General features: G+C 49.4%; 3 protein-coding genes and 1 long non-coding RNA gene across 17 annotated transcripts in view; 3 read left to right on the top strand and 1 right to left on the bottom strand.

Moving 5' to 3' along the window:
* The window catches only part of LOC103009505 (uncharacterized), a 12251-nt gene extending 7142 nt beyond the window's left edge, over positions 1–5109 (top strand). For 5 of the 6 annotated variants that reach the window (XR_009005984.1, XR_452408.2, XR_452407.2 and 2 more), the window contains one exon: positions 1–1973. This exon is cut by the window's left edge. This is a non-coding gene — a long non-coding RNA (uncharacterized LOC103009505). Of the gene's footprint in view, positions 1974–3334; positions 3413–5027 lie in introns of those variants that run through there. The other variant, XR_009005983.1, reaches the window with a different exon arrangement.
* A 17050-nt stretch (positions 5110–22159) lies between these two features.
* On the top strand, positions 22160–43257 carry NAXD (NAD(P)HX dehydratase). Of its 3 annotated transcripts, none has more exons than XM_057533113.1 (10): positions 22160–22242; positions 25612–25762; positions 27673–27718; positions 28350–28438; positions 31519–31627; positions 38796–38846; positions 38925–39029; positions 39857–39977; positions 40999–41119; positions 41810–43257. In XM_057533113.1, exons 1-10 carry the CDS (start codon positions 22197–22199, stop codon positions 42006–42008), a joined length of 1038 nt encoding a protein of 345 aa, XP_057389096.1. In that variant the 5' UTR covers positions 22160–22196; the 3' UTR covers positions 42009–43257. The 3 variants fall into 3 exon arrangements, with proteins under 3 accessions (XP_057389096.1, XP_057389095.1, XP_028018293.2); XM_057533112.1 differs by having other exon boundaries at positions 22206–22369; XM_028162492.2 differs by lacking the exon at positions 40999–41119 and having other exon boundaries at positions 22206–22369.
* Positions 43258–44654: 1397 nt separating this feature from the next.
* Positions 44655–84026, bottom strand: CARS2 (cysteinyl-tRNA synthetase 2, mitochondrial). Of its 5 annotated transcripts, none has more exons than XM_057533110.1 (15): positions 83615–84026; positions 79927–79977; positions 76160–76277; positions 67541–67612; positions 67326–67431; positions 63455–63538; positions 61212–61341; positions 57648–57781; positions 55244–55311; positions 50403–50469; positions 49483–49621; positions 47903–48026; positions 47318–47442; positions 44980–45183; positions 44655–44872 (listed from the first exon to the last, which is right to left on the bottom strand). In XM_057533110.1, exons 3-15 carry the CDS (start codon positions 76211–76213, stop codon positions 44686–44688), a joined length of 1494 nt encoding a protein of 497 aa, XP_057389093.1. In that variant the 5' UTR covers positions 76214–76277; positions 79927–79977; positions 83615–84026; the 3' UTR covers positions 44655–44685. The 5 variants fall into 5 exon arrangements, with proteins under 5 accessions (XP_057389093.1, XP_057389090.1, XP_057389091.1 ...); XM_057533107.1 differs by lacking the exon at positions 83615–84026 and adding an exon at positions 80316–80569; XM_057533108.1 differs by lacking the exon at positions 83615–84026 and adding an exon at positions 80316–80569 and having other exon boundaries at positions 50408–50469.
* A 1118-nt stretch (positions 84027–85144) lies between these two features.
* On the top strand, positions 85145–91816 carry ING1 (inhibitor of growth family member 1). 3 transcript variants are annotated; one of them, XM_057533114.1, is made up of 2 exons: positions 85145–85610; positions 89904–91816. In XM_057533114.1, exons 1-2 carry the CDS (start codon positions 85475–85477, stop codon positions 90602–90604), a joined length of 837 nt encoding a protein of 278 aa, XP_057389097.1. In that variant the 5' UTR covers positions 85145–85474; the 3' UTR covers positions 90605–91816. The 3 variants fall into 3 exon arrangements, with proteins under 3 accessions (XP_057389097.1, XP_057389098.1, XP_007196825.1); XM_057533115.1 differs by lacking the exon at positions 85145–85610 and adding an exon at positions 86696–86786; XM_007196763.3 differs by lacking the exon at positions 85145–85610 and adding an exon at positions 87716–88296.
* The last annotated feature ends 49355 nt before the right edge of the window (positions 91817–141171 follow it).

Below are 141171 nucleotides of genomic sequence, written 5' to 3'. Positions count from 1 at the left end.
CTCTGGTTTCCACCACACCTCCATCTCTGCTCACAGGTGGAGAAGCCCCTTTTCTCTCCGAATGGATGGTTTCACCTGGGCGCTCCTGGACATAGGATGCCTCCTCTGCTTTCCTGTAAGCCTAGGGTCCTTAGTGTCTGGCTGTTCCCTGTGGTCCTAGTCGGGTCTTAGAACCTGGTTACAGGGAGGGTATCCCTTGGTCCAGGCCTCAGCTCTCAAAGCACCAGGCATCTAGACACAGGAACTCTCTCTGACCCCACCGCACACCCACTGACTCAGAAACTCTGGGTGGGCCCAGGTCTGGGGTTTTCTCAAGCCCCCCAGCTGAGTCTGAGCAGCTCAAGCCTGACACCCCTGCTAACACCTGGGCTGATCTCACCAGCGGCCCCGGCCTCGGGGCAGCAGACGGGCCACTCCTCCTCTGTTCACAGGCAGGGCAGCAGTTTGCTCAGCAGGTCAACATCCCCTCTGACATTGCCCCAGGCCTGGCGATCATCTACTTCAGACATTCCTTCAGTCCTTCCCTGTAATCTAATATTTGGGTTTAGCAGCTCAACTTCCTCTTGCGAAACAATGTGAACTTCCCCAACCAGACAGAACAGGAACTGAAATTAGTTGCTTTGGATTCTTCAGTAACTGATCAGCCTTTTGAACTTTTTTAAACTTTGTACGTGAAAGTCTTCCAAATTGTGCTCCTCCGTCCATTGTCACCTCTTCAAGCTCACCGTTTGTCGGCATCTCGGAGGAGAGGCGCAGAGAGGGTTTTTCATCCTCTGGGAAAGCATCGCTTTTCCTGGTCTCGTGTGGATACGCCCACTTAGGTATATTTCACTTCCCACCGTGGACGTGACTCATTTTCTCATCCCGGCTGGACGCTCAGCTCCATCTTCGGGGATGCCGTGCAGGCCGCTTCCCTCCCACTCCGTCCTCTCCACGGTCACAGAGCTCCCTAGCGCTGAGTCGTGCTGCCTCCTTCAAGGAGCCTGCTGCCCCGTGCTCCTCCTCACCAGTGACCCATCTAACCGCCACTCAGTCTTCCAACGCATCGTTGGCCTTTGACCCTGTTTCCCGCTTCCTTCTTTGTGAAAATCCGTCCTGTGGCCTTCCCACCTTCCTGCCTATACGGCCTCCCCAGGACCTACCCTTGATCATGGGGGTTTGCTTTTTTTTAAAATTTTGATTGGAGTATAGTTGCTTTACAATGTTGTGTTAGTTTCTGCCGTACAACAAAGTGAGTCAGTTATACAGGTACATATATCCACTCTTTTTTAGGTTTCCTTCCCATTTAGGTCACCACAGAGCACTGAGTAGAGTTCCCTGTGCTGTACATTCGGTTCTCATTAGTTATATTTTATACATAGTGTCAATAGTGTATATACGTCACTCCCAATCTCGCAATCATCCCACATCCCCCTTTACCCACTTGGTGTCCATAAGTGTGTTCTTTACATCTGTGTCTCTATTTCTGCTTTGCAAATAAGTTCATCTGTACCATTTTTCTAGATTCCACATATAAGTGATATTATACGATATTTGTTTTTCTCTATCTGACTTACTTCACTCTGTATGACAGTCTAGGTCTATCTACATCTCTGCAAATGGCACTATTTCGTTCCTTTTTATGGCTGAGTAATATTCCATTGTACGGGGGTTTGTTTTTTAAATAAATTGGCCATACGTTTAAGTATCCTATAAGTCTTCATGCCCTGAAACTTCTGTTGCATATAAAGTTACCTAGCTTTCCTTGGAATAGAACTTGGGCCGCACTGGAATCAAACCTAAATCCTGCCAAGAGTAGGCATGTAAGAACAGACCTTCTTAAAGACTCTAGAATTTCTGATGGTCTGAAAAATAAAGAAGAAACAATGACTGTATTGGGGCTACAAGAAGATGGCAACGCCCATCTCAGGAATTTAAACCCCTGCTGTAGCTGGAACCCTTAAGCAACCATTCAGTCTAATCTCAAGATTTCATAGTTCCTGTAAATCTCTTAGATTGCATCACCATGAGATTTGGAGGCCTTAGAGGGAAGAGACAATCAGACGGTCCCACACGTGGGCAGAGATGGGGCAGCACACATGCGTCTTCAGGGTCCAACGTGGGGCATGTTGCCAACCCCAGGACACCCCCTTGAAATCTGGACCACTGAGTCAGTGGTGGGGGCCTGAAAAGTTAACGAGAGGCAGATTAACAGGAGGAAAGAAAGCAAGTTTTTTTTTTTTTTTGGACAACACATATTTTATTCAGGTGCCATCTGAAAGTTTTAAAAATTTGTTGACATAATATCACTGAACTGTCCACTTTAAAATGGTTGAAATGATAAATTTTCTGTTTTGTGTACTTTACCACAATTTAGAAAGCAAGTTTTATTCACACGCATGTGAGTGTGTTCAGATGAAGGGGCCCCCTGAACAGCTGGCTATAGGGGTTTATATACCAACTTAATAAGGGAAAGGGAGGGGCAGAAAGGGCTGCTATGGGGAGACAAATGAGCTTTTAGGGGGACACCTGGGAGGTGTGGCAGCTGTGATAATGTTTCTTTGTGCAATTTCTCAGCCCTGTGTGAGGGGTCAGTCTCCTTCCCCCAAGAGGGAATAAAGTGCTGCCTTTAGCCAGATAAAGGAAGCTCTGAAAAGGCTTCTTTCTGCATCGGCTGTATCTCAGCTGTCTCAGTTTAAAATACTCTTCATACCCACTCTGTGGGGCTGAGTGGGTCCCTCCAGGACCAACAGAGACCTTGCTTAGGGTTTGACCAGAAGGACCACTCCTCAGGGGTGTCTGCTCCAGGCTCAATGAGTTGTCTAAATAAGATCTCGATGCCTCCAGAAGGCCAGAGTTTCAGCGTTTCCCTGCGGAAACAGGCAAAGATTCCTGCACTCTGTTCTGTAATTTACTTTTTGTTTCCAAGGCTTAATGATACATACTTGCTGTGGACTGAATATTTGTGTCCCCACCCCCAAATTCATACGGTGAAATCCTAACCCCACGCACGGTGTTGCTATTAGGAGTTGGGACATTGGGGGGAAGATTGGGTTGTGAGGGTGGAGCCCTCATGAATGAGATTAGTGCCCTTATAAAAGGGACCCCCAGAGAACTCCCATCCCTCTTCCCCATGTGAGGACACAGTCCGGCAAATGAGGAAGTGGGCCTCACCAGACACTGAATCTGCCAGCACCTTGATCTTGGACTCCAGCCTCCAGAACTGTGAGACATACATTTCTGTTGTTTATAAGCCAACCAGCCTGTAGCGTTCTGTTATAGCTCCCTGAATGGACTAAGATAATACGTTTTTTAGACTACCCATGGGAAATAAATGTGTTTTCATTTCCCAAAGGCTTACTAGAGTTTTGGACTGCAATTGGAACAGATGGGAATCTGAAAACAGTGCTCTCCTCCTGGGAACCCACCAGAGGTAGGAGGGCTGCCCCCCACCCCGTTGGCTGTCACCCATCTTTAAAGAAAGGCACTGTGCCACTAAAACTCCGGTTTGAGACTCTCATCATTTATATTCAGTAATTCATCCACAGTGTGGCTCTCAAGTATTTTCAGATGTTAGCTTATCAGATTTTCGGTCCATCCCCAGGCTGCCGTATTTACCTTGTCTTCTACCTCTCTTATTTGATTTAATTCTCTGTTTGTCTGGCTCTAACTGACCACTGGTAACTGTATATTAGAAGACAGAACGAGAACATCTTTTTCCAGGCACTAATCTTTTAGAACCATATCTGAGAGTCAGTGAGGAGAGATGCTCAGATCTGCATTCCAATTGCTTTTTATTCTTTAGATGAGCAAGTTCTTTTTATTGCATCACTGGACAAACATTTCCGTAAGAGATCCAGTTATAATGATTAAGGAACTAATTCTAACTTTGAGCTACTTGAATAAATATTAACATGGGTCTCAAATAATTTAGGGAAACTGCAAAGAACTATTTATAACCTGAAGTTAATTTTTAAAAATTACTTACCACTGGACTGAGTCTTAGGTTTTAAGAAGTGGGCAATCAACATAGTGGGGTTCTACTTAATTTTTATTGTCTTGTTTGTGTTTTCCTGTATTTTTCACATTTTCTACAATGACTACACATTACTTCTGAGAAGAGAAAAAGCAGATCTAAACTTAAACTTAAATTTGAACCTGGGAAAATGGGATGGACGTTTATAGGAAGGACCAAATGAACAACTTAAATTTCATTGTTTACTTTTAATTGCAGTTATATTTCCTTGCACCATTCAGAGTATTTACTGGCTTTGAGAGTCAGGGTGGAGGAAAAGTATGGTTAGTGAAGTGTGTTTAAACTGCCATATTACGGTGCTAATATTCTGAAGTGTCACCGTTTGTAGGACTTTGCTCAGCACTTATACGACAATTCTTAACAACTACTGTTTGATGAGGGTGAAAATATTAAAAATGTAGGTTGAAGCATATGAAATTGCTGGTGTTTGAGCTTTTGTGAGCTACTTTGGTAAATTCACTGTACATTTCTTGAGTGCACAATTGGAGAAGTTTGACAAATGTGTTCAGTGGTGGGACCATCACCACAATCCAGATAATGAACATGTCCGTCACCCCAAACCCTCCTTGTGTCCTTGTCACCCTCCTGCCCTGCCCTCCACTGCATAGATAGCCCACCATTTGTTCTCCATTCACCTGTCGGGTATTTGGGTAGTTTCCACTCTGCTACTACAATAGAGCTTCCGTGACCATCCACACAAGTCTTGGTGTGGACATATGCTTTCCTTTCTCTTGGGTAAAAGCCTGGAAATTGAATGGATCATACGGTAGGTACATGTTTAACTTTTTAGAAAAATGCCAAACTGCTTTCCCAAGTGCTTCTTGCAATTTATGTTCCCACTGGCAGTGGTTGAGAGCTCTAATTTCTCCACATCCTTCTAACATTTGGTGTGTCGGTCTTTTAAATTGTGCTCATTCTAGTGGGTACACAGGGGAACCGCACTCGAAATACTTGGTTCGTATTTCCCTCCTGATGTTGAGCATCTTTTCGTGGGTGTTATTGCTATCTGTAGATCTTCCTTGATGAAATGACTATTCAGGACTTCCCTGGTGGCTCAGTGGTTGAGAATTCGTCTGCCAATGCAGGGGACATGGGTTCGATCCCTGGCCCGGGAAGATCCCACATGCCGTGGAGCAACTCAGCCCATGAGCCACAACTACTGAGCCCGCGTGCCTAAAGCCCATGCTCCTCAACAAGAGAAGCCACCGCAATGAGAAGCCCGCGCACCGCAAGGAAGAGTAGCCCCTGCTCGCCACAACTAGAGAAAGCCCACACGCACAGCAACGAAGACCCAGCGCAGCCAAAAATAAATAAATAAACGTTGTAAAGAAAAAAAAAAGAAATGACTATTCAGGTCTTTGCACAGGTAGTAGTATTTTTTAAAAGCCCCGCAGACGATTGTAACGTGGGGCGATGCTTGAGAGCCACCGAGACCAGCCCAAGCTCCACAAACACTAATCCCCATGGCAGCTTCTTGCGCCCCCTACTGGCGATGGGGGGTAGTACCCTCCCTTATCCAGGTTCAAGGAGAGGGTGAATCCTTCCAGAGCCCCGAGCACCCTTCTGGAGCCAACCTGAGCACAAATCTTTTAGGGGATGTCGAAGTGGAGAGGGATGGCCGTCTCCTCTCTTCCTCACACACGCCCCCATCGGTTTTCTGCTCCCTGGGAGTCAGTGGAGATTCTGAAGTTCACCGAGGTGATGCCACCAAGATTCTTTCAGGCAACTCATGGGTGAGGATACCAACTCCACAACCCCTTTCCCCGAGATGGGTGCTTGGAGGGTGTGTCCTGGGGCCACCTCTGGGCTCGAGTTCACAACGACCTGTGGACCTGCCACGGGAGTAGGCACTGGGTGTTCAGAGTACGCTGGAGCAGGGCCAGTGGGCGGGAGGGAGGAGGGACTGCGGGGTCAGCCTCCCGTCCCTGCCCCACCCGAAGCGAGGACCCGGGCATGTAGCTAAGCGGCCTGTTTTCGGTTGAATTGGGTCCCTCAAAAAGATACACGGAAGTCCTAGCCCTCCGGACCTCAGACTGTGACCCTACTTGGAAACAGGATGTAACTAGATGTAACTAGTTAAGATGAGGTCATACTGGAGGGGGGGGGCCCTGATCCAGGATGACCGGTGTCCTTATATTATAAAAGGGGAGAATCTGGCCACCGAGACACTGAGAGAGGAGAAGGCCATGTGATGACAGAGGCACAGTCTCAGGTCAAGGGTGCTGGCGACACCCAAAGCCAGAGGCTCAGGGAGGACCCCCTCCGCAGATTGCAAAGGGAGCGGGCCCTGCAGACAGACCCCTGCATCAGACGTCCCGCCTCCAGGAAGGGAGAGAGTAGATTTCTGTTGTTTCAAGTCTCTGGTTTGTGATACTTTGTTACAGCAGCCCCAGGAAACCAGACGGAGGATACACAGACTCGGCCCTCACCCGATGACCGTCTCCTCCAGGCTGGGCCCAGGCTTCCAGTTAGAGAGACTCCCTGGTCCACGCGGGGGAGGGACGGCCCCGGAGCGCGCGGCCACCGCGGGCTTGGGGCAAAGAGGCTCTTTTCAGGTGTGACTCGTTCATTCCTCGTCTGTTTACAATAGTCTCATTGTTTTTAAAACTCTTTAATAGATGGTTATGGTTTAAAACACGAACCATTATTTAAAACACTACGAAGCAAAAATTAAAGAAATACTTTTAGATTGCATTATCCAGAAATAACCAACATTAGTTGATGTAGGAGAAGATGTTGGAAAGCTCTCTCCACATGTGGCCCGGCTGCACACGCGTGTACTGACAGGAGGTTCTGGGGCGGCAGCGGTGTGAACCGGGCAGAACGGGACCCTTCCACTTCGCATTCAGCTTGTTTCTGAATCTCCACGCTTGCCGACGCTGTTGGATGAACATCAGCCGTGCATATTTCTTTTTGAATCTGTGGGAATAAGTCCTCAAGGAAAATTCCCAGAAGTGGGATTGCTTCACCTTGGCCCCTTGGTCGTTGTTTTTCCTACTGTTAAGAAGGAAACTGTAGGCCTAAAAAGGAATCAATCGTGTTAGGCCCCAAGGCAGCAGATAAGACTTAATACCTAACCCAAATACAGTTTCAACTTTCCCTGGAATGTGATATTTAACCGACAAACCTGGCATTTCCTGGTCAGCACTAGGGGGTAATCTGACTGATAGACCCACTCCAATCCACAGCCCCCGCCCCAGAAGGGTGACCTCACCTCCAACAATGCATTCTTTGTTAATAATCCTCCCTCCCCACTCCCTGCCACCTTTAAAACCCTTTCCTTTTCTGCAGCTCAATGAAGCTACTTTCTATTTGCTAGATGGGCTGCTGCTGGATTCATGAATCGTTCAATAAAGCCAGTTCGATCTTTTAAATTACTCATTCAATTTTTGTTGTCTAACAAACACGATAAAATTACAAAAGTGATACATGTAGTTTTTTGTTTGGTTGGTTTTGGTTTTTGGCCACACCCTGTGGCATGTGGGATCTTAGTTCCCCCACCAGGGATCGAACCCGTGCCCCCTGCACGGAAACTTGGAGTCTTAACCACTGGACCATCAGGGAAGTCCCTAGATGTAGAGTTGTGGGGTTTTTGGGGTTGTTTTTTTTACATCAAATGCAAAGTGTAAATGTAACACTACCTTGATACTTGCCCTGTCCATGCTCATCCGGAAGGGGGATTGCTGTAAACAGTTGAGAGAAATTTTTTTTTTTAATTAAAAGAAAATCGGTTGAGAGAAATTTTAATGAAGAAAGTATGGACTTCCATCTTTGTTCTCTCTTTCAATTAATATGTGACCATGGGGAAGGCTCTGGGTATACTTAATACTTAATTCCCTCATCTGGAAATGAAGTTATTGCCTACTCTCCTTTTCTCATGGGGTGTTATGACAATTAAATGACATGTGTGAAATGGAACATTTACAAAAATGTATCTGTACTAAGTCATGATGGAAATATCAGCAATTGTCAAAGAATTTAAATTATTCTTACCACAGCCTTCAAATAAAACACAATTAAGTTGAAAACAAGCAATAAAAAGAGAGTTTGAAAACCTAAATGTTTATAGCTTAGAATGAAACACTCATGAATTATGGAAGAAAGTATAGTGGGGAATCACAAACTATTTAGAACTGAACGTCAATGAGCAGTTTATTAAAGCTTGTGTGATGCAGCAAAGGCCATACTTAGAGGCAAATTTATATCCTTCAATGCATTTATTAAAAAGAAGAAACATTTAAAAGAACTAACTTAAGAGTTTATTTTTGGGACTTCCCTGCTGGTCCAGTGGTTAAGACTCTGGGCTTCCAATGCAGGGAGCGCAGGTTCAATCCCGGAGAACTAAGATCCCACATGCTGCATGGCATGGCCAAAGAGGGGAAAAAAAAAAAAGAGTTTCTTTTTAAAAATTGAAAAAGGAACAGAAAGTAATTTTTTTAAATCACAAGATAATTAAAAGTAGCAAAAATTAATAAAAGCATAATCAAAGAAGCAATAGAAAGGATGAATAAAATTGAAACCCAGTTCAAAAAAAAAGATTATTCATACTTCAAACTCTAGTAAGACTGACAAAGAAGAAAGAATCACAAATAAACTAGATATAGGATGAAAGGGTGATATGGCTACAGACTAAATTTAAAATAATAAGAATGCTATACATGTTTTATACTAATATTTTGAAAGCTTGGATGAATAAATTATTTTCTGTAAAAACTGCTAAAGTTGACTGAATAAAAAATGGAAACTATAAATAAACTAATAATTAAAAAAATTGAACCAGTAGTCAAAAGTCTCCCTCAATCAAAAGATACCAGGCTTGGCCTCAGAAAGGCAGATAACTCCTATTTCATATAGACTATATGAAAAAGTAGAAAAAGAGGAGAAATTACCCAAATCAATTTGTGAGGCTGGTAGAGGCTTGAATACAGAGTACAAGGAATGTGAACTATTGACCAATATCACTTGTGACTCTAGATGTAAACTCATAAATAAAGTATCAGAAAAGGAAATTCAGCAATGTATAAAAACACTAATGCAACATGACAAGGTAGTTTAGCCCAGGATTACAATATGTTGTGAATCAGAAGATGTATTGTTGTAATCCACTGCAAAAATAGAATAAAGGACAAAAAACATATGATCACTTTAACAGTTACAGAAATATTGTCTGATGAAAGTCAATAATTATTTGTGATTTAAAAAAAAAAAAGTCCTAACAAACATGGAATCAAAGGGATTTTCCTTACCCTGAAGAAAAAGGTAATTTTCAGAAGCAAACATCACACTTCCTATTTTAACTTTAAAAGCATTTCCATTCAAGTAAAAGAAAGGCAAGGTCATTTGTTATAACCCTGATGATTCTTCAAGGGCATCCTGGCTAATACAGCAAGAAAAAAAGAAAACTAAGAGTTAACAGAAACTGGAAAGGAAGATGCAAATCTTGTTATTATCTGGAGCTGATATAATTGCATATGTAGAAAATCTGAGATAATTGACAGAGAAATAATGGTTTTGTTGGAAGTAATATCTATGCTACAAAAAAGTCAATAGCATGTTATCAACCATAAATAATTATAAAATGGAATAGAAAAAGATGCCATTATTCATACATCAAAAGTTACCAAAAATAAATATAATACAGGATATATGAGACTTTTATAGAGAAAAGTATAATCATTGTTTAAAGACATTTTCAAAGATACAAATAAATGGAGAGTCATGTTATGACTTATGTATGAAATAAAGCTGAAGATGGAGGTGTCTACTCTCCTCAAATTAATATTTTTTTTGATTTTTGAATTTTTTTTTATACAGCAGGTTTTTTTAGTTATCTATTTCATACATATTAGTGTATACATGTCAATCCCAATCTCCCAATTCATCCCACCACCACCACCCCCACCACTTTACCCCCTTGGTGTCCATACGTTTGTTTTCTACATCTGTGTCTCTATTTCTGCCCTGCACACTGGTTCATCTGTACCATTTTTCTAGGTTCCACATATATGCGTTAATATACGATACTTGTTTTTCTCTTTCTGACTTACTTCACTCTGTATGACAGTCTCTAGATCCATCCACGTCTCTACAAATGACCCAATTTCATTCCTTTTTATGGCTGAGTAATATTCCATTGTATACATGTACCACATCTTCTTTATCCATTCATCTGTCAATGGGCATTTAGGTTGCTTCCATGACCTGGTTATTGTAAACAGTGTTGCATTGAACATTGGGGTTCATGTGTCTTTTTGAATTATGGTTTTCTCTGGGTATATGCCCAGTAGTGAGATTGCTGGGTCATATGGTAATTCTATTTTTAGTTTTTTAAGGAACCTCCATACTGTTTTCCATAGTGGCTGTATCAATTTACATTCCCACCAACAGTGCAAGAGGGTCCCCTTTTCTCCACACCCTCTCCAGCATTTGTTGCTTGTAGATTTTCTGATAATGCCCATTCTAACTGGTGAGGTGATACCTCATTGTAGTTTCGATTTGCATTTCTCTAATAATTAGTGATGTTGAGTGGCTTTTCATGTGCTTCTTGGCCATCTGTATGTCTTCTTTGGAGAAATGTCTCATTAGGTCTTCTGTCCATTTTTTGATTGGGTTGTTTGTTTTTTTAATATTAAGCTGCATGAGCAGTTTATATATTTTGGAGATTAATCCTTTGTCCATTGATTCGTTTGCAAATATTTTCTCCCATTCTGAGGGTTGTCTTTTCATCTTGTTTGTAGTTTCCTTTGCTTTGCAAAAGCTTTTAAGTTTCATTAGGTCCCATTTGTTTATTCTTGTTTTTATTTCCATTACTCTAGGAGGTGGATCAAAAAAGATCTTGCTGTAATTTATGTCAAAGAGTATTCTTCCTATGTTTTCCTCTAAGAGTTTTATAGTGTCCGGTTTTACATTTAGGTCTCTAATCCATTTTGAGTTTATTTTTGTGTATGGTGTTAGGGAGTGTTCTAATTTCATTCTTTTACATGTAGCTGTCCAGTTTTCCCAGCACCACTTATTAAAGAGACTGTCTTTTCTCCATTGTATATCCTTGCCTCCTTTGTCATAGATTAGTTGACCATAGGTGTGTGGGTTTATCTCTGGGCTTTCTATCCTGTTCCACTGATCTATATTTCTGTTTTTGTGCCAGTACCATATTGTCTTGATTACTGTAGCTTTGTAGTATTGTCTGAAGTCAGGGAGCCTGATTCCTCCAGCTCCATTTTTTTCTCTCAAGACTGCTTTGGCTATTCAGGGTCTTTTGTGTCTCCACACAAATTTTAAGATTTTTTGTTCTAGTTCTGTAAAAAAATGCCACTGGTAATTTTATAGGGATTGCATTGAATCTGTAGATTGCTTTGGGTAGTATAGTCATTTTCACAATGTTGATTCTTCCAATCCAAGAACATGGTATATCCCTCCATCTGTTTGTGTCATCTTTGATTTCTTTCGTCAGTGTCTTATAGTTTTCTGAGTACAGGTCTTTTACCTCCTTAGGTAGGTTTATTCCAAAGTATTTTATTCTTTTTGTTGCAATGGTGAATGGCATTGCTCCCTTAATTTCTCTTTCTGATCTTTTGTTGTTAGTGTATAGGAATGCAAGAGATTTCTGTGCATTAATTTTCTATCCTGCAACTTTACCAAATTCATTGATTAGCTCTAGTAGTTTTCTGGTGGCATCTTTAGGATTCTCTATATATAGTATCATGTCATCTGCAAACAGTGACAGTTTTACTTCTTCTTTTCCAATGTGTATTCCTTTTATTTCTTTTTCTTCTCTGATTGCCATGGCTAGGACTTCCAAAACTATGTTGAATAATAGTGGCAAGAGTGGACATCCTTGTGTTGTTCCTGATCTTAGAGGAAATGGTTTCAGTTTTTCACCATTGAGAATGATGTTTGCTTTGCGTTTGTCATATATGGCCTTTATTATGTTGAGGTAGGTTCCCTCTATGCCCACTTTCTGGAGAGTTTTTATCATAAATGGGTGTTGAATTTTGTCAAAAGCGTTTTCTGAATCTTTTGAGATGATCATATGGTTTTTATTCTTCAATTTGTTAATATGGTGAATCACATTGATTGATTTGCATATATTGAAGAATCCTTGCATCCCTGGGATAAATCCCAATTGATCATGGTGTACGATCCTTTTAATGTGTTGTTGGATTCTGTTTGCTAGTATTTTGTTGAGGATTTTTGCATCTATATTCATCATGATATTGGTCTGTAATTTTCTTTTTCTGTAGTATCTTTGTCTGGTTTTGGTATCAGGGTGATGGTGGCCTCATAGAATGAGGTTGGGAGTGTTCCTTCCTCTGCAATTTTTTGGAAGAGTTTGAAAAGGGTGGGTGTTAGCTCTTCTCTAAATGTTTGCTAGAATTCACCAGTGAAGCCAGCTGGTCCTGGACTTTTGTTTGTTGGAAGATTTTTAATCACAGTTTCAATTTCATTACTTGTGTTTGGTCTGTTCATATTTTCTATTTCTTCCTGGTTCAGTCTTGGAAGGTTATACCTTTCTAAGAATTTGTCCATTTCTTCCAGGTTGTCCATTTTATTGGCATAGAGTTGCTTGTAGTAGTCTCTTAAGATGCTTTGTATTTCTGCGGTGTCCATTGTAATTTCTTTTTCATTTCTAATTTTATTGATTTGAGTCTTCTCCCTCTTTTTCTTGATGAGTCTGGCTAAAGGTTTATCAGTTTTGTTTATCTTCTCAAAGAACCAGCTTTTAGTTTTATTGATCTTTGCTATCATTTTCTTTGTTTCTATTTCATTTATTTCTGCTCTGATCTTTATGATTTCTTTCCTTCTACTAACTTTGGGTTTTGTTTGTTCTTCTTTCTCTAGCTCCTTTAGGTGTAAGGTTAGATTGTTCATTTGAGATTTTTCTTGTTTCTTGAGGGAGGCTTGTATGGCTATAAACTTCCCTTTTAGAACTGCTTTTGCTGCATCCCATAGGTTTTGGATCATCGTGTTTTCGTTGTAATTTGTCTCTAGATATTTTTTTATTTCCTCTTTGATTTCTTCAGTGATCTCTTGGTTATTTAGTAACGTATTGTTTAGCTTCCACGTGTTTGTGTTTTTTACGTTTTTTTCCCTGTAGTTGATTTCTAATCTCATAGAGATGTGGTTGGAAAAGATGCTTGATATGATTTCAATTTTCTTAAATTTACCAAGGCTTGATTTGTGACCCAAGATGTGATCTATCCTGGAGAATATTCCATGTGCACTTGAGAAGAAAGTGTAATCTGCTGTTTTTGGATGGAATGTCCTGTAAATATCAATTAAATCTGCCTGGTCTATTGTGTCATTTAAAGCTTGTGTTTCCTTATTAATTTTCTGTCTGGATGATCTGTCCATTGGTGTACGTGAGGTGTTAAAGTCCCCCACCATTATTGTGTTACTGTCGATTTCCTCTTTTATAGCTGTTAGCATTTGCCTTATGTATTGAGGTGCTCCTATGTTGGGTGCATATATATTTATAATTGCTATATCTTCTTCTTGGATTGATCCCTTGATCATTATGTAGTGTCCTTCCTAGTCTCTTGTAACATTCTTTATTTTAAAATCTATTTTATCTGGTATGAGTATTGCTACTCCAGCTTTCTTTTGATTTCCATTTGCATGGAATATCTTTTTCCATCCCCTCACTTTCAGTCTGTATGTGTCCCTAGGTCTGAAGTGGGTCTCTTTTAGACAGCATATAGATGGGTCTTGTTTTTGTATCCATGCAGTGAGCCTGTGTCTTTTGGTTGGAGCATTTAATCCATTCACGTTTAAGGTAATTATCGATGTGTATGTTCCTATTGCCATTTTCTTAATTGTCATGGGTTTGTTTTTGTATGTCCTTTTCTTCTCTCATGTTTCCCACTTAGAGAAGTTCCTTTAGCATTTGTTGTAGAGCTGGTTTGGTGGTGCTGAATTCTCTTAGCTTTTGCTTGTCTGTAAAGCTTTTGATTTCTTCATCAAATCTGAATGAGATGATTGCTGGGTAGAGTAATCTTGGTTGTAGGCTCTTCCCTTTCATCACCTTAAATATATTGTGCCATTCTCTTCTGGCTTGTAGAGTTTCTGCTGAGAAATCAGCTGTTAACCTTATGGGAGTTCCCTTGTATGTTATTTGTCATTTTTCCCTTGCTGCTTTCAATAATTTTTCTTTGTCTTTAATTTTTGTCAATTTGATTACTATGTGTCTTGGCATGTTCCTCCTTGGGTTTATCCTGCCTGGGACTCTCTGTGCTTCCTGGATTTGGGTGGCTATTTCCTTTCCCATGTTAGGGAAGTTTTCGACTATAATCTCTTCAAATATTTTCTCGGGTCCTTTCTCTCTCTCTTCTCCTTCTGGGACCCGTATAATGTGAATGTTGCTGTGTTTAATGTTGTCCCAGAGGTGTCTTAGGCTGTCTTCATTACTTTTCATTCTTTTTTCTTTATTCTGTTCTGTGGCAGTGAATTCCACCTTTCTGTCTTCCAGGTCACTTATCTGTTCTTCTGCCTCAGTTATTCTGCTATTGATTCCTTCTAGTGTATTTTCTTTTCAGTTATTGTATCTCTGTTTGTTTGTTCTTTCATTCTTCTAGGTCTTTGTTAAACATTTTTTGCATCTTCTCAATCTTTGCCTCCATTCTTTTTCCAAGATCCTGGATCATCTTCACTATCATTATTATGAATTCTTTTTCTGGAAGGTTGCCTATCTCTGCTTCATTTAGTTGTTTTTCTGGGGTTTTATCTTGTTCCTTCATCAGGTGCAAAGTCCTCTGCCTTTTCATTTTGTCTGTCTTTCTGTGAATGTGGTTTTCCTTCCACAGGCTGCAGAATTGTAGTTCTTCTTGCTTCTGCTGTCTGCCCTCTGGTCTCCTCAAATTAATTTATAAAGTCAATGCAATTCTAATCAAAATAGCAACATATATTTTATGGAAGTTGACAAGCATACCCAAAATTCACCTAAAAGGGCACAGAACCACCATTTGACTCAGCAATTCTACTCCAAGGTATTTCCCCGAGAGAACTGAAGACATATGTACAAGCACAAAATCTTGTCCATGAATGTTCACACAGCATTTTTTATGGTAGCCAAAAAATGAAACAAACCACATGTCCACCAATGGATGAATGGATAAATAAAATGTGGTCTATCCACAAGTTGGAGTACTTTTCAGTCATAAAAAGGAATGAAACACTGACACATGCTACACCCTGGATGAACCTTGAAATCGTTCAGCTGCATGAAAGAAATCAGGCCACATATTCGTTCCATTTTTATGAAATATCCAGAACAGGCAAATCTATAGAGACAGACAGTCCATTAGTGGTGGCCAGGGGCTCGGGGAGGGGTAATGGAATATGGAGTGACTGCTGATGGGCACGGATTTCTTTTTGGAGTAATGAAAATGTTCTAAAATTCGGAAAACATTATAAGTGGACTTGCCCTACTCCCTACTAAGATTGTTAGCAATGGAGACCATGTGTCATTATTGCCCAGGTGCTGAGCACACAAACGCACATCAGTAGAGGAAAAAAGAGAGTGCATAACCATACAAGGGAATACTGCTCAGCCTTCAAAGGAAGGAGACTCTGCCCCATGCCACAGCATGGATGAACCAAGGACATTATGTTTCAGGGTCTGTCACAGGCTGTAATCAGGCCAGGACTGGGGTCCCATCTGAGCTGGACAGGGAGGGACCAATGTCCCAGCTCAGAAGGTTGTTGCAGGATTTGGTTCCTTGTGGCCCGTTAGACCGAGGACCTCAGTTTCTTTCTGTCCATTACCTGAGACCATCGTCAGCTCCTTGCCATGTGGGACTATCCATAATGCAGCTCTGTCATTGGTTGGTAAGGGAGAGGGACACTGGGGTCTGCTAGGGGATGAAGACACATCTATGTTACGTGGTCATGGAAGAGGGCTCCCATCCCTCTGCCACATTCTACTGGTTAGAAGCAAGTCACAGTTCCACCCACACTCAAGGGGTCGGGATCCCACAGGGGGTGACCCCAGTGGTGGGATCATGGGCCCAAGTCAGTCTGCCCACCACACCTGGGCTGTTGGTAAAATGGTCCCAAGGGCAAACACACCCTTGTAAGCCCCACGCTGACTCTACCCTGTGCTTTCACAGGGCAGGGTATTCCTTCTAACATCAGTCCCACGAGGCCCCAGAGGACAGCAATTCATCTCTGGAAACATCACTGTTTGGTTTCTAGCACCTGGACACAGAATCTGGCTCCTAACTCTTCTTTTGGAGGCTAGACTCATCCTTACCTGTGTACTAAGTTATAGGTACCCAATGGGTGTGCTTCTGCATTTAGTTAAGCAACAAGTGCAGCCTTCTCACCCAAAAAGATTGTTGCTTCTAAATATTACTAGAAATGAGATTTAAAGGAAGAAAATCTCAACATTCGGAAAAGAGAGCATTTTTCCAAGGAGTCCCAGTTGAACCTATGGTTGATAGAGCTTTTAACTGCAGGGAGATGCGTCACAGACCGCAGAAATCAGTATTTTGTAGAAAATCCAAAGACAGGTTGGCCAGAACAGGAAAGACAGCAACAGGACAAGAAGCTAACAGCACGTTTCTGGGCTTGGACAGAGTTCTTCTCAAAGGTCCAAGCGTATAACGGGAGGAGCAGCAAGGGAAACTACAGTACGTACTCGGTGGTGTTCTGGAAGCCTGAAGATGGACACTGAGCTAAAATCAGAGCAGTGTGTGCTGTCCCAGGGGCCTGATGTCCGGGAGGGAGTACAGCAAGTCCCCTACATACGAACGAGTTCTGTTCTGAGGGCACGTTCCTAAGTCCAATTTTTTCGTAAGTCCGACACAGTTAGCCTAGGTACCCAACTAACACAATCTGCTATATAGTACTGTACTGTAATAGGTTTATAATTCTTTTCACACAAAGAATACATAAAAAACAAACACAAAAATAAAGAAAACATTTTTAATCTTACAGTACAGTACCTTGAAAAGTACAACAGCTGGCATACTGGGGCTGGCATGGAGTGAACAGGCAAGACGAGTTACTGACTGGAGGAGGGAAAAGAGGTGGGAGATGGTAGAGCTGAAGGATTGTCAGCAATAGGAGATGGAGAGCAAGCTGCAATTTCACTCACGCCTGAGGTTGCTGGAACGCACAGTCGCATCTTTGAAAGTTCGAACCTTGAGGGTTCGTTTGTAGGGGACTTACCGTATCAGGGCAGAGCTGTCTTTATATGGATGTGTCAGACCCATCTCCCCGTCTGTTGAGTAGGAGCAGAAGCCCATTTGCAAGTACCAGCGTTATTAGTAGTAGGACGGTATTTATCCCACTGTCCTTAAGACCAGTGGTAAAAAGTGTTCACATATTGAGATGTAGGGAAGTCATTCTGGCTTATGCATGAGTTAACTTGAATTTTATGCTAACTGAACCAGCCTGACGGTGGCCTATCAAACACACATTGTACATCTGCTTTAATTGTTAAAGAAAAGGGTACATTGACCAGAAGTAAAAAATGTCCATGTTAAAAATAAAGCTCAACTGCCTCCCATCCTGAGATGCCAGTGCTGGTCCTCCTCTGATGATAAGACTCCCTTCCCAGGTGCAGGGCCACGCTGACACGCTGTGTACATGCTGATCTGTGTGTGTTTTTCCTTGAAATGTATCCTGGACTTGTTTAATGTGCTTTGCTCTGACAAGATATAAAACTGTGCTGGAAACCATGCTTCTCCGGAGCAGTTTCTCAGAGTTATCTGGGAAGAGGGCTTCTGGGCTAATTCTCAGTTTGGCTCAAATAAAACTCTTCTATTCTTCTTGTAGATTGTTTATTATTTGCGTTGACACCAGCAGGCCTGTGGTTGATGGTAGCGCTCTGCCCCTCGCCTCTGCCAGTCTGATTATCTCCAGGTCTCTTCTCAGTGTCCCTCCAACACTGGAGAACAGGCTGCTTAGAGATCAAACAAAATACTTTCCCTTTGAATCTTGTCTGTTGGCTCTTTGACAGAGTACAAAAGTGAAGTCAACCAAAAGAAAGAAAAATCCACCTGTAATACTGACCCACTGGTGCAGCATCTAAGACCTCCTTTTTCTCACGAATTAATATATATTTTATTATTTGGCTGAGAAAGGTGAGCCTCAGAAAGGCTAGAGGTATAAATTAACCAGTGTGGGGTAGGGTAGATCACACCCAGACGCCGGCTCTGCTGCTTTTTAGTGTCTGGGTCTCATTTTCTTCAGCAGTAACACGGTGTTATGTTCCCTACCCCCTCAAAAAAAAAAAAAACCAGATAAAACCCCTAGTACCTCAGATGTTGGGGAGCCCAGTGTTGCCCAACTCAGCATTGCTGGGACCCAGGCTCTCTCCATCACTCTCCCTGCCTCTGCCGAATACTGGCTCAGGTTCAGGCAAGATGACCTCAGGGCCCCGAGACGGCTTCCCCAGGTCCAGGGACGTGTACAGACTGGACTACCCGCTTTGCCTCTTTAAGAGCATAGAACCCGCTGCTAGAAGCCTGCCTCACAGCTTAGTGGCCAGGATGGCATTGCTCACGCATAAACCCTACCAAGGGAAGTGGGGTCACAGTGCCAGGTTAGATCAGTCCGGATCAACCTCCAGACCTGGGGAGACAGCCGCATTCCGAGTAAAGTGACAGCATCACACTATGCCAAGCAGGAAGAAGGAGATGGCTCTTGGGCAGGTCCCCACCACTGCCTCTTCTTCCTCGTTTCCCAGCAGTGCCCAGTCTCCCAGCTGTGGCACTGGGCACCCTGTTTGTATTTTGTGGGTCCACCTGATCTACACTAGCCCCAGCCCCTTGCAGGTGCCCTGTGCATGTAAAGAATTAGTACCTGTTTGTTGAAGTGAATTAAGTAGCCTTCGATGTATTTGTTCTGCCTTACAAACCTCTAATTAAAACAACACCATAACCATATCATGATGGCCCAGGTTAGAAACTTGATCAGGCACCAAGCCTGTGACCTGGAATGTCTCTTAATTTCCACAGAAGCAAAGCTGCAAATCCCTCTTGCTCTAATAAAGCAAGCCGACGTTGAATTCATTCCTCTGGCCTTTTGAGTTGAAGGCAAACAGTGTGGTCTGTGCTTTTCTCTAAAGTATTTATGGGCGATCTAAGCCCACATGAATTGCTTCATCCTTATTATTCACATTTTCTAATTGTTCCCCACGTCTCCTAAATGGAGGGTAATAAAACTTTGATGCTCAGATTTTTACTTAGTGACTCATGTGGCCTACAGAATAAGCAAACGATTTTCCTCCACAAACTTGGACTGCATCGTTGTTTTTCTCTACCCAATAAATTTGTTAACTATGCCAAATGTTTTTTAAATTTAATAGTACCGTATTCCCTAAGGATGGTAAATACAGCCTGGCTTCTCTCTCTCACTTTTTGTTAACTTGTCCCTGAATCAACTATGAGAAATGATTCTGACCCATAAAATCGTTATGCTCACCAACCAACCAGAGGTTCTAATCCTCTTCTTAAGATTCTTCATTAGGTTTCCATGCTTCCTGGATTGGACTTGAATTCCTGGAACCCATGTTCAAGGCCACCTGCCATTTTGCCCACATCTGCCTCAGACCCGTGCAAATCTAGTCCTGGTTTTCCCGGCTATTTTCCCTCTAAGACAGAATATAAGTGTTAATGTCAGACACCAGCTCTTAGCAAGGCCTGAAGGCATAATCTCTGCCAAGAAGAGGTTTAGCAGAAACAATGGTGAATCAAGAGTCCAGAAAGGTCTGTGTTCCTTTCACTACCATGATAAAATTTCATAATTATCTCCTGAGTTAATTTCTAACTTACCTCCAGCACAATTTCTGCTTGAATAACCTCTGAAGGATCAGACGTAAATACAGAACTGTCTGATAACCATGGTCAGGTCTGGGCTAGTGTGCAGGGTTTATAGAACTGATGTTCGTCCGAAATTGCTCACATTGACCACATTTCAAAACACAGTCACCCTAGAGACAGCAGAGGGCACTCCAGGTGAATATGAAGTAACTGAAAAGCAAACATCCCAGGAGGAAACGTGACCTGGAGTGTTGGGTGTAGTGCACGATACAGCACACGCTGAAATTTCTCCTGCTCAAAGCTAACCTAATATTTTCCATTTGTTTAGCTTCTTAATGTCCTAGGGCTGCACTGTCCCACATGGGAGACCACATGTGCCTATTTAAATGTAAGTTAATTAAAATGTAAAATTCAGTTCCTCTGTTGCACTGGCCACATCTCATGGACTCAAAAGACACAGGGGGGAGCTTCCCTGGTGGCACAATGGTTAAGAATCTGCCTGCCAATGCAGGGGACACGGGTTCGAGCCCTGGTCCGGGAAGATCTCACATGCCGTGGAGCAACAAAGCCCATGCGCCACAACTACTGAGCCTGCGCTTTAGAGCCCGCGAGCCACAACTACTGAAGCCCGCGTGCCTAGAGCCCGTGCTCCACAACAAGAGAAGCCACCGTAATGAGAAGCCCATGCACCGCAACGAGGAATAGCCCCCGCTCGCCCGCGTGCAGCAACGAAGACCTGACGCAAGCCCCCCAAAAAAACCCTACGAATTGTTCATTTCTAGACTTTTCCATTTTAATATTTTCGGACCTTTGTTGACTGAGAGTAACTGAAAGCAAGGCATGCAAAACCTCGAATGATGGGGGACGACTGTGTGTTATTCGGAGGTGATGTTGGGAAGGGTGAGGGACACGCGGTGGGCGCCCACGTTGCGGGCTGGTCACCTTTCACTCCCGGTCCTTCAGGCTTTATAAGACAAATCATGATGGTACCGGTGAACCTGGACACCGGGTGAGATGAGCCCCACCCACCCTCTTATTTCTTATCCCCACAAATCCACCAGGGGGCAGCACCACCTCGCAGACTTCACAGCCTCATAGAGGAGCAAGGAAGATGCAGAGTGTAACTGATTTGTACACATTTCCTAAGTTTACACAGATCTTTTCCCCCCAAATCTAAGGGGAGGTGCCCATGAGAAGGAACTCACGTTCTGTGAGAAGCAAGAATCGCTACATCACAAGGTTAGAGGTGGCTCCTAGGTGACCCACTGAAATGTACCTTTACATTTATAAATGTATGTTTATATGTTTACATTTGAAATACAAAAAACGGTAATGTAATAAAATTATTACATAAAATAAAATATAAATAAAATAAATGAATAAAATAAAAATTCATGAATTCACACTGGTAATAAATAACCTACTGGTTAATAAAAAATAAAATAAAAATTCTGAATAAAATAAAATAAAAATTCAGTACTTCATACTGATAATAAATAATCTGGCGAACACCACCTTAACCAAGTGATCAAAATTAACGAAGTTAATGTCACCTCAAAATGGGGCACACTGACATTGCTTGTGTAGAAGATCCCAAATAATCTCAGAAATTATCTGCTGGAACTAATAGGAAAATTTAGCATGGTCAAAGGATACAATGACAGTATATAAAAATCAACTGTATTTCCATATATAAGCAATGAACAATTGAAAATTGAAAATTAAAAAATAACAATAGCATCAAAAGCATGATTTGGGTGTGTTGATAGAAATGTTCTAACTCATGCGGTGGTGATTACCTGATTATATACATTTGTTAAAACTCATAAAACTGTACACTTAAAATTAGTGAATCTTATTGTCAGGTAAATTATACCTCAATGGAGAGAGAAAAAGCACCTACTGTGTGCCCAGTTCCGGGTGCTGAGCACACAGCACAGAACAAATAAAGCTTTTCCATTGGAGCTAACTTTCTAGTCAGGGTTAGACCTTTGAAAATGAATGAATGAATGAATGAATGCACATGTCAAGTAGTGAAAAGTGCTATGAATTAAAGCAGGGCAAGAGTACAGGATGGCGGGAGAGGGGGTGTGAATCCTCTTATACAGAATGGGCAGGAAGGGATTCGCACGGATAAGACGGCAGTTGAGCCGAGACCTAAATTAGATGAAATCGACCGTCTCCGGCCGTCTTTGACCGGCAGAGGCCAGTCCGGGGGCGGAGCAAGTCCGGACCTCGGACCACTGGGAGTCAGCCGCCCGCTTCCGGCGGCGGCGCGGGGGCGGCCGGGAGCCCGGAAGTCCGTCGAGAGCGGTGAGTCTCGCGGCCGCGCGGGGGCGGCCGGGAGACCGGAAGTCCGCCGGGGGCGGTGAGTCTCGCGGCCGCGCGGGGGCGGCCGCGAGACCGGAAGTCCGGGGATGGCTGTGGGTTCCGGCTTCGGGGCGGTCAGGGGCTGCCTGGGAGGTAAGCGCGATACTGGCCTTCCCGGCCATGGCCACCCGGGCGGGGGCCGGGGCTGCGGTTGCCGGCGCCGCCGTTGTCGCGGTGCTCTCAGCCGCGCTCGTGCTCTACGGGCCGCCACTGGACGCAGGTACTCCGCCGCGGGCTGCTGGTCCGAGCGGGAGGCGCCCCCGTGGGGCCGGGGTCGCGCGGAGCCGCGGGTCCTGGGTCCACCTGGGGAGGGGCCAACCGAGGGACCCCGAGGCCCCCGGCCAGGCCTTGGCTGCTGAATAGAGCGGACTGTGTAGAAAGGATCAGGCGTAAACGGGACAAGTACGTCCGACTTGGAGAACCATTCCCTCCTGTATGGTTTTCCTCTCTTGCCCTTCGGATATTATTGTACCTAAGATTTTTCAAACCGATGGACAGTGTGTTTTATTATCTCACTTCTCCCAACAACGTGGAGAGGCTGCTGTTTTGTACAGAAGGAGGCCCTGAGCCAAGGTTCCCAGCCAGAAAGTAGCTGAAATGGTAAAACGCGCTTTGGCTGTAGTCCTTAGCAGCAGGCAGGACGGAGAGTAATTGTTAGGGGGGTTTGGCTGTTTGGTTTTGGACACCGTAGTTCCAGGCGATTTGAGGAGCATTGAGGGGCCCCTCAGCTTCTGCACTTCGCTCAGTCACACCAGCCCAGGCGCTTCTGGGCACCAGTTTGTTCGGAGATATTTTATCGGTCGCAGTTAGTCTTAAATTCGTACACTCCGTGATTGGTTAGCAAGATTTCTCTTTGCGTCTGCTTGAGATTTCATTATTAGACCGAGCTGCGGAGCTTTTACCAAAAACTGGCTTCCCATCCCAGCTTTAGGGCATCTCAGTTAATTTGAAGATTGCTGTCACATGTTCCAAATTAGCTACGGTTCACATTAAATTAAAGCAAGAAACATTGGTATTGCAAAGTTGTGAGTGGCAAGTAATTCTAGAAAACAGCCCAGAATAAAGAAATCTGTTTAACTCTCCTCAGCCACACTTCTTTAAAGCAAACAAAAACCAGACAGGTGTGACCTGTTCTTCTAGATTCAGAATTGTATGAAGACAAATCACTTACTAGGATAAATTTCAAGTTGCCTCTTGCCAAGGCCTTTTTATCCTTAAGAACTTTGATGTTTATATTTCAATATTTCTGTGGATAAGTCCAAATGGTGCATGTCAGTAAGCCAGCTGAAACTTGATTCTCTGTGGAGTATAGGGAAGTTTAACTGACCTTCCTTTGGCCCTCTCACTAACAGGTGTTGATCTCAGGTGAGCGTTACAAAACGCTAATGAGCAGGGTGGATTGTGCTTTGCGGTCATACAATTGCAGTTAAAAAGTGAAGATGCTGTACTTCTCAACAGTGATGTTTTTTATCCATCCCAAATTGGTTTCAGAAGGCATTTGAGAAGGATTTGACTTGTCTTTTGGTTGGTGGCGTGATTATTTGATTTAAAAAAAAAAATTCTTCTGCCTGAAAATGGCAGCATTTTGGTAAAATGGTGTCTGATGCCCTGGCTTATCCGTTCCTAACAGTGGCATCTTCACAGGTCTGTCTCTGAGCCTCAGTTTCCTTGTCTGTAAACGAAGGATAAACTGGCTACGAGTGAGGAGAGTGAGCCAAGATGCCGTTAATTCCTCAGGCATTTATCGAGTGGCTTATTCTGTGCTGGACTCTCTTCCAGGTGGCTGAGGGTGGGAGGCCAGCCCTTAAGTCACAGGTGGGGGCTGTACCTCACTCTGTGGAGGCAGAAGGTGCAGGGGTGGCCCTGGGATTCTCTGTGTGGCTGGCTGCTTAAAGTGATGGCAGCTAATAAACCCAAAACATTGTAAGGGACTCAGAACGATCCGTGAGTGACTGGTTAAGTTTGGATTCTGTCTTTACGATTTCCAGACTTTAAAAAGCACCTGTATTTATTGTTGTGGGGCATTTGGAGGAGAGAGCATTCTCCGATATCCTCGCATTGACCAGTCATGTCATGCGAGGTTTGTTCAAGTTTGACACAGATGCATGGCAGGCACGTCGGACGGCTCGTCAGCGGTCAGCAGGGCCGTCCTGAAATCCGCCTGTAACAGCTGCGGTTCCTGTCCCGCAGCCGGCCGGGGAACCCAGGCAGGGGTGTCTCACAGCCACTGTGCACGGTGGCGGAGAGTGCGTGGCTGGGAGGCTGGGGCGGGGGGCGGGGAGTGAGAGCTGATTGCTCTGTTAGGTCAGCACCTCTGTGGCCCGGCTCTGCGTCAGGCGGGGCTGGACTGATGGTTGAGCAAGCCTTGTTGTGCCTTTTCACAGCCAGAGGGTTACGGCGATTCTGTTTGGAGTTTTAATCCTGTGTTGATTTGGAAGAAGGTAGGAAGGCGTTTGGATGGATGGTAATTAATATTCTTTTTACATCTTGGGGTCTAAGCATCCGTCTGATATATCGGCTAAGGAGGCGTTTACATCTACTCATTAAAGAAAATTACTTGAGTAACTTTGCTGAGTGAAAAGTAAAATTGTAAGAGTGATAGAAGATAAAGCTGTTTTACCATATGTATGGAGCTGAGTCAGTCTCTGTTCTTCACTTGGATTTGTGACCCACGTCTGGTTTTCCTCTGCTGCTGAGATAATGGGAAGATAAAAATATTGGATGCCTTTTTTGTGAAAATGTTGTTCATATCAGCAAAGACCCTTTAATTCTAGAAAAAATGCATGCTTTATTATCTGTTCATACATTGGGCTCTACAGAACACAGGATTTCTCTCACAGCTGAGCTTTTTTAATAATATGGCAAAACATACAACACAGGAAGTTTTTCAAGAAAGGCCAATTAAAATTAGCTATTTATAGACAATTCAATGATCAAACTATTTTAAAATGTCACTTTGAACCCAGTGTAAGATGTGTTCTTTATTTAGAACGCCCTTTCCAGGTTATTTGATTAGTATCTAATTGAGTGTTGGAACCATGACTGGAAAACGAGGTGGGAATAACATGAACCACCTGTCTGGCTTGAACAGACCGTGGAAAGTAGCAAAGGGGAGAAGAGACCTAATAAACTTGAAGGAAGAGTACGATGAAATATGTGTAGTTTTTAAGTAACAGTATGTTAAATAAAACTTCCTGAAAGGTTAAGTAGACTTCCAAGACGTCTGATACATTCGAAGTAAATCTGGTCCATGCAACAGTATTAGTAGTGTTGTGTTTGTTGTTGCTTCTGAACAGCATTTGCTTATAGAAATGAAATGATGAAACCTTTGGATAAAAATCTACAGCATTCATATTAAGCCAGTCTTGGGAAGTGTTTTGATTAATGGGGTATTTTGTTCAAGTCTGTTCTTGATGTATGGTGGTAGACACTTACCTTTCTGAACATTTTCCTGTTTTTCAGTTTTAAATCGAGCATTTCCGCTGCATACGGCACGCTCAGTGACGGACATGGAGGCTGCTTTGCAGCTGGTGAGGAACGTGGTGCCTCCTCTGGCCGCCTGGCAGCACAAAGGGCAAGCTGGGAGGATAGGCGTGGTGGGAGGCTGCCCAGAGTAAGTGGCGTGGACGCAGCGTCCCTCTCCGGCTGCTCGCCTACCTGTCGTCCCTCCGTCCATCCGTCCAGTTGGACCCCAGGGGTCATTTCCAAGTGTCCTCTGATATTCTGGCAGCATTTTTCAGTGATGAACGTTTGATTGAATAGCAGAGAAAGCACGGGGCCCCGATTGGGTGAGGCTGTTTCTTCTTACTTTGTGCTCTCTGTACTGACGGTGTTCATTACTGTGAGCCTGTGTTACTTCTGTAATCAAGGTAAAGACACTCAGCATCTGCTTGCTTTCCTTTCTTAATTTAAAGATATTCCTGGAAGTTCCTTATGAAATTTGACAGATCCTAGCTATTTTCCAAGGCCTTTTTTCTCTTCTAGTTTAAATATATTGTGCTGGTGTGTCAACATATAAAGATTTGTAATTTGTCCTTACTTGTAAGTGATACCTGCTGCCTTTGACTTAAATTCGATCTTGGTTACCATTCAGTTTCTGCTTCCTTTCTGTTTGCACTGATATGCTCTTTGCCTAGTCTTGTATTTTCAACAGTTTAGCATTTAGTTGGCTGTATTTATTAAAATAACATGTAGCTAGGTTGTGTTTCTTTACCCAGTGTGACAGTGACTGCTCTTTCTAAGTGAGGGGAATATATTTCTTTTGTTAGCGAGGCTTGTATTCACACTGTGGGGTGAGTGTGTATGTCCGCTGTCCTGTCCTTTGGCATTTCGGGCGAGTTCGTGGCTCTGCCCTGGGGAGAGTGTCACACGTGCAGCGTGCCCTGAGCATGTGTCCCTGTTCGGGTTAGCAAAGCTCTTCTTCACCCCAGGGATTGAGGTAACAGTTACAGTCACTCATCTGATGTCAAGTTCACGGATTTTCCTTGCTGTGCTTGAAGTGCCCTTAAACATAGTTACAGGCGTTTCCGAGCAAGCGGGTGGAAGCAGGAGGGAGGCGTGCGAGTCTTCTCGTGTGTCCCCACGTCCGAGGTGACCGCTGCCTCTGCTCACCGCGGCTCTCGGGGGTGGGTCCTGCTCCTTGGGGCACCAGCCAGTCCAGGGGCTCCGGCCTGGGGTCACCTCGAGCACCCTCTCTCTCTCTGCAGATGCCTGTGGGACACTCTCCCTGTCTTCTCAGACCTCCAGGTTTTGCTTTGTTTTGCTTTGTTTTTTCCCCTAACACACATCCCTACCGTCCTCCTTGCTAACAGAACCCCAGTCTTGTTCAGTCAGTGTTGCATTTTCTCTTACTTGTATCTGTGTGCATTTCTGATAAATCAAGTGCTTTCTGTGTCTGTATTAGTCTAGAGAGAGGTGTCATCTTTATGATATTAAGTCCTCTCATCAAGTGTACATCTTTGCTATTCTTTAATAGGTTTTAAAAATGTTCCCACAGAGTTATCATGTGTTTTATAAGGTTAATTCCTAGATGCTTTATGATTTTTGCTGGTATGGTAGATGCTATCATATATTCTAATCAGTTATTCCTGGTATAGAAAAAAACATTTTTTTTCGGTTGATATAAATCTTGCTGAGCCACTGTATACTAGGAGATTCATTTTGTAACAGCTTTATTGAGGTCTGGTTGGTATACAGCAAGCTGCAAATGTTATAAATGTACAGTTTGGTAATTTCGACCTCTGTATGGCCCCCTGAAGCCATCCATCAAGGCTTCAGTTTGAACATTCGCATTTCAGAGAGACCTTGTAGCACCTGGCCAGGATCTGCCTCTCCTGACATGGTTCAGAGGCCTCATAGGAAAGATTGACTTTCCTGGAACTGATCCGTGTTAATAACCCTTTCCCGAGCTCCTACTGAGGGTTGGGCTGTGCCTGGGTGCTACGTGTCTGTGTAATTTACTGATAAGCCTGGTGCGCTTGCCTCATTCTCAGAAGTTTTTGACTGTAAATATCTTCTTTTTAGGTACACTGGAGCCCCCTATTTTGCAGCAATCTCAGCTCTCAAAGTGGTATGTTTGTTCATAGCTTCTTTTTCAGGATTTTTCTAGTAAAGAGTTGGATTATTTAAATATGACTGAAGGAAATGTTTTCTGAATATTCTCTCAATATTCAGAGAAATCTGAATAACATTTTGGGTAATCATGGGAAGAGACGTACCTTTAAATCTACCCTGACCTCTTGTGCAGCCACAAAGTAACTTGGATTGGGACTCATTTTCTTTTAAACTAAACTTTTTTTAGAATTGTACTTCACCGCAGTGATCCAGGCTGCCTTTTCAGTCCTAGCATAAGCAGTGGACATCTTTTACCTTGGCAGTTGTCACGGCAGCGTTTTGATCAAGTCCTGAGGGCCCAGTGGCACAGGGACTGTGACATGGGCTGTGCTCCCTGCGGACCTTGTAGTGATGCCACCTGAGCCGGGCGGGGCCACCTGCCTCTCTGGTGGCAGCAGAAGTCCGCCTCTCTTCCCAGGCCTTTCTTAGGCTCTCAGCCGCCTCCTGGCTGTGGGTTACCTGCGGCAGCGGGTGCTTTTCTTTGGCGGACAGTGCTGCGGAATTCGCACGGTTGTACCAGAGCCACCAGCGCTCTGAGTGTCTGTCGGGCGAGTCCCGCTAAGCCGGCCTCCTGTGCCCCTCCTCAGGGCGCGGACTTGTCCCACGTGTTCTCCACCCAGGATGCCGCGCCTGTGATCAAGTCGTACAGCCCGGAGCTGATCGTTCACCCGGTTCTGTGAGTGGGGCCCCGGCGGGCGCGGGGCTTGTAGCCGCTCTCCTGGGTCCCGGGGTCGCTGCACCCTCGTGGAGCCGCTGAGCAGTAGCCGCGGTGCAGGGAGGGGGCGGGTGGGGGGGTGCTGTCGGAAGAAGCGAGGGAGCTATAATGAACCCGCCTCTGTAGTCAGAGTAAGACAGACAGGCAGACAGTGTGCAGGAGACCTGGGCACCAGGGCTGCCCGGGCTGTGCCCTGTGGCCCGTCGGCAATGGCCAGAGAGTCCTAGGCCCAGGGGGGGCCGTGGGCCTGCCTGTGACAGTGTCTCACGTGGCAGCAGTAATGACCGTTCGATCGTTCAGCAAGCGCTTCGTGCTGGATGCTGTCCTGGGTTCCACGGGGACAGCATGTGACTGGGCAGCCCAAGACCTGCCCCCGTGCAGCTTCCTCTCCAGGGCAGCCCTGTGCCCTGGAACTTTCTGCAGCGGTGAAGCTTTTCTCTCGGTGCCGGGCGAGACTGTGGCTGCCGAGCGCTTGAAACGCGGCCAGAGGGACTCGGGCGCTGAGTTTTTACTTTGACTTTAATTACACGTAAAAGCCCCGTGTGCTCAGCGTCTACTGTATTGGGCCACGTACACAGCTTTGGAGGACAAACGAGGGAGCAGCTTGTCAGGCGGTGCTGAGGACCGCAGGGAGGACGGGGCGGGGAGAGCTGGGTGCGCGCCTGTGTGTGGCGGGTGCTCCTAGGGTGCAGTGGGCAGTGGCGCAGGGCGTGGTGTCCAGCGGGGGCTGGGGGGGAGCGGGCGCAGGAGCTCGTGCTGCAGGCCTGCTGGGGACACTTAGTCTGGGGTGCTCAGGAGGGGCTGGGTGACCACAGAGGTTCAGGGCCACACTCTGCCCGTCGTGGGGGTCATAGTAAGGGTTCTGGCCCTTGGGGCCCAGGGCGGAAGCAGGCGTCCCGCTGGGAGGCTGTGGTAAGCCCCTGGGGACGCTTGCGTGCTGGGCTGGAGACCGGAGCGGCTGGAGCCTGGCCACAGCAGGGGAGCGCAGCCCCCGAGCTCCCGGCGGACGGGACGCGAGACCCAGCAGGAGAGCAGCGTCGGGAAGCCACCAGGGTGTGGGCTGAGCAGCTTGTCATCTCCGCGGCCTGCTGGTGTGCCGGCGGACGTGGCTGGTGGCCGTGTGGTGGGCAGGGGAGCCTAGATCTGGGAGTTGCCAGCGCGTGGGCTGCGTTTAAACAGGAGACGAAGCTGTGTGTGGGTCGGGAGGGCCCGGCGCGCTGGCGGCGGGCGGCTGGGAGCAGACGGGAGGGACGTGGAAGGGGCCCGGAGGGCATCCTGGGGCCGAGTGGAGAGCTTTGCGGACGGTCCTGGAAGAGCCCGTGCCTGGAGCCAGAGACGAGGCCTCGGCTCCCAGTGTGGGGTCGCCGGCAGCCCGAGGGGGGCTGCTGGGGGTCGGGGGGGGGGGCGTCTGGTAGCCTGTGGGCCCTGAGAGTGGCGTCCGGGCCTCAGGGTCGCGCGCAGCCGTCAGGCCTGGTCCTAAGGGGGGCTCCTGGTGTCGCGGGGGGTCGGGGCGCCGCCGGGCACACGCCTGCCCGCAGGCCTGAGGCGGGGACGTCTGCACTGCAGGTAGGAGTGCAGCCCGCCCTGCATCTGTGCGCCTGTGTGGTGGAACCAGACTGGCACAGGTCATTTTGGAATGAGTCTTCGTGTCTTATTTTAACGTGTTTTACGTGTTTTTTCCCCCGTGAGTCTTATTTTAAAAAAAAGAAAAAGGAAAAGAGTGTGTTGTATGATCATGACTATATACCTTGCATTATTGACTCTGTTTCTGATGGGAAGGAAGTTCCATTTGCCTCAGCTTTGCTGAGACCCAGATCCGCTGCCTACCTTTGCGGAGTTCTCAGAAACACGTGGACCACTCGAGTAAACTGCTGGGGTCCGTCCCGGGGTCTGGCAAGGGGCCCAGCACGTGAGAGGTTCCGTGCTTCAAGAACGGAAGAATATGCCTCTGCCGCCCTCACATCACGCCGTACTGGCTCCTGGTCTCTGTGCAGCCGGGCTGGTCTTTGTTGTTTCCCGTAAAACAGCCCTTTCTCCCCGTGTTTCCTGCCCCTGCTGCACCCTCCTTCTCCTGTCTGCTTGTCCTGAGGGGATGGCTTCCCCTGCAAGCCTCCTAAGTGGAGGTGGCTTTTCCTTTGTTCCCCAGCCACTGGGTCGGAGGTGGGATGTGCGTCCTCCCGGACCATCACCTCTCGTTCCAGAACCTCCAGCTCCTTTGAAACTCACATCCACTGGCCCAGTACCCCTCCTCCCTGCAGCCGTCTCAGACCCCCCATCCGTCCGTGGATATTAATGTCTTTCTCCACCATTGCTCCCGGGACTGTTGCTAATGTGTGTGTAGGGAACTGCTTTACTGGCATATGATTCACGATTAAATCCACTGGCTCTAATTGTACAGTGGTTTGTGGTGTGTTTACCAGGTTGTTACGTCACAGATAACCTTAGAACACCCCCACCACTCCAAGACAGAAGCCCCTCCCCGTCGCCACCCCGGCCTGAGGCGACCTCTCATCCGCTTGGCTTCTGAACGTTTGCCTTTTCTGATCATTTCTTCTGCATGGAGTCAGGCACTTGTGAGGTCTCTTGTGCCTGCCTTCTTTTACTTAGCATCTTGTTTTCGAGACAGTTGTCCACATTGTAGCACGTGTCAGTGCTCTGCTACTCTTTAAAAAACAAAAACAAAACCCAGAAGTCCCCCCACACACACCCCGCCAGCTGCTGGCAACCGGCAGTCTCTTCTCTGTGGGTGAGTTTGGTGTTGTATTTTTGCTGTTTTTTTGTTTTGTTTGTTTGCTTTAAAGTTTCCACGTATAAGAGATAGCATACGCTATTTGTCTTTCTTGGGCTTGTTTCACTTAGCAGAATGCTCTCAGGGGCATCTGAATGTTGAAAGCTAGACAACTATGGTGGGGTCCTGGCTGGGGTCCTGGAAAAAGAAAAGGACATTGGGGGAAAATCTGGAAAAATCTGTAGTTTCATTAATAAAGTAAACAAGTAAATGAAAATTTTAAGTAAGCTGTTTTGCCCTTTTCCTTTTTTAGTGACAGCCCCAGTGCCGTCCAGGATGTGGAAAAGTGGTTGCCCCGACTGCACGCCCTGGTCGTAGGGCCTGGCTTAGGCAGAGACGACGCTCTTCTCGAAAACGTCAAGGTAACGTGTAGAATTATTAACCACGCCTGTTCCGACAGGCTCGGCCCTTAAATCGGGGGAGTCTGATGGCATTGCATTTTCCGTGGTTTGTTGCTCTGTGCGTCTTGGAGGAGGAGTTGAGACGGACAGAACGTGGTCTGGGGAGTAGAGGAGACACTAGGCGTAAAGGTAGAGATGCGCTTAAACCAGAGTGGGGCCCCGCTGAACGGCGCTCTCGCTCCTGGGGCTCTGGTCTCAGGCTGTGGCCGAGGAGGTCTCCGTGGGGCCCGACGTGACGAGAGTCCCAGCGTCCGGGCTGAGCGGGCTTAGCGGTGGCCGGGCGGGTGCTCAGGCTTGCAGTCGCCTCCCCGCGACCCCTTCCTGCTGGGGACCCCTGGCGGCCTGCTCCTGGTGCCCGCTGTAAGGGCACGGTGCCCCCCCGGGGCTGGCCGAGGGCCACGCCCTGTGAAGCGCTCTGCACGGTGCCCTGTTGGGCACACGGAGCAGGCCCAGTGGGAGTCTGTCACAGTGAGCCAGTGGGAGAGGGTGCTTCTGGGTTGTCCTGGTGACTTCACCGTTGCTGTAAGTTGTGCACTTAGAGAGAAACGTGAAAGGTGTTCTGGTGGTTCTAGCTTTGTGTCGTCAGCGGGTCCTCTTGAAAGCCCTTGTTACTTTAATTTCTTAACCTGGTGCTTCTCTGACCACCTGAGGTCCTCACTGGTCTAGAAATCCCTGGGCCTCGGGCCCCACGGGCCAGTTGTTCTGCTGCCTTTGCACTCTCTCTTCTGTCCCCTGCCGTCCTTTTCAGCTAAAGCCAGCGTAGCTGGCGCGGGGTGATGGGGGAGTGGACAGGAGACCCTAGTTCACCCTCACGTGTACACGTGCATTCGTTTACTTTTTCGTTGATGATTTATGCTCTTCCTTATTACTGAAACTTTATGCCTGCTTTAATCTAAAAAGATGAAACTAATTTTCTAGCCTTAAAAAGTTGAAGTAGAAGTAAATACTCTCCTGGATCAGGGAGAATAGACAGCTCGGTGGTACACCAGCCCCACATTCTGTGTGTTCCCGCTGCCCAGGTCCTCCCACGCTGCCCTGGTGTCACTCTCCGAGGGGACACATCTCGGGGACCTGCTGAGCTCTCCCTGCCCTCCTTGGGGCCCTTCTCAGTGCCCCCAGACCGCCTGCCCCAGCTCCAGGCCTGGGAGGTGTCGGCTACGTGCCTCGAGGGGGCTAGCGGTCATAGTGAACCTGATTTGCCACCCTCGTTTCAGCAGCTGGAGGGGCTCTTGGCTCAGCGTCTGCTTTTTGAGTTAAACTGAACAGAAGCTCAAGGGAAAGAAGGTGTAGGGCCCTGTGAGTGTTGGTTGGACTTTCCTAGCAATCTGTGGGTAAAGAACATTTTAAAAGGCAGACGTGTGTTTGCTTTACCAGAATTTAGTGAGAACGTGAATTTTAAGGGTCCCTTCCACGAAAAATCTTTCCAGCCTTTAGGGTGAAAGTTGGGGCTGGAAATCTCACTTTCTTCAAGCCCATGAATTATCACTGAGGAGAAACAGTAGCTGTGACAGGTGACTGGGGATGGAATTGAGCAGGAAATGTGTTTTCAACTTCAGTGTCGATAGTTGGTCCGTTTGTTATTGCCTGTTTCAAACGGTTTGGTTAAAACATATGTACCCTCTGTAGGACATGATGCTAAGTGAAGTAGGCCAGGTGCAGCAGGACAAACACTGCACGATCTCACTTCTGCGTGGAGTCAAAATAGGTGAGCTCGTAGAAGCAGAGAGAAGGGTGGCTGCGGGGCGCTGGGGGTCAGGGGAGTGGGGAGAGTTTACATTCTCCCCCGGGGAGGTGACGGTGGTGTTGGTTAGCTTGACTGGTGATTATTTCACTGTCATCTGCACGGGCTCGCCTTGGAGACACTGGGGGTTCGGTTCCGGACCACTGCAATAAAGTGAATTCTCGTCATAAAGCCAGTCACGTGAATTTTTTTGGTTTCCCAGTGGAGATAAAGTTACGTTTGTGTTATACTGTAGTCTCTTATGTGTGCAATAGCATTATGTCTAAAAGACAGTGTACTGTTTTTTAGAAAAGTGCTGAAAAGTGCTAACTGCCGCCTGAGCCTTCAGTGGGACAGCTGTTTTGCTGGGGGAGGGTCTGGCCTCCACGCTGGCGTCTGCTGAAAGCTGGGCGGCTGTGGCAGTTCTTGGAACGAGGCTGCAGTCACGTTTGCCGCGTTCACAGACGACTCCTCTCACTGACGATTTCTCTGTAGTGTGCGCTGCCGGTTGATGGCATTTTACCCCCAGTAGACCTTCTCCCACAGCTGGGGTCAGTCCTCCCACGCCCTCCCGCCACCTTATCATCTGCGTTGAGGTGATATCCTGCACCTGTCGTCATGCCAACAGCTGACTTCAGTGTCTTACGTGGACGCAGTTTGTGGCACCCAAAGCAGTCACAGTAGTATCGGCAAAGGTCACTGATCACTGATGATCCCAACATAGTGAGTATAATAATAGCGAAAAGTTTGAAATAGTGCAAGAATCACCAAAATGTGACCCAGAGACAAAAAGTGAGCAAATGCTGTCGGAAAGTGGCACCGAGAGCCTCGCTGCACGGACGGGTGCAGCTCCCCTGACCTCGGGTCCCCCGTCGTCTGTCCTCGTCACCGTGCTCCTCCGACGGGGGACGGCTCAGCCGCAGCCGCATGCAGACGTGGCGCGGTCCCTGTGCTGCGTGTCACCGCGCTCACGCGTTCCCAGAGCAGCCCTCTAGTAGCCGTTAGTGTCGTTTGCATTTTAGGAAACTGATAGAGACGACGTGCGGGCGGGATCAGACTCCCGCGGTCACCCAGGTGGGACGAGTGGCCTTTAGCTCCAGAAGGTCTGCTGCCAGCATCGGTGCCTCGGAGGCGAAGCTCTGAGAGAAGCACGTGAGCTTGTACGTGTAAGAGCGACTTCAGGGGCTGTGTAGGTAAAGAGCAGCATTCGTTGGAATCCTGCCGCGGGCTCTGGGGACAAACCCCACTGCTGGCCGGGGCGTGGTAAAGAATTGGCAGGTCTTTGTCCCCCGTCCCTCGCTCCCGGGACTGACAGGAGTGCCTCTTGTTCACGCTGGGCCCTTGGGCCGCACGGAGTTCGGGCAGTGAGATGGCCAGGCTGACGGCTGTTCACAGCAAGAACGGGGGGCTCGCGGCGGGGAGGGGCGCAGAGTGAGCCCGGCTGTGGCGCAGGCAGCGGTTGGTCCAGCTCCGTGGGCGTGATGAGACCCCGGTGACCTGGGGGAGCTTCCTGGGGGGCCCCAGGTGCCTGGAGAGTGCCTCGTGTCTCCCGATTCGGCGGGGGTGGCCCAGGAGTTGTCAGGGGACCCGCGCAGGCCTCGCCCCTTGTGTCTCTCCATCTGGCTGCTCCTGATTTGTGTCCTGTAAAAGAAAACCGATAGAAGGCATTGCGAGCCCCTCAGGGACCACGTTGCAGAGGGAAATACCTAATGCAGGGAGGGTCCTAGTTTGTAGACGGTGTGTATGGAGAGTCTGTCCACGCCCACCTAGACGGCACGTAATGAAGCAAACTTTGATATGTTATTTGGCTGGAATACCTTAACTGTTTATTTTTTTCCTACAACCATATTACAGACAAGTGGGCTGTGATCAGCCGAGGAATATTGTATTTGAAATGCTAAAGTAAGAAATAACAATTGATGACAGACACAGAAAAACAGTCTGTATCAAGAGGGATTGCGTGTGGATTTACGGTTATAAAAGCTAGAGTTCTCTGTGGTTCAGGGTCTTTTCTCTGTGACTTTAAGTTCATAATAAAACATTTAGTATGTTTATCTTTAAAAACAACCCACTTTGCAACGTGCAAGTTAGAAATTGGGATGTGAGCGTGTGGCCGCCGCCCTTCCCAGCCTAGACTCGCGTTCACGTCTCCATGCATGGCCAGTGGACTGCCCGCCCTCTGCCTGTGAGACAGCAGTCGTGCTCGTGGGAGTTCCTGGCGTGTCTGGAGCACTTCCTGGGTCCCAGCTGATACAAAGCACTGCACTGCGCTTTCCCCCTCGGTGCCGCGCAGAGCAGGCATTTAATAGATATTTCCTGAGTGAATTCATTATCTGGTGTCATCCATTAAACAACCCCGTTAGTTAGATTTCTGTTCTCATTCGTGTTTTTCCATGAGGAAATTGAATCCTGGAGAAATTGAGTTACAGCCCCAAGGTGGTCTGTAGCAAGTCATGTGCTGCTTTTTTTTTTTTTTTAACAATTTTGTTGAGATTTTTACATACCATTCAACTCACTGATTTAAAGTGTACAATTCAGTGGCTTCTAGTATATTTATGGAGTCTGCAGCCATCACCACAGTCCGTTTTAGGACATTTTCATCACCCCAGAAGGAAGCCCCATCCCCGTTAGCACTTGCTCCCTGTTCCTCCCTGTTCCTCCCAGCCCCCCAGGCCCCCAGCCCCTGGCGACCACTAATCTACTTTCTGTCTCGATGGATTGGCCTATTCTGGACCTTCGTAGGAACGGCATCATACGGTGTGTGGTACCTTGTAATTTCACGGCTCACCCTGTTGTGGCAGGTTGTCAGCGCTTCACGCCTTCCGTTGCTGTGTGATCGGCCGTTGTATGGAGAGACCGCGTTTTTAAAATCCATTCATCAACTGATGGACATATGGGTTGTTTACACTTCTGGGCTGTTACAGAGAGTGCTGCTGTGAGCCCTCATTTACAAGGTTTTTTGTGGATTTGTTTTTATTTCTATGGGGTATATACCTAGAGTGGAGAAGCTGGAGCACACGACAACTCCGCTTGGTGTCTTATCTAAGGGTTTTTGCCTGACCCAAGATTTACTCCTGTGTTTTCTCTTAAGAGCTTTATTCTTTTAGCTCTGTGGTCCCTTTTGAGTTAAGTTTTGTGTATGGTGTTAAGGAAGGGGTCCAGTCCAGTTTTATATCCAGTTGTCCCAGCACTTCTTCGGGCCAGTGAATTCTCTGGGCATCCTTGTTGAAAGTCAGTTGACATCAATGTGAGGGTTGATTTCTGGGCTCTCCTTTCTGTCCCATTGATTGTACAGCTGTCCTCGTGCCAGTAACCACACTATCTTGATTATTGTATCTGTGCAGTAAGTTCTGGAATCGCAAAGTGTGGGTCCTCCAGCTTTCTTCTTTCCAGCATTGTTTTGGCTGTTCTGGGTCCCGTGAGTTTCCATGCGTTTTAGGATCAGCTTGTCAGCTGCAGAATGGACAGCTGGGATTTGGGTAGGGGTCACCTTGAATCTCTAGGTCAATTTGGGGATCACTGCTGTCTTAACAGTATGGAGTCTTCCAGTTCATAAGCTGGTTTTGAACCAGAGTTTGTGGATGTAGGATCTTGACTGACCCGCCTAATATCTGTGCTCTTTTGCAGCTTGTTGTTTTCCTTGATGGATGTGTCTTGTTTTCCTTGATGGATGTGTCTTGGAGACTTTTCCTGGCAGAATATGCAGATGTTCATTATTTTTAATGGCCTCATCATAATACGCTGTAATGTATTTAATGAGTTCATTTTGGCTGTTTACAGCATTTTTTTCTATTAGTGATGCCTTGAACATTTCTGTATATCTGTTTGTTTCTTTTGGGTGTTTTCTTTAGGATAAATTTATAGAAGTTCCATTGCTGAATCAAAGAGTATCTGTGGAAGGTGGAGATACTGAATAACATCCTCTGAACTGGGCTAAAGCTCAGTCACTCACGCAGGGAGGGGAAGGGGCAGGGCTGCGGGCCTGAGATGGAGCCGACAAAGTGGGGTCAGTGTGGTCCAGCCACACAGTGCGAACCTGAAACGTTTTTGAGAGATGCTCCCAGATTTCTCCAGAAGCTTGTAGCGGTTTGCCCTCCAGCAAGGGCTGCCCTTGCCGGGATGTGCTCTGGGGAGCTGTCACTCCTCACTCCCCCTCCTCGTGTGTAGAAAGCTCCTTGTTCCACTTTAGCCCTCCTGACCTGTGTGTGGCTGGCTCCTTCCTTTGCCCGTTTTTCCCTTAGGTCAGATTGCTGTCCGGATGTGTGTGTGTGTGTGTGTGCAGGGCTTGCTGCCTCGTCACGGCGTGTGCTGGTGGCGCTGACCCTCCAGATGCCGTGACCGTGACAGGGTCAAGTGCACAGGCCCTCTGAGCCATGGAAGCAAGACCAGCCCCCCGTTCTCTGCGTCAGGAGGCCGAGTGTCACATTGTGTGTTACTTATGTGCTCCCCGTGGTGTCGGCTCACGTCTCCCGGGTCTGAACATTCACTGGGCCACTGTCTTTGTAAGAGCTCTAGTAGGAAAGTACAAAGACTCAGAAAATCTGAATTGGTTCTAACAGTAACGCCCGACTCGGGGCAAGCAGACAGAGCATTTCCACTGTTTAAGAAGGAGAGAGGCTTCCGTGGGCCCCGTACCCTGACCCTCCTCCGAAGGGGCTTTTGGACACACTCCCAGCACTCGGACCAGCGTCGGCAGGTGCGACTGAGGCCGTCGGGCAGGGCAGCTGTGCTGGGTGAGGCTGCACTCCTCACTGCTACTCTACGGACGTGGGCTCATCTCCCAGTGTTTTAAATCATCCCTGCCTATCATGTATCTCGTACCGTTCTAACGTTTTCTGTTACCCAGTGTTTTATCGGGTAGAAGTCCTCTTCGCATGCTGTTGCCATAAATGCCCTTGTCATGAAATACTGGTTCATAATAATCAGCAGTCATGTTGATCAGACACACACATAATTTTCAAGCGAAAAACCTCCAACTTTTAGTATAGCCTTCTCAGAGGGAAGTGATTCACTGTTCATTATTACGGTCAGTGATTTGAAAACACGTGAAGTGTTACTTATGAGAAATAGATAAAAACGAAGGAGTCGGGGAATTCCTGAGGCTTCAGTGCTCTCAGCACCCAGTCCTGAGCGGTAGAATCTGTAGGAGATTCGGAGGTGCCGGCTCAGCTTCGTGGGCTGGCCTGGGACCCAGCACTGCGTGGCGGTTCCCGTGGGCTCTTGTTCTCAGAGTTCCCAGTGCCCTGCCTTACAGAGGCTCTTTTCTGATTATTTTATGCATTTGCTTTATTATTTCCTGTCTGTTGGATGATGGCCTGATGTTGAAGTCCGTCAGGAACGGCTCGGTTTCTTTTGCCTTCTCTGAGAGGTGACGGGCTTGTTGCTTAGCCTGGCTTCCCTTCCTCGCAGGGCATTTTAGAAGCGTCCAAGGCCAGGGGCATCCCCATCGTCATCGACGCGGTGAGTGCGGCCTCCTCTCCCGTCCCCTCCTCCCCGGGGCCCCCGCGGCCTCGCGGTGACCTGAGTCCTCGTCTGCAGGATGGGCTGTGGCTGGTCGCTCAGCAGCCGGCCCTCATCCAAGGCTACCAGAAGGCGGTTCTCACCCCCAACCACATGGAGTTCAGCAGACTCGCCGAGGCCGTGGTGAGTCAGCTGACGTCCCGGGCAGGGGTGAGGGGTGCACCCTGCGGCTCTGCCCCGGCTCGTCCTGCGGTGCACCTGCGGGGACAGACGTGCAGAGGTGGGTGGACACGTGCATTCCCGGGTGTGTGTAATGATGGGGCATCTTCCAGTTAGCGTGCCTTTGACTGGATGAAAGGTGGCCTCTGGGGTCAGCCCGCCCTCCTGCCACCGTGCACCCTGGGCGGATCACTCCATCCCTGCCCCTGCCTCTGCCTCTGTGAAATGTGGAGCATGATGGAATCTGCGTCATAGGGTTTGTGAGGACGAAATAATACAGCTGACCCTTGAACAGCGTGGGTTAGGGGCGCTGAAGGCTGCACGCTGTCAGAATTCTGAGTGTGATTCACAGTCGGCCCTCCGGATACGCGGTTCCCTGTGTCCTTGGTCCTGCATCTGTGGATTCAGCCAACCTCGGATTGTGTAGGGCTGTGGTATGTACTATGGGAAACAATCCACATGTAAGTGGGACCTCGCGGTTCACACCAGCGTTGTTCAGGGGTCAGCTGTATATGTAAGCCCAGCGTCCTCACGTATTAGTGCCCGTGAATGTTTGCTCATTATCACTCAAAGTTGCATCCCTCACAAACCTTTACAATCCCAACCATGGGCCAGTGGTCCTGACTCTGGGCCTCCTTCCCACTGGTGGACGGAAACATCTCTGCACGTGGGGCCCGAGCTCGGCCGTCGGCAGGTGCCCAGCGGGCCCTCCCCCGGATGAGTCGGGATCAGAGAGGATGGGCCCTTCCCGTGTCTGATGACAGCTGTGTCTGTGTTGTCCTCCATCGTAGCTGGGAGACGCCCTGGATGGCAGGGACCGCTGCAGAGCTGTGCTGAGTCTCAGCCGGGCCCTGGGCAACGTCACTGTGGTCCAGAAAGGGGAGCAGGACGTGATCTCTGATGGCGAGCAGGGTGAGTGGCCGAGGGCTTCATGCCGCGTGTCGGCCAGCCACGCTGGGCACCAGCCCCAGGGGGACCTGTTCACACACGGTCAGTCACACACGGTCACACACGTGCACACGTACCCCCCAGAGAGGGACTCCCTGGTGAGCGTGTCAACCACAACTTCTGGAAAGGCCATTTTTGTCTTGTTTCTCGCTGTTTTGCGACGGGAAGTGGCAGCGATGAGTGCTGGTCCTGGTCGACACCAGGTACAGGGTGCAGTTCCGTCCGTGCTGTGCAAGGAGAGCCCTGAGCGGAGGCTCTGGACAGCGGGCGACCCTGCAGGCCCGTTGCCGCCTCGCCTGCGGCACAGGTGCAGTTGCTTGAGTCTTTCACTGCTTCCTGTTGTTTTATAAAAACACCCAGAAAACGGAGACACCCGAGGAGCCGCCGGTGGGGCGGGAGCCCCCGGGCCCGAGCGTGGCTGCAGAGCCCAGCAGGCCCGCCCGCGTCCGCACCGGGGCTCGGTGCGTGGCGCCTCTGCTCCCTGCAGGCGAGCCCTCCTGTCACTGAAGTCTGCCCCGGAGGCAAGAGCACGCCAGGCGTTGACGAGGGAGCTGGACACACGGAACCAGTGCCCAGGAGTGTGCATGCTCACACATGCCGTCACACACACACGCTCGCTGTCACGCGCTGGACAGGAGATGCAGAGAGCCTTCTCTGCGGGGCCCTGAAGCCGTGGGTCAGAGGCTGGAAGGTGCTCTAGACTCTAACAGAGAGAGCGTAGCAGCTGGTTAAGACGTTCTCCCGAGAGATAGAAACTTCTCGGCACAGCACAGACGAAGTCCCGGCAGGGCCGCTGCTGGCGCCGTGGGCGTCTCCTGGCGTGTGGAGCGGGGGCCCTGGGCCGTGGGCGCCGTCCCCACTCTGTCCCCGCAGACCCCTCAGTGCTGGTCGGGGGAGCTGGGCCTCCGCCTGCCGTGTCAGGACGGGCGGGGAGGAGCAAGGTGACGGAGCACGGCCCCTGTAACACGGCCCCCTCGCCCCGCAGTGCTCACGTGCAGCCAGGAGGGCAGCAGCCGCAGGTGTGGCGGGCAGGGGGACCTCCTGTCGGGCTCCCTGGGCATCCTGGCGCACTGGGCCCTCCTGGCCGGCCCCGAGAAGACCAACGGGTGAGTCACGTCTTTGTTCCTCCCGTGCTGTTTCAGCAGTTGCACGTTTAATAGGTGGCTGCTTGGAACATTCTGCTGAGATGCCGGTGTCTCGTGGAAGAAGAGCCCCCAGGGCAGGGGTTGGTCCCAGGATGCTCGCCCAGGAGCTCCGGTGTCCCTGCTGGTGTCGGGGGTGCTGCTCGGGGGTCTGCGGGGCGTCCTCTGCGGGACCGGTGCCTCGGGGGACGCGCAGGCGGGGGCGGAGCGTGTGCCGGGAGACGACTGCACGGGGCGCAGCGCCCTGAGCGGTGGGGTCCGCCGTCGCCGGCGGAGGGTGAGCCCGGCAGCCCGCCCCTCGGGGCCCTCGGCCGCTCCTCGCTGTGCCCATCCTGGCGACCCCGGGGGCCTGCGGGGCGTGTGCGCGCAGGCGGGGCTGTGATGGGTCCAGGAACGTAGCAAGCAGCTCGTCCCCAGCCTCCAGTGTCTTCCAGGGCCTAGAACAGCACCGAGCACTTACCCTGTGACCGAGCGCCGGTCTGGCTTGCAGCCGGGACGGGCTGCGTGCTAACCTTTCTCCAGGCAGACGGGCGTTTCTGATAGGCCCAGCGGCATGTTAGACTGAACTTGCCAGAGTGGGTCCCAGGGCGACCACGGGAGGGGCGGGGAGGGCCTGCGGTGGCCATGACGCCCCGCTAAGCCGCTCCCCCGCAGGTCCGGCCCGCTCCTCGTGGCTGCCTTCGGTGCCTGCGCGCTCACCCGGCAGTGCGCCCGCCAAGCCTTCCAGAAGCACGGCCGCGCCACCACCACCACGGACATGATCACGGAGCTCGGGCCCGCGTTCAGCAGACTCTTCGAAACCTCAGCCGGTGCAGACGGAGGGGCGGCCCCGACGGGGGAGCTGCGATTGTGACGGGCCCGCCTCCGGTCCGTCCGAGTCCGCGCCGTGCGGGTTCACGCAGACGGTGTCAGAGCTTGGAACGTAGCACTTTCTGGCTCAACTGCTGTGTGCCTGGAGATGTTATGATAGGAAACAAAGTATTCCTGAACTTTTCTCAGCTTCTGGGCAATATCAGGAAAGAATGAAGAGACTCACGTGACAGCGAGACCGTCTGTCACCAGCTCAGCTGAGGTCGTGGGCTTTTGCTGTGCGATTCTTCTGTTTGCGAGAAGTTCCCCTCCTCCGGTAGTCCTCTTGGGGGGGATCCCATCGCTCGTTTTCAAAGGTCTACGCGAATGATGTTTTCTTTTTTAAACTGAGGTCCCCGAAAGGATGTAGTATTCATTCTTTAGCTCATTTTTGTTTCTTTTTGAATTGTGATTCGGTTGGACACATCTGGGCAGAAATACTAAGCATTGTTTGTTTTGGTCAATTGGTTGAAATATTTCAGAATAATTAGAAATCTGTTAGAACTTGGAAACCCTTTTGGAGGCAGCTGGGAAGATCACAGAAGGGAAGCGAATGGGACCCTGACCCCCGAGTGCGCAGGTGGGGCCTCTGGGGTCCCTCACGCTCCCACTTCCCCTGGCCTGTGCGCCAGTCGGGTGCTGGCTGACAGGCCCCAGCGTGGCACACGGGAGTGGGAGGGACGCCTGGGGCTCCGGGGTCGGGCAGGAGGTGGCACCCAGGTGGGGGGCACCAACACTGTCCTCACGCCTGCTCACGGGGCAGGACAGCAGGTTCCTCTGCTTCGAGAGTGGGTGTGGCTTCAGGAACGTTCTGAAGAAGTTCTCTCTGAAACTGTAGTGAGCCGTCCCGTCTGCATCAGGTCAGCTTGGGTGCGGCTGTGTGAGCAGTTCTCTTCGTGGCCCGAGAGCTGGCTGTCTCCTGTCACAGCTCCCTGCGCGGCTGGTTACAGCACATGCGCCTGAGCGCACTCTCCGGCATCCGTGCCGCCTTCTGTGGGGCGGGGCCTGGCCTGGCCTGGCCTGTCCGTCTGTCCTTCCCCAGTGACTCCTGCTCTGTGGTCAGAAACCTCCCCGCAGAAAGGTCCCACTTCCTCTAAATAGTCGTGGACTTTCAAGATTTCCTTTAAAATGTTTACCATTGTTATTTCACATCTAACTGTAGAAGAGTTTAAAAGTGTCACGGACGTTTTCTCCTTTGGGGAATTACGCCTAAATCATGGTCTCTATTAAAAAGCAGATCTGGTTTACTTCAAGGGAGAGTTTTGTATTTTTTTCTTAAATAGCCAGAATCCACCTTTCAACTTAGTCCTGAGTGAGGACATTTTCAGATACTAGGGAGATAAAAACACTTAAGCCCGTCTGTCTAATGGTATGGTTTTCACCACTGCCTACCAGTACCGTTAAAATGAAGTACTAAGCCCGCAACGTAGCTATTCTTTCCATAGAAGACAAGATTCAGCCCACACGGGAACTGTTGTGTTTTTGCCCTGAATCCCTTTGCTTGAAAAAGCACAGTTAAGGGCCCGTGCTTCTGAGCGAGGTGAGCGGTTGCTCCTTGTCCTTCGCAAACCCGGGCACTCTAGCTCCAGCCGAGGACACTCCGCCAGGAGACCAGCACCGAGGCACATCCGGTGGCCAGGTCAGGCTCCGGCCGGACAGCCTGCCCCGAGTTCTGAGCGGCCCTGCTTGGCTGGCCCGTGTCGGGGGCTGCCCGCCCTCTGGGATCCTGACTCCACTGCTCACGGGCTGGGTCCCTTGTAGCAGGTCAGCTTCTGAATGGGTTTCCTCATCTGTAGAACAGGAACCCCCTGCCTTTCAGGGTCAGGAAGGTCAGTGACGAAGTTAACGCGGCTGCTGGGCCAGCCAGGCTGTGCGCGCGGCGCCTGACGGGTGCTGACCTGCTGGCCGGGGCCGCGCCCACAGGATCAGTCAGTGCCAGCCCCACAGCGGTGGACGCGGCTGGCCTGGCTGAGAGCTGGGGGGAGCGGCGAGAGGGTCACCCCGCTTCCCGCTGGCTGGCTGAACAGCTGTAGCCCTCCCGCCTGCGACAGAAAGGAGACGGAGCGCGAGGCCGCCGGCAAGCTCGGTCCCAGGTCGCCCGCGTCGTGCCCGCCTGTCACACCTGTGCCCTCACCCGTGTCACCCAGACTCCTCTCGAGCCACAGCCCTGGCCCTGTGGTGTCTGCTCAGAGGCAGCAGAGGACAGTACCCCAAGCACCAACTGTTTAAGAAAGAGGTCAAACAGAATAGAGGTGAAACAGAGCCTATCAGAGGAAGCGGGCTGGAGGCTTGCAGGGGTTTCCTCTGTTGGCGTTTTCTGTGGTTAACGGGTTACTTTGTAACCAGGAAAATAAATGTAAAACCGTATGCCCACGCCCCGTCTAGCACTGCCTAGCACGTGGGGCACAGGCTGCTTCTCCTGCTTGAGACCAGGTGACCCCGGGGAAGGGATCCCACCTGCCCTTCCCATGACGTCTTCCGGGACCCCGTGTAGGACTGACGTCCTGGTCTCACGGTTTCAGGGCCGTCCCACGATGTCAGGCCCCGGGCTCAGGGGCCAAAGGCCCATGGTGTGGGCTGATGTGACTTTACTGAACTACTGCGTCTGTGGCCGTCGAAACCCATTCTTCAGCACATCTACTAGCACCCGTGGGGCGGTAACAGTTTGCTTTATTTTAAGGTTAACTGAGTAGCCACAACAGAAACTTTAACATCAAGCTTTTATCGTGACTTGAGGCAGCACAGAACTGCGCCGGGAGCCGTGGCCTCCGCATCCCGTGTCCTCCGCATCCCGTGTCCTCAGCTCCCTGGTTTGGGGTCTTCTGTCCTCGGGTCCAGCAGCTCCCACGTGGACACGCCGCTCCTGTCCTGGGGAGGGAGACGGGCCGGGTGCGAGTCAGGGCGCGGGGGCGGGGGCAGGGCGGCACAGGGTCGTGGGGGCTGCATCCCGGCCCGCACCTGAGGGCGGTGCTCACCTTAATGCTGACGCCGTGGGCCGCCAGGTCCCGGCGCAGCGCGTCGCACGCTTCCAGCAGGGGCCGCCTCTCCAGGAGCTGCCGCCGCGCCTCCCCGGGGGCCTCCCCCGCGGCCAGAGCGAACTGCCGGACCTTCTGCCGGAAGCGGACCAGCTCCTCGACCACACTGTGCAGGGCGGCCGGGCTGCCGGCCCCTGAAACACACTGCCGGGGCGCCGGGTGAGCGGACGGGGGCCCCGGGCCGGGGAGGGGCCAGAGGCGCGGCTCGTCTCCCCTCCCCTCGCCTGGAGATCCCAGTCGCCCAGGCCGGTGAGTGGGGGCTGCCACTGCAGACGGCCAGCATCTGAGGGTCACTGGGCAGAGCCAGCAGGCCTGGGCCTCGTCGACCAAGGAAACCGAACCTGCTGGCTCCAGCCGCCGTTCAAGGCCCTGGACGTCCTGCGCATGGGTGGGCGTGCGCACAAACGCGCACACGCGCAGCCCCACGGCGCTCTCCCCCGGGGCCGGGGACCAGCAGCGTGGGTGCCGGTCGGGGGAGCTCCAGGGCTGGCGTGGGCCCGGAGCCCTTCCAAGTTGCCAGGCGTCCTCCCCACCCCCACCCCACGGAGGAGGGGCCGGCGGTCCAACTCCTTCAACCTCACGTGATCCGCAGCCACCGCTCCCACAGTAGAAGACGGCTCGTTACAGAAACGTGAGCCCCCAGCGGGCTCTGGGGGCGCCCCAGCTCGGGGAGGAGGAGGGCTTGTGGTGACCCAGCGGAGACCTGGCCCCCTCAGCCTAGTGTGAGCCGCCAGCAGGCCCTGGGCCGCCCAGGGAAGGCCGCAGTCCACTGTGGAATCAGTGTCTCTCGATAAACCAAACAGAAATCATCACAAAGATACGCGAGTCTTTGTGTTGAGGCCAGAGAAGCTCACAGCCTAACAGTCCTAGGTGACGTCCCCGCTCACGGCCAGGGCAGCCGGCGTCAGGCCTCAGCTGGCAGGTCCCCCGGCCCGGCAGTGTGGGCTGTGCCCAGGCCTCATGGCAGCAGGTGGCCCAGCAGGGCCCGCAGGGAGATCCGGGTCGGCGTGCCCCCGTGTGCAGTCCGGGCTCCCCTGTTAACAGCCTGTTCACACTGTTTTAGAAAGTGGCAACTATGGCCCTTTCCTTTCCGCTCCTGATCCTAAAAAGCTGTTAGGTGAGGCAGAGCGAGGCGGGCCCCCTGGAGGAGGAGGGACCCTGGCCTGGGGCGTCAGGCAAGGACGCTTCTGTGCAGAGGACAGCCTGCTGGGGGTGAGGGGAGAGGCGGCGGCCGCGGGGAGACAGGTACACATGGGGAGGGCAGCGGGTGAGTGATGTTGGGAGGTGGGAGCCCAGAGGGGAGGGAGGTGGCCCGGGACTGCTGGGAACCGGAGTCGAGATGTCGGGGGTAACAGTCGATACGGAGAGGGGACCCAGGATCCCAGGGGCTGGCTCCGCCCACCTAGGGCCAGAGCAGCTGTGGGCAAGCGCAGCGAGCACCCGGTGCCCAGACCCTCCCCGCCGAGAGCAGCCAGGCTCCTGGGAGAAAGGCCGACGCCTGCCTGCGACACAAGGTACCGGATGGGCTGGGAACGTCAGTGCAGGAAGCAAGGACGTGCCAAAGGGGTGGGACCGTGTGCGGCCCCGGCCAGCTCCACGCTCCGCCCCCCAGCCGCTCCGCCCCCCAGCCGCCAGCCGGAGGACCCGAGTCCACACTGGCGCGAGGGAGGGTCTCTGTGGCGTGGTCACGGTGCACATCCCGGGCCCGGGACAGACAGGGATCACAGCCCAGAGGATGGCGTCACGTGCGCTGAGTCCCTGAGGGGCCGGGGTGTCAGGGCGGGAAGGCCACGGAAGGCCGAGGGACGCCCCCCCCCTCACACACACGGGACCGGAGACCCGGCGGCCGAACAGCCCACGGGCCTTGACCGGGCCTCTGCTGAGGAGGGCCTGACGGGGCCGGGGTCGGGGGCCGTGAGGCCAGGCCCGGGGATCCCCGACGGCCGGGGGCTCAGACAGCGCCGGAGAAACGTGCTCCCTGCGGCCTGACTGCCGTGCGCACGGAACCCGTGGCGCGCCGCTCAGCGTGCAGCGGAGGCGCGCGCTCGTCCTGCTCAGAGCCTCGTTTCAGCGAGTAAACCTCAGCCCTGAGCGCGTTCCCCTTCTAAGGAACGTAACGCATCTGAAGTGCGGGGTACGCCTGACCTTTAGTTACCGTTACAACCGGCGCTTCCGAAGGGAAGAAGCGGCTGTTCCCGTGTTAGCGTGTAGATTAGATTAGCATGTTAGCATGTAGCATGTAGTCCCACGATCAAGGACTGAAGGGAGAAGGGCGTACCTGTCGCTCAGCCAGAGAAATCCCCACCGTCTCAAAGAACTGCTCCACGTAGGACACGATGGCACCGAACACGGCGGGGCTCCTGGGACCACCGGCCGCCTGCGACAAGTCACCCGGAGAAGGCTCTTGAAAGGCAAGAGCACCAACCCCGGGCAGGTCAGCCCCCAGCGGGCGCGGACGCAGCCCTGCGCAGCCCTGCGAAGCCGGCGCTCCCGCCCGCGGCTGGGGCCTGTGCTCTGAGCGCCTGTGCTGGCACCGAGCCCCAGGGCGGCGGCGGCGGCAGGTGGCCTTCGGGGCGTCCCTGGGTCCTGGGCGTCCGAGAGGAGCCTGGCGCCAGGGCCCAGGGTCGGGCAGGGCTGGGGGGCAGTGGGGTCCCCACCCGGCTTCCTTCCCCGTCTCACGTCTTTGTGACAAACTCGGACTCCACTGAGCTCCTGTGTCCACGTGCCAGGCCTCCCCACGGCCCCCAGCTCTACTGACCCCGGCCGGGACGGGGCCACCGGCTCTGGGAGCTGGGTGGCCCCAGGGGCTGCCGAGGCGGCGTCTGCTCTGTCCTCAAAACTGTGGCCACGTCCCAGGAGTTACCTCGGCGGCCGCCTTCAGCTGTCTGTTCCCGTGGTGAGCCAGGTCCGTGACGGCGTCCACCGCCCCCGGCGTGTCGAAGTCGTCCGCCAACGCCGCCTGCACGGCCCCCTTGGTGCGGCCCAGCCTTTGGGGAGGTGAGCAGACGGGGCCGCTCCAGGGACCCGGCTGGGTGGCAGGACCCGCAGCGCTGGCCGGGCCCCAGGACGGACGCCCCCCAGGGGCTTCACCCTCGGGCTCCCCGCTCGGCTCCCACCCCCAGGGCAGCCCTTCCAGCTCCTTCCCTCTGCTGTCAGACCCCCTCAGGAGCCAGCTGCCGCGATGCTCGACCCCCTCAGCCCCTGGCAAGGAAACGGAGGTCACCGTCACCTCCTCCTCGCCTGCCCCCTGACCCGTCCCCAGCGGCACCGTCAGGTCCCCTTCGAGCCACCCCTCGCTCACACGCCGTCCTGCCTGCCTGCCGGTCAGTCACTGGCCCCTCCGAGGCTCCACCACCATATTGATTCCCTGCTGCCCCTCGTCCCAGACTTTCCCCACCCCCTCCGGGTGCCCTGCTCCCCAGGCACAGGAAAGGGTTGGGCAAAGCCCCCGAGCTCTTCCCCCCGAGCCTGGGCCCTTGTGACCACGGGGAGAAACAGACCTTTGCTGCCTGGGCTCCTGTGACCCAGCGCTGTCTGTCACCCAGCGTGACCTGACCTCTCCTGACTGATGCGCAGACTCTCCCCTGCACGCCTGCCGGTGAGCGGCACTGCCGGTCCTTCCCTGGCACCCGCCGTCGGGAGGGTGGCCGAGGGACTGACGGCTCCCAGCCACACAAGGCCCAGCTGCCCGGCCCCAGGGCGTGGGCTTTGGCCTGGGCTCCACTGCTGTGACCAACAGGCAGCTCCTGCCTGCCTCCTGTGGATGTCCTCTCCCCGGCAGGCCCCGAAGGAGCCCTGGGCCCTCTACTCCTCCAGGGGATCCCTGGGCAGCGGGGCACACAGGCCCCGCCCACCACCAGCCTCCGGGGACCCCCGATGACCCTGCCCTCATCTCCCTCTGGTATCCCCCGAGGCTCTGTCCGTCTTCCCAGTTTCTCACCATCTCTGAAGCCAATCTCAAACCTTCCTCGCCTTTTTTTGGATGCGGTAAGATACAGAGGACCAGACCGAGCCGTTTACCCAACAGCAGAAGTGGAAGCACCATCTCCGCCTCCGGCTGGGCTCCGTCCTCCCGCCCGCGCCACCACTCGGTTCACTTCCCGGGGCCCCTTTGCTGCGCTCCCACCTCTGCAGGCACGGCCGGCCTGTGGTCCCGACCCCCAGGGGCGGGGGGCACACGCTGGGCTTCCTGGCGCGCCCGTCGACCCCTGTCACCGCGACCTGGGTCCCCCCTCCTTCCTTCAGCAGCTCGCTCGTCCGCCCACCCGCCCCACTTCCGTCGACCACGCCATCCACGAGGCTCCTGACGCTCAGTCGCGACCGTGGGCCGTCCAGGCCTCCCCGAAGGCAGGTCCCTGCCCCTCCCCTGGCGGGCCCGGGGCCCCCACCGGCCCCACCCCCGTGTCCACGGCGCTCCCTCGGGCGGCCCTGAGCAGCACCCACCTCTCCCACAGCGCATCCTCCTGGACGGGGCCGCCCGCCAGCTGCCCCCTCATGTAGGCCCGAGCGTCCCCCACGAAGGCGGCCACGGCACGGAGCAGACGCCTGGCCTCGAGCATGGCGCCGTCGCTGTAGTCCACGGCTGCGGGGAGGGGGCCCGGTCACCCGGGAGCCGCGGGCGCCCGCAGACCGCCAGGCTCTGTCCTGACGCCGGGCGTCCGGCCCTCTGGGAGAAAAAGTGGACCCCCCCCCCCCGACGTGGGTGGCCGAGGGCTCATTCCCGCTGACAGACAGATGTACAGACAGACGGCTCTGGAAAGCGGGGGCCCCGCCGGGCGCCTGAAGCGCCTCTGGGGAGGCCAGCCGACCGGTCCCACGAGGACTCGGGCTCCGTGTTCCCGGAGGGGCAGGAAGACACGGCCGTCACCCCGCCCGCGAGCGTGCGGGGACAGGTTAGGGACACTGGCCGCGCCCGGGCGGCCCCAGGTCTCTGGACAGGGGTCCAGCCAGCGGGGAGCGCCGGGGTCCCCAGACTCGCCTTCGGGGCTGGAAGGGGACGCGCCCTCTGGCCCGGGGGAGGGGCGGTGCCGTGCTGAGGGCTCCCGGCTCAGGCCCTGTGCCCGGACCGCCAGCCCGCGAAGCCGGGGGACAGGTGCCACGGCTCAGGCTCTCCGGGCCCCGCGGAGCGCTGGGCACCTGAGTCCCACTGCAGAGCCGCGGCCTCGGGCCAGGCTCCGGGGTCTCCCGGCCGAGCGCCGGGACCGTGCTCCCTGACGCATCCTCGGGCTTCTGTCCAGAACCCAACCTCAGGGCACGAGGGCAACACCCCAACGGCACGGGGCGCACCCCACCCGGATTTCGGGGTCCCCAGAGGCTCCCCGGGGCCGCACATGAGGAGCACCCAGGCCTCCCTGCCAGCTCACCTGACCTGTAGCTGCTCCGCAGGCAGAAGAGCCGGAAGACGTCTGGGGAGGCCGTGCTGAGGAAGTCCTGCAGGGGGCGGGGCCGGGAGAGACGGGAGCCACTAACCCCCAGGCACACGCAGCGCTCCTCCAACCACCAGTGTGGACACCTGGACCGCCCCCCGGGCAGTCGCGGGGTGTTCGCCCCCCGAGCCTGCGGCTGCGTCACCCCCACGCAGCCTGTGCTGTCGCTCATCTGATGTGACCTGCGGGGCTCAGACCCACGGCTGGATTCTGTTAGTGCGTTCACTCAAGTGAGGGAGGGCGTGGATTCCTGTATCTCGATACAATCAACACCTGTCAAAGTCCTACAGATTTCATTCTGTGTGTTTAAAGACGTTAAGTTCTAAGGAAGGGGCCACAGATTTCGCCAGGCCAACAACAGGATCGACAGGGAAAAAGGTGAAGAGCCCCGTCCAACCCAACCTTCATCAGTAAGAGACCCGGTATTTCAACGTCCGTGTCCGTCTCCTGGTGCTCCTTCCCAGAGTGTGAAAAAGGAGTATTTCTTCGTCCCCTTAATTCCCCAAACTAGCCAACTACCTTGAGGCCCCGTGCGGTGGAGAGCACACAGTGTGCGTGTTAATTCCCGCGTTTGTGCAGTCACGTGCCCTCGTGTTCTCACCCGTCACTTCCCCTTTAAATCTGCAAGCAGCAGCATGGAGACCGAGCCCCTGCGCCGCGATGTAGTTGCTGCACCACGAGCAGCACAGGCAGGTAAAGAACTAGCACTGTCGCGCACAGAGCATCACTTACAGAATGCTAAGACGCAGATGTGCTGTAACTGCAGTGTGTCTGTAACGGTGCCAGAAAGACGAGGCTTCGTGAACCACACGCCAGACACCCAAGGCCAGGGCTGCATCCTGTGCCTTCTCTGCAAGTCCTTCTGTGTCCCGTCGGCCGTCACTCCAGCCACTCTGACAGCGCTTCCCCGACCTGCCAGGGTCTCGTGATAACCGGCTGTGCTCGGCGGGACCCCAGTAAACACGCAGCTCAGCTGGCGTGGGGTTACACCGGGGACAGAGAGTGAACGCCGGGTACCCGGAGGGCCTTTAGCCATCCTCTGACTTTTCCCTCTCCTTTTTGAATTATTTCTTTAGGTTTCCTTCCCCGCCAAAGCATGGACTCAGCTGCTTCATAACTTGTTACAAGTCCTCTCCCGTCTCTGACAATGTAGCAGGGGGCCTGTTCCCCGTGGACACGCTTGCCTTACGTGAGGATTTGTTTTTGTAAATTGTTGTCTGTTTAGCTTTTTATAAATCGCTGCCAGATGCTTGGTATGTGCGGCTGTGGAGCTGTTTGGGCAGAAGCAAAGCTGTGCATCTCCACAGCGTGGCCACCGTCAGCAAGCCCTCCCCGCAGCCCCGGGGCCCTGACCGCTGACAGACACACGACACGCGGCCCCCAGCCCCACGCGCTCCTCTCTCCGAGTCGGTACCTCTCCTGCACTCCTGACTTTCTGCTCATAATCGTGCATTTAGTCACAGAATTTAAAAACTAACATTATGGATATTTTACGTCTGTCTAGGTCTTCGGTTTTTCTGAAAGAAATCTCTTTTCCATTTTAGCACTTTACGTTTTCGGGGTAGCTGTGTTCTCTAGTTCATCCAAAAAGGATTTTAGGTGGTTTTATTTTAAAGGGTTATTCCTGGACTTCCCTGGCGGTCCAGTGGTTAAGACTCCACGCTTCCACCACCGGGGGCACGGGTTCAATCCCTGGTCGGGGAACTAAGATCCCGCACACCACTTGGGCATGCCCCACCCCCCAAAAAAGGGGGGGAGTTTCCTGCCACTCAGAATGTGGACTCATTCAGATAAACCTCAATGTGTGTTCAGAAATCTAAGTTAATAGTTCTCCAAACGCCAGCAACACTAAAGGGTATTTATTTTCACCATTGTGGGATGTCCCTATGGAGTCAGAGAGTTCAACGGAAATCTGGAATCTAACCTTTCTACGGCATTCTGTGTCTGTGGACCGTTTCCTGATAATGATATAGAAAGAAGGTAGGACTATATCAAACTAAAAAGCTTCTGCACAGCAAAGGAAGCAGTCAACAAAATGAAAAGACAGCCAACAGAATGGGAGAAAACATTTGCAGACCATCTATCTCATAAGGGATAAATATCCAAAATATATAAAGAACTCACACAACTCAATAGCAAAAAAAAAAAAAGATTCAAAAATGGGCAAAAGACTTGAATAAACATTTTTCCAAAGAAGACCTACAAATGGCCAACAGGTAGGTACCTGAAAAGATGCTCAACATCACTAATCATCAGGGAAATGCAAATCAAAACCACAATAAGATATCACTACACCTGTCAGAATGGTTGCCATCAAAGAAAAGAAATAAGTGTTGATTAGAATATTGAGAAAAGGGAACCCTTGTGCACGGTTGGTGGGAGTGTAAACTGGTACAGCCACCGTGGAAAACAGTATGAAGTTTCCTCAAAAAATCAAAAATAGAGTTACTATACAATCCAGCAATTCCACTTCTAGGTACACATCTGAAGGAAACAAAATCACTATCTCGTAGATATATCTGCACCCCTATGTTCAATGCAGCATTACTGACAATAGCCGAGATACGGAAACAACCTAAGTGTCCACTGATAGATGAATGGATAAAGAAGATGTGACACTCGCTCACACACACACATACACGTGCATATACATACTACGGACTATTAATCATCCAAAGAAGGAAATCCTGCCGTTTGTGACGACATGGATGAACCTAGAGGACACTGGGCTCAGTGAAAGAAAGCAGAGGAAGACAAATACTGTATGATCTCACCCACATGTGGAATCTAAAAAAAAAAACCGAACTCACAGAAACAGAGAGCAAGGAATTCCCTGGTGATCCAGTGGTTAGGACTCTGCGCTCACTGCCGGGGCCCTGGTTTGATCCCTGGTCAGGGAACTAAGATCCTGCAAGCCATGCGGTGTGGGAAGGAGAGAGGGAGAGAGAGGGAGAGGGAGAGGGAGAGCGAGAGCGAGAGCGAGAGCGAGAGCGAGAGCGAGAGCGAGAGAGAGAGAGAGAGAGAGAGAGAGAAATGAAGGGAGGGAGGGAGGAAGGAAGGAAGGAAGGAAGAAAGAAAGAAATGGAGAGCAGACCAGTAGTTGCCAGGGGCTGGAATGTGAGGCTGGGGAAGACTTTGGTCTCCTACAAAGTCCAACAGCAGGGAAGTAACTCAGTCCTGGAGTAGCACCCCCCATGGGCCACTCACTACGTGGTCAGGAAAGTAATGCAGACTTTGTAATATCTATGAAAATTTTAAATGCATGTACCCAAGCAGATGTAGTTTAATACGGCCATGAAAAATATAATTTAAATGGCCATCAGTAGGGGATGGTTTAAATTAATTAAGGTGCGCCCTTACAATAGATGATTCAGCCATTCAGATGAGTTAACTCCATATGACTCATGCAAAAGACTCAGTAGTTTAAGAGACACCTGGGACAACACCACGCGCACTAATGTTCGCATTGTAGGGGCCCCAGAAGAAGAGAGAGAGAAAGGGGCAGAGAGCTTATATTTCCAGCTAAGCTGGAAATCTGCCTAGCCTGCGAAAGGAAATAGACATCCAAGCCCAGGAAGCACAGAGAGGCCCAAACGAGATGAACCCAAAGAGATCCACAGCAAGACACACTGTAATTAAAATGGAAAAATTAAAAACAAAGAGAAAATCTTAAAAGCAGCAAGGGAAAAGCAACTAGTTTCTCACAGGGGAACTCTCATAAGACTGTCAGCTGACTTTTCTGCACGCCAGAAAGAAGCAACATGATATACTCAAAGTGATGCAAGGAAAAAACCTACAACCAAGAATACTCTACCCAGCAAGGCTATCTTTCAGATCTGAAGAAGAAAGAATCTTACAGACAAGCAACAGAACCCCTAAACCAACATTACACGACATGTTAAAGGGACTTCTCTAAGAGGAAAAGAAAAGTCCACAACTAGAAATATGAAAATTATGAAAGGAAGAATCTCATTGGTAAAGGCAAACATTCAGTAAAGACAGAGTGACCACTTATAAAGCTAGTGGGAAGGTTAAAAGACAAAAATACTAAAAATCATCTCTATCCACAATAAGTAGTTAAGTGATACACAAAACAAAAAGATGTAAAACATGATGTAAAAAACATTAAACGTGGGAGGTGGGTAAAAATGCAAGCTTGTTAGCATGTGTTCAAACTGAGATCATCCACTAAAATAACCTCATATATACGTGGGATGCAGCAAAAGCAGTCCTAAAAGGGAAGTATTTAGTAATACAAGAAAAACCTCAGAAAAACTTAAGAAAAATCTCAAATAAACAATCTAACTTTACACCTTAAGGCACTAGAAGAAGAACAAACAAAACCCAAAGTTAACAGAAGGAAAGAAATCATAAAGGTAAGAGCAGAAATAAATGAAATAAAGACTGAAAAAAAATATGAAAGATCAATGAAACGAAGAGCTGGTTCTCTGAAAAGATAAAATCAATAAACCTTTAGCTAGACTCATCAAAAAAAAGAGAGAGAGAGAGAGAAAGGGCCCAAATCAATAAAATCAGAGTCTTGGAACAGGGAGGGGAAAGAGGCCGAGGCCCCCAGGAGCCGACACAGGAGGGGACAGGACAGGAAACACCGCCTCGCGCTTTTAGACAAGAAAGAGCCGTTTAACCCAGAAGCAGGAGAAGCCCGTCAGGGCCCCGGGGACACGGGGAACCGGAGATGGGGGTCTCCCGATGCACATCAGCCTCCGCGACACGTCGGCAAACAGGTGGGCACACAGGAAGCACGACAAGCACGTTACCTTAATTGTGATGTAGTTCTTCAGTGATTTGGACATTTTCTCTTCTTTGCCCTTCACGTGCAAATGCCCTGAGACAAAAACAAAGTCACTCATTCTGTACCCCCAGAGGGAGGGTGAAGGAAGGCGCGTCTCCAAGGGCGCCTGGACTCCGGGAGCCCTGACCCGTCGCACAGCCCTGCGTGCATGCCCACACAGGCCCCCCAGATCGGCCCCGCGCTCAGCCCACCAGGAAGGGGGGCCCACGTCCACCCTGGGCCAGGGCATCACACTGCGGGGACGGCCCCTCCCTCTCCTGTGACTCACCAACACAGGGGACCTGACTCAGCGCCCGAGGAGAGGACACATCTTTGCTTCCACAAAGCGTGCGGGTCTCCGAGCAACGCTGCGGGCGTTTCTGTAGCTCGTTTTCAGACATATCCCAGCCTCAGTACCGTTTCACCCCCGTGTGTGAAAGACGGGGGGACCCGAACCCCCTCAGGACTCCTCCATCTGAGCCTGGACCACATCTGTACGAGGTTCACTTCCAAGGGAGCTGTGATTTCCCAACAGAAGATTCTTCCACTTTTTCTGACACAACTTCAAGCACCACCTTTTCTCAAGCCAACTCTTCCAAGAACTGGTTACAATGTGGCTTCCAAAAAGCTACGTAACCTTGAATATGTCAACCTATGCAGCCTGCCATATACACCAAGTACAATTAAAGTTTTAAAAAACTGACAACATCTGGAAAACGAAACTCATCTGACTGCTGAACTCTACTTCCATCCATTTACTTCAGGAAAACGCATCGATTCTCCAGGGTGTCAGGAGACACAGCTGTTCCTCCGGGACAGGGTGAAAGTGGGACAAAGAAGATTCCAACGTCCTAACAGATCGTGGGTCTTAACAGCAAAACCCTTCCCCACGCCGCATCCAAAGCAGCAGGACCTGCCGTGTGCGGACACAGAGCCCCGTGAGTGCTGGCACTGCCGCGGGTCCCGTCTGAAGGCAGACCCAGTCACCGAGGGGCACTGGTGCTGACGGCAAACCCCAACTCCTCACGCGCGCCACCGATGAAGGGCCTGTGGGGACCAGCCCTCGCGTCCCGACGGGTAACACGAGATCACCTGTCCGCGAGCCCGCGACCGGGCACGGGAACACGTCCATCCCCGGGACCTGCGACTCCCTCCCTGGATGGGCCCGGAGCTCTCTGCTCTCCCAAGTCCTCCCGCTGAAGGGGGAGACCTGGTTCCACGCAGTTTATGACAAGAGGAGTGAGCCCCGACTGGAAACGGGTCCGGGGGTCCCTGCCGAAGCGCCGGAAGAACGGATCTGGGGCCATCGGGCTCTCAGCCCGGCACAAAGGACACGGGTTCTGGCTCCTGTCAGGCGCCAAGCAGAGACACGAGGTGGAAACCGGACCTCGGCCCCTGCGCTGGGAACGGCAACTCAGCCCGTCCCTTTCAGACGACCTCAGGGCAGCACCGAGATGCGGGGTCGCACAGAGAGCCGCGAGGCTGGCCCCCGGGCTCCGGGCGGGGCACACGGGGTGAGGTGGACTCGGGGTGGCAGAGACGCTGCAGGGCGGGCCTGTGCGGAAGGCAGCCCCGCTGGTCACCGTCACCCACGTGGACCCTCGCCGCAGACCTGAAGCAGCTACTGCATATTACAAAACTGGAGTGTGTCTGCGTTTAATACCACCTCGCTGGCAAAACCTGGTTTCCTTAATCTAAGGACTTAAAGAAGTGGTTCTCGTTGGCTTCCTGAGCTTTAGATGTGGACCGTTTGCATCTCCCAACCCCATCACTACCAAAGCCTTTTCTCTTTCTTCCCCTCAAATACCTTCACTGCCCACTCCAGAAAGGTAACAAAGCCAGTTCACGGCAGCTCCACGACCTTTGTCACAATCTTGGACACGTGAATCTCCCCATGCGTCACAGGAAATTCCAAAATTGCTTCGCTCAAGACGCCGCTGGTCTCACAACTTCGTATCCACTTCTGAGAGCAGACGACTGGTGTGAATTACGAGGATTTTTGAACAGGGAAATGGAAGGCAGCGCTTTCAGAGAATGACAGATATTCACGGTGCCGATGTCACAGCTCAAGAATGGCGTGTTCATAATCATTACGACATCATGCTATTTGAAATTCCCTCTTCGTAGTTTCCTTTCAAACAAACTCCGACAGAACAGCACTGCGTAACATTTTCCGAACTCTCGTCAGCTCACGTTTCAGTTCCAAAAGGCATATTCGGTATTCCAATCCAAGGAAGTTCATGTCCAACCAACAACAAGTCAAAGACAATTTAAGGGACAACTCCGTTTCTTGACCTATTAGCTGATTCAGGTGTTTCGAAATGAAGCTGTTTCACAGACAGAGTCGAGAGAATTGAAATGGAACAAATTAATCTGAAGTCATCACTCACCAGAATGTAGGAAATAATTCCCCCACTGCTGGCACTGGTGAAAGACCTCGCACTGTGCAATTTCGTTCTCGTGGTGAGGAAACGCTAAATCTATGCCACCCGAGTGGATGTCCAGCCGACTTCCAAACACCAAACTGCAAGACACAGCGCAGAGCAGGGAGTTAACTCAATCCAGTGACACGGTCTCCAAACCACATCCTGTATTTACTCCTTCCAGCCCTGGGCCACGCACACACCGAATGGAGCCCAATTCCAAGTGCATGATAATTCACCTGATGCAAACGGAACCTGACATTTGTTTTTACTTCATAAAATCTCTAATTCATAGCTTTTCCTCCTGGGAAAGAGACTTCATTTTCTTTGCTCTGGAAACAACATGTGGTTTTTAAAAACTTCAAAATTACTTTTTCTTACTTTCAATAGGCAGACCTTAGTGGTTGTTCAACTATAACAAAAAAAGAACTATAAAATCAAGAGATTTTTAATTTGGCTTTTGAAAAATGAGCCATTCAGCAGCCATACATGCATAACAAAGTAACAGAATTCAAAGTGACACATTTCAGCTGGCGGCATTTCAGCTATAAGGCTGCTCGGTCCCGAAAAACTTTAGTCCACAGAACTGCACGCTGCACCTCTCAGGCCTGCCGGGGACACTCAGTGTGTGCAGCTGTCACCAGAGCACCTGCAAAACAACCGGTACCAGCACCAGTGGTCCAGGCTGACCAGCAGCTGCTTCAGAGGACGTTAAAAATGCAGAGATCAATGAAAAATGCAAAAGCTCGCACAACGGAAAGGGGGCGCAAGGCGGGCCCGTCGGCCCCCCGGGGTTGCAGACACCGGTGAGTTTTCTAAAAATGGTTAAAAATAGATGTTTTCAAAGATGCCACAGCCTCACTGAGGTCCTTCCTGATGAAGGCCAACTCTCCTCCCACTGGCTCAGCTCTGGAAGAACCACGCATGCACTGGTCACACCTGAGCTGAGTGGGCGAGCAGGTCGTCCAGCACCGTACATCCTTGGCAGTGGGTTCTAGAGAATCTCTAATAAGAGTCCTTGACATTCAAACGCTATGAGGGCGAGCGTGAGATGGGAGGGACCAGGACTGGGGAGGAGCGTATGAGGGGCCACGCTTGCATTTGTAACAAGTGACCCATTTTTACAAAGATCTGAAGCAAATATGACGAAGTTAAGACTTAACAGCTAAACTGTGGGTCTGCAGTGTTCGCTATATTAGTCTCTAGTCTTGTCTGTACGTCACACCTATTTTAAAATAAGAGAAAGCTGAAAAGGAATAGAAGTCCATTTTCATTATTTAGATTTCAACAAAAATAAAACATTTAATGGTAACATTACATTTGAAATTTACTAAATGTTTTCTGCTTTAGAGAAATTATTTGAATCTAAAAGATAAAGATCTTTTTACAACACGATGTATATCCCACACCACTGTTAAATCAACAAGTATTTGTAAATACTTTTACGTGTTTACAGTAGGGCTGAGAGCTGGACATGTCTGTTTGTTTTTAACATTTATTTATTTATTTATTTACTTTGGCTATGCTGGATCTTAGTTGCGGCACGCGGGATCTTCGTTGCGGCGTACTGACTTCTTAGTTGCAGCATTCTGACTCTTAGTTGCGACACGTGAACTCTTAGTTGCAGCACGTGAACTCTTGTTTGTGGCATGCCGACTTCTCAGTTGCGGCATGCGTGTGGGATCTAGCTCCCCGACCAGGGATGGAACCCGTGCCCCCTGCACTGGGAGCGTGAAGTCTTACCCACTGGACCGCCAGGGAAGTCCCCAGTTGATGGTTTTTTAACGAAAAGTTGGACCCCGTTTCACACTGACAACAGGGTGTGACATCTCAGGAGTTTCAGGTGTGTTTCCCGGTAAGTCATACAGACATCACCACGGGCGAGGGCAGCAGGGGAGGAGCGTGCGGCGAGGGGTGGTGGAGGTAGGACCCCTTCTGGGTCTTCACTGGGATGGACACGCTGGCACAGGCCGGGGGCGGAGGGTGGGGCTTCCCCCGGAGAGTGGGGCGAGCGTGCACCAGAGACGAAACCAGCGTGGGGTCGAGGCACAGGGGGGCCTGCTCCCAGGTAACGTTTCGGCGCAGCCAGAAAGCTGCTACGTGCAACAGCCAACAGGAGGACGACTGGGTTTGCGATAGGAGGACGACTGGGTCTGCTGATCTTAAAATTTGGGGTGTGGCTGGTAGTTTGAAATGTTCACCTTAATCATACTCTGTTTCTAATTTTAAAAACTGATTACAGGGGCTTCCCTGGTGGCGCAGTGGTTAAGAATCCGCCTACCAATGCAGGGGACATGGGTTCGAGCCCTGGCCTGGGAAGAGCCCACGTGCCGTGGAGCAACTAAGCCCGTGAGCCACAACTACTGAGCCTGCGCTCTAGAGCCCATGAGCCACAACTACTGCAGCCCATGCGCCTAGAGCCTGTGCTCTGCAACAAGAGAAGCCACCGTAATGAGAAGCCCGCACTCGCTGCAACTAGAGAAAGCCCACATGCGGCAACAAAGGCCCAGTGCAGCCAAAAATTAATTAATTTTAAAAAAACCTGATTATAATAAATATCTGCAACACATCAAATGTATCAAAATCCATGAGTTAATGTGCAGCGCTCGGGGAACCATGGTGGGAACCCCCGGGATAGGCTGGAAGTGGAGAACCCAGACGGGATGCAGCCTTCGGTACCTGCGAGCACACATGCAGACACACGCACACACACCTGCACACACACACACACACACACACACACACACACACACACACACACACGGGCAGAGCCAAGGGAGCGCCGACACCGGAGGCACGGTCCACAGGGCAGGTCCACAAAAGGAAGGTGGATGAGGCCCCAGCAGAGACGCCAAAACCAGAAGAACATTGTTCCACAGAAGCCAGGGAGCGAGCAGGGGTGTCAGCGGCCCGTCACAGACCGGGCTGACGGTCACCGTGACCTCAGGAGACCAGAGTGGGTGGGGATGCCCGTCAGACAACAGCGGGGATGCGTGGACAGTGAGAGAAGAGACAAAAAAGAGGGTCCCTGGAGGAGAATGGGGACCAGAGAAGCACTGTGTTTACAGGGGTTCCCAAGACAGACACGTCCCGGGCGTGGTGCCGCCCGAGACAGAGCCGGCAGAAAGCGCAGACGGAAGGGGACGCTGGGGGTCACGATCGAGGCGCCTGGTCCGCGACCAGCTCTGGGGCCGAGGATGGGGGTCCAGCCCCTCGCCCAGGTCCCTGGCCGCCTTCCTGAACCTACCGCGGAAGAGATGCAGGCACCCCCGGAGCTGGCCTGCGTGCGATGGGCAGTCAAGAACTAACTGCAAAGCGGGCTCTTCTACTAAAGAGAACAAGCGCTGATGTTGGGGAGATAAACGTGTTCTGGTTTTGCTGTTTCCCTTCCCACGGCCGGTCCCACCTGGGCGCTAAGCTTCCTTTCCAAACCACCTGCGTTGCCGGCACTAGGACCAAGCCTGCCCCGCCTGCGCCCTCTGCTGGCCGAGCGTGCGCATCGCAGCACAGACGACTCCGGGAACAGCTTACCTGGCGATGGTGGAACACTCGGTATGCCAGCCAGGCCTCCCGGCTCCCCACGGTGAGGCCCAGGACGGCTCCCGGGGCTTCGCCGCCTTCCACAGTGCGAAGTCGCTGGCATGCCGCTTGTCAGAGTGACCTGCCAGTGACAGACGGTTAATCAGTGGGAGGGAATCCAGAACGAACCAACGCGGTCACCCCCGAACAGGCGGACGCATGTCCCCGATTCCGTTCCTCTGAGAAGTAACCTCACGTTTCTCGTGCACGTGTTTTTCTCTTTGCCACGTGAAAGCTAGACAGCTACCAGATACTTTTCTCTGTAACATGACAGAAGCACGCAGTCCCCCGCAGTGCGGCCCGCTTCAGTAACCTGAGCGCTGCGCGCGGGGTTGCAAGCACATGCTGCCCTGAGGGGCCTCCTCCGCACGCGCTCTCATTCTCCCTCATTCCGCTCTCATTCTCCCTCATTCCGTCTGTGTCAGTAGCTGAGTTTCAGAGTCACGGTTTTCAAAGAGAGGTGATAATCACACAGAGCAAAAAGGGAAATACCAGAGTACTGTATCAATCACATTCAGAAAGCAAGAGAACTCAGAAGAGGAGGGTCAGGGCCATAGGACAAGCCGGTACGGGGCTCTCTTTACGTTCCAGAACTGGGAGGCCACCAAGATGCCCTTCAGTGGGTGATGGATAAACAAACTGTGGTCCATCCAGACAATGGAGTGTTACTCAATGCTGATAAGAAGTGAGCTTTCGAGCCGTGAGAAAACATGGAGGGGGATGTCCCTGGCGGCCCAGTGGTTAAGACTTCGCCTTCCGGTGTGGGAGCTGCAGGTTCGATCCCTGGTGGGGGAGCTAAGATCCCACCTGCCTCGCAGCCGAAAAACCAAAACATAAAACAGAAGCAATATTGTCACGAATTCATTAAAGACTTTAAACGTGGTCCACATCAAAAAAAAAAAAAATCTTTAAAAAAAAACAAAAAAAGGAGGAATCTTATAGGCGTATTACTAAGTGAAAGAAGCCAGTCTGAAAAGGCTAGACTGTATGATTCCCACTCTGTGACATTCTGGAAAAGGCAAAACAATGGGGACAGTAAAAAGATCAGTGGTTGACAGAGGCTGGGGCGGGAGGGGGGATGAACAGGCAGAGCACAGAGGATCTTCAGGGCAGAGAAACTCTCTGCGCGATACTATAATGACGGACACCTGTCATTACACATCCGTCTAAACCCAGAGAGACACCAAGAGTAACCCTGACGTAGACTATGGACTCGGGGTGAGGCTAGCGTGCCAGAGCAGGTCCACCAGTTCTAACACGTCCCACTCCGGTGGGGACGCTGGTACAGCGGGGCAGCGGGCGTGTGGAACTCTCTGCACCTGCCGCGCAATTCTGCGGTGAACCTAAGACTGCTCGAAAAAATAAAGTCAATTTTTTTTTTAAAGGGCTGCTGATGCTAGAATGTGTAGGTATCAGAAGTTCCTCCTCTGCTCCCCTAAGGCCGGGGCCACACCTCGCAGGCGTGGGTGGTCCAGGACGGGAGCAGGATAACAACGACCGAGCACATGTAAGAAGAACTGTTCTGAGGAGTCAACTCAACACACCCTCTGTAATTAGACTGAAATGACACGGTTCATAGGGCGGGAGGGTTACGCCTACAGACAGAGACAACTCAGACAACTTGTCTTTTGGGTTTTTGCTCATTTTTTGTTTGATTCTGTTAAATATCAATAGTATCCTTTAAAATGATGTTTATGTCAATCCCAATCTCCCAATTATTTTTCATATAGTTCTATATACTTATTATTTCTTTTCCATAAAAATGACTTTGCAGAAGAGGGTACAGGAATAGATTCGAATACAGCAGGAATGTCATACATGCTAAAATACGTATGGGAACTTAACTACCCGGGGAAGTTTACGTGGGAATTTATGTATGATAAAACACCTACGGGGATTTAACATGTGACAGCAGCCAGTTGGACAAGAGCGTTAAGACGTGATACCCCAGACGGCACGTGCACGTGCAGAGCGCCCCGGGGAGGAATGGGAGGCCGCGTGTCACGTGCTGCGGGAACTTTCTACTCTGCGTGGTCTCTCTATTCCAAAAAACCCAACTAAATCGAAAACTCGGGTGTGATCGACGTCTGGCAACATCACCACGTCTGAGAGAGCAGGCGTCCTCACCCCCATCGAGCACGGGAGGGTCTGGGCTTTGTCCCCAGAACCCCACGGGAGGGAGAGGCTGGACCCACCTGTCTCTCCCACGGGGGCAGGGGCCACGCCGACCAGCTTGCCGTATCTGTCTCCTCTTGACTGCAGGTCGAAGTAGACGTTGCCTGTTTCATAAAGGTGACTGTGAAGCTCGTTTCTGTCATCAACACCTGCATCTACACACGCCTCACAGCTAATGACAATTAGAACCTGAACCCAGGATACGGCATCAGCCTTCAGGTGGCGCCTTTCACTGTATGTTTAAACCAGAATTAACAACAACACTGTATTGTAAAAGCATGCGTTTGCACACATCATGAACGTCCGGTTGTGGAAGGGAAAACACAAATATAAGTTCTCTGTAAGATGTTGAGCCAGTTCTTTTCAACAAGAAAGAAGGCAAGTGAGTTTATCGCTGGCCTGCCTTCAGCTCTGGGCCCTGGGTTACAGACCCAGGTTTTTAATCTTCTTATTGATGGCAATAAAGCAAGCCTTTTTCAACCCAGATACCCTAAGACCACCGTGCCACTAAGAACAGGCATCCCACACGAAAGCATCCCCGCCGCCGTGGGGTCCTTTCACCGAGGTGCACGCGGGCTGCGGGTGCCAGACGACCCTCCCACGGGGACCCTGCAGAGCCCGGGAGCCCTGCTCGCCCCCACTCAGCAAGAGGCAGAGCAGGGAAGGCGGCGGCAGAGCCGCAGCCCTGGCGGGAAGAGTCCTGCCCCGAAGGAGCCGGCGCTCAGGAAGGCCGACACCGCGGCCACTGGATCGCACTCCTGACCGGCCACCTGCACGCCGCGATCAGAGCAAGGGCCCAAGGTCGGGTGCGATTTTTTTTTTTTTAAAGGCTAAAGACTGTATGATTCCATTCACATAACTTTTTTTTTAAACATTATCATTTTAACATTTAATGATTTATTTATTTATTTTTGGCTGTGTTGGGTCTTCGTTTCTGTGCAAGGGCTTTCTCTAGTTGCGGCAAGCAGGGGCCACTCTTCATCGCGGTGCACAGGCCTCTCACTATCGCGGCCTCTCTTGTTGCGGAGCACAGGCTCCAGACGCGCAGGCTCAGCAGTTGTGGCTCATGGGCCTAGTTGCTCCGCGGCATGTGGGATCTTCCCAGACCAGGGCTCGAACCCGTGTCCCCTGCATTGGCAGGCAGATTCTCAACCACTGTGCCACCAGGGAAGCCCCCTCGGGTGCGATTTTTAACCTTCGCAAACTTCTGGTTTTTAATCTTCTCATTCTTTGTACTGACACAGTTACTAATCTGTATCTGCACTATCCTTCTTAGGGACCAGTGGCCTTGAAGACAGGTTGCTTTAAGATCCAGGAAGCTTTTATGGGACTTCCCTGGCGGTCCAGTGGTTAAGTCTCCGCGCTTCCACTGCAGGGGGCCCAGGTTCGATCCCTGGTCGGGGAACTAAGATCCCGCCTGCCTCACAGAGCGGCCAAAACAAACAAAACAAACACAAGATCCAGGGAGCTTTGACTGTCAGAGACCCATGTCCCCGGTCACTCTCCAGCCCAGGTGGCGGGGACAGGGCAGGCGCCAGTGCCACAGGGGGGCAATCGGCAGAACAGTGGGGAAACGGCCCCCGGTGACTGGGCTCTGCCAGTCCCCCACGGGGTCCTTCCTCCGCACGCAGTTTATTACTGAGCCCGACCTACATGCCAGGGTACAGCAGCGAAACAAATACTGTGGGAACTGCTTTCTACTAAGTCAGAATGCGGGCAGCACTTTGAAAATGCTTTGACAGAGGGAGAAACTGCTCCCTTGATAGAGGACACCTTTTCCCGAACCTGGGCTTACTGCACCCATTTGCTGAACAAATTTTTTCTTCACAAATAGTTCAAAGCTCAAATTAGAGTCAAGCTTTTGTGGAACTGCCACAAAGTCCAAATTACTGGAGTTCAAGTTAATGCATTTATTTTAAATGAATTATGTTTGTGTCACCATTATTAAAAATGTACAACCTGGGCTTCCCTGGCGGCGCAGCGGTTAAGAGTCTGCCTGCCAACACAGGGGACACGGGTTCGAGCCCTGGTCCGGGAAGATCCCACGTGCCGTGGAGCAACTAAGCCCGTGCGCCACAACTACTGAGCCTGCGCTCTAGAGCCCTCAAGCCACAACTACTGAACCCGTGCGCCACAACTACTGAGCCCGCGAGCCACAACTACTAAAGCCCGCACGCCTAAGCCCGTGCTCCGCAACAAGAGAAGCCACCGCGATGAGAAGCCCGTGCACTGCAACGAAGACCCAACGCAGCCAAAAATAAAAATAAATTAAAAAAACAAAACAAAACAGGACGACACGCAGCATTTATCCTGTGCCACGCCTGGGTGAACCCCTGGTGCCTCAGGACACAGGTCTCAGGTCTGGTCACTCCTCCACCTCCGGTTCCAGGACCGCGGGGAGACGCCTCCTGTATCTTCTGGAGCAGACGTGCAGCTGTGCATAAAGGGCCTCGCCCTACGTAACTCCAGCGCCATCACCAGCCCCAGGCGCTGCACCGAGCCCTCCTGCATCCCGCGGCCTCTGCACGGGGCTGTGTCCCCTCTTCCGTCTAAGACACACCCACTGTGTTCTCTCCACAGCTGAAGGCACCGACCGGGTCCCCTGTCGTACAGAATGCCCGTCTTGGGGTGCTTTGTCTGGCCCTTCCTCTGGGTCCAGTTTAACTGGTTTAGGAGCTGCTGCTTTTGTCTGGGGCCCCAGGGCAAGGCTGCACCCTGGCGTTTTGCTGCCTCTGGGATCCTGCCTTTTTTCAGCTGCACCACCTTCTCCCCAGCCGTGCCTCCCAGATCCTGCCCATCCCCAAAGCCCTGGCCAAAGCCTCCTCCCTCCCAGGAAGCTTCTCCACCCCCGGGGCTGACGGTGAGCTTCCTCAGCTCTGATACCGGCACCGTCCCACTGGGCAGCCCATCCCGTGCTGCCTTATTTGCACAACGTGTCGGTTCTTGGACCAGAAAAGCCTCTGACCTCGTGAATAACGCCCAGAGTGCCCAGCCCGGGTCGGGGCTCTGCAGGTGCTGCCATGCTCGTTGTGAGTAGAGGACAAAGGAAGAAGTGTGACCCTCGATGCGGTGTACGGGGATGACCGGACAGGGAGCACCTTTCCTTCGCGGTCCCGCCCGAGAGCTTGAGAGGCGCGGGGACCCTGCCTGAAGCCACGTGCAGCCTGTGCACACGAGGACTTGCGCTTTTTCCTTCACGTATTCGCTATATTCAGGTTTTGTCTCCAAGAGGGTCAGGCAAAGCACCCGAAGACGGGGTGTTCTGTACAAGGGACCCAGTCAGTGTCTTCAGCTTCGTGGAGGGAACACTGGGTGTGTCTTAGACGGAACAGGGGACACAGTCCCGTGCAGAGGCCGCGGGATGCGGGAGGGCTCGGTGCAGCGCCTGGGGCTGGTGATGACGCTGGAGTTACATAGGGCGAGGCCCTTTAGGCACAGATGCGAGTGGCAGTGTCGGGAGAGCTGCCGCTTCTGCCACTGGCCCATCAAAAACGACCCTCCCCTACGCGGAGAGGGAGGACCAGTCCTTAACAAGGGAGTGGGTCTTCAGAGCGACCGCCACTGTCCCCAACTGTGTTGTGAAAAATTATAAACAAAGTTGAAAAAAGGCTCCAGTGAAGACTGTACCCCCACCCGGACCCCACGGCCGCATTTGCCGCGTCGAGACCGACTCTCGGATGCTCATCTCGCCTCTGACAGCGCAAGGTATTTTGAAAGAGAACTGATTCAACAGCTTCACAAAGAGACACAATCATAGAAAATCTCACATTTTTGCCGTAAGAATCCTACCAAGTAAGACGTTCGGCCCATCCGAGCCACCCAAATATGCAGCCCGCCCGTCAAACTCCTACGGGTCTCACCCAGCGATCAGCTTAATAACATAACCGCTACCTTTCGCGGTGGAGTAAGCGTGCCCGTTAGCAATGATTCTCTCGATAAAAGCAATTATCTGAGGAATGTTTTCAGTTACCCTCAGGTACACGGTGGGTGGGAGAACCTGTAAGAAAGCAGAGGAGAGACGCGGTTTCCCCAGCTCCACGCGGGGTTGGGGGGGGGGGGGTCAGCCCCACTGACTCCGCCGTCCAAGCTGCTCATCACCCACCTACCTTCAAGGCTGCCATGTCTTGTTTGAAGTCTTCTTCATAAAGATTGGCCAGGGAAGCGGGCGACACGTTCATCTGTAAGATGAGGAGAGCATGCGAGTCTGGGGGGCTCACGGCGGAACCCCAGAGGCACGGCCACCCCTGACGGCCCGCCCAGCGCGGCCTCCACGCGGTCCTGGCCCACAAAGGGGCATTTAATCGTCCTAGTCCCTTAGCTGGTCAAAAAGCTTTACTGAACTGCCTTCTGGTCAGAGAGAAAAAGGAATAAACAGTGTCATGATTTCCATTATATAATTCAAAACAAAACCCAAAGACCTACAAAGTAGCCTCTGCTCTTCTATGACCAGGGCAAGCCAGGTCACCCCGTCCGACACACAACCACTTGAGTTCCCAACTTGTATCCCTTATCTCTCAGGGGGCAAGAGAAAACAAGTCACAAGTGCATGTGTGAGGAAATGTCTCAGAAACATGTGAAAGCGATGCAGCCCCCGTCAGTGGGGACCGTGACGGGTGTTCCATCTGGAGGGGCCAGGGCTGGACGTCGGGGGCAAGGAGAACCCCCAGAGAAGTACTCTGAATTCTGAACGCAGGGGCTCTGGATTCGGGGGGGAGGGGGGCCCGGCACACACGACAGTCCTCCCTAGAGCACTTCTTACTTTTCAGCAGAAAAACACGCCCAGCACAGAGCACGACCCTGACGTCCTGAAACCCTACGCGGGTCCACGACCGTGAGCTCTCAACTCCGCCGGCACCTGCGTCTGCTCCGCGCTAGGCACCCCTGCCCTGCTCCCCTCACCCCACCCCGTGAAACAGCGTCAGGGTGAAGACACTCCCGCTCCGGAGGACAACGAAACCTCCTCAAGTGGAAGGCCACCCTGAGCCCTGTCACCCTGAGGCCACCTTCGTCCCAGCCCAGGGCCCGAAAAAGGAATCGTCCTGGAAACCGAGGCCAGGGAGCATTTACTGAAGAAATAAACCTAGTAAACAAAGTGTCTTTTTCGCTGCGTGGTCTGGGGCAAGACAACAAACCTCTCGGCCTCAGCTTTCTTTGCAAGGTGGAGAGTCCCACCGAGCCACCCCTTAGATGGCTCCGGGGATTCCCGTGCACGCGGGTGAGACAGCTCTGCGGACAGAAGAGCCTTGTTCATATCACTCCCCCGCAGACAGGGCACCCAGACCCACTGGGCCTTCCCCTGAGCGTGGCCCTGTGGCAGAGCAGACCTCCTAAACAAGAAATCTGCTACCGTACATCTATCCAGAGGACAAAAGGCCAACCGAACAATAACGCCTAAAAACTCGGTGCCGTTTCAGAAGTTTCAAATAAAACGCAATGTGGGACCCAAAGATCAGCATCTATCTGATCAGTATTTACCTGATTTCAGTCTCCTGCACGGTAATTCTCTCTTGGAGAACACGAGCAACGTAAATGTGCGCAAGCCCGGCCGCCCTCCCACAAGGCAAACACCGTCAGAATCGTCCCAGGAGCACAAGCGCGGTCAGCTGGGTGCTTGTACCGCCTCTCCAAAGCCCCCCACGCGCCTGCGCCTGGCCTCCTCGGCTGACGCCACACGGTAGCGGGGACCCGGGCACGCGGTGCGCCGAGCGCCACCTTCCCACGCAGGCCTGCGTCCGCGTCCGTCTCCCAGCCGGGCGTGAACCTCGCACCACCCGGTCCGCGCTCTCGCCGTCTCCGGCCGTGACATCCACGCGAGTGCGCAGCCTGAGCTACAGACCCGCACGTGACGCCCTGGTCGAGGACACACGCACACCCTTGGCAGGCTGCTGGCAGCGCCTCCGGAGGAGCTGGAACCTGACCCGCCAGGCTCGGGCACAGTGCTGGCGGACGGCTGGACCTCGTCGACGTGATATTAAATAATAGCACGTTCTCGTTGCATCTTTAAGCTGCATTTCTCCTATTTTGAGGGAGCTTGAACATCTCACGTGTTTAGGGACCATCTGCACTAAACCATCTGAAATTAACCTTTTTTCTACAGAGTTGTAGGTCTTTTAGGTCTTTTCTTATTGATATGTAGGGAGTATTTTTTAAAGAAAAGAAACCAACTTTTTATCCCCAGTAGGAATTTCAATTTTTTTCACAGTCTTTCAACCTTATGGCTATTTTATGGCAGGCAGAAAATTTCATTTTTATATTTAGCAATCTTTTACATTTCTCCATCTTTTCTGGGTTTGGAAACAAACTTAGGAAAGCCTTCCCCAACACAAGGCTATAAAAAGTGCCCCAAGGTTTATTCCAGTAATTTGTGGTTCCACTTCTCTTACGTGAAATCCGATCTGCTTCAGATTTGGTTGTGAGGCATATATCCAACTCTGGTTTATTTTTTTCCCCAGATGGTTACCCAACTGTCAACACTTTTTACTGAGTAATTCATCTGTTCCCCAATGATCTGAAATGCCATCTTTATCATAAAATAAATTTCCATGATTTACTGTGTCTATTTCTGGACTTTCTAGTGTGTTCCATCGTCTGTCTCTTCGTGTAACTATAAATTAATGTTTAATCTCTACAGCCTCCAGAGACACAGAAAGCGGACGGGGGCGCTTCGGGGTGGGGCGCAGGGAGGCTGGAGGGTGGGGTTTCTGGGGGGAAGGGTGGTGACGGTCACCATCTCGACACCAGTGATGGTCACAGGCGTGGGGGGTTTATCGGGCTGCACACGCTGTGTGCACTACGTGCAGCTTCCCTCGGGTCTGTTCCACCTCAGTAAAGCTGTGCTAAAAAAGGGGAAAGAATATATTAAAAACAACAACAACTTTCTATAGGTTTTTAACTGCTTTAACATCTGGTAGGGCTACCCCCTCCCTTGTCCTGGCTACTCTTGCTTTCTGCTTTTCCGTGGGAACTCCAGGACCAGCGTGTCCAGCTCCGATAATACGGACACACGGTGCGTGGAGGGCACCTCTGTGCAAACAGGCACGTCCTGCTCCACGCGGGGTGAGGACGGCTGCGAGCGCTCCCAGTGACAGTGAACTGCAAGTGGGCACGAGCTGTTGCTGGCTTGGGGGAGAGGGAATCATATTCCAAAAGTAACATTTCAGTTCTAGGCAGCTGGGCCCACCCCACGAGGGGCTCGCGCTGCTCTCTCCACAGAACAACCTACAGGAGGCGCTGCTGACACGGGTCCTGGCCCCTGTTATTTCAGACCCCCGCCGGATCACCTCAGCTGAGCTCTCCCTGGCAGGGGACCCCGCCGGTCCAGCCCTCGCCCTCAGCTGCGCGTCCAGCCTTCTTCCCGGAGGGAAGGGCACGCGGGCCAGGGTTCCGAAGCACAGAGAGAGTAACTCGGCTTGAACTGCTGAGACATTTATCATCGTTTTTCTTAACACAAAATGCGACCATGCGAATACACCTCGTTTCTTTTCATTCTTACCCCAGAAATCCTCCTGCGGTTTTTATCCCTGATGAACTATAAAACTGTGCCAAAAATTAAAGTCAAGGAAGTGATTCAGAAAAGTGAAATATTATAATATAAAATATTTTAAGAGCAAGTGCTGGAGCAGATGGCATGAAGGTATGGCCATCGTCAAAAACGTTTGCCCTCAGTAAAAAGAACAGCCTCTCTGCTGGATCCGAAGAAACAAACAGGTATCTCCGTAACTCTGTGTTTCAGATGAACGGTTTATCACCTTGAAGTAAGACTATTTTGAGGACAGAAGAGACCCTTGGATGCCAGGTTAGTATCCTGCTGTGTAATAAGTACTGAAACGCTCAGGTGTCAAAAATTAAAACACTCTACGCTTAGGATCTTTAACCAATCCTACCGACTCTCACGTTCTAAGCAGCGCAAGCTCTTTATAAAGTAGCAAGCGACGCCTCCTGTGGGACCCCCTGAAGCCCCACTCCTCCTGCGACTGCGGACGCCCAGCCCCTCCCTCCCCAGGCTCCCGGCCTTCACCCCGCGGCTGGTGGCCCACACCCCTGCACACCCCATCTTTCCCCTCCGGTGCCCACCCGCCAAGCCCCCCCCCCCCACAGGTGGCTGGACAGCTCCACCTCCGACTCTGAGGCCTCACAGCCAACGCCAAAGCGCCCAGGGCGGGGACACGTCCCGTCCGGGCGTGAGGACAGGTGGAACCCGGCCTGGGCGCCGTCCTTCTCGAGCAGCCTGCACTTCCAGACGCCGCCCTGCCGCGGGCTTCCTGCAGGCCGCTCACCCAGCTGCCACGCCAGGTCACAGGCTTCTGTCCTCTCCATCCTACCCCAGCCAGCGAGGCGGGGCTCCAGCGTCCACCCTGCTCTGCGTCGCGGACCGACCTTCCCACCAAGCGTCCCGGACCCTGTGCGGCTCCCGCCCGGATTCCAGAGGGACGTCACACGCCTGCCCCCCGCCTTCCCCTTGGTCTGTCCTCACCTTGGACGACAGGACACTCCTTCCTGCATCGTGTTCGCTCAAAGGCTCCACTCTAGGACCGCAGGGCTGCCACCCCAGCAAGTGGCTGAGCACAGACCGAAGTGAGACAGCCCTGGGCAAACGGCTCCGGCGGGAAGGCAGAGGGACAGCGACAGCGACAGCGACAGCAGCGCACAGCCCCTGGCAGTCGGGGGCTGCGGCCCCGCCCCTGCGGCCCCGCGCCGCCCGCTCCCTTCCCGCCCCGTCTCCCTCTGCTCCCCCAGCCCCGCCTCCCTCACAGGTCCCCCCGAAGCGGCAGCTCCCGCGTCGGCATCTCAGGACCTCGCCTCTAGGCTCCGCTGGTGGACCAGGGTGGACACGTGACCGCAGGGACACCGGACACAGGCGGGGGACTTGGAGACCAGGCAGAGACAGGATCAGGCCAGGGCTCGAACGAAACCGTCAGAGAGAACCAGGGATGGGATGATGAACCGCCAGCGCTGGTACCGCCTGACCTTCACCCCCAGCCCTGCAGTGGCTCCTTTCTGGTACCAAGCGTGGTGTGTCTTTTCCAACGCCAACCACTTCTCCGGCCCTCTGACTCCAGCTGGAAGTCAATCCTATTCGGTTTGTTTTTTAAAAAAATAAATTTAACTTATTTATTTTATTGTTATTTATCTTTGGCTGCATTGGGTCTTTGTTGCTGCACGTGGGCTTTCTCTAGTTGCGGCGAGCGGGGGGTACTCTTCGTTGCGGCGCGCGGGCTTCTCATCGCGGTGGCTTCTCTTGTTGCAGAGCACAGGCTCTAGGAGCGTGGGCTTCAGTACTTGTGGCTCGCGGGCTCAGTAGTTGTGGCGGGCGGGCTCAGTTGCTCCACGGCATGTGGGATCTTCCCGGGCCAGGGCTCGAACCCGTGTCCCCTGCGTTGGCAGGCAGATTCTTAACCACCCCACCACCAGGGAAGCCCCATCAGTCCTATTCTGACACCAGCTCCCGGGGTCAGCACAGAGCCCGCAAGTTAAGGGCTCAGTCCCACAGGACTGCCCCACTTCAGACACCTGCAGCAGTGGGGTCCCCAGGCCACCAGCAGTTTTGTCCACCGACTAGAAATTTGGGTGTTTGATGAAACGAGTCACAGAGCTCAGGAGAGCACTGCACTTCCCATTACCAGTTTATATGAAGGACACAACTCAGCAGCAGCCCCGTGGACAAGACACGAGGGACCAGGTTGGGGGGGGGGGGCACGTGCATGCCCTCGGGGGGCCGGGCGGGCACCACCTCCCAGCACCTCCATGTCCAGCAACCTGGAAGTTCCAGAGCCCCGTCGTCTGGGGGTTTTATGGAGGCTTCATCCTTGGGAAGGTTGATTAAATCCCTGGCCATCAGTGATCAGCTCAACCTCCAGCCCCTCTCCCCTCCCAGGAGGTAGGCAGGGGTGGAGGGATGCAGGTGGGAGTGAAAGTTCCAGCTCAACTCATGGCTGGTCTTTCTGGCTCCAGCCCCCATCCCGACGCCATCTGGGGGCCCCAGCCACTGGTCATCCCATTAGCTCACAGAAGACACTATCACTCCAGCTGTGGACCAGGAACCATGACAAAGACCACATGCGTATTTTTACTTCAACACAGCCCTGAGCTGAGCTTCAGATTGGTTTGGGTTTCCTCCGATACCTCAAACTCCCTCTCTCTCCACTCACGAAGCGCGCACCCTCCCCCAGTGCAGGGCGCCCACGGAGCCCTCCCTGAGGCCCTTGTCCCTGGTCGCATCCCCCCGCCCCAGAGCGGGCCGTCCCCACTGCACCGAGCTGGTCCCGTGCTGGAAGGTCCCACGGTCTACGGAACAGAGCCCAACTCCCAGGGCATCGTCCAGGCCGGGATGCCCCTCCCCTCCAGCTTCGCCAGCCGGCACTGCCCGCCCCACGTGCCAGGGATACTGCAGGACTGGCTTCCACGCGGGACACGCTCTGCTCTCTCCACGCTCTCCCCTCCACCCAGAATGTCTTGCTCTTCACGGGCCAATCCCTTCCTAACGCTTAACGTCCCACGTGGGCGAACCTCCTCCAGTAAGTCATTTCCGAATTCCAGAAAGGCGGAGTGATCCTCTGTGCACCCCACCCCCAATCTGGGCTTACAAAATAAACTAAGTCACACGCAGAGCATCCGTCTGAGGGTCCGTCTGCCTTGCCGGACACAGGTCCGGAGGCCAGAACTGTCTGTCTCACCTCTGTCCACACAAAGCCTCTGTCCCAGGCCTGAGCCTGGACCCGGACGGTCAGTGAAGTTCAGGGACAGTCCTGGAAACGGAAGTCGAGTCCACTGTAAGGGAACACGACACACTGACTGAGCTACCCAGGCTAAATAAAAATGGGAAACCCCGCTGTGCTGAGGACATGAGGAAATACGTTTAAAGTTGGAACCTCTTTTCGGCACTGCTGGTAACCTCTCTCTGAAACGATCCGACTCCAAGAAGGGTGACAAATAGTATCAAATAAACTGCTCATCATTTGACCTAGTAATTCCACCTTGGGAAAAATATTTAAGCAGACAAAACAGAGGGGGAGAAAAAGAAATTCACTGCAGCACTATTTTTAACACCTAGAAACAATAAAAACAGTCAAAGATGGGGAGGTCCAGAGGAATCTATGAGTAGCCCCCAACGGCAGAATGCTGTCTAGTTATTAAAAAGGCAAATCGGTAGGAAATAGGAAGATGGGGTTTCTAGGAAATAAATCTGAGAGAAAATAACAGAATATGGGAGGAATGCAAGAGTCCAAAAATAAGGATGGTAGTAAGTACAATGTCTGTGTGACGGAAGGTTGTTAAGACTATTTAAAAATGTTTAAGAATACATAACACGAAAAAACACTCAAAATGCAGTAAGTGGAAAAAACAGGTTACGAAACAATATAAAGTATAAACTGGTTTTCTAAAAAAACACTATATATATATATATATATATATATATATATATATATGTATATATATTCATACATTTTAAAAATTACAGGATGTAAGGCACTCAATGTAGGTTTTTCTGTAAATTAGATAATTTAACAATTTTGTATAGATATTTAGAGGTAACTGTTATAGATATACTTATATATAATTGTTATAGAGAGTTGCTAATCATAAAAAGCAGAAGAGGTGAACCTTTGAAAGTAGACTTTTAAAAATGTAACTATAGGGGGTTTCCCTGGTGGCGCAGCGGTTAAGAATCCGCCTGCCAATGCAGCGGACACAGGTTCAAGCCCTGGTCCAGGAAGATCCCACATGCCGTGGAGCAACTAAGCCCGTGCGCCACAACTACTGAGCCTGCTAGCCACAACTACTGAAGCCCATGCGTCTAGAACCCGTGCTCCGCAACAAGAGAAGCCACCGCGATGGGAAACCCACGCACCGCAACGAAGAGTAGCCCCGCTCGCCGCAACTAAAGAAAGCCCGCGTGCAGCAACGAAGATCCAACGCAGCCAAAAATGAATAAAATAAAATAAAAAATAAATTTATTTAAAAATATATATATATATATACATATATAAAACTATAGGGAATTCCCTGGCAGTCCCATGGTTAGGACTCCGTGCTCCCAATGCAGGGGGCCCAGGTTCGATCCCTGGTCAGGGAACTAGATCCCACATGCATGCCGCAACTAAGAGTCTGCATGCCGCAACTGAGACCCAGTGCAGCCAAAATAAATAAATAAATAATAATTAAAATAGAACTACAGGGACTTCCCTGGCGGTCCAGTGGTTAGGACTCTGTGTTCTCACCGCCAAGGGCCCAGGCTCAATCCCTGGTCGGGGAACTAAGATCCCACAAGCCACGTGGCGTAGCCAAAAAAATAAATAAAATTTTTTAAAATAAAAAATAAAAATATAACTACTTTATTTAATCCCTATGTTAGAATTTCCCCCCAAGACTTCCTCTAAATGCTGAATGAGATATAAGAGAAGCACCCTGTTCACTTAACAAATGAGAAAATTAAACCTCATATGAGCTAAATTTCCCTAGCCCCAAAATGGCCTTTTGACTTTCCTCTGTAAACAGGGAGTGAGGTATTTACCCTGGAGGCTGAGGGGGCAGGGAAGGGCCTGTATTCAGGCCGGGAAGCCTCCACGGAATGAGACGATTCAGGAAGATAACCTGTCAGGGTATCCTCGTGGGGCCACGTGTGGACAGTAAGGCCAGGAAAGTCTTGTGAAGTGCAAATAAGAAGTGTCAAATAGGGGTTAGAATACTAATCAATCAAAGCACTCATCAATATAATCCACACTTACCTCATTGGCTCTTTTGATTATTTTATCATCCACGTCTGTAATTCCCATCACCATGATAACGTTGCACCCAAAAACCCTGGTCAGGATCCTTCGAATTATATCAAATCTAACATAGGAGCTGAAAGAAAAAAAATGTTAGGGCATCTTTAAAACCGAAAGTCACGGGCTTCCCTGGTGGCGCAGTGGTTGAGAATCTGCCTGCCAATGCAGGGGACACGGGTTCGAGCCCTGGTCTGGGAAGATCCCACATGCCGCGGAGCAACTGGGCCCGTGAGCCACAACTACTGAGTCTGCGCGTATGGAGCCTGTGCTCCGCAACAGGAGAGGCCGTGATAGTGAGAGGCCCGCGCACCGCGATGAAGAGTGGTCCCCGCTTGCCGCCACTAGAGAAAGCCCTCGCGCAGAAACGAAGACCCAACACAGCCAAAAATAAATAAATAAATTTATAAAAAAAAAACAAAACCGAAAGTCATCACTGTGATCTTCAAAAGCGTGCGGTACATTTAACGTGATGCCGCATGTTAACTGTGAGTGTGTGACATCAAGGACAGTTCCAAGGACAGCTGACAAAAGGAAAAGCCTTTTACTGACTGGCCCATGTGGGTCTGCATGAGAAACTGACAAAGGTACTGCCTCAACTTCAGGACACCACACTAGCCTTTTTAACTTTACAGGCGTTGAGTTTACATCTATTCAATCGTATAAAAATTCACTTGTGATGCAAGCTCAGGAGGTGGTCAAGATACTGAGAGCTTTTACCATCCTTGTTCGTGTTCTAGAATAACTAATGTTTCACCGTGACAAGAGATAGAAGCAAATAATGACAAATCAAGACAGGGACAATCCCATCAAAGCTGGATAAGATCATTCCTAAGAAATGTGCACACAATTGTGGAATATGGAAACACCAGCTTATGGACAGGCTGTACGGGGGTAATTCAGACTTGTGAAAGCAAAAGGGTTTAAAATCTAAGATCCATTTAAAATCTCAAGAAACTAGTTTCCCATAAAAACAACCTTAAAACTCAGGGTCAGCTAATCTCATGCTCATCTCTGTTATCGACACGGCCTACATTTGAGCTCATAAAATCATTTTCCCTCGAAAATGAGCCTCATTATTGTATCCCTTGAACTCCCAACACCCACCTGCCCCAAAGAGAGCTGAGGCCAAATTCCAGGGACAAGCATCTCCAAAACTCCTTCTCAAGGAGCTAAAAGGTTAAATATCCTTCTGAAGCGTCAGACTGCTTATTTATGAACTGGGCAAAATTCCACTACCTCATAGGGTTGCTGTACATCATCTTGGTGCCTGTGCAGCAGGAATTCCAACTCATTCTTACTATAATTATCATCAGTGTACCCCTCTTTGTCGAGTCAGGAAAACTCTACAAGAAATGAGACTTAAGAGAAAAAGCTAACAGGAACCTGAAACAGAGTGAAAAAAGAGTCAAATCACATGCGCAGCCCAGAGGAGCTCGGGGGCTGCGGGTCCCTGATACCTGCTTGCGGCTGCTCCCCGGGGCCTCCCCAAGCACCGTGGGAACCCTGAAAGCCCCGGTGCAGGACCAGCTCCCCTGGCTGAGGCCGCGCCCCTAGCGGGGAACCTGGACTCGCCAGACACCCGCCTGCCCCTCAGCTCAGCACTTCGCAGCCAGGGGACCTGTCCCCATTTACACTCTGGGGGTGACAGCACCACCACCTGGTGTGGTCAGAGGATATCACTGGCTGGGGTTTGCGCAGCGTTTAGAACGCACGTAGCCAGAGCTGTGTCTGCTAAGTGTCTGTCTCTTTAACACAGAGGCTGGCGGGGCGAGCAGGGAGGGGAGTGTGGAGACACGAACCTGGAGAGTGAGGAGGGACAGGCCCGCGGAAGGACACGGTCCTGGGCTTTGGGATTTCAAACTTTACTTAAGAGCAGTGGACCATGCCTGACCATCCCTGCCCCCAAGACTACAACCTCTTCAGAGACCTGGTAGCACGTAGGGTTCTACCCCGCAGGGACACCCCAGATTGAGGACTCTCCCTGATGAGGTACCACCGAGATGCCCAGAGCGGTTACCCTCAAGGGGGGCCCTGGGCGAGGGCGTCGGACGGGAGGCTTCTGGGGTGCTGATGACGCTCTGCTTCTCAGTCTAAGAGCCATGAACGCTGTCTTGGCCGTACGCTGAAGATCTGTACTCTCTCCCGTATTTGTAAGGACAGGTACAAATCACAACTGAAAGGCCTGATTCTGCTAGTCGAAAATAAGGGAGAGGCTCTGCTCTACTCCCCCTTTCTTTCAGAATTTCTTCCTCAGCCCTTTTAAAATGTACCTAAATGCTTCTAACGGCTAAACAAGCCTCTGTCAGTCTCATAACTCAGGAAAGTTTCAAGGACCTGGGAGCCTTCACTTTGAAATGAAGTTACCAAGAATGTTCACCACCCAATGGGAGGGGCCTAACCTGTGCCCGAATCCACACTACAGACCTGCCTGAACCAGAGAGCTGGGCCCACTCAGCTCACACAAGACTGCAAGTCCCTTCTGTCTTTGCAATCCTTTCCGCGAGCTGCCTGTGCGTCCCATTCTGGTTTAAGTCTTATTCGATAGTAAAATTGTTTTCTTTCTCTTTTGCCTTTGTGGAGAGGTTTTCCAGGGTGGGAGATACAATAACCTCTACTGTTTTCAATATTTCCCCCAACATATTTAATACTTCAATAAAGAGATCAAAATATGCTTTTTATAATTAAGTTAAGTTAGCCCAAAGTGAAGGAAAAAATGACTCCTAGACTATTTACTTTGTTATAACACACACAAAAAAGTTCAGATCTTGCTGGGTGATACATAAATTTTTGAAATACGTACTGAATAAAGGTGACTTTTAATCTAGATCTGAACAGTAACAAGTTTAAAAGATGCACAAGAGAAAATATTAGGAAAAGCAGCAATTTCAACAAACGTAGAAGGCAGCACATTACCAGGTGGAGACAGGGAGCACATGGAGGTCAGATGCCCCAGGGTCCACCCCAGCTCTCACACTTCCTAACGTGTTACCTATCCTCAAGAACTGGTGAGCCTTCACCACACTTCCCACCTCAGGGACTCGGTTAAGAAGCACTTTATGGGCGTTTTCATAAAATTGTGAAGACTCAAAAAGATGGATACTACTATCCCCACCTCAAAGATGAAGAAACCAGGACTCAAAGTGATAAAGCGGGGGACTTCCCTGGTGGTCCAGTGGGTAAGACTCTGCACTCCCAATGCAGGGGGCCCGGGTTCGATCCTGGGTCCGGGAACTAGATCCCACATGCATGCTGCAACGAAGAAGTCTGCATGCTGCAACTAAAAAAGATCCCACGTGCCGCAACTAAGACCCGGCGCAGCCAAAATAAATAAATGAATAATAAATAAATAAATATTTTTTAAAAAACAAAGTAATAAAGTGGCCTGTCCAAAGCTGGGAAGTAAATAAGCAGCAGGGGCCAGAAGTAACTCCTGACCAGCTGATTCAAGGGCCCTTGGAAAGGCTTCATCTCACTATCCAACAAGAAGCATCTGATTCCAAAACAGGTCCTTCTTCACTGCTCCTCACTGCCTCCCTGACCTTCCTCACCTGTGAAATGGGACTAAGTGAGACTGTGACATGTATGCTTCCCACGATGCCTGCAATACAGTAATTATTCAGCATTCTCAAGTTGCCACTTGAGGGATGGCAAAAACATGCAAAGGCTTTTTCTTTCCAAAATAAATGGTCCCTTAAAGTGTGAAAATTCAACCTCAGGACACTCACCAAGCATGACCCAGGTGTGCATGATCGTAGACAGTTGGTCCACAGCTATACCTAGGAACAGAGTTAAAATCCACCATGTGAAACATATTTGCAAGAAACGGCACCCCACTCTCAGTTATGATCATCATATAATCATGCCTTTTTTGAAAAGTAACCACTTTGGGGGAATGCATAGCCGGGGCTGTATTACACTTGAATCGCTAAATGCACAGCCAAACCTGTGAATCACTATGACTTTAAACATGCTTTTATCACTTATTAAATGCTTCCACCTGAGAACCCAATCCCGCTTTCCATGCAGAGGCCCCGCCTCCGAAAACGCTGGGTCCACAGCCCTTCCCGCCCCACCTCCCGCAGCACCCCGCCCCCCCCAAATCCCCGGGGGCTACCAGGAGGCGGTGTCCGCGCCGCTCACGATCAAGGGGTCTTTCCTCCCGGTGAGGCTGTTGTACACCTTGACGCCCGTGTCGTAGCCCGCAGGCTGCAGCCAGCCCTGCCCGCGCGCCCCCGACGCCGCCCGCCCCGGCGGCGGCCCCGGCCCCGGCCCCAGGCCCAGCGCGGCCCGAAGGAGCGAGGGGCCCACTGGGACCCCGCGCGCCCGCAGCATGGCCGCTCCGCGAGCCGCGCGCAGATACTCGCTAGCCACACCCACTCCGGGAGGGGCCACGAGGCCCCGCCCACACGGAAGGGGCCCGGTCACGCCCCGCCTACCCCGGAAGAGGAGGTCGGGAAGAGGCCGCCCCGCCTCCCTCGGGTTGTCCGTAGCGCGCCGCGGCGCAGGGGGAGGGGCAGTGCCTCAGGGTGGGGGAGGGGAGCGGCAGGCTGGGGTGGTGTCCCAGCCCCGGGCCGCGCGCGGGCCGAGGCGCTCCGCCCTTCTCCTCAGCGCGGGACCGAGCAGAGCCGGTGCAACCCGGGCCTGGGGACGGGCCTACGCGCGGCCCGGTCCGGTTCACGGGGCGGGCACCAGCTGCCGGCTCCTCGCCTGCTGGCGAAGCACGTCTGCACCCCAGCGCAGCACACAGAGCAGGTCTGCACCCCAGCGCAGCACACAGAGCAGGTCTGCACCCCAGCGCAGCACACAGTGCAGGTCTGCACCCCAGCGCAGCACACAGAGCACGTCTGCACCCCAGCGCAGCACACAGAGCACGTCTGCACCTCAGCGCACACCCTGTCTCCGCATGAAAGAGCGAAGCTGGGACACCACCCATTCATCAAGTACGCGTAGTAGGAAATGTCTGCTTGGGATTCATTTTAAGATTAAAAGTTATGTCATCTCGTCTCTTGAGAACAAAAACATTCTGAATTGCGGTTTCAACGGGACTTTTTAAAGGTGGATTCTCTTGAAGTTACTTTCAAATTATCTCGACAAACGTGTCCCTATTGATATCTTCCAAAACCGTGTCAAAAACAGAAAGAGAAAGACGAAAGAAAGAATGAAAGAGAAAGGAAGGAAGGAAGAAAGAAAGAAGGAAAGAAAAAGAAAGCAAGAGAAAAAGAAAGGAAAGGAAAAAAGAAAGAAAAAAAAATCCCCTTTGCTTTTGCAGTCCTCACAACAGCACATAAGTTCCCCAGTTCTTTCTTGGGCTTGTTTTGGTCGTTCTATAGAAAGGCAAGTGCTGAACTAGAGACAAACAATTATCTTCCTAGAGCACTTAAACTTTTCCCCAAGATCCCTGGAGTCCAGCTCTGCAGCTAAACGGTAGTCTAACGTGGATTGTGTTCTAAGGCATGACGCTAAAATGTTAGAATCTGTCGTTCAGAATTAGGAGACCTCCACATCAGTGCTAAGCACAAACTCCCCAAATACAGTTCTGCTGGTGCATTACCCGATCCCTGAGTACTTTAGATCGCAAGTTCTTCTGAACTCTCTCACTGTACCCACCAACAAATTCAGAAAATGATTGCAGAATCAATCTCTGATGAAATCCACCTGTTGTGCAGGTGGGAGAACATTTGAGCAGTAACACATCTGATAGAGAAAGCTCTGACCCAGATATTAGTTATGCCAGTAAAATAAGAAAATGAACAAAAGACTTGACTGCAATCTGTGAGAGTACGCGGAATTCAAGGAAAAAGCTAGAAGTTTTGAAAACAGATTTAGTAAGACAACACCAAACCCCGCACATGAATCTGGATAGCTGGCATGTTTTAATTGGCCATAGGACATCATGATTTTTAAACTAACAATGGTATCTTCTGTCCTCTGAAAATTGGTCCCGTAAGGTGCTCAGCCCTTGGCAGGCAGCAATACTACCTTAAGTCTTCTGGGAATCTTCAAACAGTGATAAACATACCCATTATTTAATGATGCTTAAAAGCATGACTCCTCTTGCAGGTTCAATATTAAAGTAAAAGTGACTGGGAAGATATATTAGCACATACACCAAAAGAGTGAGAGAGAGAGAGTTGAGGTGACTCCTCCCAGTCTAGGTCAGAACAAAGTATATTAATGATTCCAAAATATCACGAATGCCATTTCTTAGTCCTTCATGACAACAGCAAAAAAAAATGTAGTTCTCAGCATTACATTTTCTTTCAAAGCAAAATTTGTAAATCGAAAGTAGATAAGATAGCACATATTGTTTAGGGCGATTCAAGTTTGAGATGAATGTGTTAGGATTTATATTTTAAGCACCTCTAAAGAACTGTATGTTCATCTCTTTTACTCCCATAGGTTTCAGCATCTCCAGTTAAACTAGAAATATAACCTTAGAAAAAAAATTTAATAACTATTTTTGAAACACACTCCAAAGAACAAACTTCAAACAACCAAAATTCTTCAATCTATCCTCAAAATTAAACACTTTTCTTTAGTGGCATATCTAAAATGCGTGGTCACAGTTATGCCTTAGCTATTGGTCTTCTAACCTTGTCCAGAAAACGGTAAAGTCATTGGCATACACTTTAAGAACTTTGTAAAGCTAATCAAATATTTTCTGACTTTTTAGCCCAAGGGGTAAATTAAATGTCTTATAGACATTTTTTACCACTGCATCCCTAGTGCATAGAACAGCAGCTAGCACATGCTAGGTGCTCATTAAATATTTCTTGTTGAATGAATAAGTTTTTTTGTTCCACGTGTCTGTGAAGTCCATGAAAACATGAAGAATCATTATTGGGATGACATCGTGATTAAAAAACAAAAAAACTCCAGCTTGCTTATCATTGGAAGGGGTAAATTATTTCTCACCTTTATTCTTAAATCAAGATAAACACTACTCATTTTAGAGCCGATGAATGCAAGGATTAAAAGAACCTATCTTTCTTGCAACTGTACTTTAAAATTACTTATATGTTTTTGTCTTATTCAACGTTTACTCTCTATCCCATATAATGTCTCCGTTTCCACATAACGTCATAGTATTAGTCTTTTGTGCAGGCTAGTGGCCAGTAAATGAAACTTATCATTTGCTTTAAACTGGGCCAAAACTGGAAAAATGCGAATCGCTAAGTAAAATAACAACCATTTTCCTGAATTTCGAAGTGAACGTTCTCCTGATATGAAGGTGGGTTAAGGGGGCTGAGAGTAAAGATCAAACCCGTTTACTTGAAAGTGTAAGTATTATTCGTCGTTTACCACCGCATCAACGATCCAATGTGAACAACTCATTTCGAAAGACAAACAGCTCCATTTAGTTTCGTTTGCGCCCCGCAGATCGCTGGAATGAGCACCGCTGCATATAATTACCTATTTTATAAACACTGGATTGGTCTGCAATGCTACTGGGTTACAAAGAGTAACTTAAAACTTCCCGGCGGTCGTGGTTGTCACAACACTGCTTCTCCGGAGACTCGGAGCTCCAACCAGAACGTGCCGAACCTCAGAGCATCGCTCCCCGACCAAGTGGAGCGTCCGCGGGGCAGCAGGGCACCCGGGAGCGAGGCCGAAACGCCCCATCCACGAGCCGAAGGGCGCGGCGCCGCCCAGGCGCGGAGCTGGTAGGGACGTCCGGAGGCTGCAGCCGAGCTACCTGACAGGGTTAGAGACCGCGACAGGACACCCGCCCCTCGGAAGAGGAGACGGCCAAACAGCAGAGCACAGCCGAAGCGGCACAGCGCGCCAAGCCAGGAACACCAGCCGTGGCGCAGCCCTGGTCCCAAAGGCCAAAAGCCAGAACGCGGCCACGCCCATGGGCGGGGCCTCGGCCGGAAGGGGCGGGCCTGAGCGCGGGTCCGTCGTCTAGGCAACGGGGCTCTTCCGAAAGTCTCAATCGAGCAGTTTAGGGCGGGGAGAGGAGCCATGGGGGGAGGGGAGGGGCCGAGACAGCACAGGGAGAGACCCCCCCCCCCCAGGACCCCGGCAAGTGGAAGCCTGCCCCGCCCCGCTTTGGGTGGTCCTTCGAAATGGGGGCGCGGACTTGAACGGATTCCAGGACACAGGCGGGAAGGAGTCGGGGTGGCCCGCCCTCTGCGGGGGCCCGGCGTGGGGAACGGCTCCCCTCTCGAGCCGCTTTGTCTCCAAGCCGCTCAACACTGGGCTCTGGCCGGCAACACAAAGGGGGCGGTGAGGACTGCGCAAGTGCGCGAGCCGCCGAGGCTGCTGGGAGTGGTGGTCCGACTGCCGAATGGTAGGTCTCCCGCGCGGGCAGGCTGCTGCCTGGGCCACACCAGTGCGCATGCGCCATCGCTTCCGGCCTGCTCGGCCAGCCCTGTCCCTCCGCCCCCTGGAGGACGCGGGTTTCTAGTAGTAAGAGCCCAGGAGGAGGTATCCGTGCTCACCCCGCCTTCTCTTCGTTCTGATTGGACTACTGAGGTAAGAGCGGCAACTCGATTGGCTGTCGAGGATGCCAGTCTGTTCCGAGCCGTACTTATTTGCCGCTGCAAGGCGGGCTTCGGAGAGTGAGGGGCTGAGTATGGGGAGGGAGCTGGCGACCTGGGCTCGCCATGGTGCCACTGCCGGGTCGGTTCCGGCCAGGTCTTGGGCGGGGCTACCTGCTGCCCCGCGTCCCCCTGTGGGCGTGCAGTGCCGCCCGACGCGCTCCGCCTACCAGTGCAAAACTCCTAGTAAAGTTTGCGCCTCGCCCGCCGCCCCTTGCCCCCGCGACCCCCGCCCGAGCAAAAGTGACAGACAAACCCACACCCCCGGGCGGCGGGGTTGTTGAGGGGCATGAATGCGGTGGGGGCGGGGCCCACGGGGGAGGGGGGGGGCGGAGGGTCCGGGACGCATGCGCGGTGCTGGGGGCCGAATGTTTCCCAAGTGTTTGAAACTGGTATTTGGGTTTTCCACGTTGGACAAGTGCGGCGCGGCGGGCGGCGCGCGCCCCTTCCCGCGCTCGCTCGGCCCCGGCCCCTGCCCCTGCGCCGGGGTGCGCGCCCGCACGCCCGCCTGCGCCCGCCCCGCGCCTGAGGCCGCCGAGCGCCGGTCCGGCCCGCCAGGCGCCGGTCCCCGGGCCCAGGCAGCGCGGCTCGCAGATGTAGCGGCGCGGGGCCGGCCGGAGGGGGGGCGCCGGCGGGCGGGAGCCTTGCATTTTGCAGCGCTGGGCTCCGAGGGGGCGGGGGCCGGAGGAAGCGGAAAGCCGCGCGGAGTCGCCGGGGACCTCGGTGAACCATGTTGAGCCCTGCCAACGGGGAGCAGATCCACCTGGTGAACTATGTGGAGGACTACCTGGACTCCATCGAGTCTCTGCCTTTCGATCTGCAGAGAAACGTCTCTCTGATGCGGGAGATCGACGCGAAATACCAAGGTACGGCGGGATGGATGGGCGGGGGCGGCTGCTCCATCCCCGCCGGTCGCGGCGCGCCGCGGGGCCGCGGGCCGTCCTGCTCCCCTCCTGGAGAGCCGCGAGCCCGCGGCGGGGCCCTCGCCGGCAGAAACAAAAGGTCTGGAGCGTCTTTGATTTGCCAAGGTCCTTGTGCGCGAAGCCCGGACACGGAGGAGGAAGGAGGAACGAGAGGTCTCAACGCCAGGCTGCGCGAGCAAAGCGCTCTTTGTAGTGAAGTGACGAGGCGGGGTGCTGCGGGGGAGGGGGCGCAGGGGGCGCAGGCTACAGCACCGAGGGAGGGATGTGCCGCGGTCGCTAGGCTGAGGGGCGCAGGGACGGGGCTGCGCGCAGGGCTGCTGGGAGGGCGCTGCGGACGAGGGGTCCCCCGGCCCTGCTCGCTATCCCCGGAACCACCTTCACCCGGTCCTGAATCTGAGTGTTACATAAAGTCCGGGGTCCGTACTCCGCGTGGTGTAGCCCCAGTCGCCCCCGCCCAGCCCCCGGCCCTGGACACCGAGTGAGGGCCGACTTGCGAGGGGCGACGCGGCGGGGTGTAGTTTGCGGAGGGCCAGGGCTTTATTCCGTGTGTGCAGTGGGGAAGGGGAGGGCAGGGAAGGGAGGATGGGGCGAAGAAGTCGCCCATCTGTGCTGTGCTCGGGGGGCGCAGGCAAGTATTGTCGGCTTGGAGAGGAACATGGCAGGGGAGAGGACCTGTGGGTCGTTCTCTGCAGCCCCGGCTGCCCAGACTGCCGGAGAGAGACGGAGGGTTCGGGTCCGCTGGGAATTGCTGGCTGTTGGGGAAACTTTCCTTCCTGGTCAGGCACGGCATTGGGGTCTGTATTTGTAACGTGGATAGTCACTCGGAGTTTACCCATGTTTACAGGACTGCGCAGCAGGCAAACGGAAGAGTGGGGGGAGGTGGAAAGCCAGAAAGCGCCCCACAGCGCACTAAAGCCCCCGAGGGGAAGGCGCCCCTGCGCGCTCTACTGGAGGCTCGGCTTCGCAGCGACTTTTATAGGAGCCTTATTAGCATATTGCGAATGTTCCGCCTCGGCCTCCTGTAATTGGCCGTGGCATCTCCCATGGAATGTCCTTATCAGTCCGCTGCTGAACCATTGGTTGCTGGGCCGGATGAGGGCGGGCCTTGCGCAGTGACTGGCACGGGTCTCTGTTTCCGCTGCTTTCCTTTTTCTCTTTGGTGGAGGGGCGGGGAGGAGGGAGGAGGTCGAGTTGATTTGCATGTCTTCGGGTCGCTCGGCCTCCGCCGTCGCATTGGCCATTGGTGTAGCTAGGGCGGGCTGTGGTCTCTGGTTCTGCGTTGTGATTGGTGCCCCGCATGGCCTCCGCCCTCCGGCCCGGCGATCCCCATAGGCAGTGGTTCCAGGGGCGCGGCGTGCCGCCGGCTGGTCACCTCCCCATTGGCAGGGACCGGCTTGGCCCCGCCCCCATGGACGTGAGCCTGGTCACTTCAGTCGCGGAGCAATGGCGGCGCCCGGGGGACAGGGCGAGGCCGGCAATCCTTGCTGCCGGGGCTGCCGAGGGCGCAGTCGGGCCTCCCGCCCGGGCCCCGAGAACGCGCGGGTGCGGCCGCGTGGAGCGGGGGAAGCGTGAGTGACCCGGGCCTGGTGAGCCGGTGACCCAGGACAGGGAGAGCCGGGCGGCCCCCGAGGGGGTCCCGTGTGCGCTGAGCTCGGAGGCGGCTCGGGTGGTGGAATGACTAAAGCGGAGAGTTAACGGGTTTCCCAGTCTTTGAGGAATTCGTCGTCACCGGCACCGTTCCTTAGCATTTTTAGGAAATCTCAAGGAGACCAAAAAGTTCATCCTGAAAATTTTCGAGCGTCCACGTCAGTATACCGTTGAGGTTGCTTTCTTACAGCTTTCCTTACTGTCTGGCAGCCTGTTTTACCGCTTCAGAGCCGGCGTATCTTCCGTCGAGTTAATACACGCTCAGTGCGTACTTGGCTCCTTCGGAGAAAATCAGTCCCACCCGCACCCTACCCGGCTCACGTGGAAGCCAGTGCCGAGTGAGCTGCAGAGCCTTAACATCCGTCATGGTAATAGTCGTAACTCATTTGGTTGGGACTTGGTACTTAAGTGTTGAGATAGACAGCACAGTCTAATCTAAAAATTAAGGCTTTATTTTTAAAAGAACTCCTAGGTTGCAAGTCAAACTTTGGTTAACAGTGTTTGCATAGTAAACATCAACTGGACATTAATTCATAAGGATGGATCATAATTAGTTTACCAATGATATTTGAGGTTATTTTGAATTTAAAATATTTTTCAGCTATTTTTGAAGTGTTATTTTTTAAATGCCCACGCACCAAGGAAGAAGACTTCATAAAGAACTTCAGCGCAATCCCTGTGTAAAACAAAAAAAAAACATTTCTAATAATTGGACAGAACAGTTTAAATGTGTCTGCAGTCTCGCTTAATCCATAGATTCTTTCCATGGTACCATTGCTTTCCTATAGTGTCAGTATGGAGCATTTTTAGAAAAAAGGGTCAGCAGCGGTTGGAGCTGATGAAGCTGAAGAAGCCAGGTGTGCTGACAGGATGCCGCCCCAGTTAGCACAGGGGTTCCTGTTTACAGATGTTTGTACTTCAGTGGCTTTGTTGATAAGAGTACTTCGCTTGGGGCATCGAAGAAATGTATGCCGTTGTGTAGGTAAAAGAATTATTTCTTGGTAATTTTGTAATGGGGTGTTTGTTTCTTTCCCACAGCGGGGCTTCACGTGGCAGTAAGCTTGCTTGTGATGTAGAAGAAGCTGTATGCTATTAAATTAGCAATGTGATGGAATTGTTCTCTTTTCTATGAAATGATAACATTGTCTTTAGAAATTTGGTTACTAATTAAACCAACTGATATAGTTTTGTAATGTGTAATCCACTTAAAAAATAAATGGCAGAAACTCATATTTTAGCACCTGTGAAACAGAACTTGGATAAGTTGAATAGAGCTGTTTATTTTCGGGAATAATAACTCCAAGAGCCCGTGAGACTATGGCATTCCTCCTTTCTGGTGGCAGACAGTCTGCATTGTTCCTCTAGGAAGTGTCTTCAGCGCTATCTTCAGTTGAAGAATGTAGCCTGGAAAATAATATGTGCTTAAGTAGTATTCGCCTAAGTTCATATGTTTACTCTAGTGTGAGGTTTATGCCTTATAGCTAACTGGATATAAGATCTGGAAGGGGTTATGTCACATTTTATACTCGCCCCACCCGTATCCTCCCGCAGCTTCCGAGTTGGAGAGTTGAATTGCCTAATTTTAAGAGACTATGAAAGGTTTTCAGGAGAAAAATCTGATACTATTTAATTTCATGGTTACTGTTTAGGGAAAATAACTCTGGGAATTTCTGTCTGCGTATTTAAGTAGATTCTTGGGAAGAATATTTACTTTCCTTATTTCAATCAGATTATCTAACAGCTTTTATTTCTTGAGAAATTGCCTAATTACATTTGCCAAATTACATTTTAAAATCACATACACTGTCTTCTAACCTGTCCAAGAAGATTTACATTCAGTACTGAGGGGTTTTTGTTTGTTTTTGATAATGTTTTAAAATCTGTTGCCTTTTATAGATACAGATGTGATTGTTTTAAGCAGTAAATGGAAATGTAAAATCTGCAACGTTTGTTTTAAAGCAAGGCTGGGTCGCCTGGCTTATTGTGACAAACCATTCTTGTTTTCAGTAATACACGGTAATACAGAGATATTCCTGTACGTGCTGGGATGGAATGATGTGACCAATAAACTGAGGCCCTGGGTCACTATGTAGTATTTATGTACGTTCTCTAATTTAATCAGGTATTCTAGATGTCAGTGCATTAAAATAGCTAAAATAATAGCCTTTAAATTATTACAAAAATATTTGGGTAGAAACAATGGAAATGTAGGACATAATCATTAATTTTGTAGAAAATAAAGGTTTGGACCTCAGCACTTTACCTAAACTTGAACTTTCCCCATAGGTGCCTGTCCAAGGAGTTTTCGTTCCCCAATCTCTGAATGCACACAGAGTCCCTTGGGGAGCTTTGAGGGGCACTTTGATAAATAGGAACTGTATTGATGTTTGTATTTAGTTCTGAAGATTTTTTCACCAGGAAAAAAAAAAAAAGCCTGCCAGAGAGACCTACAGGTTACAAGTTTTCATACTAGGAAGCCTTGCATTGATCCTTTTTGTCTCTTAACAATTACTTCTTTTGTAGATCAGAGAACCGAAAGCCTCGGTAGGGTTTATGGCGAGGCTGTAACGCTTATTGTTTCCTTTGCAGAAATCCTGCAGGAGCTGGATGAGTATTACGAGAAGTTCAAGCGGGAGACGGACGGCGCCCAGAGGAGAAGGGTGCTGCCCTGCATTCAGAGGGCGCTGATTCGGAGCCAGGAGCTGGGCGACGAGAAGATCCAGATCGTGGGTCAGATGGTGGAGCTGGTGGAGAACCGGGCCAGGCAGGTGGACAGCCACGTGGGGCTCTTTGAGGCAAATCAAGAGGTCAGTGACACCACTGGCCACAGCAGAGCTGGCCAGGATAAGTCAAAATCGGAGACAGTCGCGCAGGCGGAAAAGCCCAACAGCAAGCGGTCCCGGCGACAGCGCACCAGCGAGAACCGGGAAAACGCAGCTAGTAATCACGACCATGATGACATCACCTCCGGAACGCCTAAGGAGAAGAAGGCGAAGGCCTCCAAGAAGAAGAAACGCTCCAAGGCCAAAGCCGAGAGGGAGGCATCCCCTGCGGACCTTCCCATTGACCCGAACGAGCCCACGTACTGTCTGTGCAATCAGGTCTCCTATGGAGAGATGATCGGCTGTGACAATGACGAGTGCCCCATCGAGTGGTTCCACTTCTCCTGCGTGGGGCTGAACCATAAACCCAAGGGCAAGTGGTACTGCCCCAAATGTCGAGGGGAGAACGAGAAGACCATGGACAAGGCCCTGGAGAAGTCCAAAAAGGAGCGGGCCTACAACAGGTAGTGGCGGGCCTGGCTGGCCCGAGGCGAGCAGGACGAGCTGAGTATTTATTGCATCGCCACCTGGACGGGCGTGGGGACTGCACGTGTAGTCTTCTAAAGACTGTTGGAAGAGGAGCTCTTCCTCTCGTAGGGACGACCGGGGTTCTCTTTGCTTTTCCCTTGGTGCACATGTGTAACGAGAGAGTGGTCTGTGGATAAGCATTTTAGAAACTGCAAATATAGGTTTGAATTAAACACTCGAGTGGGTCTCTGGTTTCTGTTGTTGTTGGGAGTCGGGGATGACTTGGAAGCAACCGAACACATTAAATGTGGAAAGAAGAAATTTCACTTAGCTACTATGTTATTTTTTAAAAAATGTTATTACTTCACGAACAGATTTTTAAAAAGTTAGCCAAGTTGCTGAAAATATAACCCATAGCAAATTTGTTTCTTGCTATAATAGTGTATATCCATGTAACAATTCAATAGAAAGGTTTAAAGTTTGAAAATCATTTTTTAAAAAAGCTAAATGGTTACATTTTACCTGACAAACGTTTTATATGCTGGCCTGTTCCCCAAATGGCCATTTTTAATGATTAGGTACATTTTTTAATTAAACCAAACAGGAGTGGTCCAGTCCTGGAGCTTCAGATCACGCTTTTGCTATCAACAAATACTAGTGTAGCTGTCTTTAGCTTACATAAGGTGTACAAATGTGCATTTTCAAGTGAACTTGCACTCGCTGTATTATAGTCAGAAGTGCAGCCAGATGCCGTTGTGTGCATGAGAGCCATATAGACTTGACATCAAGAAATAAACGCAACTCGGCCAGTTTGTTCATCTACCAGTATATTTAATCTTGACATAAGTGTTAAATTTTTGTCTTAAAAATGTGTACGCCAGCGGCTTAGACAAAGCCTTAAGCAAATTTTGTATTATTGTTCTCACTTAATAATGAAGTAGAAGTTATCTGATTGCCAGCAAAAAATAAGTGTTAAAACAGAGTATATGTTTAGACCAGGGGTGGGGAAATTACTGCCCACAGACCAAATACAGCCCACCACCTGCTTTTGTGTGGTGTGTGAGCCAAGAATGATCTTAACATTGTTAAATGGTTAAAAAAAAAAAAAATCAACATGAGAATCCAATTTCGTGACATATGAAAATTATATGAAATTCAAGTTTTAGTGTCCGTAAATAAAGTTTATTGACACAGCCAGGCTCATTCACTAGCGCATTGTGTGTGGCCGCTTTGGTACAGCGTCAGAGTTGAGTGGTTGGGACACAGGCCATACGAGCCACAAAGCTGAAGTTATTCACTTTCTGGCCCAATCGAAGAACTGTGCTGACCTCTGATTTAGACTGACTTCTTGCATGGTAATTGGTGTCCTTCACTGCCCACATATTGAAAGGGTCAATGGAATTTTTCTTTCTAAGCGATATATGGTTCACTTTAACCCTATATTGGAGAGAACAGTTTCTCTCCGTAGTCTGCTGAGTCCCTGAAGCTACCACAAGGAAGAATCGAGGAACCACTGTAGCATCTGAGCACGTGTATGGCATGTGTTTATTACACGTAAAACCATAAGTTGTTTTTTGATTGTTGACTTCATTTGGTAAGCAATTAATGAGAACTTTTTGTGCCAGACATAACTCCCTAACTTACATTGAATTTCCAGTACAGAGGGCTGTTTGGTAGAGAAATGCACATTGTAGTTGATCACACATTAAAACGTGAACTGTTTGCATATCAATACCTACAAATGGGCATTTGCTTTCCAGCAAAACTCCCAAACGTTTAAGAATCTTAAGTGTTTAAATTTGATAAGCTTTACCTAGACAAATAAAAATTAGGACGTTTACTAGATGAAAATAAGTTAACTAAAATAGTCAATGACAGTCCAATGGCGAGAAGAGCAATTTAAACCAATCTTTGCTTGTATAAATTAACTATATTGAAAACAGTTCTATTTGCTAGTTTTCCACTTCTATTTTAATTAGAGCTAATGATGAAAGTTAAGTTATGGAAGAGAAAATTGAAGAGAACATATTTGCTAATACTGGATTTCTTCATGTTTATTCAGTTTCGGTGTAGACAGCTCTACTAGAGAGAGACAGGCACAGGGGCCAAAACTTGCTATGTCCGAACTCCATCTTTGTCCCTTAGGGCTTAGGTATTGAATAAATTGCCTAACCCGTGATCATGGTTCTTCACTTTTAAAATACAGTTCACCCTTGATCAACATAGGTTTGAACTGCATGGGCCCACTTACATGCGGGTTCTTTTCAAAAGTAAACACTGCAGTACTGCACGATCTGCACTTGGTTGAATCCGTGGACCCTGAACCCCGGATACAGAGGAACTGCAGGGACGGAGGGCCGACTCTAAGTTATACTCGGATTTTCCACTGCCCTGGGGTCAGCGCACCTAACCTCCGTGGTGTTCAAGAATCAACTATATGTTTCATTTAGGGTGGTTCCGAGAACTAAATGAGGTGAAGTAAGACAGTGGCATAGAGTTAATCTAATGCTGGGTCTTTTTTTCCCTACCTTTGATGAAGTTTCCAGTAAGGACAAATGGCTAGCCATGTTTTCTTTTTAAAATGTGGAGTGTTACAGAGGCAGAGTTTGTTAGATTTAGCTGTCTTTTAAATCACTTTGATTAATTCCAGTGGACACTGGATAAAAAGTCACAGATGAGTGCTAAGAACCTTATCACCAGGTAAGTGATAAGAAAACAGAAAGATCCAGGTAACCCTCTGGGAGTGCGGAAAATGAGATTGAATTCTTTTTGTATTTATTTAGGTTAGTGAAAAGCTATCTAATGCAGAACAGTTGCTTTTTTTAATTTGCTTTTTGGTTTTTCTGATTTAAACATTTTTATGGAGGTATAATCGACATAACATTAAATGTTAATTATGTTTCAGGTGTACAACATAATGATTGGATATTTGTATATATTGCAAAATGATCACCACTAAGTCTAGTTGACACCTGTCACCACACAGTTATAATTTTTTTAAATCTTGTGATAAGGACTTCTTAAGATTTACTTTCTTAACTTTCAAATATGCAATACAGTATTATTAACTATAGTCACCATGCTGTATACTGGATCCCATGACTTATTTATAACTGGAAGTTTGTACTTTTTGACCCTCTTCACCCATTTCATGCACCCACCACCTCTGCTAACCACCAGTTGCTTATGTTTAATAACCAAGTTGTTACAGTCCAGATAAAGGGTCTAAAATGTTTCCATTAGAACATACTCTATTTTAAACTGGGACAAGGCAACTCAGTTCACTCAACCACTGCATATCGGGCAGCCATGGCATGGTGTACCTGGGGCACGGGGTGCTCAGAAGAGGGTAACTTCGGGGTCCTGAGAAGGAATACCGCCGTGACAGGACCCACGGGCCGCCCACAGAGACGTGCCCTCCAGCGACTTGGACGTTGTGGTGTGGTCTCGGTACCCGAGACCATCTGTGGGTGCAATTGCTGAAGTCATAAAGCATTTACCAGAGCAAAATCCACTGTATTATTACTATATACTTCTTTTCTTTTTTCTTTTTTTTACTGTATACTTATTTAGAAAGAATAGGTATTTACTTGAAATATCCTTTTGTACCTCATGTTCATATAGTGTTCCAGGTCACATGTATTAAGGTATTAAACCTTTCACTAAGCAAATTATGAACTTTCTGTCTGTGCACTTTTAAAGACGTAATGTGCTTCTGCAGGAGGGTCTGGCCCTTGCCCATCGTTCTGTCTAAAGTAATTTATGACTCTTAGCAATCGCTGGCATGTATAGAACACGATTTTATGGAAATTGCCTCCCTCTCGGTTGTAGCCTGTGACCCATTCCTCTTTCATCTTGGTTCCGGTGGTTTTAGGCAGTCTGGAAGGTAGACTTCTGGATCTGTTTAATCTGGAGAAATTGCTGGTCAACTGCAGCTTTTCTTGACGCACTTGTGTCCTCATCACCCTCATTCTACACGAGTGTGGAGGCCCCGGAAGATAACAGTGGTTAAAGGTGTGTCGTGACTCAAAATAGCCTCGGGAGGTTTTTATGAGGGGTTTTGTTTCAGAATATTTAACATACAGTTGTTTTCCTCACAAACCAAACAGGAGCGTGCCGTGTCCCCCGGCCCCCGAGAAAGGTTGACAACATGTTTTGACTGAAATGAAACAAAGCATTAGGTCACGTTTCTTTCCCTGCCTCAAATTCTTTGTACTATCTGATTTTGTTCCAAAAAATGGGGTTGATACTTTCTCAATTTAAAACCCTTACTTCAGAAGAAGTCACTGCAAACTGAGTAACAGGTTAAATCTTGATTTGAACCATTTAATACTTCGTTAAACCCAAGTGTTCCTATTCACCCAGAAAATGCTTTTGTTTGAGCAGGTCCACTTTAAATAAAGTGAGTCAGCACTGCTGACAAATTAAGAGCCACTAGTCACCGCCTGCCACATGCTAGCACTGCGGTAGGTATTTGTACACTTAGGTTAAACCTTTATAACAACCCTGCCTCGAAGGTGTTAGTGCTCCTGGTGAGGATGCTAAAACTCAGGTGAGGGGACCTGATTCTCACAGGCCTCTCGCCCCTCACTGGGCTGCAAAGCCTGTGTCCTCTTACCGCCATCCTGCACCAGGACGCCCGCCTGCAGTCAGGACCTGGCACCATTGGCCCATATTAACTGACGCCGCAGTGATCTTGCCTCTGTCCTCGCTGCCCTGGGCTATAGAGAATTACCTTCCACTTATGACTGAGAAAACTGAAGAAGATAGGAGCAACTTGCCGGGCCCAGGATTAGAGCTGGAATAGGAGCCCAGGGTGCAGGGCAGTCAGCCTGGGGTCTGCACTGCTGGGCTTTTACCTGAATGAAGGACCTGTGTTACCAAGTGTAACATCTGCACCTGCCTTTCCTCCAGTGAAGCAGTGCGCTGTCCTAGCGCATTTCCTGTCTGGCCCCATAGTAAATTTCAAGCAATTTACCAGAGGCAGAGTGCTATCCAGTCCTCAGCGTGAGATGTGAGGTCGGACGGTTTGAATCCGGACTAGTTTACCTCATACAGTTGGACCTCGGGGAAGTTGCTTTCTCAGCCCAGTGTCCTCATAGACAAAATCAGGCCAGCAACAATGCATATCTATCCCACGGCAGGAGGATCGGCCTAGCTAAGGTGTGCAAGTACCTTACAAATGCTAAACACTGTGCCAATAATGACTGGAGTAATACTTTTGGTCAATTGTTGATTATTCTAGTTAACAGATGTATTCTGAAAAATGAAATTGAGATTCCTTACAGCCGGGGAGAAACAGTCAAGTCCAACCTTAGAATAAGGCGGCCACTTCCTCTTTCCTCCTGCCTGAGTAAGTCTGCAGCTGCTTTTCTATAAATGATTGTTTCTCTTTGTAGAACACAGAAGTAAGTAGAGAAATAGAGTTTTTATTTTCAGCAGCTATCAAAGCCCAGTAAACTTCTTGCTGACTCACCTCTTGGTTGAATTTGAGTGTAGAGAGAAGAGTAGTTCAGTCCCTTCTGTGTGTAGGTGAGGAAACTGAGGCCCAGAATGATAGTCACTCAGCAAGTCAGCGGTGGGGCTCTTGGACCAGATCTGGGTGTTGTGACTCCAGGGCGGCCCATCCCACTGTGCCACGCTGTTCCACGTGTGGCCTGGTCTCACTTAGACACTCTCCGTGGGAAGCCATCAGCCTTCAATGAACACGTGTTGAGTAAGTAACGAATCTAAGAACTGACATAGAAAAACAAGACATTTTCTTCTCTAAGTTCTAAATGTTCTATAATCACACCTAAAATGGAATTTCAATTGGTTTGTGTGGAGGAAAGATTTTTAGGACAAATGTATAAGCCATTAGAAATGCAATGTTTCTAAATGATTGATATTTGAGAAATTGAATTTGGTTAGATTTTGATTACCCAATGCACTGAATACTTTCTATTATAAAATTTCATAAAATCAAGTGTCAATAATTGTTCATAGGGTTTATTAGCAATTTATCCATTTACAAAGATGCTTAGAAATGGTTTGCTGTCTCCCAAATTTTATTTTGCACAACAAATTGCTTGATAAATACTTAAATTTCCTCTATGATTGTATTTAAGCATCTTTTGGTTGCCAGTAGCAGTAACTGACTATGCCTTAAGCAAAGACGGCAGAGAGAAGGGACGGCTCAGAAAATCCAGGAGCCAGAGCAGCAATGAGGGCAGGAAGCATGGCTTTCTCTCTGCAGCACACATGTGACTTGAGAAACAGTTTGGCCCAGGTAGAGACAGATCCACTTGGCATCAACTATGGCCAACGGGGCAGATGGTGTGCTAGACTGGGAGCTACTGCAAGTCTGGCTCTGACATTCAGGTACTATGTTTAGAGTCAACCTTCCCTTTTTAAAATTCTTCTTGCCCTGATGGATGCCATGTTTAAAATGGATAATTATACTGCCACCATGGCAACCAGAGTGGATCTGGCTTCATTCTTTCCCCGATAGTTGGGACGTGCTCAGCGGATGGAAATTATCATTTGTATCTTAAGGTAAGTAAAAATTAGGTGGCGGTGAGGGTTATAATTATTCCATGGTCAATATACACGATTTTCAAAATATTTTTGGTTCCTTGAATCATAGATCCACTCCATAAACAGGAAAAACCCGAAGTTGACCAACAGTGAAATACTTTCAGGGCACAAAGATCTGCCCTAAAATATCGGTCAGTTGAAGGTAGGGATACGCCAGGATGAACTTCACAGATCATCATTCAATGAGAAAGGCTAGTAATGAGCATTTCACTTCGCAAATTTTGAGGCCTTATTTCTAGACTCAAGAACATTAACAAAAGTGAAAACTAGATTTAGCTGCACAAGGGAAGGATAAGAAAAGAATGTGTGGGGACAACTGTGAAATAGCTGGGGGGTTATTCCATATTACACTATAGTTCAAAAATGATCTTCAAGGTCAGTGTAAAGAAAGGACACACTATTATCATTTTTATTAAACTCTGACAGGACATATTGGTGTGATGCAAATCTTAGGTGAAGTTACAATTCCTGCCACTGAGTTTGCAGTGCAACCTACTTTTTGGAAAATATGACAACTGAATAGACCACAGAAGAACAAATTTGATAATACTAGCAAAAACCTGAAGTGACAGCGTTATGGTAGTTACTGAGGCTACTGCCTTGAGGAAGCAAAATACACGGACAGATTTACTCACCTTATTTCCTCTTTTATTCCTATGAGGTTCCTTTGTAGTCTGACTCTTAATATCAATTTTATTTATATTTTCTAATATCCAGCACAAGAAAGAAGCTAGTGAAGGACACTTCTGGCCTTACTGGTAAAGTCACAGCACTGAAGCGTGCATGGGATAGAAGACTATTGCATCACCAAGGGTGGACGTTCCCCTCGTTGGTGGGGCAACTTGGAATTTTTGACAATTGAAGGTGTCAGGCCAACATTCCTTAAGTGCAGAAAAAGCAGAAGGTCAGCCCGAGAAATAAAAATGTGGACGATAAAAATCAAATATCTATGGGAACCACAAAGAGCTTCTGATCGATATGATCAAACACTAAAAAACTGCAGGAAATGTGCAGGAGGGAAAAAGTTTTATTACATCCTTAAGAGGAAACACAAGAAATGAAATTCTCCACATGCCAAAGCAAAGGAAGTCAGAGTCAGAAGAGTAAGCAGCTGCTGAAGAGGTGGGCAGGTGACAGGGGCCTGGCCAGTTGAAATGCCCTACCTGCTGGCCGTAGTGATGAAGGTAAGAATGGGCAGGTACCCCAAGCCTATCACTACGCATCTTTCCTGGAACTTTCTTCTGGAGCTACCAGCACGATTACTTTTTCTCCTTCCATTGGAGCAGCTAACCTGTGAGGATTTAGGTCTGGGACTTCCAAAGTGGCCTCGCCCATCACATGGGGAAAGTCTGCCTGGAAAATGAGAGAAATACAGTGCCCTGATGGCAGCGTTTCAACCTCCGAAGCCACACGAACCCCTGGGACGGCCAGTTACGTGAGTCAGTAAAATCCTTTTGTTCTTAAGCCGGTTCAAGATGGGTTTGTATACTAACCAAATCTACTACGACCTCCACTTCCCAATCTACTGACCTCCCCAAGGTAACAGCTATCAACTGTTGGTGAGTATCTAGCTTTACAGATCTTCTTCTTAGAAATTATACACACTCCTCTACAGTGGTTTTAACACCACAGATCTCACACTCCTGCCATCAAAGATGCGGTCTCGTTTCCCTCCCCCGGTCTCGGGATGAGCCTTCCCACCTGCCCTCACGAGGAGAGTGAAGCAGACACGGTGCTGCGACAATTTCAAGGCTGGGATGCACCAGCAGCACAGCTTCTGACGGATCCCTCCTCCCCACGGATGCTTCGCCTCGAGACGGGTGTTCCTGCTGTCTCTTCAGCTGAGCCCCAGCTGGTAGCCAGTGCCACCACCAGGCGTGTGAGTGAGAACCTGCAGATGATTCCAGCCCAGCCCCCCACCCCATGCCAAGTGAGCAGAGAGTTGCGCTGTCCCCACCAGCCCTGCCCAAGTCACAGATTCCCGAGCAAACACATTTGCGGGTGGATTGTTACATAGCAGTAGACAGGCAGAACAATGCCTAGGCAAAGATACAGTTTTGCTTTGCTTTGTTTTTAACATAAGTGGGATCATATCCTATGTATTGATCTTCAACTAGCTAATTTTTTTCCTATGTAACACTTTGCCCTGGAGATCTTTCCCTGTCAATACATGGAGATTAATTCAGTATAATTAACTACTGCAAATAGTGATGTCCTATGGATATGCCATAATTTATTTATACACTCCTCTAATGATCAGCATTTAGATTGTTTCAACTTTTTTTTTTTTGAAAATCATGCTAAGATAAATGTCTTTGTGTTGATCTCATCGTGCACGTACATGTGTATTTCTCTATGAGAGATACAGAGAGATGAGATTTTTAGCAGAGAAGATTTTACACTTTATCTTTCTACTGAATTGTAAAAAAAAAAAAAAAAATTGTGCCCTTTTATATCTCCGCCAGCAGTATAAGAGAATACTTACTTCCTCTTGCCTTCAGTGCCATTGCATAGTAACCAAATAAAGGTTTTCCCATTTTGAGAAAAAAAATATAATTATACATGGTTATATCTGAAATACTTAAAATATTACATATTTTATACCTATTATATAATACATACATTTTATATATGTGTATTTAAATATAATTTGCACTTTCTTTGTTTCTAGTTATTTTCTGCAACTCTTCAGGTGTATATTGGCCATTTGTATTTATTTGAAGACTATTCATTTTCCTATTGCTTCGTTATGTACAGATATTTTTCTCCTATTCTGTTATTGTTATTTTATATTTGTTTATGTCATCTTCTGTCATAGGAACCTTTACATTTTGAGATCACCTCTGAACTTTTGTCTTTATAGGGTTACATTTTGCTTAAGAAAGTCTTTTCCACCCTAAGACTATAAAATGTTCTCCTATATTCTTTACATTTAAAACAATGTCTGCTTTATCCATCTGGAATTTATTGTGGTGTTTAGGGTAGGGAGTTAATTGAAATTCCATATGGTGTGGGAGAATACAGGTCCTGAGGCAGAAGGACCTGTCCTCGGGCTCTGGTACTTAGGAGCTGTGTGACCTGCGTGCACTTTCTTCATCTCTCTGAGGCTCAATTTCTTTCATTTGTAAAATGAGTAATAATACGTGTCCCTCAAAGTGTTAATATGAAGTTCAAATGAGATAATATATAAAAGTGCCTAGAACTTAAACTTAATGTGTATATTAACTCTCACCAAATATTTCCCCAAATGGATGGTCAATTGTCCCAACCCAATATTGGATAATCCGTTACCTTCTCACTCATATGGAATGTCAACTCTATTATATACTCATTTTTTATGTATACATGGATGTCTCTATTAGTTTCCACTGATTCATTTATTTATTCCTGCAAAAACAGACAAACAAAAACTTCACTTTATGGTATTTTTTTAATATTTAATAGGACGAACGTTCTATTTGTTTCCATGAACTATTATAGATTAATTTGGAGAATACCCATGTATTTGCTATTTGAATCTTCTTGTGCAGGTATGTGGTATATTTCCATTTACTCATGAGATCTATCATAGCCTTCTGTGAAGTTTTACCATTTTCTTCATAGTTCTTATTGGTATTTTGTATTTTAGTTTCTACCTTACATGGACCAATTTTTCATGACTTTGCTGTATTGGCCATTATTTGCAGTTAATTTTTGTATGTCGATCCTTGATCTGGCCACCTCGCCTGCGGACATTTCTCTTTCAGTGAAAGAGAAATTCATTTCTCAGGTGTCAGTGGGCTGAGATTTTCTAGCTGTGCCTGGAGCACCTCTGTGCTGGCGGCTGCATTCCTGCTCAGAGCCTGCTTTTCTTTCCTTCACCAGAGTCCTGTTCTGGTTCTCGCGGAAATGCTTAGAGCGTTTCACCATTATTCTGATGCTGACAGAGATTCCTAGTGAATACCGTCTGTCAGGTATTCTGACAAGTTACTCCCATGATTTCTATTTCCAGAAATTAGTGTTGAATTTTGTTAGATGTTTTTTTCCAGTGGGGTTGGGGATGGGAGCCGCTACATGTGGATCTTCTCCTTTTTTAAAAAATTTAGTGAATTTTCTAATTTTGAAAAATCTTGGCATTGTTGGAATAAACTCTTCATAGACATGATAGATTGATCCTTTTAATGCACTTCTGTGTTTGATCTGATAGTATTTTAGTATTTTTATGTCTCTGAGATGAAGCTTTTTATTTAAGCTGTCCCATTTTGTTTTGATGTTAGGATTACATTAGCCTTATAGAATGAGTTTAGAAGGTTTACCTCTTTTTTCATGCTCTGGAAACATTTATATATCACAGGAATTATTTGTTCCTTAAAGGTTTGTTAGGAATAACTGGGCAAACCATCATTTTAGCAGTCCTTTCCAATCCCTTCTAATCAGGATCTCTGCTTCTTCTTGACTCCATTTTACCATTTCATATTTTCTATATTTTATATTGTATTTTTCATTAAAATAATTATTTCATCTAGGTTTTCAAGTTTATTGACATACACTTGAAGATATTACTTGTTATCTCCTTGACGACTATGGTTATGGGACCCTCTCCTTTCTAGTGTTATTTATTGTATATTGTCTCTTGTTTCTTAAATTGGGTTGTCAACTACTAGTCTATTTAACTGGTCTTTTCAAAATGCATGTGCCTGGCTTTATTGATCAAATCTGTTATTATTTTCATTTTATTGATTTCTTCCGTTATTAATATAACTTTCTTCTTTCTTTGAGTTCATGGTATTGTTTTTTTCACATTATTTATTTATTTTCCCTCCTGCCTTATGGAGGCTTATAATTGACAAATAAAATTGTATGTGTTTTAAAGTGTACAACCTGACGGTTTGACATATTCAGATTTTGTGACGTGAGTACCACTATCAGGCTAATTAACACCTCCATCACCTCACATTGTTTCCTTTGTGTGTGGTAAGAATGCTTAATGCCTACTCTCTAAGCAAACTAACACAACACTGTTAATCAACTATACTCCAACATAAAATAAAAATTTAAAAATAAGTAAATAAAATAAAATGTTAAAAAATCTGCTCTCTAAGCAATTTCAAGGATACAATACAGTATGAACTATAATCACTGTGCTGTCATTAGATCCCCAGAACTTATTCATCTTATAACTGAAGGCTTGTGCCCTTTGACCAGCATCTGCCCACCTCCCCAACTCCCAACCCCTGGTAACCATCATTCTACTCTCCATTTCTATGAGTTCAACTTTTCTTTTTAATTTTAGATTCCACATGTAAGATCATACAGTATTTGTCTTTCTCTGTCTGTCTTCTTTCACTCAGCACAATGTTCTCTAGGGTGATCCCTGTTGTTGCTAATGGCAGGATCTGCTTTTTTGTCATGGCTGAATAATATTTCATTACATTATATCTGACATCTTCTTTATCCATTCATATGACGACAGGCACTTAGGTTGTTTCCATATCTTGAGTACTGTGAATAAAGCTGCTGTGAACATGGAGGTGCAGATATCTTTTTGAGATACTGGCTTCATTTCCTTCACATATATGCCCAGGAGTGGAATTGCTTGATCATATAGTAGTTCTATTTTTTAATTTTTTGAGGAAAATCCATATTGTTTTCCATAAGGGCTGTGCCAATTTACATTCCCACCAACAGTACACAAGGATTCCCTTTACTCCACACCCAGGCTACCATTTATCATTTGTATTTTTGAGAATAGCCATCCTAACAGGTGTGAGGTTGTATCTCATTGCGGTTTTAATTTGCATTTCCCGGATGATTAGTGATGTCAAGTACCTTTTCCCGGATGATTTCCCGGATGATTAGTGATGTCAGTGTACCTGTTGGACATTTCTATGTCTTCATTGGGAAAATGTCCAATTGAGGTCCTTTGCCCATTTTAAAATTAGGTTATTTGTTTTTTGCTATTGAGTTGTAGGATTTCCTTACGTATTTCCTTATCATATATATGGTTTGCAAATATTTTCTCCCATTCTTTAGGATGCCTTTTCATTTTGTTGTTTATTTCCTTTGCTGTGCAAAAACTTTTTAGTTTTGTGTAGTCCCATTTGTTTATTTTTACTTTTGTTTCCTGTGATTTTGGTGTCATATCTAAAAAATTATTACCAAGACCAATGTCAAGGAGTTATACACTCTCTGTGCATTCTTTTAGTAGTTACGCTAGACTTTTCACCTACATACCTAGCAAGGCCTGAAATTAATTAACTTTTTTGCCCTCCTCCCCAACAATATAAAGACCAATTTATCTACATTGTTGTCCAGTATTTCAGTATTATTTTTCCTCACAAATCAGGCATTACCATTATTGTTTTATAGAGCCAGTATTCGTTTACTGTCTTTGCTTACCACACTCCTGCATCTCAGACGTTCTCTTTGGGATTTTTTTTTTTTCTTCCTTAAATTCTGACTTTAGGGGTTTCCTTTAATGAAAATATGTAAGTGGTTTGCTCTTTCCAATTGAGTCTAAGAATACTTAAAGTACATTTGACTCTCAATTTTACAAGGCAGTTACTCAGGGCAAAGAATTCTAGAGTGGCAATTTTGCTCTTGACTCTTGGAGAGAGGTTTCCTGACTTTTGACTTCTCTTGCTGCTACACAGACATCAATCCTGTGTCTAAATGCCCTTCCTTTGTGGTGATCTATCTTTTCCTTCTGGCAGCTTTTAAGGTCTTTTTTTCTTTTGAATTCTGCAATTTTACTTTTGTCTGTCCAGTTTTGTTTTCTAAGTTTTCTTAGGATCCACCTAGCTTCATTGATCTGAAGATTGGTAGCTTTGAACAGAATTAAAAATATTTAATATCTATTATCTTTTCTAATTTATCTCATCCCTGTTCTCCTTGTTATAGCCATCTGGAACTCCAATTACATACACATCATAATTCTCATTCTATTCTTCATTCTCTTAATCTCACTATTAAGTATATTTTCTTTCTTTGTCTCTACACATTACATTCTTTGGCTCTATCTTCCAAGTAACGAATTCTCTCTACAGTAATATCTGATCTATTTATTCCGTACATTAATTTTAAAATTTCAATAATATTTTTCATTTCTAAAACTTCTACTTGGTTATTTAAAAATTTTCTTTGTTCTTTGATCCATTATTGAGATTCTTTTATTTTCAAATCATTTTAAACAGTTATTTTATAATGTTTGTGTGATATTTCTAATTTCTGAAGTCTTTGAGGATTTTATTTCGCTGTCTATAATCCTCACTTCTGGTACCTTGTTTCCTTATTTTATTTATTTATTTACTTACTTACTTCTTTTTACTGTGAAACAGCTAATCTCTTTGGAATTTTACCTGTAGAAATTCTTGAGGCCTCAGTTGAAGGTGAGTTCTTCCATTGAGGAGTTGCTTTTTCTTCTGCCAACTCACTAACAACCTGGAAACCAAGTAAAATTAAAATCCCAGCTTGTGGTTTTTCAAACCATACAACTAGGAGAAATTCACACCACAAACACACATGAAAGCTGGCTTGTGTTTTCAAATCTCCCCCCTTCACACAGCACCAGGGTAGAGAAAGACAACTTTCCCTGTTGTCCTGTTCTGCAGGGCAAATTTATATCTCATTCTAGCTTTTTGAGAATGGGCTACGCTGGCTTTCCCACTGGGCTGGGTTCTGGGCCAGAGCGAGACCTGAGAAAGGTCAGGGAGCTCTGCCCCAGAATGTGTTCCCCCTGCACCTTGGGTCCCACACAGCCCTCGACTCTGCACCTTGGGTCCCACAGAGCCCTCTGGGAAGAAGCCAGGACTCCAGGGTTTGGCCTAAGGAGAAAGACATTTTTGTCACTAACAAGGATTTCTGCTTTCTTTTAGGTTTTGGCCTCGGTGGATTTTTTTTTTCCAATCTCATGCCATCTCAGCAATGCATTTAAAAAATATTTTTTAAACATATTAATCACTTCAATCTGAGAGTATTCAGGATATCTAGCCTGCCGTATTGCTGGTGATAGAAGTCTTTTATCAAATCCCTTCTGCCCAGTAAACATTGAGTTCCTGGAGACCAGGAACCATGACTGATTTCATTTTTCTATCCTGGGACCTGTCACCATTGGTGTATGCACAGAAGTGTTATTTGAATGAATGCCAAAGCCAGTCATTTCAAGTTCAAGTAATTGGCTTGAAATTCTAAGTACCATCAAGACAGTTTTTCTCCTGAAAACTCTTTTTTTTTTTTTTTTTCCGGCCATGCCTCGTGGCTTTCGGGATCTTAGTTCCCCGACCAGGGATCGAACCTGGGTCCCCTGCAGTGAAAGCGCCAAGTCCTAACCACTGGACCGCCAGGGAACTCCCCCCTGAAAACTCTTAAGGCTGTAACTAAACACCACAATATGGATTAGAGAATTCCTTGGGAAGTTGGCTATCCACATGAATGTTCTTTTTTAATCAAATTCACTGGGAAGTTGCCCAATTGTATTTTAATTTGAGTCACATGAATTCGATACAATAGGCCGGCAGAGATGTCTGTGTTGCAGACAAATTGCACAATTATGGGGATCAGATTGCAAAGGTTTAGAAAAATATTTTCAGCATAAAATGTTTGCAGCTTCTGCTGCTTTCCAATGACGTTTCACATTCCCTCGCTGGTATTGACATTTGCCAAGATCACTGGATTATCTCACTGCCCCCTCCTTCCTCACTCAGGATGCATCTCCTCAGTCAGCTTCTTGGGGTGCGTGGTCCATGCACTGTGGTGAACACGGGCTGCAAAGAAGGCGTGTTCCTGCCTCCGTGTCCTCCCGGTCAGAGACTCGCGCTAATCACTGCGAAGGAGCAAGAGATGAACCACAATAGAAGCAGCATCGGGCAGGCAGTAGCACAGAGAGTGAGGCAGTGTGTTTTGGAGCAGCTGGGATGGTTTTCCTGGAGAGGAGACTGCTGGGTGGAGAACAGAATGGAGGAGAAGGCAAGGGGTGTGGGTCAGGGGCAGGAAGCAGTTCGTGGCCCTGTCGCCCCGGGGTCCGCGTCCCAGGCTGCCCTCCTGCTATGGGCAAAGCTTCATAAAGCCCCTGCGGGCTCAGATTTTAATGCCTCCACCCACCCCGCCCAAGACTCTCAATGTTTATTGCTCCTGGCACTGTGCTCACTGGCCCTTCCAAGGTGACCCCTGACCAGATGGCCTTGCGCCCTGTCACCGTTCTTCCGAGGTGACTTACACGTGTGCAAGTGCCGCTGCCCCCAATGCCCTTGCCTCACCTCTCCCTCCCTCCCTCTCTTTCTTTCTTAATATTCTACAGGATTTTCATTTGTTCTTTACCATAGCTCTCTTCCTATGGGAACTAAGTTGAAATTTAACTTTTTTTTTTTTTTTGCCTTGCTGCACAGCTTGCAGGATCTTAGTTCCCTGACCTGGGATAGAACCCGTGCCCCCTGCAGTGGAAGCGCGGAGTCCTAACCCCTGGACCGCCAGGGACGTCCCTGAAATTTAACATTTTAACTAAATGCAAACTTGAAGTTCCATGATCTCTATTTAGAAATGTGAGTGACAACATTTAATACAAACCAAGAGAAAACACAACCAAAATACCCAGAACATACGCCCTGTCCCTCAGGAGCACGCTTCTCCTGTGGTTGTTTATCCATCCTCTTTCTTCAACCGGCATTTCTCGTATTCTGAATTGAAATACAGGCTGAATATATTTTTTATTAATTCCTTTAGTATTTCCGTCGACTCCAAAGTGCATTGTGACCCCCAGCAGCTGCCCAAAATTGTAGCATACTTATAATTTATTTTATGTTATCCTTTAAAATTTTCTAGTTTTAGGGAATTCCCTGGCGGTCCAGTGGTTAGGACTCTGCGCTTTCACAGCCGAGGGCCCGGATTCAGTCCCTGGTTGGGGAACTAAGATCCCGCGAGCCGCATGGCTTGGCCACAAAAAAAAAAAAAAAATTCTATTTTTATGTTTCATAATATATATTAGCATGTTTCACGTAACTTACAGATATGCATAGACTGGGGTGCATGCTGCAGCATCCTTTGTTAATGGGGTGAACAATGAAGACAATTTGGAGAACGGTGGTTTGTTTAATGCTTTTCTCAAGCAAAATGCTTCTGGTTTCAAAGCATATTCTACCAGGCTTCTAATCTACTGCCAGTTCTACTAACATAAGATTTAAAGAGTGGAACATCTAAATCATAAACACAGTCTTATCTTGCGAATGTTTTGTTCAGTGATAAGAGTCTTGCTGTCTTTCTGAATTTGTTTTCCATCGCCAAGAACTTCTGAGCTGCTTTGTAAAGATGGAGGTTCCTGGCAGGTGGCGAGGGAGATACCCCAAGAAAAGTATGAACCGGCAGCTCCTCCCTCAAATCACATTAGAGAAGCTCAGACTGGGGTGGGCTCCAAGTGGCTTTCCTGCCTCCCAGACCTTAGGGCTGAAGCTTCTCTGTTTTGCTGATTGGTTCTGCCTCATTTGAAAACCTCATAAATGCCTACGATATCAGTTCATAGACTCAGAGGTTTTAAAGTCCCACCTCTACTTAAAAAAAAAAAAAAAAAAAAAATTAAATTCTGTTCTTCTTTGCCAGTTCAGTGAGAAATACACTACCACATTTTACAAGTTTGATTTCAAGCTTGATTTCTTTTTTTGCGGTTTTTTTCAAATTTAAATTGTTTTCTTTTTAAAAAACTTTGTTTTGTGTCTTTTAAGCTTGATTTCTTTATTTTGCATACTTGCTTCATTATTCAAAATTAATTTCATGGCCCCTGCTATTATATTCTAGGGTTGGTAATCTAGGTTTTTCATTCTATTTAAAGAGTAATGTGATTGTGTGTGATAAAGTATCTTTTCAAGTTCCGGAAAGCGTTAATGAAACTCTCTTCATCATTTTAAAATGTACTTAAAACTGAGATGTCTGCTTAAGGCCGTCTCCCTGCTGTTCCATGGAAAAGACATTTTGGAATCTAGACCCTTTGATAATTTATGGTTTAAAATTTGTATCAAATGAAGGAAATGTAGCTCCTTAGTCCAGGTGCCTTTCTAACACAAGTCATTCCTAAGTAAGTTTTTTGGTCTTTCAAACATAGCTTGAACGTTGCCAGGTTTTATCTGACGGGTAAGCAAGTGTGGCCCTGAAGGCACTAGGCATAGACCCTAAGGCACGTGTGACCCCTCGGTGCCCCTGCCCCCTTGCCCCACCTCTCCTGGTCCCCACCCAACCCCTTGCAGACATCTAGGGGGACGAGCACACCTCTGGGAATCTCTCCTCCTACCGTCTTGCTGGGTCCTTCTTCAGTGAAGTTGGTGCAGTTTTCAGTCAACCAACAGATGCTCCTCAGACCCAGACATAGGGGCCCAGCCCTCGGGTGGGAGGGGGTTCCCTGACAGTGGGGACTCCAGCCCCAGAAAAGCTGGCTCAGCAGCAGCGTAACTGGCCAGGCTGTGAGGCCTCCAGCAGATCCACCGGGTGGTGGGTTTCCGGGCAGTCACCTTTCCGCAAAGAATCGCAGCATGGTGTCTGAAACAGCCCGGCGGGGCTCCTCACCAAAGACTTGGTGTTTTCATCTGAAAATGGGGAGAGTGGATAATATCACCTGCCACGCTTAATCTAATGGGGTTATTGTGAAAACCAAATAAAACAAGGGGAACGAATACCTGCACTTTGTAAGTTACGAAGCTTATCCGCTCAAGTTATTTCTCCGCGTCCCGGTGGACTCCTCCCCCAGCCCTTCTCTGTCAACCCAGTGCTGGCTGGCTTGGCTGGCGCCTCATCTTGGGTGTTTATGAAGCCGACCTACCCAGGGCTCCCACCTCCTTACTCCCTCCTAGTTCTTCCCGACGCCCCGAGCAGGGGTCCCCAGGTTCCTGGTCACCACGGTGGCTTCCGCCCACACCTCTCACCAGTGCACTCCCTCGTCCCTCCCAGCCCTCCCCTTTCTCCCCCGTGAAAAAACTCATCATTCTCCATATCTTTTCCTTATGGTCTTACTTTCAGATTTTTCATCCAAAGAGCTCATTTAGATGCAATGGATTTCTAGATCAGTGAGGAGACACCTTTGACCTTGGGGGAGAGGATATGACCTTTCACTGACCTCCAGATGACCCTGCATCAGCTGCATTAGCCCTTGGATTATTTCAAGCACTCAGTGTCCGCTGGATCCATAGTTAGCAAAATCCTATGAACCCAGAATCCTCTTTAGGATTTAGTTTGCTAAATCCTCGCTAGCTAAATCCTTTGCTAGAATTCTATTTTAACAAGCTCAGAGAAACTTCCCAGGTACTTCTCTGAAGGCACCCTCCTCGGAGGGGGGTGGGAGGTGGTAAGGGGGTGTAATCGGCAGACAGGGTGAGTGCCTGGTGTGTGAGACCCGTAGGGTGTCCTTCCTGACTGTCCCACAACACCACTTCCAAACACGGTCTCAAGGGAATAATCAGACATGTCTGGAAAAATTGACATAGGAAGATATACATGGCAGTTTTAGTTATAATTTATGTTACTATTCATAATTATTTTAGATAAAAGTTATAAACAACCGAATTATTTAGTAATAGGAAAATGATGTAAATATGTATGCTTGGCTGGATAGTGGGAATACAGTGCAGCCATTGAGAATTTCTGTTCGGAGAACACTTAAAGGATGAAGAAGTCTACGTACTCTGGGACTTTAAAAATGACAAAACATTATGTAAACATTTTTGTTCCAAGATGAAACTTTCTGTTTGTGTGTCTATCTCTCCTTTCTCCTGAAGACCAGTTTGAATGACCAAAGAAACATGAAAAGAAAATTTTAACTATCGTACGTACTAGTGACCCTAAAGCAAAAAACGTGTGAGGGCTTAACGTCCCCTCTCCCACCTCGAGGGTGGACAGGACTTAGCCACTTGCTTCCAAACAACAGGGTCTGGAAACGGGACACAGGTAACTTCACAGCGAAGATGTCCTGTACCCCAGTATGACGTGGGGAGAAAGAAGGCGCCTTCCATATTCTTCCAGAAAACCCATAACCCTTATCTAAACACAATGAAAACAGAGAAACCCACACTAAGGGGCACTCTACAAATTCCTGAGCATTGCTCACCAAACTGTCAAGATCACAAGGGACAAACGAAGACTGCAGACCTGCACAGACCAGAGGACACTGAGGGGCTATGGTGACCAGATGCAGTGTGGGGTCCTGGACTGGATCCTGACACAGAAAAAGGATGTTCACAGAAAAACTGGTGAGATCCAAATAAAACCTAGAACTTAGTTAACAGTAATGTACCAATGTTAAGCTCCTAATTTTGACAAGTGTACCATAGTTATGTTAGAGAAACTGGGGGAGGGGTATATGGGACTTGCCTATCTTCACAACTCTTTCTGTGAATCTAAGATTATTCCAGGACTTCCCTGGTGGTGAAATGGTTAAGAATCCGCCTGCCAATGCAGGGGACACGGGTTCGAGCCCTGGTCCAGGAAGATCCCACATGCCTCAGAGCAACCAAGCCTGTGCGCCACAACTACTGAGCCTGTGCTCTAGAGCCCGCGAGCCACAACTACTGAGCCCACGTGCCACAGCTACCGAAGCCCGCACGTCTAGAGCCCGTGCTCTGCAACAAGAGAAGCCACCGCAATGAGAAGCCCGTGCACCACAATGAAGAGTAGCCCACGCTCCCTGCAACTAGAGAAAGCCTGCATGCAGCAGTGAAGACCCAATGCAGCCAAAATAAATAAATAAATAAATAAAATAAAAAATAAATAAATTATTCCAAAATAATAAATTGCTTAAAAATGTAACTCTTAATTTAAAACAACACTGAATTCATTTTATTTATTTATTTATTGTTTTTAAATTTTTTTGGCCAAGCCGCGGCTTGTGGGATCTTAGTTCCCCAACCAGGGATCAAACCTGGGTCACCTGCAGTGAAAGTGCTGAGTCCTAACCACTGGACCACCAGGGCATTCCCAAACATTGAATTCAGGATAAAAAGAATTACACAAGTTAAAGTGTGGTGCTTTATAATTATAATGGGAGCAATATCTGATGAAGATATAACAGTTGTCAATAAGGCAAAAACATAGCATCTCCCTTCCCCTTCTCCTGGGTCAGCGGCAAGGATCGGCTGGTGTGACTAGTGCATTTGGTGGGGCTGGGGGCTGAGAATTCAGTGGCTCAACCAGCAAGTTTGGCAGCGCTGGGCCGGGGAGGGTGTCTGTGTGGTTGGCCCAGCAGTCTTGATGCCAAATAGATGGTCTGAATGGCCAGGAGGTTTGTCTTATAGGCAATTGAACAAATAAGTAAATGCATTGTGGATAAGCAGAGCCATGTTCCAAACACTTGGAAGATTACAAATACAGAAAAGGGGAGGCTTAAATGATCTCTGTTGTATTGAATTAGAATTAGTCATGTCCATAGGAACTCATGGCCTTTAATATGTATAGATAGGGAAATCGATACAGATGTGCGTGTGCAGGCATCTATGTTTCCTAGTTCTGCCCACTTAGGGCTCAGAAGCAATGGCAGTCCAGTGGTAATGAGCACACACAGCACCCAGATCTTGGTTTCTAATACCATTGTCCACTGAAAGGAACTGGGGCTTCCAGAAAAATGGCTGATTCCAACCTGCACAGGGACAATACAGCTGAGCCTGGAATGCCTTGGGTCAGAAAGTAAGAAAGTGCCAAAGATGTTGGGAATGTGTCAAAACAACACAGGAGCCATCTTGAAGGAGCTTCTGTGGGCCAAACCTGAGCATCAAAATAAATAAGGATCATAAGAGATTATGACCCATTGAATAGTAAGAATCCATGGATCTCTTCTGACATAAATAAATAGATGAGTAAGTAAATAAATAAATGTCAACCAGTAGAAGTAGAATGAGTGATGGAATTAGAAAAATCAACATTTGGTAATACAACATCGTGGTAATACTTCAGGCAAGAGTCATCACTGATGTGGAAGAGGGTAGATACATCATTTCAGAGTATCTACCCGCAAGCTGTTACCTTCACAGTGGAGTAGCCTGGCAACCTCTTAACCGAGGGATGAAAGTTAATTTCGCGAGCAACGAGACAAATTGACACAGGCAATCCTGAAGAGCAGCAGTAGTGAAGCAGGTCTAATTGCTGTTTATCAAACTTCGCATCTTGAAACAAAATACACCTTCCTTTTTAGTGTCTACCGAAGAGCCACAAAATTTGCTTGTGTTATATATTAGTCCACAAAGAAAACCCCAGTAGAATAAGTATAGTTGATGATTGTTTATTTCTGTGAGCAGATGCAGTTTTGAATAAATGGGCTTTAATATCAGTTCTATCGACCAATTTGGGCCCCTTAAGCTGGTGGGCTACAAGTATTTTTTAGCTTTAGAATATTTTGTCTCTGAAATAATGCAGAGATGGGCAGCCCCGTGTTTATCCAAAAGCCACTTTATTTCAAGGACTGTTCAGATATCCAGGGGTGCACAGTGTCAGATTGCTCGCAGAAAATGCCTCATTACGTTCTATGCCCTTGTGCTGGCCAAGTGGAGGGTCATTAGTTTTCATTTTCATTTGTGTGTTGGTGTTTCTTTTGTGAATGTCATGAGTGTTTTAAAAGTGTATTTGCTTGTTCTTTCTTCTTAACATTTAAGAAATACAGTATCTATAATATTTTTATAAAAGGTAAACGTCTACTTTGTCATTTTCTATTTTTAGTTGCCTACAAAATATTACTAATTAATATATATGTTACTTTTATAATGAGAAACAATAATTATATTTTTAAGTCATTTTCTTAACCTTCTGTAAGCTCGTCCGTTACAAGGTGAGTCTGCAGGAACCTTGAGGGATGGGGGTTGGGATGATTTGAACAGTAAGTTCAGTGAGAAGGTCATTCTTGTCGATGGTAGAGGGAGGAGCTGTCTGTTTGACCCTAGAGGCCAGACCCCTCCACAGCCGTGGTGCTCGCAGTTTCTGAAGGACGTGTTGCTTGCTCTCCACCGGGAGGGATGCTCTCAGGTGAGTCTGAGAGCCGGCGGGAGGCCTCAGATCTGTGACCGAATATTGCCTGCGTGGACCCTCTCTCCCACACCTTGCTGACGAGTCCTGAATTACAGGCTGCAGAATCTGGGGGCTTCTCGCTTTAGAGAACCAGGCGGCGATGCTGGTGGCGGCACAGGGGGGCCCACGTCTGCTCTGGGAGGGTCAGCCCCCCGGGCTTGGCCTGTGTCAGGGAAGCAAGCTGCCTGGAGGGAACCAGGAGTCTTGGTTGACTTGAGGGCTCAAAGGGGTTCAGGGGCTTAGAACAGGAGCAAGGAAAGGTGAGAGGCACTAAGGACAAAGGTACAGGCGCCCAGCCGGGGCCTTCGGTGGTGGGGCCTCGGGAGAGCACAGAACACTGACGTCTGCTTGGAAGGTAACTCCCCGGGGGTGCACAGGGAGTGAGGTGCTGGTGAGACGGAGAGGCTCGGGGCAAGGCAGCTTGTGGAAGACTCCTGAGCCTGGTCTGCCCACCCCAGTGTGGTGGGGAAATGAGAGGCGTGGACGGTGCTATGTTGCCCCTGGACCTGCAGGGGGGGATGGGCAGCCACTGCTGGGGACGGTCCTTTCCCCTGGGCACTGGGTTAGTTGCGGACACTTGGGGAGGAGCCACGGAGGGGATTCAGGGGGGAGAGGGACTTTTTTTTTCTTTGCAACTTTTAAAAAAAATTTATTTTAATTTATTTTTGGCTGTGTTGGGTCTTCGTTTCTGTGCGAGGGCTTTCTCTAGTTGTGGCAAGCGGGGGCCACTCTTCATCGCGGTGCACGGGCCTCTCATTATCGCGGCCTCTCTTGCTGTGGAGCACAGGCTCCAGATGCGCAGGCTCAGTAATTGTGGCTCACGGGCCCAGTTGCTCCGCGGCGTGTGGGATCTTCCCAGACCAGGGCTCGAACCCGTGTTCCCTCCATTGGCAGGCAGATTCTCAACCACTGCGCCACCAGGGAAGCCCTTTAATAACACTTTAAAGTGCATATTTGCTCTGGGGACAGCAGAGAGCTAAAGCTTAATGAGCCGTTCGGCTCCGGCAAAATAACGGGGAGAATTTCAGAAAGAAACCGGCCGTCATGCATGTTCTGGGTTTGTTTCCGCCTCCTTTGTTAGTCTGAGGACAGTGTCTGCTTTCTGCTCCCAGATTCCCCAGCTCAGGGCACCTGTCAGTGTCAACTGGTGACTCTTCAAGGTGCCCCTTGGCCCAAAGAAATACCTGACAATCCTGTTTATTAAGTGGTAGCGTCCAAACAAGTATTTGTATCCTCACAAGCAGGTAATTGTTTGAAAAAATAATACACATGCATCAGAATTAAAAACAATATTTCAGTCATCCTTACATAAGAACAATTTCCAGCTAATGGGCGAGCACAGCTAGTTGTTACCCCTCAGCTTCTCTGTCCTTGCCACTTGGGGAACCACCACCCTCATTATCGTGGGGCACTGCCACCCCCATTTCCTGGTCCACGTTGATTTTTGCCTGGTTCTTGCTTCTTAGCACAGCAGCTGGAGGAAACCCAGCTCCACAAAGGCATGGAGCTGCTATCTGATGTGAAGTTGTGGACTCCTTCAAGCTCGTTGTTCCCCGGAACATTACTGAGTATCCTTGGAAGTATAAAGCATCCCGTGGCACACTGGGGGGTGTGGTGCCCCCCGGGGTTCCTCGGCACACAGTCTGGGAACCACTGGCATAAGCTCAGTTTCAGATTTGCAGCCACTGATTTAGGAAATGTACAGGCGTGAAATCGGCCCCAGGAAGTCTCCTTGTCCGATATTCTGTGACTGTAAAAAATTTGTACATTTGTGAAAAACACTTCTCAGTGGCAACAGAGGTCAATCAAAATTCTTCACACCTTCCTTTGCATGAGCGCACATAATATGAGTTAATCTTCCAGGCCTCCCTTTTGGGTGAAGAAGGCCAAGTAAGAATGAAAACAATATTCTGAGCAGCTTTTTCCTTTTTCTTCTTTTTTGGCTGCGCTGCACGACTTGTGGGATCTTAGTTCCCCAACCAGGGATTGAACCTAGGCCACAGCAGTGAAAGAGCAGAGTCCTAACCACTGGACTGCCAGGGAGTTCCCTATTCTGAGCTTCTTAGCTGCATTTTCCTGTGTCTGGCTGGTCCTGAAAATCGTGCTCCAGTTTTCTCCCTTTTCTGAAGGCGGCTCAGGCCCAGCGACTGGACCTGACAACTAAACCCTGACAGTGAGAACTGGACAAGACAGGAGGCGTCTAGGACTCCAGGCTGGGCAGTGAGCATGAGAAGTGTCCCCTGCACTAATGACAGGTCAGTCTTCACCAAGTTCCCAAGAGCACCGTGACCAACTTCCTATGCCTGATTGATGCGGTGGGAAATTATCAAGTGGTAAAGGAAATTGACTCTATAGAAAGCCTTATTCATATTTTTCTTGACTGAAAACCCAAATGGGCCCCTGAGGGACTAAAGTTCCTGGAGCTGCAAAGATTTGATCATGTGTAGAAGATGGTCTATGTGAAAAAAAGTACCTGAATTCCTCGCCTGGGTTCTGTAAAAGGAGATTCAGACAGACGGGACTCCCTCTCTCATAGTTTCACTTGGGGAAAGAATTGACATTATTTAAATGAATTAAGCCTCAACTGGTTATAAATCTCTCTTAATCCATGTCCTTAATTTGAACTTTTTATTATTCACCAGATTTTTTAGCCTTTTTCAATTTTAGAAACCCTTTCTCTAATGCCCCAATGCTCCGTGATCTTGTGTAAGTGTTTCTGCGCCCTTCCCCCAAGCTGGGAATTCAGAGCTCACCAGTGTGAGTGAGAGGGAGATGAATCTTTACGTAGACGTGCGGAACATCCCTTCTGCAAGGCACATATTCATGGTGGTGCCCAAATGTGAGATGACGAATGCATTTCCATGAAATCCCATTTAGTACGTGACCCATGATGTTGGCAAAGATGGAGAGAGAAGAAAACATCTCAAGTTAAACCCAAAGGAAATGGCCAATTACATACAAAGGGATCCTCTTTAACCTGTTCTTAAAATGAACTTTTTATTTTTGAATAGCTTTATTTAGATTCATACAAAAGTTGCAAAGAAAAGTCTGCAGGGAGTTCCCACCTGGCCCACACCCCATTATTAACATCTCATTGTCATCATTACATGTGTCACAACCAAGAAGGCAGCACAGATACATGACTATAAACTCTATGCTTTACCCTGATTTCATAAGTTTTCCCACTAATGTCCTTTTTCCATCTCAGGGTCCCATCCTGGATCCTCATGTTACAGCCTGAATATTGTGTCTCCTCAAAATTCATATGTTGAAACCCTAGCCCCCAACATGATGGTATTAGGAGGTGTGCACTTCGGGGGGAAATTGGGTCGTGTGGGCCGAGCCCCCATGATGGGATTAGTGCCCTTAGAAGGGACCACAGGGAGTCCCTCGTCCCTTCCTCACCACGTGAGGACACAGCAAGAAGACAGTCTATGGACCAGGAAGTGTGTCCTCACCAGACATGGAATCGGCAGGTGCCCTCATCTTGGACTTCCCAGCTTCCAGAACTGTGACAGAGAAATAACTGTCTGTTGTTTAAGCCACCAAGTCCTGAGCCTGTTGTATTTTTTGTTATAGCAGCCCGGAATGACTGAGAAACCTCACAGCCTTCAGGCATGATGTCTCCCTGGTCTGTGACGTTTTCTCAGAAGTTCCTTGTTTCTCGGCGACCTTGACAGTTTTGAGGCATACTGGTCAGTATTCTGTATGCTGCCCCTCAGTTTGTGTTTGAGTGATTTTTTTTTCCTGGTTACACTGGGGTTATGGGCTTGGGGGAACCACACCCCAGAGTGCTGTACCCCCCTCACCCTGGCACACAGGCCCCTGTATCCTGCTTGGGTGTAAACTTAGTGGGGAAATTGCTGTGACACAGGATGTGCACGTGTTTAACTTCAGCAAATGATGTCAGAGTTTTCCAAGGTGTAATATCAATTTACACACCCACCAACCTCATCTGGAAGTTTCTGCTTCTCTTCAACCTCACCAACACATGGTATTGAACTTCTTTTTAATTTTAGCCTTTCTGATGTGTGTAGTGGTTTCCCAGGGTAACTGTTTGCATTTTAGTGAGTTTGAGAGCTTTTTATTTTTATTTTTAAATTTTTTTTAACATCGTTATTGAAGTATAATTGCTTTACAAGGTTGTTAGTTTCTACTGTATAACAAAGTGAATCAGCTATATATATACATACATCCCCATATCTCCTCCCTCTTGCGTCTCCCTCCCACCCTCCCTATCCCACCCCTCTAGGTGGACACAAAGCACCGAGCTGATCTCCCTGCGCTATTCGGCTGCTTCCCACTAGCTATCTATTTTACATTTGGTAGTGTATATATGTCCATGCCACTCTCTCACTTCGTCCCAGCTTACCCTTCCCCCTCCCTGCGTCCTCAAGTCCATTCTCTACGTCTGCGTTTTTATTCCTGCCCTGCCAACTAGGTTCATCAGTATTGCTTTTTCAGATTCCATATATATGCATTAGCAGAAGGTGGCTATTTCCTTTCCCATGTTAGGGAAGTTTTCGACTATAATCTCTTCAAATATTTTCTCAGGTCCTTTCTCTCTCTCTTCTCCTTCTGGGACCCCTATAATGCGAATGTTGGTGTGTTTAATGTTGTCCCAGAGATCTCTTAGGCTGTCTTCATTTCTTTTCATTCTTTTTTCTTTATTCTGTTCTGCGGCAGTGAATTCCACCATTCTGTCTTCTAGGTCACTTAACCGTTCTTCTGCCTCAGTTATTCTGCTATTGATTCCTTCTAGTGTATTTTTCATTTCAGTTATTGTATTGTTCATCTTTGTTTGTTTGTTCTTTAATTCTTCTAGGTGTTTGTTCTTCAATTCTTCTAGGTCTTTGTTAAACATTTCTTGCATCTTCTCCATCTTTGCCTCCATTCTTTTTCCGAGGTCCTGGATCATCTTCACTATCATTATTCTGAATTCTTTTTCTGGAAGGTTGCCTATCTCCACTTCATTTAGTTGTTTTTCTGGGGTTTTATCTTGTTCCTTCTTCTGGTACAAAGTCCTCTGCCTTTTCATTTTGTCTATCTTTCTGTGAATGTAGTTTTCCTTCCACAGGCTGCAGAATTGTAGTTCTTCTTGCTTCTGCTGCCTGCCCTCTGGTGGATGAGGCTCTAGCTGAATTCTTCTAGCTGGTGCTGGCGGCACCTACCCCAGGTAAGCAAGCACTTTCCTTCTGTCTCTACCTGCGGCCACCTGCCTCTCCTCAGATTTCTGGTGAATCCTTTGTCCTGTGACCTCAGTGCTCTGATGGGCTTAGGAAAGCCCATCAGAGCAGGAATTTGTAGTTTTCCGGTCTTCTCCTAGTTGTAAGGGTGGAAGTGACCCTCTTTCTGGCTTTCTACATCCCCAAGCAGAAACCAGAATAACGTTATAGTTTTGGAATCTTTTCCTGCTTTTGAGTGGATCGTGTAGATAGACCATGAGATCTAGTCATATTTTGAATATTTACATGGACGTCGAGTTTATTTATTTTAATGGCTGTACAGCATTCCATGTTATGGTTATGCGACCATTTATCTTTTTTTCTATTACAACTGTGCTTGTATGCACTTCTTTGTGTAAACTCTGAGTGTTGGTTGGAGTAGATCTCAGTGGACTGATTGCTCGGTTTTAGGACAAAAGCATTTGTATTTCACTATAGTCTGCCAACTCCCTGCCCAAAGCAGCTCCTCACATTTATACTCCCACCAGCAGAATGAAAGTTCTTTTTAACCATGTTCTTGCTAACAGTTAATATGGTCAGGCCTAAAATCTTTTGCTAATCTGATGGAATAATATCCTGTCATTTTACTTTTTCATTCCCTGATTACTAGTGAGATTAGGCATCTGTTCAGATTTTTATTGGCCTTTCTGAATTTTTCTTTCTACCAGCCTGGGTGCTAAAAAAGTGCCTTTTATGCACAGAATATCTCTAGAAAGACATACAAAACATTAATATGGGTGCTGCCTCTGGAGGAGGGGGCTAGGGGCTGGCGTCAGACAGGAGACTCTTTAATGGATCCCTTTCTGATTTTTTTAAAACATCATGTGCATGAACTGCTGTTTCAATGAGTCCTTTAGTATTTGAAAACAGCGATAAGTGAGAATCAGACATTCGCACACACCCTCCTCGGTAAGAAGACGCAGGCTCGGGGAGAGGGTCCTCTCCATCCCTACAGGAGGAGGGCGTGACCAGCAGAGAACAGAGTTTGTGGAAGCAGACGGAGCAAGAACCAAGGGCCGGCGCTCAGCGCCTGGGGTGGCGCCCCTCCACCTTCCTGCGAGGCCCAGTCCTCTTCCTTTTTCTTCTCATTCCCTCCTTTCTTTCCTTTCCCTTCTGTTTAGATCTTTTTAGCCTCAAAATAAATCCCACTCTTTCTTTTTTTTTTTTAATAACAACAACATTTATTGAGCATTTCTGTGCCAGGGAGGTTTTTTTTTTTTTGGCCTCGTACCTTGCGGGATCTCAGATCCCCAACCAGGTATCGAACTCGGGGCATGGCCGTGAAAGCCCAGAATCCCAACCACTAGGCCGCTGGGGAACTCCCAATACATCCCACTGTGATTTAAGCTGGCCTGAGTTCCTGTTGCTCATGGTGAAAGTACTGGACTGTTACGTCACACTGGGAGACAGGAGAGTGAGGCTCTGGCATCGCCAGGCCTGGGTTCCACCCGGGCTGTCCACTTCCTAATGTCCAAAGGTGTCATTGTCACCTTTCTGCCTCACTGATGGATGGTATTTCATTGTATGCATCCATCCTCCCATAGATGGGCCTTTGGGTAACTTCCAGGCTTACTATTACAAATAAAGCTATTGTGAACATTTCAGCACATGTCTTTGGTGGGCACGTGTCTATCTGTTGGCTATAAATCAGAAATAGATTTGCTAGTTTTAGGGGAGGCGTTTGTTTAGCTTTGTAGAGACTGCAGCACACATTCTGAGAGTCGTTTCACCAACTTCGGGTCCACCAGCAGCGTGAGAGTTCCAGCGCTGCATGTTCTCAACAACACTTGATGTTGTCCCTCCTTTTCGTGTTGGTGTCGGGCTTATTGCATATTTAAAGAGTTGCTGGCCTGGAAGTTTACAACAAGAAAATGTCAGCCATGCTCACCCAGCTTGTGCCCCGGGAATGAGGGTGTCAGGACAGTGACTGGCAAGAGAGGGGCTTTGCCGGCAGGAATGAGCCTCTGGGAAAATGGCATTTCTAGCCACAAATTAGCAAATTGGCATCACTGTTTTATGGTCTTGGTTAACGTGAGCTTGTCCTGAGGGCTCAGCTGCCCATAGTGAGTGCCTGGCTCATGGGAAGAATCAGTGTTTCCAGAAATCAGAATAGCGGTTGCCTCTGGGGGTGGGATGCATGATGGACCAGGAGGGTGTGTGAGGGAAATTTTCTGGTGCTGAGAATGTTCTAGATCTTGACCTGGTGAATATACATGGAAAAAAATCATCGAGCTGTACCCGTAAGATTAGTACACTCTACGGATTATACTGTGTGTGTATGTAGACCCCTGTTAAAAAAAAAAAAAGGAACTAAGTTCCCTTCTCTTCCTCTATTGGACAAAGGAAGACCTCTGTCAGCCTGGCCCCTGTGATTTTGACGAAGGAAAGGAAACGTGGCATCAGGACAGAGAGGAGACGGCCTGCCAGCTCTGTCTGGGAGAGGGGACAGGTCTGCATGGAAGGTTCTTCCTCTGAGCCGGCGGGAATCCCAGCTAATGCTAAGGGCTGTCAGAGGACCAGGCGTGGAGGGGAAAATACAAGTCTGTTTTCCCACGTGTCAGTAGAAGGAAAAAGTTAAGAAAAAGTGTTACCTTCAGATTTACAAGGCACCATGCTGGGTTTGCCAGTAGAAGAAAACCCAGTTGCTCAGCCAGACTTAGAAAAATATTATTTGGTCCCTGAGTGAAAACAGATGCTGCTTCCCATTACGCCCTCTGGCATCCACCAGCAGCAAGGCGCTCTTCCTGCTGCCTGATCAGATGCACGAGGCTAGCGAAGACGAAAGGAATTCCAACTTCGTCCTCTCCAACTTCTTCATCACTTGTCGCATTTGCCTGGTGACAAGTGGGCAGGGAGACTGTTCTCCCACTGAAGCGTATCTCCTTGCGCTTTATCTCGTCCTCCCATCACGGCTGGACACGCAGGGACTGTGCACCCCCACTCGCCTCTCCTGGACCCTCGGAGCGGGATTCCAGGGAAGGACTTTCTTTTTCATCAGGTCTAGGGGTTGGGCTGCTGGTTGACTGATTGCTTCCTCGGCCCCCACTGATTGAATTTTTCCAGCTTTAGAAAGTGGCGTTTGCCTCCTTGCCCAGGTAAACAATAATTTAGGCTGTGAATACAGGTCAGCATATGACAGTTTAACCCTTTCAGGCACCTGTGGGGCTTCCTGTGTGGCCAGCCCTTGGCTAAGCTGCCAGCGGGCTGTGTATCTGGCCTCAGCCTGCCCATCGCCCTCGGTTCTCTGTACCTGCCCCCCTTCTTCCTTCCAGGATCCCCTACCTGCAGCCGTGCGCGCTCACACTGTCATTTGCCATCATGTGGACTCGGTCACACCTTCTAAAGGATTTTCAGCCAGAACTGGATTTCTCTGACACCTTAAGAAGCTGCCCCATAATAAACCACGGGACAAATAACACTCGCCCTGTTTTCACAGCCTGAACTATTATTTTGCTTGATTTATGGGGAATTAGACTCAAGGAGGATGTTGGTCTTTTCAGATGTTGCTAAGTGCATGCTGAAGCCCATCGGGGTCAGGAGGGAGCTCGGGCCCTGCTCGGCTCTCACAGCCCAGCAGGGTTCACAGGGCCTGGCAGCTGCTGGGATGGAGCAAAGAGGTGAAGGAGGGCAGGGAGTGCATCGGCGCGAGGGACCCCCAACCCCGGACTGGCTCTGGGCCGTGCCAGTGGCCCTTCAGTCCGTGCCAGGGCTCCCGCCCAGTGGATCGATGGCGTTTCTCTGAAGCGACGAGTTCACAAGGCAGCCTGCCGGAGCATCTCTGCCTAGCAGAACTGGCCACATTCTCTCTCTGCTCTGTGCAGTGTGGTCACCTTTGCCCGCTGAGCGCTTGAAATGTGGCTCATGAAAGAAATTTTAATTTTATTTACCTTCCATTAATTTGCTGTTTTATTTAAATAGCCACGTGTGGCTCTGGCTACTTTATGGGACAGCATGGCTTTGGAGAGTGGGGAGAAAATCATCCGGACTTCTACTGATATTTATTCTCATTTAACAAAGAAACTAACATCGCCAGCACCTAATATTCAGAGTGGCCCTGGGGCCCTCGCTTATTTGGCCTCTGGGGGGTCACTGCCACAAGCTGTGCGGGGGCCTGGCCGGGAGGTCCCAGTCAGAGGGTGACCGTGGCGCCTTAGTGGCTTGTTCAGAGTCTCGTAAGTAGCCTAGGTGTGTGCCTCTTTTACTGGATTTGCAAATTATCTGGTTTTAAGAAAAACTAATCATTGCAAAGTGGAACATTGATTTAGAAAGAGTCCTGTGCAGAATCACAGGTTGACGGTCACGTTGGTGAAACGGACAGGACAGAGGGGACACTTCTTTTTTTTTTAATAATAATTTTTAAAAAAAATTTATTTATTTATTTATTTATTTAGCTTGGCTGTGCTGGGTCTTAGTGGCGGCACACGGGTTTCTTAGTTGTGGCATGCATGCAGGATCTAGTTCCCCGACCAGGGATGGAACCCGGGCCCCCTGCATTGGGAGCACGGAGTCTTATGCACTGGACCACCAGGGAAGTCCCCACAGGGGACACATCTGCTCCAGCACGGCATGGTGTCTGGAAGCCTCTGCAGGTCTAACTGGACCCCTGCTCCCCTGTGTCTGACAAGACCACAGGATTCAGAGCGACCAAGACTGTGAGTCACAGGTTTACCTTCCCCATCATCCAGGATAACCCTCCCCGAAGGGTAAGTCGTGTCTTGAAATATTGGCTAATAATAGTATAAAGTCACCGAGATGAGAGAGACACTTAAGGATCAAACACATGAAAATGATGACAATTTTTTTTTTTTTTACTGTTTTAAAGATCCTAAATATAATACATTATAAAATTTCACTAAATGTTTGAAAAATTTCCAGAAGCCTCTTTGGATTTCAAATTTAGCAGCAATTTTAGTCAAACACCACAGAGGAAGCACTTCCATCTGTGGTTCAAAGAGCCGAAATACAAAGAAAGTAATGGGGCAGCGTGCCGAAAAGCACGCCTTTGTCCCTGGCGCTGTGGGAGCGAGTGGGAAGCATCCCGAGACTGAAAGGGAGTGGGTTAGAGCGCGGTACACAGCGAGGGGGGAGCTCCTATCCAGGCAGATAAAAGCATAGAGGCTCCTTGTTAGCGTCTTATTTTAAAATGATTTCAGATTTACAGAAAATTTGTAAAACTGGTACAGAGAGCTCCCCCGTACCCTTCACCTAGTTCCCCTGATGTTAACAGTACAGTGACGGACACCAGGACAGCAACCCTGGCACGTGTTGTTCACCAGCCAGCAGACCTTCTCTGCGCTTCTCCTGTTTTCCAGCCGATGGCCTTTTCCCAGCAGGATCCCATCCAGACCCCCCATGGCGTGAGTGTGAGGTCTCCCCGCACACTCCCATTTGGGAGTGTTCCTCAGTCTTTCATGACCTGGACACTTTGGAAGAGTCCTGGACAGGTATTTTTCAGGATGTCTCCCCTTTGGGTTTGTCTGATACTTTCTCAGGTGTCAGGAATGCCTCGGAGGGCACGCTGGGTGTCTGTCCGCCCCTCATCCGGGGTCCACAGGTCCAAACATCTCGCTACTGCAGACGCTAACCGCCGCCTCCTCACTAAGGTCTGTTTGCAGGTCTCCCCTGAAAAGTGCTGCTGTTCCTTTTGTAACTAGCAAGCGTCTGGGAGGCACTTGGAGGCTGCACATGTCTTCTTGCTAATCAAGGTGTCTATGTACCCAGTACTCATGACACCTGCTGTATTCTGCTCCAAAACTAAACTGAAAAGAGATCCATTTTCCACTGTGTATCTATAGAAAGATGTGTCATAGAACATATATTCTTTTGGTTTTTTTTAGTTTAGTTTATTTATTTATTTTTGGCTGGGTTGGGTCTTCATTGCTGCGCGCGGGCTTTCTCTAGTTGTGGCAAGCGGGGGCTACTCTTCGTTGTGGTGCGCGGGCTTCTCATTGCAGTGGCTTCTCTTGTTACGGAGCACGGGCTCTAGACACATGGTTTTCAGTAGTTGTGGCGCACAGGCTCAGTAGTTGTGGCTCACGGGCTGTAGAGCGCAGGCTCAGTAGTTGTGGCGCACGGGCTTAGTTGCTCCACGGCATGTGGAATCTTCCTGGACCAGGGATTGAACCCATGTCCCCTGCATTGGCAGGCGGATTCTTAACCACTGCGCCACCAGGGAAGCCCAGAACATATATTCTTAACAGTAACTGGCTCTTTTATTAAAGTAAAAAAATTTTAGTGGAAAAACTGTAACCAATCTCATTGACTGAAGCAGAAAAGGAAAGGATCTGGATAATAGTTATTACAACACATGTGAGACTCATTCACTGTATCTGCATAAGTGAGTTACAACAATCAGACTCTTGTAGCCACAAGCCTCCAAGTGCTACAGATGCCACCAACACACTTATGCTGATTTAGAAATGAAAACATAAAAGAATGTTTATACTACTTTGTAATGAGGTGGGGAACGAATATTTTTTTGTACCAGAATTATTCTGGTTAAATTGTAGCAGGATAATTAAAAGTGTTGAACTTAAAGATGGATTATACAGTTTTCTGTTACAAAACCACAACATAGCTGTTCAAACTTTGTGACCTGCCATTGGGAAAACTAATGGCTGTCAGAAGGATGATTCTTAGCAGATATTTAAAAAATAATAACCAACACTGTTAATTTTGTACCTTAAAAATAAAGGTGATTTTTTAAAAAAATGACTAAGAAAATTACAGCTTTTTGAAAGAAACGAGAGAAGCTTTTGAAAACAGATGGGCTAAAATTTTTATTGTTGCCCAAAATGACGTGTGTCATCTATTAAAATGCTCCTGTCTGCATACTTAAAAAAATAGACTTTATTTTCTATCTTATTTGACAATCTTCCTCAAAATGGTGGGTTGTAATTCCATTTGCTATAAAATGTTAATATGCAGTGACTTACGATTAATTTGCAAGAACAACTAATTGACATCATGGAAGATGGAAATTTACTAGCTGAATTTCAGACAAAAATGTTTGCAGAATTGGGGGATAAGATTGAAAAATGAGTAACATGATTTAGTAAGTCAATTATTCATTACTGTTTGGGTTTGTGCTTCGTTGAGGAGTATTTTTTACAAGTTTGAGAGCCATTAAAATCAAGTATCAAGGTACACGACTTAGAATCAGACCTTCAAATGCTGTATCAGAAAATGTTAAACTAAGAGTCTCAAAAAGAGTGAGGTTCAATCACATCACTCTCCACTAAAAATACTATTATGTATGATTGTATTATGTATTACAACACAACACAAAAAAAATTGTATTATGTATTATATATGTATTATGTATTATTTTAGGGAGGATAAAAAGGTTTGCTGTACCATAAATAAATAAAATAACCCACAATTATTTTAGGGCATTATTCATTTAATCTTTAGCTCAGCCTTTAAGCATGTTTATTGTTGTGTAGGTTTTAAAATATAGGTAATATGTTAGCACGGCCATACTTAGATATGGTTTAAAAATATATAATTATGTAAGGAGAGTTTGCTTAGCTATTTTCACTTCTGGGGATGTGAGATCAAAAGTATTCTTAGACCACGGCTCTGAATCCAGGATGGCTTGAACCTCAGAGCAAATGTTTTATATGTGTTACTTCATTCAATTCTCATAACAAGAAGAGGTGAGTCTTCTTTGTGAAGTGATAGTTGTCCCTAGTTTTTAGTTCAGGAAGCGGGAGGCTGAGAGAAGGTGGGAAGTAAACGCGTGGTTTAAAGGCAGGAAGGGATTCGCCGGAACTGAGACCCAGCCTCGTGTGCCTTCCCCCCGCGCTCGGACTCGGGTGAGTCCGTCCCCAGGCCCCACGGAGTTTCTAAAATGGGCTTTTCCCTTCAGTGTGGAGGCTGAAACCGTGAAATCCTCTTCCATCCTCACGGGCACCCTTGTTGATGCCCCGTGTGCTGCGTCCAGTAGATGTGGAACCGGGGATTTGAATATCAGGACTTGCAAACATTCACCAAGGACAGTGGTGAACGTTTAACTGTCTGCCGGCGCCCCGAGAGAATCAGAGCTCTGCCAATCTGTGTGTGAGGTCGTTGGGTGCCCATGTGCGACGACACTATTGTGCTTAACTTCTGCTTTCATTTGGGAGCCCCTGCACACACGCTGGCTCATCGCATTATCACAAGAACGCTCTAGACAGGTATTATCTACCCCACTTTCCCTTGTGGGCAGGTGGGAGCGGGCAGGGTGACAGGGGCTGAGCAAGGACCAGCCTTGTGGGGCGCCGTGGCCACTCCAGGAGCATGAGCGCGCCGGCGTTTACACCAATGAAGTGAGGGGGGGAAAGAGGTGATTCTGAGTCCCCATTGTGCAGAGAATTGACTGAGGCTCCGAAGGGGAAGTTAAATGACTTTCTCAGGGTCACATAACTTGTAAGTGTGCCTCCAAAACCCGTTCTGAATCTACTGTATCTTTTTGTCTGTGTTACTAAACGCTTCGTTCAGTGGTTCTTACCAGGGGAGGTTCTGCCTCCGAGGGGATCTGTGGGGACGTTTTTTGCAGTTGTCGCAGTGATTGCTGGTATTTAGTGGGCAAGGGCCAGGGATGGCTAAGGTTCTGTAAAGTGCAGGGGGTCCCACACAGTAAGAAGTGTCTTATGGCTGCCCAGCTTTGGTTTTACGGCGTGTTTGTCGTTATCTGGACGCAGAATGTAGCACCACATTAAGGTGCGGAGCTGGACAGCCGTGGAGGGGTGCCCATCCTCCTCCCGTGGTCCATAGTCAGGTACCAGGACCTCCCAGGGAAGTGATGCCGGGGCCCAAACTGCTGGGGAAGTGGGTGGAAAGCTCTGTGTGTATTTCCTCTTCCACATTCTCCGTGCAGAATTTGTTCTTTGGAAGTATTTGTTCATTACCTCTCCGCCCACATGCAAAACACTTTTAAAAAGCCATCATGGTGTCTCAGGATGTTTTGTAATCAGGCGTCTCTGGTTCTATTCCTGGTCCTCCCCCTTTGGGGCAAGTTCCTAAACCTCTCTGGGCCTCAGCTTCTTTGTAGAATTGAGTAAAATCTCAGCCTCACTTGGTCGTCCAGGAAACCAAACGAGGCAGAGCCTGTGCCTAAAGCACACGGACCACTCGTACCCCGTCCTCTCCCCTCCCTCCTTTTTCTGCTACAGGAGGAGTTCAGTTTGCCTCCTGTAACGTATCCCTCATTTAAACAGGAGAGGTGTTTTCATCATCGAGAATGTCTTTCTTTCTGCAGTTGTTCTTGTTCAAAACAAACAAAAATAAGTAAGTGCATGGCTACTATTCTGAGCATCGCAAGGGCTGTGGCCTACTTTGAGATTCTAACACGCATCTCCCCGCAGGTGCACAGACACACCTGCCCATGCACTTTTACAGGTAAGCCTGGCTCCACCTAGAAAGACGGGTGGGCGTGGCTCCGGAGGACGCCTGAAGGCCGCCCTGAGGGGTGCTGAGCCGTGGGGGCACTCAGACCTGGCGTGGAACCGGGCCCCAGGGCACAGGCAGGACGGGCTTTGGGCCGACCGGCTGCGGGCCCGCGGCCTGGAGAGACAGGCCGCTCGCAGACGGACAAAGCCTTCAACTGCACACGCAAGCACCTGCAAGTGCCCGCACCGCCCCCTTGATTGCCAGGGCCGACCCCCGTCGCCCTGCCCTCCCCTGTTACTGAAGCATCTTCTGGGGCAAAGAGGAAGCTACTGTGGTCAGGGTGTGTGAGAAGCCAGCACCTTCACTGGCAGTTTCACCACTAAAAGACCTCATTAAGTCAAGCATCTGAGAGTGACCAAGTGGAATTATTAACTTCGGGGATTTCCAGTTTGGTCTGCATTAGACCATGACCAGAGAAATTCACGCCAATGACAAGCCAAGCGCTTGAGTTTTCCCTCTTAAAAAGTTACTTTTAGGCAGAAGCCATGATGCTCTTTCCGCGGAATTGTTATACGATACTGTGCAAACTGCAGGAATTTTCCAAGTGAACACTTGAAAGCAGTGGCGCTTGGTGGGTTGCGATTCCTTGGACAGAGAAACAAAAGACAATGTGCCCTAAAAATAAAGCCCAGATAGGGAACCTGATTTTCCACCTGGAGGTCACCCAAAAGCATGGTTAAGAATCTGTATTGGTTTTTCAAGGTCTTTCCAGGGAAAGAAGTGGAGGAGGCAGGTGAGCTTTTGCTTCAAGCGGCATCAGAGTCCTTGCTTCTCTTTTGTCCCAGGTCTTGCTGTGATCCCTGCAAGTTTTCACTGGTGGTTTACAGCCCAGACTGCCTGGCCCTCAGGGGGACGCTGAGCTGATGGGATCTGCAGGCAGGACCTGCGCGTGGACGGCCGCTATCTTGCCCTGGTCACACTCACACACCAGGTGAGTCTGAGAAAACAGCCAGGAGAGAGAGGGGTGTGCTTCCTCATGCAGCGTGACCCCCGGAGAGGCAGCGAGGGGTCCTGCGTGAACAGACGTCACCTGCAGGGCTGGGATGAAGACTCCTGCCTTTTAGTCCCAGTGGTGGGAACTGGGGATAATCGAACCAAATCCTGTTCTGCCCTTTTCTGATGTTGCAGAGTTGTGGCAGGTCACATGACCCAGCGTTGGCTCTTTGGCGATGACCGTGGCCAGAGGGATGGCTGAGCAATGGCTTGGAGGGAACCCGGGCTCCTCCTGCCCAAGCGCAGGGAACAGTGTTGTTTGTAAAAGCAAAAATAACGGCAATAATCTAACACCTGTCGGTGGACCGCTTCAATAAATGTTGGCGCAACCGAACAGGAAAATATATAAAAGCATTTCAAAGAATGAGGACGCTCTGTATGTACCGAAATGAAACCACTTCCAATAAACAAAGTAACAGAACAAAAGTTCTATGAGGAAGTGTGATTCCTATGCTCTCGTTTGTGTAAAGTAGATTGCACTCGTGTCTACTGGGTATGGAGATGAATACACTTTTACACAGATAATGCAGTACATAATACTTGAGATGTCAAAAAACCAGTAACAGAGCTTGTCTCTGGATAAAAGAAACACAAGCCTGAGGAACAGAGGTGGCACCAGAGCTCTTATTACATGTGCAAAGAACGTCACAAAAATAAAAGAGTAAAACAATGTAAAACTTCTCATTTTTCCTTTCGACCATGTTTACTAACTACCGCACAGCTTACCCTGCGTTAGCTGATGGGACGAGACAGAGAGACACCAGGTTTGCAGCGAGCATCGGGCCAGGAGGCGAGCTTGAGGCCGGGGTGGAAGGGCTTCACCGTGCAGCCGGGAACCCAATGCGCTGCAGCACCGGCCCTGGGACGCGGTTCCAGGGGGAGCCCGTGCAGGTCTCTGCTCCCGTGGGCTGTTGGGAAGCCCTGGGCTGGCTGGGGGGCTCTGCGCCCATGGGGTCCTCACCTCGGGATCCTGGCGTCCGTCGGGCCCGACACTGCCGTCCGCAGGCGCCCAGGGAACCATCATCACCGCTTCTCTACATTCACGGAGCTTAGATTCCGTCATCCAGTTAAAGGAGACGTTTCTCAGAGCCTGGTGGGCAGTGGGGGGGGGGGGACCAGAAGGCAGCCCTGCCGGCTGTGCCCGTGCTTTGCTGGCCTCATGTCTGTCTGCGACAGTGCAGGATGGACAGTGCAGGTGGCTGGAGAGTGGGTCACACCGACTAACAGAGTATTCAGGTTAAGAGAAGGGTTTTCACTGCGTGCACGGATTGCCAGTTTGCGAAGAGTGTAACAAAGCGCCTCAGCTAGGAATCCTCCACTTTGCTCGGGTGACTCAGAGGCGCCTCAGCGCTCAGGGTCACACTAGAAACCAATCATGGTTTCACGGGAGGACAGAAGATTGCGTGATGAAACGTCTGCCAGGAAATGGGGTCTCCAGCCTCAGCATTCCCCGGGGAACCTCAGGGAGTGGCCCTTTGTCGGGGGCCGCTCTGGGCTTTGACCCTGGCAGATTCCTGGTCTCGAGGTTCGAAGTTCGAGCCCTGGCTGCCGAAGTGATCAACACCCCGAGGGAAGCCACCATCAGCACCTTAATTTTAAAGGCGTGGGATCTTGGACTCCTGAACTGGACTTTCACGGCGGGGCATAGTTTCCAAGGTCTGCTGCAAAAGGACAGGACGCGGGTCTCCAGCAGGCTCCGACTCCTGGGTGCTAGGGTGAGTCACGGGGTCACCAGAGGGCAGCAAGCGGGCGTCCCGCCGGCCGGGTCGGGGGGCGGTCTCCTCCCCAGGGAGCTCGAACCCCGTTGAGCCCGTGGTTTGAATCTACAGTGCGGAGGATTGACACCCCGGCCTCACATTTAGTTAACTGGCGAGGTGTGATCATTGAGGCACTGCCATCGCCCCGAGCGACGCAAACCGCCCGGCTCCTGTGTCTGCGTCGGGCTCGATGCGGCCGGGCCCTGCCTCCCCGTGAAGCACTAAGGGAATGTTTCCGTAGTGCTTCACAGGAACTTGCACTTAATCCCCTCAACAGCCCTTTGAAGTGGGTGTGATTTCCTCCATGTTGCCTGGGAGAGGAGTAATTCAGGCAGGTGGAGCCGCCGTCCGAGGCCCCTCCCTGCCTCACCTGGACGTTCAGGGGTGAATTTGGCCACTGCGCCCCAAGATGCTCGGAAAATGCACCTTCACCGCCCGGGAGCCGGCGTCACGGCCCTCCCGCACGGCCGCGGCACTGGGGTAGGTAAGGGCCGGGCCTCCCGCAAGCCCAGCAAGGCGGCTCCCGCGCCCTGGCCCTGGGACGCGCAGAGGCCGGGCTGCCGGGCGTGCTCGCTGCCTCGGCCGGGGGTCAGCTCAGGGCCCCCCCGCCCCCCCGCGGGGACGACAGCGCCGGCCACCAGCCTCTGGGTGCAGCCCTTCCCGGAAGCGCCCCGCGCTGAGGCTGAACCCGCGGGTCGCCAAGTCCTCGTGCTACCCCCCGTCCCCTCCAAGCTCGCGTTTGCCCGCCCTCCCCCGCTGCGCCCCGCCGCGTCCCGACCTGCGCCGTGTGCTCTCACCGGCCCGCCGGGGCCCGATTTCTTCCCGCCGCAGCCTCAGCCCTCGCTCTGCGCCGCGTCCTCGCCTCTCGGCCTCCTGGGCTCGACGTGGCCTCCTCGGAGGCAGGTCCGGGGCCCCGCTCAGCAGCGCCACCGGCTGTCTGTCCCTCCTGCAGCAGCGAGGGCGGATCGAGGGACGGCGGTGCCGGCAGAGGGAAGGGGCGGTCGGGGGGCAGGGGCGGGGCTTAGGTGGGGGACAGGTCAACCTGCCCCCGTGCAGGCAGCAGGGGTGGAGGGGCAGCGAGGCAGGCACAGTGGGGCGGGAAACGGGGGTCCCAGAGGGGTTGCTCCCGCCACAAGGTGCCCCTCAGGCAGGGTCAGCCCACAACTCTCTGCAGCGTTTCTTCTTGGCTTTGGCCTTCCTTTAATTCTAAATGTGGATTAAAATGTTCTCAGGACTTTCAAGGACCTTAGGGATCAACTGGCTGACGGGTGAGGAAACTGAGGCTCAGAGACATTGAGTGATTTGCCCAAGGTCACACAGCCAGCTGATCAGAGACTGGGGTGCGGGCCCCCGTCGCCGTGTATGCGGGACCACCGCTCAGCAGCTGAAACAGCACACGCGTGTTTCTCTGATTCTGTGGTCGGGAGGCTGGGCACGGCTTTGCGGGGCCTGACCACGCTGGCCTCTGTTTGCAGTTTCTGTCTCCTTTCCCAGCCTCAAACCTCCTACCACTGTGATCCTTCTTCTTTAATGCCCCTCGAGGTTGCTCCTGTAGTGCTGCTGGGTCCTTTGCGTAGTAACAACGTGATTCTTTCACAAGCAGACGTGTTTTTACAGCGCTGTTCAATAGCCCACCGCCTGCATGGGACTTCCCATCGATTCTTGTCGGGAAGTCTTCAGGGTGCCTTACAGATAAGTGGCCTTTTCAAAAACATCGCAAAGGACATAAGGACTAGTGAACGTATTGCTTTGGGGCCCTTCTGTGCCCTTGTTAAAAAGAGAGGAAAGAGCTTCATTTCTGAGCATCCCAGGTCCTTTTCCTGTGGCCACAAGGGTGCAAATGTATCCGTTTCGATTTACTTAAGGAACAGTGCTGCTCTAGGAAATGACACAATAGCATTCCAGAAACAACCGGTCACGGATCCTCCGGGAAAGTGACGTCCTTCCATCCATCTAACCTACACTTGAGGTTCTCAAGGCAGGGGAGGGAATGAAACAAAAACAGGAAAGCCCATCTACACTGGAGCATTTCCATAATCAAGCTACACCAAAGATGCGTGGCATGCTCACTCCCCAAGTGACAAAGCTTGGACACACGGACAGCAGACATACAGATAGCAGGGCACCAAGCTCCCGTTCTCTCGAGGTGGCCTTTACATCAGCCTGGCTCCCAGACGACCTTCACCGATTTACCTAATCCCTCTGCAGCTTCATCCCGGGGGCGCACTGGGAACGAGGACCCGTCAGAAAGGTGGAGGGCAGGCTGCTGTCCCCTGGGACACGCCTGTGTTGTGTGTGACCTTGCTCTGATGGGGCCTCCACGTTTCAGGGTCTCCCCAGTCTCATAGGCTCAGAACATCAGTAGTTATTACAGGAGACAAGGAACTGATGTTAAATGAGCTCCCCCAAATCTGAGGTCATGGTATTAGTCTACAGCAAAACTAAACCCAGTGGGCAAAATACAAGTGTTTGCGGATCCTATATTTCCTCCTGTCTCCATTCCAGACTGGGTGGCTTTTGACAACAGGAGTTTGTTCCTCGCAGTTCTGGAGGCTAGAAGTCCAAGACGAGGTGCCGACCGATTCTATGTCTGGTGAAGGCGGGCTTCCCGGTCCATACACGGCTGTCTCTGGCTGTGACCTCACGTGGCAGAAGAGGGGAGGGACTGTCTGGGGTCTCTTTTAAAAGGGCACAAGTCCCATTCATGGGGGCTCCACCCTCATGACCTCATCACCTCCCAAGGGCCCACCTCCTGACACCATCACATTGGGGATTAGGTTTCAACATATGCGTTTGGGGGGACACAGATATTCAGTCTACGGCAGCTCCTTAAAGGCAAATCTACGCGTGGAGACCAGGCACAATCCGAGGGCTGCCTGGAGCATTGGACTGAGCCGGGCGGGGCTGGGGGGTGGACGACTGGAGCGGTTGTGGTCCAGCTATAAGAACTGGGCCCCCGCTGGGAGCCCGCGCGCTTCGCACGTTGTGGTGCCCCCAGGTGGGCCCCTGACTGCTGGCCTGTGGCCCTCCCGCAGGGCAGGATGCGTCCAGCTGATTCCTGCGAGCTTCCACACGTTTGCGTGTTTGTCCTCCACGCAGGCTGATCTTCCACGACTTTTCCTTAGAGATTCACCACCGACGTGTCTATCACCGTAGACACACAGCGTTTGGTTTTGTCGTTTTGGAACCTTATACAAATGGAGTTGCACGTTATGTATTCTCCCACGATGTTTCTTGCTCAAGACACATCATGTTAATTTGCACAGCTTTGTCCCATTCTTTATGACAACTGCATAGTATTTTTTTATGTAACACACTGCAACTTACTTATCCATTTACTCCTGATGGATCGATGCCCAGCTCTTCCCTCCCACCAACAGCTGGTATTGCCTGGCTTCTAATTATGAAGTGGTAGCTCATCTGGTTTTAAATTCTCTCGATTGCTAATGAGGTTGAGACCTTCACATACGTTTATGGGCCATTTGTGACTCCTCTGCAAACTGTCTGATAGTGTTTTTTGAATATTTTTCTATTAGGTTATTTGTGTTTTTCTTGTCTGTGTATGTGAATTCTCTGCATATTCTGGATATTAACTGTTTGTGAGTTACATGTGTCGCCAGCATCTTTTCCTAATCCTGGCTTGTCTTTTTAATCTTTTTTTTTTGTTCAAACAAACATTTTTTTTTTTTTTTTGGTAAAACTTCCCTCTTAACAAATTTAAAGTGTACAATACAGTATTGGCAACTATGGGCATAATTTTGTAGAGCAGATGTCTAGCGCTTAATCTTGTTTTTTAATCTCTTGATGGTATCTTTTGATGAGTAGAAGTTTTTAATTTTAACATAGTTCAACTTATCAGTTTTGTTCATGATTGTGTGTGTGTGTGTGTGTGTGTGTGTGTGTGTGTGTGTGTCTTCAGATCCAAATGCACCCCATGGTTATAGAGAGAGTCTCTTTATTATCTTGTAAAAGTTTTACAGTTCTTTTTTGTATTTAAGTCTTTAATCCACGTGGAATTGATTTTTTAATGTGGTGTGAAATAGGGATGTAACATCATTTTCCTCTGTGTTTAATGTATTGCCAAGGTACTACTCATTAAATGGTACTTACTATTTATCAAATAGGGCACACCTGCTCCAACACAAATCTGTTTCAGGTATGAAGGGGCTTGGTTCTTGGCTCCCCGCGTTGTCCCGCTGTCTGTCTGTGTGTCCTCTTGCCCACCCCACGCTGTACTAGCCACTAAGCTCCCTGAATTGTCCTCCTCCTGGGAGGGCACCTGCCCCAGCCTTGCTTTTCTTCGACACAGTCTCAGCTACACTGGGTCCTTCATTTTTCCATATACATTTGAGAATCAGCTTTTCAAGTTCCATAAGAAATAAAGCTCGTTGTGATTTAAGTGAAATTCTACTGAATCTACAAGTCTGTTTTTACTTTTTTATTGTTATTTTCTAAACATTTCCCCTCAAAAACAGTATTCAAGTTTCATGTAGAAAACTGGAAAACCCAGTAAAACAAAAACAAAGAAAATCACTAAAGCAAATCTCACCACTAGAGATAAGCACTGCTAACATTTTAATGTGTCATTTTATCATCTTTTTATATATAGTCTATTATATACAAAATACCTATTGAATACATGTATACACATACAGAACATATATAAATATAACATATCTATATATATAGAATATTTATATATGCTGCAGACCACATGTTATCAACCCAAAATGCCCATTTTTTTCTCTTCTCTGGACTCAAGACGCTCTGTCTAGTCGCCCTGGGCCAAGCAGACATCTTGACCCTGCGTTGTGTCCTCTCCTGCATAGGACCGTGCCGGCAGAACCACTGCAGAGGCAGGGCTGGAATGCCCTTCATTCCATAGATGCCACTTCCCTGTGCTGCTGCCCTGGTGGACGTGCCCTGAGGAGCCTGACGTGTGCATCCCGGGCTGGGATGTGGTTTGGAAGACAGACTCTGAACTTGACAAAAGGCGAAGGAATCTTAACCACTTGGTTTTGCCTTATTTCCCTACTTAGGTATCCAAAGAAGTGATATTTGATAAAAACCCATGTCTAAATAAGACAACAATAGCTCTTTTGACAAGTACAAAATGAAAATTCTAAATGTTGATACAGCATGCTTTTTCATTGAATTGTGAACACTTTTTTCCCTCTTAACTGGCCATAGAATGATGGGAGGTACCATGTAGACTGTGGATGGGCTGGTACAATCCCCCGGCATTAGCACTAGCGTCAGTTCCTATGGGGCGTGACCCATCTGCCTAATCGCCTGCTTCACAGCAGGTGGACAGCTGGAAACCCTTTCCTCCCTCCCATAACTGGGACCCAGCTGTGGTTCTGTTTTGACTCTGACATGAGTTATCAGTGACTCCCCCTAATTATCACGCCCAGATTGAGGTTTGGTGTTGTGTTTTAAGTACCATGTGTGTTATCAAAGATGCACCCTGAACTCCCCTTGCCTTCTTTGGGATGGGAGTTCAGTGGACATCACCGGGTGGCCAGGAAGGTGATATGGAGGGTGCTGCTGCCCCCTGCTGGTGGAGGTGGGCATTGCCAACCATCAAAGCAAAGGCAACCAGAGTTTCCCATCCCAGGGGTATCTTTTTCCCACAAGCCACACAGCTAATTTGATGCAGAATCTGGGATTTTCCTGTAACATTGAAGTGAAAACCACCTGGGTACACAACTCCAAAGCAATGGTGGCATTGCTACTAGAGTTAAGCTAGTCTCAAGCAGAATTTATTTTTTTCCTACTGCTCACCGGGTATTAAATATTTATGGTGAAATTTTGCTTTTCCTGGACACTGGACATTGTAACTATTTCAAATGTATTATTTTGTTATATACTGTGTATTCACTTTTATTAGAGTATTTTTTTAACATGTACTATGGCTACCTTTTTAAAGAATCATTTAAGTTTTTTTTAGTCTGCCTTATATTTTGTACCAATTTTTAGTAGTACATTTGCTCTGTCGATATGAATTTTACATACATTTATTCTAATTTGTTTCACGTTGTGGCTTGCTTTTTATTTACTGGTATTTCCTGAAATACAATTCCCATGTTGGCTTTTAATGGTACGTGAAGCATTTGTACATTTACTAGTAAATTTGTTGTGTTTACTTGTGCCCTATTTAACAAGATTTCAAACACAATTTATTTATGTTTGGCTCTATGGCTTTCCGTTTTTCTTTTTCAGGGTTAAATCACCGTGATTTAAAAGGTATCATCCCAACTGGACTCCAGTGCCCGGTATAACTTTATGTAGGTTTGCTCCTGTCATAACCCTTGAAAACAGCGTTCCATACATAAATGATAAAAAAATGCTTAAGATTTTGTTTTTCAAAAATGTCCTTGTTGGGTTAGGAGCCCATATTCTGGGTATGGGTGGACGGGCCTGCGTCTCCGCCTGCTGCCCCGTAGGGGTTACGATGGGGAGGTGAAGTCTCGCCTGGGTATGGGGCTGTAAATGACCTTTGCGGATCAAGGGCTTTGGGGGCTGCCTCTCTGTAGCAGATGACCACTTCCTGCCACTTTCCCCAGGGAAATCCTCAGAAATAAGGAATTATTGTCTCCAAGAGTTTGTTCAGTTCAGAGATAAATGCATACTGCACTGGGAACACAGGGCCTTCACATCCCAGGGCCCTGCTCTGGTTTCTCTGAAGTGTGAGGTGTGCAGACCCGTGGGAGCGGCTTTCTGGCTCAGAGTTCCTGCCACTGAAGGACAGCGCTGCCCTAGCCACTTCCCACCCGCAGGGGACGGCACGGGTGGACCCTGCTGGGGACTGGAACAGGGGCTTCCTCTTCTGCCAGTTGGTCTCTGCATGTGGTTGAACCGGTTCGTGTAAATCAGAGACCAGCGAAAGCCCGGGGAGAGATGGAGAATCCAGCAAGTGGGGAGAGAGGCGGAGACTGAACACTGAACTCGGAGAAACAGCTGCGTTCTCAGCAGTCTCTGGTTCCAGGAGCTTCCTGAGGCTCCGGTGCGCCCCAGCCAGCCCTGTACGAAACGTCATTGCTGCCTCGTCTGGCTTCCGGGGGCCTGAGCTTGCTTCCAGTTCTGACAACCCAAGTACACGAATGGATACAGTGACTGATGCTTGTCTGTTTGACGCTAAAGAAACATGCCTTGTGCAAGAAATCAGGTCGTTTAAACATCGTCAACTCCCATTATTAGATATCAAAGGTTATTTTCATAATGGATGATCATTTATTATAATTTGAAAAACTAAACATCAAACCCCCAATGAATTGACTCCAATATTAATGCAGTAGCATCATTGGATGGGGAATATTCTGGAACCTTGGGCTGTTTGCTTTTAGTTTAACACAAGAGAGCCGGCTTCAAAGCAGCTGAAGGACTACGGTCTTATTCGGAAGAAGGGCCGGCCAGCAAAGGGAGCAGAAACAAGGGGGTTCAGAGCCCATCCAGTGGTCCTGCCCAGGTTCCCTCCTTGTGAGCCCCCTCCTCTGGACAATCTCCCCTGACAACCCCACCACCCGCCCTGGGGGAGCTCATCCCCCGTGGACCCTGTACTCCCCCCCTCGTGGCACAGAATCATAATTCCCTGTTTACCCATGTGTCCCAGAAGCGGGGTGAGCTCCTGGAGGTTAGGAGACACTGTGCGCCCTTCGCCCCGCAAGCCGGCACCCGTGAGGGCTGAGAGCAGAAAGAAGCCTGGCTTTGGTGCAGCCCTCCGTGCCGGCCGTCTCCGTTCTCTGTTAAATACATCCTCAACACAACCGTGCCGGTCACTCACACACCCACTGGGTCGTCGGGCCGTGCGTGGCTCGGGGCCAGACCCAGGAGCAGGCGCCTCGGCCCCAGTGCACACATCTGGGGCGGCCCGGGGCGGCCCAGTGCACACATCTGGGGCGGCCCGAGGCGCCCAGGCCACAGGCCTCCTTGTCACATCCAGACCTCCCTACGTGCTTTTCATTTGAACTGCCACCAACTTCCGGGGTTTGTTTACGAGCAGCTCAGGTTTCTGACAATGTTTTTAGAAATCTGATGAATGATGATCACGCTACCATACGTTCTGCTCCGTGAGAGGAGAAAACTCAGGACAACCTGAATGACTTATCCAAGGCCCCGTGCAGCCCCAGGCTGAGGCCAGGACGGTGCCCGGGAGTCTGACCTGTACAAATCAGGGTTCTCTGGGGAAGCAGAACCAGCAGCGTTTATACACATACAGAGACGTGTTACCGGGAGTTGGAGAAGGAAGCAGGGCACCAGGGCAGCTCCCCCTAAGCCCTCATGGTCACGACCACTGCATCAACCGGTGATTTGGATGTTCAGTCTGGGGGTTTGATTTGTTGGTGGTGAATTCCACAATGTGGTGTTTATTGGTTAATCCATTTAAAGGGGGATGACCCCCAAATCCTGAGCCTAGGTTAGGACCACCACCTACGACAGGCTGATTATGACGAGTGGGGACGGAGGCTAGCGTCGCTGGAACGGTGTAGCCCACCGGAACCTGCGGTGGGGGGGTGTTACTTCCTCCGTCGGGACCCGGAAGCTGAGCCCTGGGCACTGAGACACGAGCCCGGGTCCCAGCCGAGGGACGGAGTGTGACCGAGCGCAGCCCGGTCCAGCGCTGGAGCCATGGTGACGGGACGCTCAGGGACGCTCCGATCTCAGCGCCCGTCCTGCCCTTGTGCTGGTTCTTTCCCGGGCGCCCAGGCGGATGTGAGTCATGCTCGGAAGGAGACCCATTTTCCAAGTGGTTGGTTTTCCTGAGCAAATTTCTGCGCTAGCTGGGATGGCTTCCAGCCCCTCCCCCCGTGACCGTCAAAGCCCGGCCAGCGGAGGGTCAGTCCTTCCGGAGGTGCCGGCGGGCGGGCTCCAGGCTCATCTGGAGGATAGTGGCTTCAGGATGGGCTACTTGTAGAGCAATCAGCGTCTTCATAAATTAACTGATTGCCTCCTCATATTACGGTAGAAAATGAGGGCTCAAATTGCTGATGGCGAGTTTGACAACGTGGGGTGACTGATTAAGGCATGTAAAGGGGGTGGCCCCCAAATCCCAAGGCTAGTCAAGCAGGTGGAGGGGGTGGAAACTAACTACAGAGAAGTCCAGCAGATGTGTCTCCTCTGAGCTGCCCTTTCTTCCAAGGAAGGCCCTGCTGAAGTGCTGATACACAAAATCTACTGGACGTGCCAAAATAAAATCAAAACCTCAGCTTTTATTTACATGAACACCGCTTATCTTTCTTCCTCTTTCTTTAATTCAAATAATATTATATGCAGTACTGAGAGCAAAAGTGCATTAACACATGCACTTCTGGGGATGGTTTCCAGCCCTGGTGGGACACGTCATCAGGACAGGCTGAGGAGGAGATGTAGTGATTCCATGACTCTTTCCATCGGTCCCCAACTTCCCTGCTCAGGTGGCAGCAGAAACAGGGTGGCTGGCGGGTTAGAGCTGGGTTCCAGAAGGCCTCACCTGCGGGCTCGCCCATGTCCAGGGGCCAGAGAAGCCCGGCGGTCACCGTGGGCAGCTGCATTGGGTGGACCCCTGCCCCTGGGAGCAGCCAGCGAGCGGCGGAAGGCTGACTGGCCCCTCAGCTCCTCTCCCCCGGGGAAAATGGGCCTGATGGTGGGGAATCCCCGCCACCACGCAGAAGCCCCTCAGCCGGGTCCCCCTCGCCCTCCAGACGCCTGCCCCTCTCCCTGGAACCTGCCCAGCCTGCAGGAGGGTGCTCAAGCCCAGCCCCCCTCCTAGAGCCTCCAGGAAGGAGACTTCGGCCCAGAGCCCCACCTCCTGCCCCGGACACTTTCCCGCGTCACCGCTCTGCCTGAGGACTCCGCGGCCCCTGCGGCCCCCCCGCTCCGCAGAGGGAAGCCAGCCTCGGGGAGAAGCCGCTGCAGCCCCTTGTCACAAAGTGCTTGGGGGCCTGGTTAGGGGCTGCTCTCCGCACACAGAGGGGGCATCTCTGCAGGGTCCTGCCCCCGGGGCAGGCACCGCTCCACCTCCTGCACCCTGAGGCCCCCGTACTCGGGACAGTGGACACACACAGTGGGTGCTGGAGAAGCGTTTGAAGGTGGAGCCAAGTCTGGGGCAAGGTGGACTCACGCGCAGGCTCCAGCCTCCCTCCTCATCTGCCACGGGATCGGCGGTCCTGCAAAGCTTGCCCTCCGGCAGCACCTCAAAGGCTCCGTGGGGGACTGCGCCCGAGGGTCAGCGCCCCCGAGCCTTTGCATTGCCTTCTGGTCATTTCCTGAAGGGAATTTTGCAGGTTCAGAGACAGAGGGATCAGGTTTGATAGCTTACAACTTGCTTTGTAAATATATTTATCCTTCAAGCCCGCTGAAGGATAAAACTGATCAAACCCGTCTCACTCAACACCTCATTAAAAATTGAAACCGGAAGAAAACACACTCTGTCCAAAGATGAAGGCTTTAGAGCGGGACAGCTCCCACAGTGTCACTTCTTCCTGCTGGCGTCACCCCCAAAGCCACCGCTGCTGGGGACACGAGTTAGACCCGCTGGGCTGCCCAGCGAGGCCCATCCCCGGCTGTTTACAGCCTCTGGGTCCTGAGGCTGGTCTGCTGCTCAAAC

This window comes from Balaenoptera acutorostrata, chromosome 18 (assembly GCF_949987535.1).
Source record: "Balaenoptera acutorostrata chromosome 18, mBalAcu1.1, whole genome shotgun sequence".
Lineage (NCBI taxonomy): Eukaryota > Metazoa > Chordata > Mammalia > Artiodactyla > Balaenopteridae > Balaenoptera > Balaenoptera acutorostrata.
The sequence above is the reverse complement of the archived record's forward strand: the minus strand, read 5'-3'. Positions and strand labels throughout refer to the sequence as shown.

Excerpts from the sequence above, each read along its gene's own strand:
- CARS2 (XM_057533107.1), bottom strand. The coding sequence starts at position 80,533 with ATGCTGCGGGCGCGCGGGGTCCCAGTGGGCCCCTCGCTCCTTCGGGCC. Across the intron at positions 57,782-61,211 it reads GAGTGTTCCACCATCGCCAG|TTTGGTGTTTGGAAGTCGGC; the intron begins GTAAGCTGTTCC and ends TGTGTCTTGCAG. Across the intron at positions 55,312-57,647 it reads GAATTATTTCCTACATTCTG|GGCATTTGCACGTGAAGGGC; the intron begins GTGAGTGATGAC and ends TTTTTGTCTCAG.
- NAXD (XM_057533112.1), top strand. The coding sequence starts at position 22,270 with ATGGCCACCCGGGCGGGGGCCGGGGCTGCGGTTGCCGGCGCCGCCGTT. Across the intron at positions 25,763-27,672 it reads GTGGTGGGAGGCTGCCCAGA|GTACACTGGAGCCCCCTATT; the intron begins GTAAGTGGCGTG and ends TCTTCTTTTTAG. Across the intron at positions 28,439-31,518 it reads CTGATCGTTCACCCGGTTCT|TGACAGCCCCAGTGCCGTCC; the intron begins GTGAGTGGGGCC and ends TTCCTTTTTTAG.
- ING1 (XM_057533114.1), top strand. The coding sequence starts at position 85,475 with ATGTTGAGCCCTGCCAACGGGGAGCAGATCCACCTGGTGAACTATGTG. Across the intron at positions 85,611-89,903 it reads GATCGACGCGAAATACCAAG|AAATCCTGCAGGAGCTGGAT; the intron begins GTACGGCGGGAT and ends TTTCCTTTGCAG.